Genomic DNA, 144179 nt, shown 5'->3' on the forward strand with positions numbered 1-144179 from the left:
AACCATCAACACAAACGCCCTTTGTCAACCATGTCTCTTATAAAACTATGATGTCACAATTGTTGAAAATGTTATTTCTAGAGGAGCCATTGAAACTATGAAATCCTCTAGTGTTCCAATTTCAGAGTGATAAGACTACAGTTGTTAGAGACCCAACCCCTTTGTACCACGTTTTGTAAAACCACCAGCTAAAGTACTGGAGAGTCAAGTCCAATCGATATCTGGACAATGTATTGTACTACACACAGGGTTTGCAAAATGCACTGTCCGCATACTAGAAAAAGAGGTACTACAAGTGATTTCCAGCATACCCCAGTGTCCTTTAACTTATTCAATGGTCGAGACATCAAGCTCTCTTTACCACAGATCAGTTGAGCTTTCTTTGGATAAATATCATAACCCATCTGGTAAATTTCTTTCGTCTTTATCTAAGATCATTTTTGATCACCAAGTTAGATCTGAAATATAGCTCCACTATGTCTGTTCTCTTATCATCAGGGAAATATACAAGTTAAATGTCATTAGATGACAATAAGTGTAAGGAGGTACTTCATGGAACAAACAGAGAACATTAGATCTGTTTAAGGTGACATCACTATCAGACAAAACAATACATTCCAATATTAAACACTTTGGAAAGTCCTCCTCCTATGAAGTTATGACTCCAAAAACGAATAACCAAGCCACACCGTGATTATAATGTAGTAAGTAATATGGACCTAGGCATCACAAGACCCCATTGGCAAGGTAAGCCATTTGAAGATAAGCGAGTATCAATAGTAGAGGTGGGAGCAATGGGCTTCTTGTTATCCTTTTGAATTAACTGTACTGTGCCAGCTTTTAAGTTATTTAAAGATACATTAATAGACTATACATTTTTACCATTAGCTGATTGGCCATGTTACACAGGAGAGAAGATGACTGCTCCCAAATTTCTGAGCAAGTAGATGTAGCTGGGCCGGTCAACAAAATATTTCGATCAGAAGCCTCCATAGGGCTGAGGACCTCAAGTGAGGTTCTCAGACCACCATTAGGAGGACACACATTATTAACATTAGAACCTGGTTAGTGTTCTTGGGAAAAGTTATTACAGGTCTGTGTTGCAATAGTCTGCCTTTTTTCAGAATCTCCCTGAGTTTGAGAAGCAGAGAGGCAGACACACACCAGGAATAGGCTTAACAGACGAATGCTCCCAAGAACACGCAGTTTGCTAAGATCTAAAAGGGCTGTCGTCTGTGCTAGGTACCAAATCCTCAATGCAGTACACAGAGGAGGATTGAGAAGTATTATTTCAGTTTTGTGCTGATTGAGTCATTGCACAGAAATAATCTATCCTCAGATGATTTTTATTGTGTGTTACATTTAGTGGATTATCCGCCTCGGTACATTGGACAAGAATTTACGAGAGCACTTCTGGGCATTTTTCCTTCAGCCATTCTTCGATTTCTTTGTTTCCTTCTTTGAGACAAGCACTAAATGTTCTTCAGCAACATCCTCCTTCTCGCCTTCACCATTGCTTTCCCAGGAACATGTACCAAGTGCCCTACAGCAATTGTCTCTTTCTCAGCCTTACTAGTTGACGGGTACACTAGACACACTGGCAACAGTGGCAAAGAAATGGCTTACCTTTGTAACAATTGAGTAGCTTTCACCACATCTTGTAATATATCCTGTACAATTTGTAGTGTGACTTTTAATTATCTCAACTGCAACGTGTGGGCAGATCATTTTAATGTAATCTTATCATGTAAGCTCACAAATGAGCTCAAAACAAGATTAAGAGCCGATATGGAAGGTGCATTGAGACTGACCTTGTCTCATCAAGGTCCAGTGGTGAACCCACAGGCAAAGGAGAAATACTACTTGAGGAGGGATGGGATGGATGCACTGTAAGAAAAGATGGAACCACATTTACATCTGATTGATCAACAAACTGGTCGTTAATTTGTGGCGGGTACTGCAGACTGCCCCTTATAGGTGATATGCGGGCAGCATCCACAACTCTCCCCTCCATTATGTCCATTGCCAGCATACTGCCTCCATTGACAAAGCTTGATTCTTCTGGACCTTGATTGCACATAGTTTTATGAGTGTGGCTCTCAATACTTGACCAGCCACTAGAAAAAAGTCAAACAGTTTACTCTGTTTAGTCAGTAGTTTTGGCAGGTTTGTGGGTAACAGAAAGTTTGCCACTTGTGTAGCATGTGGCAAAACCATTACACCATGGCTATTGCTAACGTGCCAGTGCTAGCCAGAGGTTCTCCTGTGGCCTGCTCCACCATGTTTAAAGTCCCAGCAGTGAGTGCGGGTGGGATGTCAATCATTGTTGCTGGGACCTCCGCTGTGCCTAAATCTGGTAATTGCAATGGCTTTTGCGCCAGTAATGGAGTGAATGTGGTTTCATCTAAATTGGTTCAAACAAGAGCAAACACCAACGAAGGAGCAAGAGCGGTCAAACCCAGTCGTTAATAGAGAAAGATTACCTTTTAACATATTCAATTTATTGCCAGAGTCATTGCATTGTCCACCAAGTTCTTTGTAAGGGTATTTTTAGAAGTGCTAAGATGTTCAAAGTTAGTAGCTTATATACCCTTCACATTTCCTGTAGGCTCTCGAATAAGAGGCTCAGCTATAACATTTTTATCTGTCAAATCCACCAGAATATCACCATTCATTGCTTCTACTCCACCAAACATATCCACTGGCCGGCGTTCATTGCAAACAGCAAAGCTGGATTTAGTGGGATTCATAGGCACACCAGCATTAGATGGTGAGGGCTGGCAGGCATCAGAAGTCATCCTGCTCCTTAATTCATAGATAGCAGAAGAAATAGAAGCCCAAAGTGAAAGTAAAGGACTAACAATGTTTTTGCGTCGAGGGGGCGTGGCCAGCAGCCGAGCGATGAGGACGTGAGCTTGCATCGCTCCCGGGCCGCCAGCCAGATCCTGAAACAATCCTGTTTTTCCTGCAAGACTAAAAGTACCCAAAGTGCCTACTCGATGTGGGAACTTCTGCTGCACGTCCCTACCTGCTCCTGGTGAAAATCGGTGTCGGAATACCCACTTAGCGAGATTTTCAAGAAAGCAGGCTTGCGCGCCACTGAGCACACAAAATGGCCGCTGCAGACCGCGGATGAATGGAGGACGCCGTGCGCCACCACCAAACCCTGCCCGAGTACCGGCGGCTAGAGAGTGGAGTACTGTGTTGAGCTATACGGCGGGCAAAGGACCCCAAAATAGAACCGAACCACCCCCAGTGCCGCTCCCGGACTGCGGGGAGCGGGACCCCGCTGGGTGCCTCCCCGCCTCCCGCCAGTGAAACCCTCAGATCCGTGAAAGATCCCTCCAACGGCAGATCAAAGGGTGGAAGGGATACACCATTGGAAGCGGCACCGTGTCATGATCACAGCAAAGGTTCCTACAATTGCGTCCAAAAAGAGTTGGTCTTCAATCTACCATTCGTGGAGTTTAAGAAAAAGCAACTCAGGGCAGTGTTAGGCATGGGCGGTACTTCCCAACTCTCAACAGGGCTGCCTGGTTTATGCTGGTAGAATGCGCAGTGTAGGTCTAGTTGTTTTCTCTCTCCTCCTATTTAAGCCCCTCCCCTCGAGCATTCCCTGCTTCACGTTCGGAAGAATCCAGTCAACGCTTGCCGCTGTCCCGCTTTAGGTCCTGTCACGTTTTAGCGCCACCTGTTACTCTTTCCCTTCTGTCATTCCGGTCCCCTTTTTGGCCCGTTCCAGTTTCCCTGAGCTCCCTGCAATTCCTACAATTTCCAGTCATAGTATTTTCCACAGTCGGTGTTTGGAACTCCTGTCACAGACTTCATTTTCGGTCACTCCTTTAGCCCCGTCATTTTTCCAGTCACGGAACGACTTCCATAATTCAAGAGTTTCCTGTCAGAAAAGTTTTCGCAAGTATCTTTGCTCTATCTTGTGAAGCAGCATAAGTCTTTTCATGATATAGTGAAATTTAATGTTGCATTGTAATTAGTTTCTGAACATTGTTTGCGCGTAACGTATGGAGCTGAGTTGCGCTTCATAACTACTGAGTGTTCCTCAGTGAAGGATCTTAGCTTGGCGTGTGTTCTTTACATATTGTTGAGTACTCCACACGCCTTGTATGACATGTTGCCGTATGTTTTTTCACTTATTTTCCAAAGGCTTGAATGCTTTGGGGGTTGTGAGTGTGTTTCCTGAGGTAAATTCGTTTTCCGGTTGTGGTGCCCATGAATGCGTGGGTGTAGAAATTCCTCACACACTCTAGGCACTCCTACATTTCCCAGTCCTAATTCCAGTCACTTCAGTCCGGCCCAGTTATCCTGGTTCCATCTCCCCTCTTCAGAACTAGCGCCCCTGCACAGACGCAGGATGGAGAGCTAACAACATTAATTCCTAAGGTAATTAAAGAAGGGGCTGTAGTGTCATATGAGAGTGTAGAATTAGTCAAACTCCATAGAAGTGCTAATCAAAATTCTTAGAAATCTCTTGTGTTTGTCCTAGGAACTCACATTCGCATGGTTGAAAGGGGGACTGGGAGCTACACCAATTGAGAAGAACAGAGTCACGTAGTTCCATCGTGAGTGTCCCCGCAGAGTCCAGGTAAGCGTTACAGAACGCGAAGCCATTTGAAACATACTCTGCCTGGACATCATGGGAACTCCTGAGGTTGATCTGTTGGCCCAATTGTTGGGGGAATTGAGAGCGGAAGTGCATGCAGCACGTTCCGAAACTAATGCTCTGAGGAAAGAGTTAGTGGTAAACCGGGATAGAACTGAGGAGTTGGCCCGCCAATTATTGCAGTCACAAGCTGGTCAGGTTCCGTTGCCTTCTGGTAACCCCCAAGTTTCAGCCCCAATTGCACCATCAGTTCCTGTCCAAGTAATCGTACCAGGAAATATTCCCTTGGCCCCCCCAGAACGCTTTTTCGGAGACCCAAAAAAGTTTGCAGTGTTTCTGAATCAATGCAGGCTACATTTCTTATGCAGGCCGGGAACGTTTCCCACAGACCAATCTAAGGTGGCCTTTGTGTTGTCTTACCTGGGTGGGTATGCTGCTGACTGGGAAGTTCCTCTTGTCAATAGAGATGATCCTGTGTTGAGAAACTTTCAAAACTTCCAATGTGAACTAGAAAAACTTTTTGCCCGCCACACCCAAGGACAAGCATTAGATAATGAATTATTGTCACTTTGACAGGGTAATCAAGATTTGCTAGCATATGTAGCCACTTTCAATAGACTTGTTGCAGAAACCAATTGGCCTTCAGAGAAAAGAACTACCTTGTTTTACCGTGGGTTGTGGGGTGAGCTGAAGGATGTCCTAGCACAAGTGGTGAATCCCCCAGAAGGAATTGCCGAATTCATAGACTTAACCATCCAGTTGGATCACCGACTTCAAGATCGGAGAATGGATCGAGGTCGCCCAGAGAGTCGGGCATATTTTGTTCGCCCCAAGGAAACTTCTGGAAGGGTGTCATCAGAGAACCATGCCGAACCTATGCAACTGGGTGTCATTCGTGGTCCTATCTCCCAAGCTGAGGGAGAAAAGAGGCGGCAGCAACAGCTCTGTTTGTACTGCGGGAAGGCTGGTCATTTCCTGAAGGACTGTCCTGTGAAACCTTCACGAAAACCACTGGGCGGTGTTAGTCAGGAAAACAAGGAGCAAACTCCGGAAAACTTAAGTGCCCGACAAGCATAGAGGTCAGCTTGTCGAGCGTGAAGAAGGTTTCGGCGACCTCACACTTTGTGATTCCAGTTATCCTATTCAGTCAGGATTGTCCTACAAAAAGATTCACGCTAAACGCTTACATTGATTGTGGGGCCATCGGCAACTATATGGATTTAAACCTGGCAAGCAGATTGGGCATCCCGTTAACTGATAAGTTGGAAGCAGAAAATGTTTCTGGAGTGGATGGCACTCCCCTTGTGTCAGGTCCAGTTACACAACGCACTAACGATATCATAATGCTCTGCCTGGGGGAACACAAGGAGGAGATTTCCTTTGACCTTATTCAGGCGCCACAATTCCAGATCATCCTAGGAATTCCTTGGCTAGAAAGACATAATCCTGTCATTGATTGGCGTGCAAGAACTGTGGTGTTTGGTTCAGAGTGTAAAGAAACTTGTAATGGGACAGAACATGCTCAGGAAAAGAAACTACAGCCGAACACTCCAGAAGTCACGTTGGGTCTCATTGGGTTGTTGCCCTATGAATATCAACGGTTACAGGATGTTTTTCAGGAGGAGAAGCAAGCTGAGGTCCTGCCCCCTCATAGACCTTATGATTGCCAGATAGATCTGGTTCCAGGAGCCCAACTTCCGTGCCATCGAATTTATGCATTAACTGAAAAGGAAAACCTCCATTTGAAAACGTATCTGGATCAGTATTTAGCCAACGGATTTATTCGACCATCCAAGTCCCCAGCAGCATCGCCTTTGTTCTTCGTGCCCAAAAAGGAAGGAGACCTAAGAACCTGCATCGATTACAGGGCCCTAAATCAAATCACTATAAAGAACCGATACCCCTTGCCTCTGATTTCCACGTTGCTGGACCAGGTGAAAGGAGCCAGGATCTTCACCAAACTAGACCTTCGTGGGGCATACCATCTCGTTCGTATTAAACCTGGAGATGAATGGAAGACTGCCTTTCGCACACGTTATGGACTCTTCGAATATCAGGTTATGCCTTTTGGGTTATGTAACGCTCCAGCAGCCTTTCAGTCATTCATGAATGACATTTTTCGGGAGCTTCTGGATATCTGTGTTGTGATATATGTGGATGACATCCTGATTTTTTCTGCCGACCCCCGGGAACATGTCAAACATGTAACTTCTGTTCTTCAAATCCTCGAGGAAAACTTCTTGTATGTAAAATTGGAGAAATGTCATTTCCATTTTCCAGAGGTGGAATTTTTGGGATTCATATTGTCTTCGGAAGGAGTGAAAATGGACAACAGAAAGGTTGACGCAATTCTATCCTGGCCAGCTCCAACATCAGTTAAAGGAGTCCAAAGTTTTTTGGGGTTCGCTAACTTTTATCGACGATTTGTGTCTGATTTTTCTCAGCTGGTTCATCCTATCACGTCGTTGCTGCGAAAGAATAAGACCTTTGTTTGGACAAATGAGGCTGGTGAGGCCTTCCAGAAACTTAAAGAGAAATTCACTGCAGCTCCTGTCCTTCAACATCCTAAGTTGGATCTTCCCTTTGTGGTAGAGACCGACGCATCCAACGTCGCCATGGGCGCAGTCTTGTCGCAGCGTGACCCTATCTCGCACGAATTACACCCAGTGGCCTTTTGGTCAAAAAAGTTCTCAGCAGCGGAATTGAATTATACAGTCACCGATAAGGAGTTGTTGGCGATCAAGTGTGCATTGAAGGAATGGAGACATTATCTGCTTGGGGCTAGGCACACAGTTACCATTTTCACAGATCATCGGAATCTGCAGTACTTGCGTTCAGCAAAGGCACAATCTTCGCGTCAGTTGAGATGGGCTCTTTTCTTTGCTGAGTACGACTTTGTTATCACATTTCGGCCTGGTATCCGTAATGGAAAGGCCGACGCGCTGTCCCGAATTGGTAAGGGAGAAGAAGCTTACAGTGCCACAACTCCGGTGGAGATAATTCCAGTTGAAAAGGTGCTTGGAGTCATGGATGTTACAGATCCCTTATTTGAAAAATTGAGAGTTGAAATCAAAGCCAATATCAATACTGCAGAATTGCAAAAATGGGAATCCGAAAAGGAACAATGTTATGTACAGGACGAATTGCCCTTTTATAAGGGGCGACTATTCTTGCCCACTCAAAAGCTACGAGAGCAAGTGATCACAGACTACCATAGTGCACTGATGGAAGGACATCCGGGAGTCACTAAAACATTAGAAAGAATCAAGAGATCGTATTGGTGGCCAACTTGGCGTAAGGATGTAATTCAATTCATCAAGACCTGTGGAGTTTGTGCTCAAAATAAATCACAGAAAATGAAACCTGCCGGTCTTCTCAAACCATTGGAAGTTCCGCCTCTTCCTTGGCATACACTCTCCCTAGATTTTATTACAGACTTACCCAACCGTGGAGGATTTGACACCATACTGGTGGTGGTGGATCTATTTTCTAAGATGGCACACTTTGTGGCATTGAAAGGATTGCCTACTGCATCGGTCCTAGCCAAGTTATTTTTGGAGAACATTGTAAGGCTGCATGGCTTTCCTTCCATTGTGGTGTCTGATCGGGGAAGTCAATTTGTCTCTGAATTCTGGAAAAGATGCTGCAAGATGGCTCAGATGGAAATACGTTTGTCCACTAGTTATCACCCACAAACTGATGGGCAAACAGAACGCACAAATCAAACGTTGGAACAGTACCTCAGGTGCATGCTTCATCAAAATGACGACTCTTGGCAGAAAATATTGTGGATTGCAGAATATGCCTACAATAATTCCGTACACTCCTCGACTGGATTAAGTCCATTCTTCACTGTTTATGGGCGACATCCACGAACCTCGGTTCATGATCCACCTGAATCTCTGGAAATGCCTGCTATTAAGACACTGCATGACAACATTATAACCGCTGTTCACCTCGCCAGAAAACAGTTGTACTTGGCGAAGACTGCTCAGAAGAAGTTTGCTGATCAAAGGCGAAGAGACTCCCCAGAATACAAGGTGGGAGACTCAGTTTGGTTGGCCACAAGGAATCTGAGGTTGAGAGGATCCAGGAAATTTCTTCCAAGATTCTTGGGTCCTTTTACCATTGAGAAGATCATCAACCCGGTGGCCATGAAATTAACGCTCCCCAAAAACATGAAAATTCATTCAGTGTTCCATGTGTCTTTGTTGAAGGCTGTAAGTCCAAATACCCGAATCCAGGGTCCACCGGCTCCTGTAATTGTGGAAGGTGACCAACCAGAGTACGAGGTAAAGGCTATCTTGGACTCTAAGGTTGTTCGCAGAAAATTGCATTACTTGGTGGACTGGAAGGGTTATGGGCCGCAGGATAGAACTTGGGAACCCTCGAAAACATTCACGCTCCTCGATTAATTAAATCCTTTCATCTGAATAACCCCAGCAAGCCAGGGGGAGAAGGGTTCACCGTAGGAGGGGCCTTGGGGGGGAATACTGTCATGATCACAGCAAAGGTTCCTACAATTGCGTCCAAAAAGAGTTGGTCTTCAATCTACCATTCGTGGAGTTTAAGAAAAAGCAACTCAGGGCAGTGTTAGGCATGGGCGGTACTTCCCAACTCTCAACAGGGCTGCCTGGTTTATGCTGGTAGAATGCGCAGTGTAGGTCTAGTTGTTTTCTCTCTCCTCCTATTTAAGCCCCTCCCCTCGAGCATTCCCTGCTTCGCGTTCGGAAGAATCCAGTCAACGCTTGCCGCTGTCCCGCTTTAGGTCCTGTCACGTTTTAGCGCCACCTGTTACTCTTTCCCTTCTGTCATTCCGGTCCCCTTTTTGGCCCGTTCCAGTTTCCCTGAGCTCCCTGCAATTCCTACAATTTCCAGTCATAGTATTTTACACAGTCGGTGTTTGGAACTCCTGTCACAGACTTCATTTTCGGTCACTCCTTTAGCCCCGTCATTTTTCCAGTCACGGAACGACTTCCATAATTCAAGAGTTTCCTGTCAGAAAAGTTTTCGCAAGTATCTTTGCTCTATCTTGTGAAGCAGCATAAGTCTTTTCATGATATAGTGAAATTTAATGTTGCATTGTAATTAGTTTCTGAACATTGTTTGCGCGTAACGTATGGAGCTGAGTTGCGCTTCATAACTACTGAGTGTTCCTCAGTGAAGGATCTTAGCTTGGCGTGTGTTCTTTACATATTGTTGAGTACTCCACACGCCTTGTATGACATGTTGCCGTATGTTTTTTCACTTATTTTCCAAAGGCTTGAATGCTTTGGGGGTTGTGAGTGTGTTTCCTGAGGTAAATTCGTTTTCCGGTTGTGGTGCCCATGAATGCGTGGGTGTAGAAATTCCTCACACACTCTAGGCACTCCTACATTTCCCAGTCCTAATTCCAGTCACTTCAGTCCGGCCCAGTTATCCTGGTTCCATCTCCCCTCTTCAGAACTAGCGCCCCTGCACAGACGCAGGATGGAGAGCTAACAACATTAATTCCTAAGGTAATTAAAGAAGGGGCTGTAGTGTCATATGAGAGTGTAGAATTAGTCAAACTCCATAGAAGTGCTAATCAAAATTCTTAGAAATCTCTTGTGTTTGTCCTAGGAACTCACATTCGCATGGTTGAAAGGGGGACTGGGAGCTACACCAATTGAGAAGAACAGAGTCACGTAGTTCCATCGTGAGTGTCCCCGCAGAGTCCAGGTAAGCGTTACACACCGGCGGCTGTCGTTCACAGGCAGTTAGATCCGCACTAACGCAACGACGTACGCGCCCGTACACTAGTTCTGCCCGCTGGCACCGTCGGGACGCCCGGAGCCGCGGGGCTCCTCGAGCGCTCCACTTAGCGTTGAGCGCCTGCCAGACTCCTGAGGTGGCCCCCGCTCGCTGTCGGACAGCTACTACCTCAATCTTGCGGTAAGGAGAAGGGGGGGTGGGAGAGCAGGCAACACACTTACATGCTCCCCCCTCGCCGCCGGTGGGCCCACTACAGGGACTCTTTCAGTTGCCCCATCATAGTGAAACGGATATGTCATATTGAGGTGCACAGATATCTTTCATCCTCAATGAGGGCGAACGCGGGCTGACTTCAACGGACCCCGAGTAACCTGCATCTTCATCCCCCCACTGCCCAAGAGAAATCGTTGTTGTGGCCCCAATAGAAGCACACTTGCTGGACTTACCACCACCTTCCCACCGAGCATAACGGAAGCGACCAAATTTCGACGAAAAAAGCATCACTGGGCAAGGCGATGAGAACATAGTAGTGCACGGTGACACTATCTTACGACACACCTGCCTGTGTGGGAACGCCAATACAGTTACGCCAAAGACGTGCTGGTGGGTGTGGTGTAGAACGTTGTGTAATCCCAAGGTGTCACCAAACCCGGCTTCTGGCGCGTTGCTACAGTGCACAGAGATGATACGATACACCCCCCTTCACGCAGGAAAACAAAGAGGACCAGGAAACAAAACACTACCCATATTGTGCCGGTAAAGACCCGTGAACACTCCAAAGGACAAGACACAAGCCCCCTGAAGGCTAAAACAAGCTACACATCAAACCTAACACAGTATCCGGCAGATTACACCCAGACCAGGGGAAAAAAGTTCTATAGCGGAACAGTCGCGCCCAGAACGGTCGCAACCCGCCTCAGATAAATAGGCGGAATCCGCAACAAACTGCCCACCGATTAACGTTACAGACCATGCCAGCTGCTATGGGGAAGGATAAAACAAGAAAATTGACAAGTCAAAGCAAAATGGACCAATTCACCACGGCCACGGCGAGCACGCAATTGGATCACGAACAATCAGACCCCATGTTAGAAACAGAGCATAACATATCCCTGAAGGATATCATGGCTGCAATAACAAACTCCAGAACCTCCATGGAACAAAATATGGATAGCATCAGCACAGATGTTTCGCTCCTCCGCCATGATCTTCAGAAACTGTCCTCCCGCACAGGGGAAGCGGAACAGCAGATCTCTGGGACTGAGGATGGGCTGCGCACTATGGAACAAAGGATGGCTGGGGTAGTGGCACGTCTGAAAACACTGGAGGAGAAAGCAGAGGACAGTGAAGGCCGATCAAGACGAAATAACGTTCGCATCCTGGGCGTACCGGAAAAAACAGAAGGCCCTTCCATGGACCTGTTCCTTGTACAATGGATAACCGATATGTTTGAGCCCCAGACATTCTCGAAATTCTTTTCAATCGAACGCGCGCACCATGTGCCCACTGGAAGACCGATACCTGGGGCACCTCCACGCACCATAGTTGCAAAACTGTTGAATTATAGAGATAGAGATGCGTTACTCCAGACGGCACTGGCCAAAGGCACACTGACCTTCAATGGATCCAAGGTGACATTCTTCCCTGACTACACAAGGGAGGATCAGAGAGCCAGGCAGTCTTTTGATCAGCTCAAAAGACAACTCCAGACCCTACACGTGAAATACGGCTTGCTATTTCCGGCCCACCTCAAGATCTATCACGGCGGGACAACGGTACACTTCACTGACCCAAAAGAAGCGTGGAACTGGGCAGAGAAACACATTGAAGGTGACTGGAGACTTGCAAGCAACAGAAGCAGAAACAGGAACCGGCGTGAGCCACTAGACAGAAGGCGCCCAGCTCCACAACCTCCGATGCAGGAACCACCACAACAAGAGGAAATGGGCTGAAACAGTGACACTAACAAGAAATACTACTCCGTCGCGGCCCATTTAATGGGCTATCATGCCACACCGATATAAATACGGCATGCGGCCCGCGAGGCACCGGAGTACTCATTGTATCGGCCAAAGCCACGCCCTCAACTCAAGACTTGAGACTCGAAACACCAGACTTGCTAAAGAACAGTAAGTCGAGAGGAAGGTGTAAACAGTTCACACTAAGTTAATCTGGCGTTATAGTTGTTTGGCGCCAGTATAGTTAGGGCGACAGATACTTCATGTTGGGGAGGAGTATAGGGAGGGGGGGTGGGAATTTGTTTTATGTTAGTTATGTTCCAGGAAACCACACCATCTATAATGTTAAGAAGCACACCATCCCTAGCACACCAATTGTCAATCCACTCTTGCCAGCAGTCCACACATGTCCTGACAGGAAACCAGCCTGCCCTTAGCCATGGCAGATATTATTATAGTATGAAACACCACAATACTATTGAGGGCCCGACGCACACAGTTGTCATCCATACACGTGTCAATGGCCGGAGTCACTAACGTGAACAAAAACAGGACAATCCGAGTGATGACATGGAATGTAAATGGGCTCGGCAATTGTATTAAAAGACGTCTAGTACTGCAAACACTGAATAGACACTCCCCGGATGTGGCATTCCTGATGGAGACACATCTAGCCGGTACCAATTGCTCATTCTTTAGACGCACCAACTACAGACTAGCATTCCACGCCGGTTTTACCATGGGTCACGAGGGGTACTGATCCTAGTACACAAAAGACTCCCCTTCGTGCCTGCATCCACTAAGCAAGACACGGGAGGGAGGTTTGCGCTCACGACAGGTACAATTGGGGAACGCTCTGTGACTATGCTGGCGGTGTATGCACCTCCTAACCTACTAACCCCCTGACTAATGACATTACGCCTCTAATTATGAATAATCTTGCAGACCTTACGTTGATTGGGGGAGACTTTAATGAGGTAATGAACGTGGACCTTGATAGAACGCATAGAAGATCCAGAAACCCGAACACACGTACAAAACTTGCCACATTCACTAGCGCATTGGGGCTGCAAGACATATGGAGAATGCTGCACCCTGTCACAGGGGAATACTCATACCATTCTGGTGCACACGCCTCGCTATCTAGGCTGGACTATTTTCTGCTGCCACTAAATAACATGCACGAAGCACGTGAGGCACAATTTCTCCCCAGAGGTATATCAGATCATTCCCCACTTATAATAACACTTAACACCAGCAGGTCGATCCCCCCACCCAGCTGGCGATTGAACAGCTACTACCTAGGCTTCCCAGAGCTAGTTGAACACGTCCAAAAGACCACTGAAGAATATTTTGAGATGAATACTGACTCAGTGGATAACTCGGTAATGTTATGGGAGGAATTCAAGACAGTGCTCAGAGGGGAAATAATAGCCTGGACCACAGCCCACAAGAAAAAACAATTAGAAGCAATACGCCATGCCGAAGCGAAAGTGCAAAAAGCAGAGACCGATCACCTAACCCATGACAATTCGGAAACGCATCGCGCACTACAACTAGCGCAGACACAACTTCAACACATAGCCCTAGACAATGCAAAGCAGGCACATACTGCGATGCACGCAAAGATATACGAAACAGGGGACAAAGCCGGGAAAATGCTGGCATGGCTGGAACGTAGAGACCTGGGTTTCAGCCAGGTCAGGCAACTGACAACAGAAGAATCAGAACTATTAGTGACAGACGTAGACATAGCGGAGGGTTTTGCAAAATACTACACTGAGTTATACAAAGCACCACCTCACCACCCGTAATGGACATCCTGGAGGAGATCACTCTCCCCACCCTAAACACAGAGCAGTCTACTCTACTAGAACAGGTAATCACTGAGGAAGAGCTAACCCAAGCCATGTCATAACTCCAATCGGACAAGACCCCAGGCCCGAACGGCTTCCCCATTGAAACATGGAAAAAAATAGGCGCAAATGTAATCTCCCCACACTTACTTTGTTTACTACAACACTCACACTCACAGGGATGTCTCCCTCCTGACTTAAGGAAAGCCACAATTATAGTCCTGCCCAAAGCAGATAAGCCACCCGATAAATGTAGCTCCTACAGGCCCATCTCTCTCATAAACTGCGAGGCCAAAATATTGGCAAAGGCACTAGCCAACCGCCTGCAACAAGTCATACACATACTAATACATCCAGACCAGTGTGGATTTATGCCACAGAGATCCACTAGACAAAACATATATAGGCTACACACAGCACTGGAGAAGCTACCTGAGATACAGGACCCCCTGGCTTTACTTGCCATAGACTTCGAGAAGGCGTTCGACTCTATCTACTGGGAGGCAATATGGGCTATTATGCAATGCATGGGCATAGGACCGTACTTCATGAGTTGGGTCAAACTGCTATACAACCGCCCCGAAGCAGTCACAAAGTTAAACGGGCACGTCTCCAATCCCTTTCAACTAGGCAAGAGCGCGAGACAGGGTTGCCCCCTGTCCTCCCTAATCTTTGCAATAGCAATTGAGCCATTAGCAATTCTATTAAGATCTACACAAACATGGAGCGGCTTCAGATGGTCAGACGACTGGGAGGACAGGGTATCCCTATATGCAGACGACTTGTTAGTATATCTGAAAGACCCACGCAAATCCTGCCCCATAGTGACACGATTAATAATAAAATACGGTGCGTTTAGCGGCCTTTGCGTCAACTGGACTAAATCCATACTATTCCCACTGAAGCAAGTAGATGCCAGATGAGTGTCCATACTGTGTGGAAAAGGAGCAATTCAGATACCTAGGCATCCAAATTACGAATAACCTAACAGACTATGTGCCCAAAAACCTGTACCCAATAATGACGAGATTCAAGGAAGACGTCTGTCACTGGATGTCCCTACCACTAACACTACTAGGCAGAGCCGCACTCTTTAAGATGATGGCGCTCCCCCGTTTCCTCTACATTCTTCAAAACGCGCCACTACCTATAGCGCCCAACGAATTCCATAAAATAGATCAGACGCTCAGAAAACTGCTATGGATTGGAGGTCACCCTCGCTTAGCATTAACCACACTACAAAGATCTGTATGGGAAGGCGGAATTGGACTGCCCAGATTGCAAACCTACTACTGGGCTAGTCAGATGGCAATAGTGAACCACAGACTCCATGCGGACACAACACTACCACACAACAGAGAACAAGATCCCAACCGATATGAAAGATCCGTATTAAGATACCTCTACTGGAAAAAAGACCGATCTGCTGCCCCTTCCATGCTTTCACACATATCCCTAACATGGACAGACACCCACAAATACTTAGGCTAGGACAAAAAGTTTACCCCAGCTCAACCGTTGTGGAATAACAAACTACTCCCGGAAGTGAATAAACTTCCAAAATGGCACTCTTGGACCCAATTGGGCATCACTAAAATTGGCGACGTAGTGAAAGGGAACGAAATAATACCATTTGCAGACCTAATCACTACCTTCGCTCTGCCGATAAATGAACAGTATCACTACACACAACTCAAGCATGCACTACAGGCCCATCTCCCTGAGATGATTGACATGCCTGATTATACCCCTTTAGAACGTAACCTATTTCCGGATATGATTAAAAACAAAGTCACATCCATCATGTACAGTGCCATAACGTCCTTTGCCACCGGGGAGCTGTCGAGCCTGAAAGCCAAGTGGGAGGGGGACGTGGGTGACATACTCCCAGAGGAATGGGTAACTGCCCTGATGTTCCCCAGAGAAACGGCGCTCTCCTCCAGGCTAAGATTGATCCAACTTAAAGTACTGCATAGAATATATTACCCGAGGGTAGCACTATTCAAATGGGGTAAGATCACCTCTTCAGCCTGTCTGAGATGCAAACGAGAAGAGGGCTCATACTATCACATACTATGGGACTGTACCATATTCCAACAATACTGGCAGCAGTGCTGCAATGATCTCTCAAGGGTACTGGGTAGAACGATCCATAGAAATGCAAAACTGTTACTGCTGGGGATAGAAGATGAGGTCGAACTGTCACGCTACGAAAAACTGTTCTTATTCACAACCACTGCGTTCATCAAGAGAAATATAGCGCAACTCTAGGACTCTGAAACGGCACCAAGCTATGAGCAATGGACCACAGATGTGAACATTTGTATTGCAATGGAGAAGAGAGTCTACACAGCCAGGGGCTGTCCTGAGAAAGGCCCAAAAATTTGGCAAAAGTGGGAGGACGCACACTGAGAGGTAACCCCCGTCAGGAATTGGACTAACATCCAAGGACATGCACAGAGATCGAAAATCACATACTACTGGCATAACAAATGCAATTGGCAGTGCTAAGAAGCTTCATTGTAATGGGTACGTGGAATGCATTTGTTGGTGAGTGGGAAAGGGACATGACCTTTACCTCGCTGCGCGAGATGTATGTTTTCTTTATGTGTAAAAAACAATAAAAAATGTTGTATGAAAAAAACAATGTTTTTGCGTCCGCCACCCTGCAGAACTGCAAAACTACGTCTATACATGACACGCACCTTCGCACGCAGTTTGTGCTGGAGAGAGGGTATTATACTTTCCACAGGTGTAGCAAATCCTCCTGCAAGTATAGTAGTCAGGTAAGGAAAGCAACAGCACGATCCAGCAGCAGGAGCTGCAAGACTGCATATACACACAACACACACCTTCGCCAAAGCAAAATATATAAAAGCATTGTGAGAAACCTGAAGGTATTCTCCGACCCACTCCCCAGGGATCTTCCATTCAGATGGCCAGGGAAGGGCCATCATTTTGGATCCTGACCCTGGGGGCTGGACATGTGAAGGAGGATCACCTGAGTGGAGGATTGCAGGGATTAGGCGGAGAATGCTCAAGGGCTAGACATGGTATTCCCCCTTCCCAATTGTCCACCAACCCACTCTCCCTCATCCTTTATGTGGGATTTCCAATCCCACCCCATCTACCCATCCCCATGTCCAATTAGTACTGGGACGAGGAAGAGGTGAATGAGAGCAATGATGATTGCCCATAGGAACAGCATAGAGATGCAAAGAGAGGCCGACTACATAACACTCACTAGGCTATCCCACTAATAGAGTCAGGCAAGGACAGGTACTTGCCAAAAGCAATGAGCGAGTTGGATTTGCTTGGTCGAACTTGGAGGCTCAGGAGAAGAAGGCTGCCGAGAAAGGAGCCCGGAAGAACTGGTGGAGTGCGTGAAGCCGAGACGCTGGCCTGGTGTGTGTGAGAAACCAGAAGGTCTCACTGACTACTCCCCGTGGATCTGTCATCCAGGTGGTCAGGACACACCAATCGCTTTTGGGTGAGGAGTCTTCGGGGAGTGGGACACCGGATGTTGAGACAGGGTATCCCCTTCCTTGTAACATCTTTACCCCATCCTACCAGTAGGATATTTAGGAACTCTACCCCCCTTTTACAATACAAACACTTTCTCACTGACAGCCCGCCCAAGCCTGTACCTGACATGTCCTAATACTATGGTCAGGCAAGGTCAGGCAATTATTGACAATCACTCACACCTGACTTACATTAAGCTTCGCCACACAGATAAAAGGTGGAGCATGAGAGCACACTTTGAGCGAGGCAAAGCACACAAGGAAACAGCAGTTTTGAGATGGCAGCTAAGCAAGAGGGGAAAGGCGACAAAACCGAAGGGGATCACAAGGAGAAATTCCCTTGACCTTTTCAACAAGGAACCGTTACTTTCCAACAAACTCTTGGATAAAAGGCGTTAGAGCAGGAAACCAGGCTGAAGAAACCTGTATTTTGTGCGGAGATACCTGGGGCCCTCCTGCGTCAATAATCAAGGTGGTGATAATTGCCAGCTGCTGTGATTACGACCTTGGCTCCAAGAACAAAGCAGCAGCAGCAAAATCAACACAGCCGGTGATTTGGGGACACCGATTCAAGACCGGTCTGTGTTGAAGCCAAGGTTGCAAGCAACAACATTATATGGAGAGCGCTGGAATGAACATTGTTAAAATGCTTGTGATAAAAAGCACAAGTGAAGTTGAACTTCTGATGAGTGATTGAACTTTAAAGCAAGCTACATTACCTTTAACAGAGTGGTCCGGCACTGAGTGGGTGCTCAATCAAAGGGCTCTGTAAGGTACCCAGCTGAGAAGTGAGAAAAGTAGATACATTGATATAAGCCTGTTGGAGCTAGATCAATTGAAAAATAACAAATAAATGTGCTCATCCAAGAGGTGTCTCAGGGGCAGGTGATAAGACCCTGACCTCAATACAAACCCCTGGAGAACTGCTCGCCAGTGCCGCACTACTTTGGTGAGTTTCCCGAGTTAGAGAGAGGGAGAAACTCAGTAACGTGCGGGCGGCTGGAGCAGGAGCAGAAGCAGTGAAATTGGGCAAGTGGTCCGACGATTAAACGCGAGAGAAAGCAAAACGAGAGAAAGTGCACTAGTGGCGAGGAAACCAAAAAGACAGAAAGAGCAAGAGAAACGGCGCTACTGGCATGGAAAACAAAGAGATAGAAAGAAGGTGAAAGGAACGCAAAGAGTGGGTCCGAACAACCCAGCAGCGGGGAAAAGGGTGCAAGCGACCTGAAATGGAAAAGACAGAAAGAAACAGAAAGAAAAAGAATAGAAAACAAAGAGAGGGTAAGAGCGACCTGAAAATTGGGAAAATGGCGTGAGCTACCTGAAACCAAAACAGAGTGTGTAAGAAGCAGGGGAATGGGAAATGAAGATGCAAGAGTGCATGAACCAGTAAAGAGAAGTGTGCAAAAAGGCACAGCAAGGTGAAAAGAGGGTGCAAGGGTGCACAGCAGAATAGAAGGGGTATAAGAAGCACTGTGAAGTGGAAAAGAACAGAGTGAAAGAGGCACAGACAGGAAAAGGTGCCAGAAGGAAGGTGCAGAGAATAAGGAGAGGGGCTAGAAGTCAGAGTGGTCATGCCTGGGAGGAGCAAAGAGCCCAGCGTTCTCGAATGTCTCTTACTGCCTCCCCTGAAAGAACTATACATTGAAAGCCTTTTCGAGTTGAACTATTTTTGAAACTGGCAGAACCTACCTGAAACCAGCTGTGGTTTATATTTTTTTTGAGCCACCATTTTCTCTTTAAGAAAACCCATATCACATTTGGTCTAAGAGTGAGGTCAAGCATAGGTTTGGACACAGACACATTTTGGATTTGGACCTACGGACACTGACAACCCTTAGATGCATCAGTTAAGGGAACAAACCCCTTAGAGTTAGGGCCAGGTAGGCATTACATCAACCCCACATAGTTTGACAGTAAAGGTTTACTTTTGAGTCTTTGCCTCTCTTGATACCATGCCTGTCTCACAGCATACACAAATGCAAAAAAAGAGGCAGGCCATGTTCCAAGAGTGTCACAAGGGTTGTCACAAGAAAATTCAGGCCCCTTCACTGGTGGTAGCAACTACGTAATACTGTATAAAAGAATATAGAGTCAGGCGTGCAATAACCCCACAGTCACTGTGAATTCATCCTGTGGGCAATCCACACCCTGGAACCATCACTTGGCCCACGATGGAATACTGACACCTCCAGGCAGCCTACCTTTCCTCTGCTGGGAGAAGTCATTACTCTTAAATAGCACTGAGGCAACTTTGAGGTTGCACGAGCCCCCAAAGCCGCGGGCCCAAACCACTCCCGGTTCTTACTTCAAAGATGGCTGGCTAGATGCTCTGTAGCTGCCGGCTGCAAAACTGCAGGCTGTAGGCCAAAAGCCCACTCCCTCCGATGCTCACCATGTTCACCATGCTAGAGGAACACACCATGCAGCGTCCTCTCTCCTTGTCACGTCAACATCAATAGACTATCAAGCTACACCGCTTCAGTAAACCACTACGGCCCCTTCTGACAATCTCTATATCTGAAGATAACTATAACTCAGCATGTCAACAAATGGGCAACAAAAATTGTCTAGACATTCACAGCCCTTTTTTTTACTCTAAAGAAGTCCTGTGCAATCGAGCAATCATCTCAAGAATAAGTTAGAATAGAACCGAACAGTTGAAGGAAAGTTCCAGGCAGGGTTCCAGACCGCGTGTTGTACCTTACAATCAGAATCCTACTTTCCGAGGGTCTTGTGATCATGTGTATGAAGATAGCAATGGCAATGTCCTACAGTTATGTGAACTGCTTGCTAAGTATGACCCTGTCATGATAGACCATTTGTCCACAGTGAAAAAGCAAACAGATGATAAAAGACATTCAAAATGAACTTCAACAAATTATTACTGAAGAGGTGTAAGAAGTAATTGAGTGTAGTATAAAGAGAGCAAATATGATAGTTTTCCTATGGACTGCAAAGTTGAAGTTTGATATAAGGAACAGCTATCGATAATTATAGTGAAAAGGCAGCGCGCTTCATGATGGTAGCTGTGAAATTAAGGTGTCATTCCTGATTTGTGTTGCTGAAATAATCGCAACCAGTGACGTATTAACAGAAGTACCTAAAGAGATATAGAAAAAATGTAGACCGAGCATTGACAATTGCAGAGGCCAGTGCTAGGAGAATGCTGCAAACATAAAAGGACATCACAGTAGTGTTCAGAGAAAAATAAAGAACCTCAGCAAGATATTTTATGTGTCTTGCAGTCCCCAGATCTTTGAACAAATTGCTGCTCGTGCTGCAGACATATCAATACAATAAACTAGCTTATTTTTAAATTCTCTAAAGTTATGTAACCTTTTCATCTACTAAAAGCTTTGCAAGTTTTCTGTATTCACAAACTGTAAAATGGCTTTGAGAAACAAGATAATGTCATCTTTTTGATGCAGTTGATGCTGTTAAAAAATACGATTCTGCAAGCTGGTATTCATCCCGGTGACATTGTGACACTTCACTCAAGTGCCTCAAACAAAAGTGGACTTGAGCGAGATGTAGACTTTCTGCTTGATGGCATAAAAACATTTGACTTTCTGTTCCAGATAACAGTTCTACATGACATTCTTGACCTACAAGAAGCACTTGATTTGGTGCATAGCACTGAGGTTCAGCTTTAAAATGATCATGTAAACGGATTTGTTCAAGCATCCCAGGAATCAAATGTTGCAGGTATTGAGCCATTGGGAAGAGAGTGACTGGTGAGTAATAGAGTGTGTAATACTTGAATTACAGGAAAGGTTTTCGAGTTTGAAAGTATTTCATGATCTACATACAAACGTCTGGGTGTCCCTCTACTGAGAACAAACACATCCAAATAACTTGTTCTATGGGTAGGTTCCCACTCGGTCTACACATTCCACACATTTTCACAAGAGTGTGGCAGCCTCTTTACAGAGAACGAACATGGTTCAAATAACATTTTTCAATGGAATTTTAATGATGTTCGTTCTCAGTAGAGGGGCTCCCAGACTCTTGTGAAAGACTGATATGCAAATGGATATTTCTCCTTTGTGAAAGGTACAGTGAGCGAAAACATGAACATTTGTAAAACTTAGGGTTTCATCCTAAATCCCCCAGGGTAATCCAGATGTGGATCCCTTGCTCACTCTGCCTTTGAGAGGCTCAGCTTCACCTCACTGAGGAGGCCCAACAAGGCTGAAACACGCGTCTGGGATTGTTGACAGGAGAAATGCCTAGCAGTTTGGTGCTAGACTGCCCTTGTGGGTGGGACTAGACTGATATGGAAATGGATATTTCTCCTCTGTGAATAGTGCAGTGAACTAAAACGTGGTTGTAGCCCTACCTGAGTGGAAGAAATTCCATAGAACAGGTTTTTTTTTTACCCATGTTCATTCTCAGGCACAGTGAGCCTTCGCAAGGCGGAGTTCAAAGATTAATTGACTGGCAGACTGCAGGAGTGATGATGGATGTTGTGTTAAATGGGTGGGGAGGCATGACCAGGTTAACCCCTAGGCCCTGTAGTACCAGCTTGCGTGCTGCTAGCGAGTGGAATATTCTGGTAGGGTACAAGTGTGCAAACCAATTATAGAGGGCCACATAGCAAGGAATCCTATAGTTTGAGAGGCCAATAGAACATTGGGCCTCATTACAAGTTTGCCGGTCTGGGAACTACGGTACGGGTAAGCTTGCCGGTACCGTACTTCCCGGACTGGCAAACTACGAATTGTGCTTGAGCGTGCCTTTTTGCCCACCAGGTCGGATCTGGTGGGCAGAGCGGCACCGGCGAGCACAGTATGACGCATGCACCGGCACCATTCACGAATGGTGCCGGTGCATGCGGATGGGGCTCAAATGGGAATGGGGAAGATTTTTTTCCGCCGTCCTAGAATGGGCAATTACTGGGTCTGCCGGAGTTGTAATACCCCGGTAATTACTCATTCAAGGGCACCGGAAAAAACGACTCTGGCGGCAGCCATACCTGTATTACAGGCACGGCTGTCCACCAGGGTCGTAATGATGCCCATTGTGTATTAGTCTGATACGGAAGATGACTTGCACTTGGCGTGGGCTTAGTTGTCCACCTGACCTTAGAGACACAATCACAATCCCCACCCTTATAGAAAGTATACTTAGATGTTCCCTTTAAGCCTATCACATCCTATAGAAGGTTTTCTTATTTTGCCACGTAGTATGACATCACTTATGGTGAATTGTTAGTATAAAGTTGTGTTTTTTCATGTAATGCTTCGAGAGACTCTTGAGAGAGAATGCTGTGTGGCGTCCATTGATGCCTGTTGTACTCACTGTTTAAACAAGTGTAATTAAAAAAGAGGCGTTTTTGCAAACCTCCTGAGTCGGTGTGATTTTTGATGTATGAGTAAGATCTGCTTCCCCATACATCTCAGATACTGTTACCTTGTCTTAAAGGACCTGTGGGTTCACTACCAAGCTTTAGAAGAACATAAACTGTTATTAGATCCAAGACTGCATTGGTAGCATTTGAGGATCCAGCCCTTACTCTAAAGAAGTCCTGTGCAATCATCTCAAGAAAAATTAGAATAGAACAGAAGAGTTGAAGGAAAATTCCACCCAGGGTTACAGACCATGGCCCTCATTACAAGTCAGGCGTTAAGGGTTTAACGGCGCCGTCGGCGCTGTTAACCCTTAACGCCTGATTCACACTTTAACGCCTGCTTTTTGCAGGCGTTAAAGTCCAAGGCGCTAAGCGACCTTGGTGCTAATTATGGCACCGTAATTTACGGTGCCATAATTAGCGCCTTCCCCATCCCCATTATGCCCTATGGGGCAAAAATGGGAATGGGGAAGGGCAAATGGTGAATGGGGAATTACCGCCCCACTCACCTTGGAATGGGGCGGTAATTCCGCCATCCACCATGGCGGAATCCGGCATGGACCATGGTGCTAATAGCACCATGGTCCACCGCCTGACTTGTAATGAGGGCCCGTGTGTTGTACCTTACAATCATAATCCTGCTTTCAGAGGGTCTAGTGATCATGTGTATGAAGATAACAATGGCAATACCCTACAGTTATGTGAACTGCTTGCTAAGTATGACCCTGTCATGATAGACCATTTGTCCGTAGAGAAAAAGCAAACAGATGATAAAAGACATTCAAAATGAACTTCAACAAATTATTGCTGAAGAGGTGTAAGAAATAATTGAGTGTAATATAAAGAGAGAAAAATATGATAGTTATCCTATGGACTGCAAAATTGAAGTTTCACATAAGGAACAGCTATCGATCGTTTTCGTGAAAAGGCAGTGTGCTTCATGCTACCAACATAAAAGGACATCGTAGTTGTGTTCAGAGAAAAATAAAGAACCTCAGCAAAATATTTCTTTGTGTCTTGCAGTCTCCAGATCTTTAAACAAGTTGCTGCTCATGCAACAGAATCAACTAGCTTTTTTCAATTCTCTAAAATGATGTAACCTTTTGATCTACAAAAAGCTTTGCAAGCTTTCTGTATTCATAAACTGTAAAATGTCTCTGAGAAACAAGATAATGGGCCTCATTCCGAGTATGGCGGTAAGGGATAGCGGCCACCGCTAACGAGAGCGGTGGCGGTAATCCCTTACCGCCATACTCCGAGTTCCCTTTGCGCCATGGAGGTTTTAACACCTGCTTTTAGCAGGTGTTAAAATCCATGGCGCTAAGGGACCTTGATGTTAATTACGCCACCGTAATTTACGGTGGCGTAATTAACGCCTTCCCCACTCCCATTATGCCCTATGGGGCAAGAATGGGAATGGGGAAGGGTAAATGGGGATTGGGGAATTACCGCCCCGCCAACCTTGGAATGGGGCGGTAATTCCACCATCCACCAAGGCGCTGCCGGTCCGGGTACGGCGTCAACCAAGGCGTTAATAGCGCCATTGGTTAGCGCCGTACTCGGAATGAGGCCCAATGTAGTCTTTTTGATGTAGTTGATGCTGTTTAAAAATACGATTCTGCAAGCTGGTATTCATCCCGGTGACATTGTGACACTTCACTCAAGTGCCTCAAACAAAAGTGGACTTGAGCGAGATGTAGACTTTCTGCTTGATGGCATAAAAACATTTGACTTTGTTTTTACAGATAACAGTTCTACATGACATTCTTGATCTACAAGAAGCACTTGATTTGGTGCATAGCACTGAAGTTCAGCTTTAAAATGATCATGTAAACGGATTTGTTCAAGCATCCTAGGAATCAAATGATATAGTAAATGTTGCAAGAGCCATTGGGAAGAGAGTGACTGGTGAGTAATAAAATGTGTAATACTTGAATTACAGGAAAGGTTTTCAAGCTTTAAAGCATTTCAAGATTTATTTACAAACGTCTGGGTGCCCCTCTACTGAGAGCAAACACATCCAAATAACCTGTTCTATCGCTGGGTTCCCACTCAGTCTACAAGTTTTACACATTTTCACAAGAGTGTGGGAGCCTCTTTACTGTGAATGAACAAGGTTCAAATTACCTTTTCTGTGGAATTTTAACCATGTTCGTATTCAGTAGAGGGGCTCCCAGACTCTTGTGAAAGACTGATATGCAAATGGTTATTTCTCCTTTGTAAAAGGTACAGTGAGCTAAAACGTGAACATTTGTAAAACTTAAGGTTTCTTCCTAAATCACCCAGGGTAATCCAGATGTGGACCCCTTGCTCACTCTGCCTTTGAGAGGCTCAGCTTCACCTCACTGAGGAGGCCCAACAAGTCTGAAACATGTATCTGGGGTTGTTGATAGGAGAATTGCCTAGCAGTTTGGTGCTAGACTGCCCTTGTGTAGTGGGACTAGACTGATATGGAAATGGATATTTCTCCTCTGTGAAGGGTGCAGTGAGCTAAAACATGGTTGTAGACCTTCCTGAGTGGAAGAAATTCCATAGAACAGGTTTTTTTTTATCTATGTTCATTCTCAGTGGAGGGCCTCCCCACACTCTTGTGAACATTTCAAGGTCTACCTTGCTTTCTGTTCACACTGCCTAAAGTCAACAATGCAAAGTCTGAAAATATATATTTTTTATTAGTGTGTTTTGTTTAAAAGGTATTAAGGGTGAAATTCCATGTCTAGCATATACCTAATTTGTTTTCTTTGTTGCAAGATATGATATGATGTGATATGATATGATATGATATGATGTGACTATACAGAAGTGTTTCAATGAGCGGTGAGGCAAGGGAGGGGGAACAGAGGGAAGACAGAGACGACGATCTTACTAGGCCAGGTGACATTGAGATCACGCAAGTGCAGGGGATGGGGAAGGGGGAAAGTGTGAGGGGAACGGGGAGGGGGATAGTGCAGTACATTGGATCAACAGTAAAAATAAATTAAATAAATAAGAATAAAAACCAATAAATAAAAGTGCAGCCAGTTGGTGGCAAGTGCACAGGTAGGTGCAGACAACAAGTGTCAAGTGCTGTTAGGGGACTGCAGGGTTATAGAAACAGCCCCCAAGTGCAAGGGTTGCCAGGGGGGCAGTGCAGGTTTGCAATGGCGGGGAGGGGACCTGGGCCTGAGAGCAGAGGGCAGCCATGTTGACCAGTGCAGTTTCAGTTTCAGCCAGGAGTTCAGCAGGGGAGAGGAAGAGAGAAAGGAGAAGCAAAGAGGAAGGTCTTGTGATGCTTCTAGAACCGGTAATAGTTCTCCTCAAGTTTCAGAGAGACAGAGAGGCTGTTCCAGATGGAGGGCCTAGCTGAAGAAAGAGATCTACCACCAACTCGTTGCTTGGATTATCAACTGACCCTGAGGGAGTTTGATGCAGATGAGCGAAGAGCTCGAGAAGAAGGGCTTTAAGTGGGCCGGGGCCTGCCGGGGCTGGGCCCCGGCAGGCTCCGAAATTTCGTTTTGAGGCGGGGCCCTGCCGGGGCCCACTAATCTCCCCTGGCAGCCCCGGCCACTACACGAAAAGGCATTTTTTTCTACAGCCTGAAGCTCTCGCTTGTGTGCGAGAGCTTCAGGCTTCAGAAAAAAATGCCTTTGAGCCATAATGGTGGCGCCGCACCTGCGTGGCATCCCTTTAATCAAGTGATGCCCGTGGGCCGGCGCCACCATTATGGAGAAAACGTGAGGCCGCTGGAAGCAGAGGCCTTGCTTTCTAAATACTGAAGCTCCCGCAGATTCGCAGGAGTTTCAGTCTTTAGAAAAAAGGCCTCTGCTTCCAGTGGCCTCACCCTTTCAGCCTTAATGGTGACGCTGCCCCTCCCCAGCTGGCGAGGGGCAGCGCCACCATTAAGGCTGAATAGGCGAGGCACTGTCCCCTGCCAGGCAAGCCTATACAAAATAAATGCTGAGATCAGCAACCTCTCCCCCATAGGGGAGAGGGTGCTAATCTCTACAAAAGGCTGCCTGGCAGGGGTGCCAGTTGCCCATTGAGCCGGGGCTCGCCGCGGGGGCGTGGCCTAATGGGCCATCAAGACCCCCGTTGTTAGGCCACGCCCCCTCGATGAGCCCCGGCTCGATTTGTAGTGCCACTTAAGGCACTGTCGAGAAGGAAGATATTTTTGAAGAGAGAATTGAATGTATTGAGGCCCCAGGCCCCAGAAGGCCTTGTGGACAATGGACAGGGTTTTGAACTTAATCCTTGCAGCCACTTCAAGCCAGTGCAGAGATTTCAGTCCAGGAGAGATACAATCCCTGGGTTTAAGGCCAAGGACAAGTCTTGTAGTCCTGTTTTGGATGAGTTGCAGAGGGCAGAGGGTAGAGGCAGGCAGATGTAGAAAGAGGCTGTTTCAATAGTCCAGCCTAGAGAGAACCAGAGTTCTGGAGACAGGGAGCTTCTGGGGGAAGGAGCGGAAAGGAAGAATACATCTGAGAAGGTGCAGCTGGTAGTATGACTTCTTAGGGACATCAGAGATGTGAGGATAGAAGGAGAGTATGGAGTCGAAGATCACCCCAAGGTTTTTAGCCTCACAGGTGATGGCAGAAAGAGGGCCAAGAGAGGCTGGCCAGAGAGTGACATGAAAGGGGGAGCAGGTGGGCCAATGAGCAGAATCTCAGTCTTACTGGCATTAAGGCAGAGATCATTGGTGGTACACCACTCCTGGATAGCAGACAGATAGTCAGAAATGAGAGTAGGATAAGAGGTGGCAGAAGGGAGCCTGAAAATTGACTGAGTGTCATCCACATAGCACTGGAAGTTGGGGCAGAGAGCGGGAATGCAGTGGGCAAGAAGTGCCAGGTATTGGTTGAACAGCCAGGGAGAGACGTTAGACCCCTGGTGAACACCACAGATAGAGACAGAGGTAGAGGAGAGGAAGGACCCACGTTGGCCCAGGTAGGGTCGATCGGAAAGGAAAGAGGTCAGCCAAGCCAGGGCCTGATCAGTGATACCCAGGTTATCACAGAGACGGTTGATCAGGATGTCATGGTTGACCATGTCAAAGACAAGAGAGTTCAAGTAAGATGAGAACACATGGGTTATTGGAATCGTGGTTGGAGAGTAGGTCTTCATGGATGTCAGGAGAGCAGTTTCCATGCTTCAGCAGCTCTGAAGCCAGACTGATGGTCATGGAGACAACCAACAGATTCAGTGTAAAGATTAAGCTGGGAGAAGGCCAGCTTTTCCAGGAGTTTGCCCAGGAAAGGAGCGATGGAGATCGTGTGATAGTTAGCCAGGCAAGAGGAGTCGGCTGAGGGTTTCTCAAGATATTCGAACTTACAAGTATGATCCCAATTGAAGGTTTTAGCTTTGATTTCTTTCCTGGCAATTTCTATATTCGATAATTATTTAACTCTTCATCTGAGCAATTTATATTGTTATCAAACACTTAGCATAATTTAATAAAATCACTGTGGTATTTGTGCAATTATCTTTGCTGATAACATTTGTAAATAGGCTCAAAAGAGAATTGCAATTGTCATTTTGCTACCTGACTTTCCAACATAAATAACTTTGTTTGATCTTCCATTGAATGAGTAAAGATATCAATTCAACTTTGCTTCTTATGACCTGATTGGGCACAGAGTTTGGAAGGCCTAATGCTGGTTCAACCGGCCCACTTGGTTCTCCTTTTAGCTTTCCAAACCATACATGATACCCGTTATGATGCCTGCCTTATATGGTTTAATCAGCCCTTCAATCGAGAAACCTCTTTTAGTATTAATTAAGTTTCTGATCACCCAGAATGTCTTCAAGGCCTTCGGTGCAATATAGTTTTCCAGGTGCTTCTGGGTAAGCGTAGACCATAGAGGAGTATCTAGGTACATATAACTAGCAACACCTTCAATAGGGGAGTCGTTGATTATCCATTCTAAATTCTTATAGCTGTTTTTTTCCGATGATCTAGGCCTTAGAGTATTGTGTGAAGATTATTTGCTTCAGAATAATTATGCAATGTCAGTAAGGACCTTTGGAGAAAAATGGAGAACAATGGGCGTTCTAGCTAAGATGTCTATGTCATCCGCATATGATATTCAAGCAATTGTTTGCGAATCAAGGCTGGTGGAAAGTTGTTACAATTTTTTAGAACCTTGTGTAAATCCATACAGAAAGATTATAGAGTAGGGGTGCTAAGGCTATAATTGGTGTCAATCGACTCCGAAAGAGTACCCTAGTAAATAAGTATAACAGAAACAGTTGCAGATTGATACATCTGTTTAATAAGACTCAAAAGGGCCAGTTGTAGCTCTCACTTTTTTTAAATGTAAATCAACATCTATTTCAATCGACAGAGTCAAATACTCCGAAGAAGTCATTGAAGGCCGATACAAATTTGTACTAGGAGTATTTATGGTTTTCTGTATAAAGGACTGTAAAATCCATATATTAAGGATTGTAGGCATTTCTCTACGAAAAGGCATTTATTGTATTTGCAATAGGTGTTTTTGGCTGACCCTTAATCGTAGGTCCTCGAGTAGAATATTACAAAAGATTTTGTAGCGTGAATCCAACATGGCCAATAGCCGATAATTCTAAGGTATGTCTCGAGGGCCCTTTTTATATATTGGAATGAGTATGGATTTATTCCAGGACTCTGTAATTATAACCATTTGAGATATTTTAGTAAAGAGTGTGTGCAAAATAACCAACCAAAAATGGGGTTCCTCCTTGATAACAACATTTGCTATGTCATCCAGACCCGGGAACTTGGATGTATTAAGCTTCATGATTATCATGACTATCGTGTACATCTTTAGTATATTGTTATATGTGGACTCCTGCTTAATATTCTGTTGCATATCGGTTGTCTTAAAGTTCTCTACATAATAGAGCAATCTGATGTGATTGGTCCATGCAGAAACAACACCACCTTATTTTTTATGAGACAACTAGTGTGTTTTTGATAGATTTGCCAAAATGTCTTATTGTTGTTATACTGGAGTGCATTAACCACCAGCTGCCATTGTACATTTTTAGTCGAGTGTCTATGTGGTTTTTACAAGTTGTTATATTTGGTCTTCTCGTTATTTGTCAAATAGTTTTTGTTGATTAATTCCAAATGATTCAATTACTTTATGATTTTTATATTATGTTTCATTGCTCTTATCTTACCCGCAGTGGTGGCATCAACAATGTTATGGGCTACCATTTTGAGTAATGAATCAATTATGAATCATGAGCCTGCTCGGCCAATACCTCTAGTTTATTATCTAGATTCATCAAAAGAAAATCTACTAGTAGTGGCCATGCAAGTTGAAGGCACAGATTTTAACAAGACACTAATAGTATTTGAATTACCTACTGCCTGGTTAAAGCTGGAATTGCTTGATGCTTTAGTGTTATTAAGCAAGTCCGTAAAAACATCATCTTTATTCTCTAGATCCTGAGTCAAAACCTATAATGTTAGACATAGCATTAGTATTTGGAATAGGTGAACCTGTTTGAAGACACCTGTAAGACTCATGCTGAAGGCTGTAGCATAAATTGAGTAGCACGTTTGTATCGATGAGTGGCAGAGTAGAAGAGCTATTAGCTTGCGGTGATGCATGAACTTCCTCAATATTCTGTTCCATAAATGTGACTGCCAACACTTAACCAGTTATTGGACACGAGGGAAACATTCAGTAATTTCTCCCCGTTTATGTTCAGGTCGATTAGGCATGCTAGTAATAATAATAATAACGTTAATAATAATAATGTATTTCTTACATAGCGCTGCACATCCCTAGATCTGAGAGCACGGAAATAACAGAAGACATTATTATCCCACTGAGTGGTACGCTGATTAAGTATCAGACCATTATCCAAATAAGCCTTCTTTTTCCCTGGCATAGTATCTCAAAGCCCAATAATCAGTATAAGGGGAAATAATTATGGGCATCAATATAAGTTTGCCAGTACAGTAACTGCGGTACCGATAAACTTGCTGGTACCGTAGTTACCGGACCGTCAAACTACAAGTTTTGCTCGCAGGTGCCTTTTCGCCTGGCAGGTATGACCTGGCGGGCGGACCGGCACCCGAGAGCTGAACATGTTGGATGCACCGGCACCTTTCTGAATGGTGCCGGTGCATCCGGCCTCTCCATTCCCATTGAGCCCTATTGGGCTCAATGGGAATGGGGAGCATTTTTTACCGGTGCCCGGGAAAGGGCAATTATCGGGTCTGTCAGGGCTGTAATGACCGGTAATTGCCCATTCCTGGGCACCGGACAAAATAATACCGGCGGCATCCGTGCCTGTTTTACTGGCACAGCTACCACCGGTATTGTAATGAGGACCTATACCTATGTCTTGAAATTAGTAATTGAGTGGAATATAATTAAACAGCCTGCTTACCCGAACTCCAGCTCCACCCGACAGTGGACTGCTGACTGTTCTTTAATCGCACTTGACTCCATGCAAAGGCTTTGTGCAACGCTCCCTATTTTATAATGCAAGGCGGTTGGTGGGAGAAGCCAAGTATACCGTCTAAAGGTTTTCTTCTACAGAGTCAGAGGAACAAAGTATTTATTGGCCTGACTGCACTAAAATCGCACTTGACTTTGAAGCTGAAATCGTAAAGCAATACCACATTTGAATGAGATTAGGAATGAGAACACTGATGGCTTAAGATGTTGAATTAACTTAAAGTTGTTAATGCTCTGGCCACTTCCTCTTCAGGCACTCCATTCTCTGTATTGAACTATTTAACAGGGCATGGACTTCCTCCAGAATTTCCAAAGACCACAACTTTGCTTCTCAATGGCTTCAGCAGAACAGTTTTTCAGCAAACTTGTCAAAATGAACCCAGATCACAAATATCAGAAAAATGTCTCTCTCAATTGAATTAGATGTATTATTTCCCAGATTATTTCTTCTTGAATAAATGTACTTGTCTTAAGTAAACCTTTTAAATGTCAACTTTGTCAAAATGCCTGCTGTATGGGTGGGCTATAACAGCTTTCTTTGATTTGTGTATTACACAATGATGCTTGCAATTCAGAATGTGAGCTATGCTAATCAGACCTCACTTTCGTATTGTTCTATGCAAGAAAATATAGTGCACATGTATCTTTTTGACTGAGCCCTGCCTACTGCCACTCCAGCAACTGCTGGCTATTTATTGTCAATTTGATTTCTAGTGGCACAGACAACTTTTAGAGTTTTTGTGTACCAATGTGCTGAGTTTCAACCACAACAGACTGTTTGGTCCAGCCCTACAAATGTCATTTATTCTCTGCTAAAAATTCTTCACAAGAGGACAGGATATACCCTTGAGTGTGAGGACTAGACCAGTGTATCAAAGGAAACCCACCCAGAACAAGGGTAGAATCACAACAGAGAGCTCATGACTGCAGTGTATTTGATTTAAGGCAAACACGCAGAGGGAGTAATTAAGTTTAGCCAAGAAGAGGGGTTCAGCCATCTTGGAAACTTCTTGGCCAAACATACATCCTGTTCTCCCTCCCCCACGTCCTGCACACAAGACATGTTGGAAGCTGGCATTAAAAGGCAAGAATATTGTTACATCTGTTAATATTGTCCATTTACAGAAGGTATGAAATGAACCAATCAACTTTGTATATAATGTAATGAACCCCTACTCCCATAGTTGAATCATCTTTGAACTCAAGAAGAAGAAATATTTCACTGAAACCGTATTGGTGTGCAGTCTGACCACAACCCTCAGCCACTGAGATGAACATAAAGGTGAAAATAAAGCTTTTCAAGGAGTCAGTGAGACCCTCCCCTAAACCACTTCAACATTTGAAGTGACCTACTATTGAACAAGGCCTGACTTCCTTCTGAAGCACTGGAACCCAGGACTCTGACTATCCAAAGTGGCAGCCCTGCAAGGGCTCTCAGCCAACTTTCCTGGATGGGGAGGCCAGAAAAATATCTCATGTATTCTCTGAGACCCTGGGCAATGTCCCACAGCAGCCAAGGATCCAGAGAGCAGTTTGGCCTCTGTTTTCCACTTAGGATCATTTGTCGACTCAACCACCCTTGAGTCATCTTTGAGCCATACAAGTCCCAACAGAGAGTTCCATGTGATAATTCCGCCACAAAAATATCGCAATACAAAATTATTGCCATATTTTTACTGCAAAATTCACAATGCACCCTGCGGGGGACACCCCCGCCACCCCTGCATCATTTTTTAATGTGCGGGGGACACCCCTGCAACCTCCGCTCCCACATAATATCCCCAATAAAAATATCGCCTATGGCGAACCAAACAGCCATATTTACGGCGATATTTTTGTTGGGGATATTAATACCTGATACCCAACAGAGCTGCCTTTGACTTGCTCCGCTTGGAACTAATATCATGCCATCAATTCAAACATTGCCTGTCTATGACGCTTGTTTACCAGAAAGTTTGAACTAACCTCTACTGTCCCACTGCTATAATTGAACCACTGCATCAAAACACTTTTGACCTGTCGAACCGAGAGGATCTCCACACCAGCTATTTCCATGCTTCCCACAAGTCTCAAACCGAATGCCGCTTGTTGAAGTGCACAGTGCCTCCCTCACTTTGAACTGACTAGATTATCTCAGCAGTGACTGGACCCTGAGAAAACACCTAAAAGCATGGCGCAATGCTGTTGATCCTTCAGCAGAATATTTAAAGATATGTACTGTGGTTCTGTCCACCTGGCCTGGTCTTAGGGGCCCTAGTGGCATTGAAGACCCCATCTTTTTTAAGGCATATACTTGACCTTGAACATTACTGCAAAGACAATTGCCTGCATGCCCAGTCTTCACACCCATAGCACCCGTTTCGTTCAACAGTCTGCATTTTCTGGAAAGGGTGTTGAAGACCTGCTCTTGTATGTTCAGCTCGAACAACTGCCTCCCATTTGCAGACAAACCCAATCCGCTGACTTTTCCAGTCTTGTATCGGGTCACCAAGGTCACCTCATTGAGCTGATGGACCACCACTCTAACCACTGGAGCATCTGGTCACTCACCATCCTGAACCAGAGAATTCCAATGTCTTGAACCGACTCGACCCTGGTGAGACATGGAACACTGCACCTGTCTGCACCAACCTCCTGCTTTGAATTAACTAGATGCTTGCCGCTTGACCCTGCAACACTCACCAAACCTGAACCTGGCTCAAACAGCACAGCAGTACATCTCAAAGCTTTTGACCAGCTGGAATCACGTAGTTTGAACTAACCCTATCCCACAGGTACACTTTGAAATCCTAGAGACTGGCTAAATATATTGCGCACCTTTTTCCACCTTTTTCCACCTTTTTCCACTAACATCATATCTCTTTTGAATTCCTTGTTGCTTTTCTTGCCCTTTTTTCTCCTTAATGGGGTGTTTTTTTCAATTTGAATTTTTTTAGAATCTTTATTTATTGTTTTCAAGTCAATACATGAAAGAATACAACAATGCACACTTTGAACAATACAATTGAAATATTAAACATCCTTAAATTGTCAATTACTGAATATAACTAATATATATTATATAAACTACAAATTATTTATTTTTCCCTACCCATTAGGGCAATATAATATTCGTCCTTCCTAAGTAATGTCAATACAATATAAGACCTATTTATACATTAGGCGGGAACACAAAACAAACATTTCCACAGAACAAAAAAAATAAAAAAGTCTCTCCAATTCTAGACTGCTTAGACATACATGTTACTCAAGCTTATGATCAGCTACCATAAACATCATTAAAGGGTGTCCAGAGATCCAGATATTTACCCTCCCTACCCTGCCTCTGAAACATAACTCGCTCAAAATTAGACAATATCAAAGTATCATCAACCCATCTCTCAACTTGTGGCTTTTTCCTCGTTTTACACACCTTCAAGGTCTGCTTTGCTGCTATCAGGAGTATTCTGTCAACCCAATTCCCATACAAACTAACCGTTTTACATCGCCCACTGTCCGATAACAGCAACACCTGCAATGGCATTCTTGGAAAACTTACTGACAAAATCATGTCCAATCTATTCAGCACTTCACACCAGAATTTCCGCACATGGGAATGATACCATAACAGATGAACAAGTGTCCCTTTTTCCTTCCCACATCCCCAACATACATCATTATCCAGCAACCCCAATTTACACATATGTTTTGGTGTCTAATACAACTGCCCTAAGATTTTTTGATGTATAAGCCTTAACTTGAGGTCTAACTTACTTTTATATCCCACCTGCCACATATGTCTACATTCACCTTCTGCAATAGTACATCCCAATTCCTCTTCCCATGTGCCCACCAATTTTTCCATGAATCAATCACAAAGCTGTTTATTGACGAGATTCAGATATGTGGAAACTGAGCGTGGCGACATGCAAAATATAGCCCAACCTGTCGGCTCTTTCTGCATTGGCACAGATAACATACTTAATGCTGAGTCAAAAGAGACTCCAATTCCTTAAACCTATTCCTTTCCCTATTGTCCAAATGAAAAACCTGTTGTAGTTCCTCAAATGATAGAATATGCCCGTCCTGTACTAACTCCTCATCTTTAGAATCCCTTTTGAAATCCAACTTCGCCAATTTAGTGTCTTGTTCACAATCCATAGACCAGGATTGTGCCAAATAGATTCCCAGTGATTTAGAAATAAGTTCCCATTGAAATTAATCAACTACCATCCCATCATTTCTTTAGTCACTTTGATTGATGGCAATGTAACAGCTCCCTTTGGTAATTTTTCCATTGATAAAATATTACTCAACTGAAATTGCGAAAGCCTATCCCTCTCCACTGTCAACCAGGCCGGTTCACATTCTGCCTCTGGTGTCACATAACGGGCCTCCTTCTTTGGTATGACCCCCCTATAATAATTTTCCAAGTCCGGATATCCGAACCCACCCTCCTTCGAACCACGGAACAAAATAAATCTCAGAATCTTTGGAGGTTTCCCTTCACCCCAGAGGAAATTCTGAAAAACTCTGTCTATTTCCTTGATCTTTATCTTCGAGAATTTTAAGGGCATCAATTGCATTATAAAAAGAACCTTCAGTAAGGGAGACATTTTAACTGCATTGATCTTCACCCAGATTCCAAGTTCTAGCCTTTCCAACTTCCTGATATCTTTTTTAAGATTTTCCACTAATTTTGCTACATTAAAATCTACCATCTTCCTTATATCTATGGTTAGCAGGCAGATGGGGAGCAGGTGCAAGTGGATCTAGGTCACCTAACCTAAGCCCCGGCCACCTGGTGCCTTCCTGCCTGCCGCTCTTTTTAACCACTTAGCAAGCCTCGCCCAATCGGTGCCTTCCTGCTTGCTGCTCTTTTTCACCACTTAGCAAGTCCCGCCCACCTGGTGCCTTCCTGCTTCCCGCTCTTTTTCACCACTTAGCAAGCCACGCCCACCTGGTGCCTTCCTGCTTGCTGCTCTGTTTCCCTACTTAAGGAGCCCTCCAGCTTCTTTTCCTTTGCAGATGGGGAGCAGGTGCAAGTGGATCTAGGTCATTTGGCCTAAGCCCCGCCCACCTGGTACCTTCGTGCCTGCTGCTCTTTTTCACCACTTAGCAAGCCCCGCCCACCTGGTGCCTTCCTTCACCATCACTGTCTTGTGGCCAACGCTGGATTTGACTTTTATGGACTTCATTCATTCACGGTGGGTCACTCTTTCTCAACTCTCATGCTGGACTTCCTTTGCATCTTGAACTCATGGTGGCCCTGAATCATGCTATTCCCATCTTCATCTTGTATCCTGGCTTGCAACATTATGTGTTACTTATGACTTCTGCAATTGTATTCGCTCTCCACTCTTGCTTCTCCACTCTTTTTGACTGCTTACTCACTTTTCTCTCCTCCTTTCCCTTCTCCCTTTTCTTATCTCCTCCCTCACTTTCTTCCATGCACTTACTCTATCAGAATTGTCCCTGGACCTAATATGATAGCAACCTTGTCTGTTTCCTCCACCCTCCCATTACTGTTTTTTTCCTCTCCACCATGCCTCCAGCACTATCTGAAATGTTGTCAGGCCTAGTATGATAGTTTCTTGTTTTGTTCCTCCCCTCCCTTTCTGCACCCCTCTCCCTCACCTTTTGTTTTTCTCCGGCTCTACCAGAAATGTCGTCAGGCCTAGTACGGTAGTCGCTTGTCTGTTTCCATTTCCTTCCCACTCTCCCCCTCCCTTCCTTATCTATGTCTTAGCTCTTGCACTATCTGAAATGTCGTCAGGCAGAGTACGATAGTTAATTTCACATCCTTACTGTTCATGGCCTGTAAGAATGTGGTTGTATTTTCCCTTGTTCCCTCCCTTGCCTTGAAGCGCTTTGAAACACATTGTGTATAGGTGCTATATAAATAAACAATCATATCATATCATATCATTAGATAAACCCCTAAATATTTTACATGTGCCTCAGACCATTTACAGTCCCAGTCAGAAAAGTCTCCTCTCCTACAGGACATGGAAAGTAGGAACACCTCCGTCTTATCCCAATTAACCTTGTATTCTGATAATTTACCCACTCTTTCAAAAGTTTCTTTAAGACTGACACTACCATCCTCTAAGTTTGAAAAAATCACCACCATGTCGTCAGCATATGAGAGCACTTAAACTTCTTTGAGCCTAAACTTCAAGCCCATAATTCTCTGTTCTTTACGTATCAGAGTTATCAGTGGTTCTAATACAATATTGAATAATGATGAAGGGCAACCGTGTCTTGTTCCTCTTGTTGGGCTAAAAGCATCAGACATCTCATTATTTACCCAAATGTGTGCCTTTGCTGCACTCTGTAGGAAGTGAATCATTCTCACCAATTTACTTCCAAATCCCATCCTCCCCACTGTGAATTTCAAGAAAGCCCAGTGTACTCTATCAAATGCTTTCTTGGCAGCCATGAAAACAAGAGCTGTATTTACAAATTCATTCCGATAAAGACTTATTATGTCAAAAAACGTTCTGATTTTGTCGTACCCAAATCTATCTTTCATAAACCCTACCTGCGACTCATGAATTATTTTTCCGATACAGCTTTCCAGTCTGATAGCCATGATTTTTGCAAATCTTTTTACATCGACATTCAATAAGGGCATTGGCCTGTAATTTCCACACTTTTCATTGTCACTCTCTTCCTCATGGATAAGCAGAATCACGGTCTCACTCATTGATTGGCACACCCTCATGAAAGAATCACACTTTCTACAAAAAACGGGGGCTAGAAAAAAATCACGTTTCTTAATACAATTGTGCCGGTAAGCCTTCTGTTCCCGGGGACTTCCTCACCTTGAGCTGCTCAATCCCCGACAAGTCTTCATTGACATCAATGTCAGCCTCGAGAGATATACTGTCTTCCAGAGTTAGTATCTTCAAGTCTATAAGCTCAAACAGTCCCTCCAGGTCCTGTTGTGAGACTGATTCCTCTTCCATATATAATTTCTCATAATATTCTTTAAAACTCTTACAGATCTCAATGTTCTTCCACACTAACTGGCCAGTTTCATTCTTAATTCCCCGAACAAATGATTTCTCCCACATACCTTTCAATTTATTAGCCAATAATTGCCCGTTCTTGTCTCCGCCTTCCCAATATTTCTGCCTTGTTAAAAATAAGCCCTGTTCTGACACCAAATTGGTTGTACTTGCTAAGGTTTCTTGGACACAATTCGTCTCTACCCTATCTTTTGTCTTCCCTGATTGTGCATATTTTTGTTGTAGATATGACAATTTGGTTTCTATCATGTTCAGTTCACCCAAGGATTTCTTCCTGAGACGTGAAGCCCTATTAATCAGTTCTCCCCTGATTGTAGCTTTAAAACTGTCCCATACTATGTTTTGATCTGCAGACTCTTCATTCTCTTATAAAAAAAAGGTTTCATAGTCAATGAAATTTAGTGTCCCACCTCCTTTTCCTCCCATATCCCTTTCTTCGGATGCCACCTTTGAAATGACGGAACCCCTACGTCAATCTTGAAATGAAGATCAACTGGTGCATGATCCGAAATGTCCCGCTCCCTAATATTTACATCAAGAGTCTTATCTATTAGTGTCTTAGTGGTCAAAATATAACCTAACCTAGAAAGAAAAAGTATATTCTCGTACTGATGGGTGCACCTCCCTCCAGATATCAACCAGATCAAACTTCTGAAGATAAATCTCAAACTCTTTAGATGCACTCACATTAGTATACCTGCACAAACTAACTCTATCCAGTCTATGGTCATAAATACAGTTAAAATAACCTCCCAAAATGATTGTATCCCCCTGCAACTCACGCAAATGATTGTATCCCCCTGCATTTTACGCGATAGTCTAGAAACTCAATCAAAAAAGTAATTACCTGAGGAGCATGGTCCATAAACACACCCTAATGTGATTGATTTCTCATTGTAAACTATGTCTGCAAAAATCATTTGCCCTTCCCCATCCATCACTAACTTAGCAATCTTAACTTGCAAACCTTTCCTAAACAAAATGCTTACCCCCCTTGACTTTGTTGAGTAACAATTGGACAAGTCTCTGTGATACCTTGAGTTAGTCCGAAATTGTCTTGCTTGAACTGTTCAATGCGTTTCTTGCAAAAACACTATATCCACCTTTTCTCTTAACAACCATGCCATCACCTTTCTTTGTTTCGGAGGGCAGTTTAAACCCTTTACATTCCACATTATTATTGTCATTTCACTTATTTCTTTTTCAATCCATCAACTTGTTTCCTTTTCCTATAGGGTTTTATTAATGATCATTCACAATGTCAACCGTATCTATCCCCTATTGACATCTTAAGCAATTGCAACAATTGTTGCAAACATCACAACAGGAATTGGACTTACATTTCTTACATTTTAATTGATTGAGCACAAGCAAGTAAACAGCATGATTACAAAACAATAAGTAAAAGAGACAGACTATACACCAACCAGACATAACAACAGAAAGACATAAAAACATATTGATATATCAACAATCTTGTAACCCAGAGAGAATCTCCAAGCATCCAATGAGTTCCAAATTTCATAGCACATGTATCATTCCAAACCATATCCCCCAGGACAGTACCCCCCATGTCCTATTCTATCAAAACATATAAAAAAGACTTCAAATATGACTAGTAATCCCTTTTCCTCTTGCAATAGTTAATTTACTATTAAACAAAGATATCATTATGTCTTAAAAAGAGAAAATGTATATTTTATTCAATTCCCCTAAATAGCTACTACTGTTTCAAACACATTTTTTCTTCATAGGTTTTTATTAGTCCAACATAACCATTACGTCCCCTTAACAAAGTTTTCTCATTGAATTTCATAGGTTTTTATTATTGCAACTTAATCATAACATCCCTTTAACAAAGTTTCTTCATTGAATTTCATAGGTTTTCATTAGTGCAACTTAACCATAACGTCCCTTTAACAAAGTTTTTTCATTGAATTTCATAGGTTTTTATTAGTCCAACTTAACCATAACAGCCCTTTAACAAAGTTGTTTCAGTGAATTTCATAGGTTTTTACCAGTGCATGCTATTCCTACAACTTACTAATATCATACTTACCCAATATAGCAATGTTTGTGTCCAATTTACAAAGTGTCACCTTAAAACTCTGCCATTTCCCACCTTCAGGAATCATTTTTAACACTTTTATACATGTTTTGCAACTATTTCAACTAGTTTTGCATCCATAGACGTCTGCGAACATCTGACTTCATAGCGGACCTTCCGGACAGTGCCACATGACCATACGCTGACGAGCGGCATGATGACGTGTCCGAGAACCTGTCCGCACTTCACGATAAGATCTCTGCTTCGCAGACAGTTCAGAACTGCAGTTTCTACTGATCTAGGAACTTTCAACTTCAAAATTTCCCTTGCACAGCTCCAACAGCTATTCCTACTCATTATCCATTAACAATCTAGTACACAGTACTAAACTAGCAAAACTGCTATTTATCTTAAAATGGCATCAGCTAATGTCATCCCTCCTCCCCAAGAGCCTCCACTACTGCTGTAATCAATGAGCATGAGAAACAGTGCCCCCTACCTTAGAAATAACACACGCGCAACCTTTTCCCTTGTCCACCTACCCCTTCATATTAGTGTTTGGTTCCTCTTCCCTCATTTCCCTCCCCACCTTTCATTCTTAGCTCTCCAACCAAAAATAAATACATCCAAAAACAACAAAAGACATATTCCTTTAGGAACCACCTTTCACAGTTAAAATATAGAACTAAAAAAACATGTATAGACTCCATCTACTTTATATTTCTCAGTAAAGTACATAGACTCATTAAGATTTTCCAACATTTCCATTTGCATTTTGTGTTATGCTAATGGGAATATTGTGGCGTTCATCCTCCGTTCCAGGGACTGGAAAAGTGGAAACCGACCCAGCAGCCCAAGTTATCAGCCCAAGCAAAGTGAGGGTGGATAACGAGGTCTCTGGACCATTATCCCCCCTTTCCAGCCCCTGAAATGGGGGATGAAGGCCTTTAGGAACCTAGGTTCCCAAAGCGGGAACCCGGGGTGCTAAAAAAGAGGATTTTACTTCCTACACCAGGACGCCCAGGGCGCCCCGGTGTAGGAAGGAAAATCCTTTTCCAAGATGGCCACCATGGAAAGGGAAGGTGAGGGTTCCATACAGTGCCCCTCTTCGCTTTCCATGGCAGCCTGCAGAAGGCAAAAAGAGAACCTATGACTACCACGAGCACATGTTTCTTCCCTTTCAGATCTATCCTAATTTAGAATAACTTTCCCACAAAGCCAGTCCCAGGTGGACATGGCCACTTTAATCCTATGTTTTTGTCCCTTGTGGTGATGGCCAGTAGCCAGATTGTCCGGATCATGACCTTAGTCCATGGCCACAGGCTACCTGTCAGTTACTAAAGGTATACCGCTATTTTTGTAGCTACATTTTGACACTTGTCAAATAATAAAACACTGGCACATTTGCAAAACCATGCTTGTAGGTCCTTGCCAAGGCTCCTACGCAAGTTTGTTTTATTTTTTCAAAAGTGTCAAATGTATGCACATACAATCGTCATATAACCTAGCCCTCACTTGACAACATCCATTCATACTTTACCTAAACATATATATCTATATCTATAATCTTTTTGCAAACCTTTGTGTAGATTTGTCAAATGGCACCACATTTATAAGCCTTTACATTATTTTGGGTCTCCCCACTCTAATTTTGCCCCCTCATGACAAAATCCCACCAAACTTAGAATCAGGTCAGAAATATAAATATTTCATGCAATTCCATTAAGTGGCACCAAAGTTATGAGCCTTCCAAGAACTGCATTTCACCAACACTGTAATGCTGAGGTGTTTGCAAACTTCTCAAGACTGTTTGCGAACATCTGAATTGTTCGCGGACCTTTGTGGTAAAAAACACCAATTTTATTTGCTTCTTGCAGTCATATCCCATCCCATCCTCATCACCCCTCACCTCCCAAAAGATTATTTGATAAGTAAGTGCAATGTTGTGTTTTTTAATGTTTTTTGATATTGAAGAATGTTCTTTTTATGTTTTAATGTTGTTTTTCATATGTGTTATTGAAAAAAAATGTATTTATTGAAGTTATTTGTAAAGGTGTGTTACACAAAAATAAATTTTTCAAAAAAAAAAAAATATGTTTTTACCGCGTTGTCCGTGCACACCGGCCGCTGTCCACAAATCCAAGATGGCGGGTGTTTCCAAAAATCTGACACACTTCACGCTCTTCACCATCCAATCGGCGAACACGTTGCATGTCCGCGGCCATGACGCAAGTCGATTAACCAATCAGTGTCCTGTCCGTGGAGCGAACAGGGAAGTGTGTCTGCGGAGCAGACATAGATATCACTAATTTTTTGTGACCTACTTTTGTGTCATTTGTTAAAAAACGACTGGACGTATTTTCACCATATTTACAAAAGCACGCTTTGGGGACCAAGCCGCTGCTCCTGTCGCAAATTTGGTGAAAATCCGTCCAGCGGTTTGGGCTGTAGGCATGAGAAAAGTTTTTTCCCCATTCAGTCTATGGGAAAAAAAAATATTTTGGGACCCCCCCCTAGAACTTTGCACCCCCTGCACCAAACCTCACCAAACATTGCAGAAAAATTCAGCAAAGTTTGGTGTGGATTCTTCCAGTGGGAGCGAAGTTATAAGCCGCCCAAAAAGTGCTCTTCCTATGAGATGAGCAACTTAACCATAACTACATGGCCGCTACCGCAGGCCATGTAATATTGCATAGACCCATTATTGGACCTTCCTTATATTTTTGACTGTTGTACTGTTTGTGTTGCTACTGGAATACATCCACAATCTTCCTGAGAGTTTTACCTTCCCTCAGGCATGTTTACACACTAAAGTTGAAGGAGGTATATGACTGGAATCACTGATGGTTTCTAGAAGTGTCGGGACTGACTAGGCAGTTTAGCAACTTTTCAGTTTAATTAAAGTGTCATATTTGTATTGACCCTTCATTGGGCATTACATTTATTTTAGTGACTCACTACTATTGTTGTGTTTTGGATGCTTCCTTGCTGGCTCTCCCCCATTTTGGAGCCTGCCCTCAGCCCGTGCTACCATAAAGAGGCAAAGGAGGCATATTATTAATTTTGTGTCAACTCCAACTTTATGACTGAGATCTCTGCTGGTTTAGTTGTAGTGTAGGGCTCAGTAAGAGTTAAGAAACCAATATTCATCTCTGCACACTTGCAGAACAGTAGTGTGAGAAACCAGAAGGTGTCTCACCCGCTAGTCCACGCAGATCTCTCTCAGGTGACCAGGGCATGGCCATCCCCTTTGGATCCAGACACTGGAGGTGTACCAGTGCAGGAGGATCACCTGGGTGAGGGGTCTTTGGGGAGTGGGAGTGGGAAACTGGATGGTGAGATGTGGTATCCCTCTCCCTGTAACACTTCCCCCATCCTACTTGATGGGATATTTAGAAACTCAACCCCCCCTTCCCCTTTCCTGCACAAACACTTTTACACGGACAGCCCACTCTGGGAGAAAACAGACTCACACTCGAACCATGTACCTGACATGTCCCAATACTATGGTCAGGCGAGGTCAGGCCATTATCGACAATCACTCCTGACTTTCATCACACTTCTCCACATGGATAAAAGGCGTGGTACGAGAGCATACTCTGAGCGAGGCAAAGCACACAAAGCAGTTTCCAGTCAGCTGCTGAACAATAGGTGAAAGATTGCAGGATATGAGAGATTTGTGAGAAGGGCAACCTCCTTGACCTTTTTGGCAGGAAGCCATTACTTTCAAGAAACCTTCATGGCAGAAATCATAAGACCAGGAAACCAGGATGAACAATCCTGCACTCTGTGTCAGAGATATAAAGGGGCCTCCCGTGTAACTGACCAAGGCGGAGAGGAGCTACAGACCATTGGTATTGTCCTTGGCTCCAAGTACAAAGAAACAGCAGAGATCAATCAGCCAGTGAGTTGGGGAGATTGAGGCCCAACCGGTCTGTGTTGAAGTTAAGGTTGCAAGAGGCAACATTGAGAAACAAACAATCATTGTTAAATGTGTGTGATGAAAGATGCGAGCAAAGCTAAATTGCTGGTGAATGTTTGAACTTAAAAGGAAGGATACAATACCACTGACACAGAGTTGCAGCACTGTGAATGTGCTCAATCAAAGGTCTCTGTACGGTGTCCTGACAAGAGAAACGAACATAGAAGATAGATGTGAAGTAGAATTGTAGAATTGTGTAAAGGAATCAAACTGGTTCTGAAACAGTTTAAACAAAACCATTCGCCCTTTCGAAAGTCTTTGATTCGAATATTGAGAGGATCCGAGCCTGAATGACGGGGATCCCTGGTCCGAGCCCGGATGATGGAGACCAAATTGTAAATTGTGAGCATTGTAGAAAAGGGGTCTGAGCACAGACGAGGGGGACTCGTAGTCCGAGCCCGAAGGTGGGAGACAACTCTTGATCTTGTGAATATCAAAACCCTGACAGGGGAAAGGAGCATTTGTGTTTTGTTTGTTACATCAGGCCCTCTGCAATAAGAGACTGTCATTTTGAGAGAGACTTTGGCGGAAGGCCCTGATGCCTATGTGTTGAACTGTGAGGCCAGAGTGTGTGTGAGGCCCGCAAGTGCTGCCTTGCCCCATGCTGAAAGCATGGGGAAGGATAGCCAACTGCTCAACTATCCTGAAATATCATTTCTTGGACCCTTTTCTTTTGTATGCATTGTTATCCCACACTATTCTGTATTTAGAAGTAAGGATTGGCAATAGGTTTATTATTATAGGCCCTTTTACTTTGACAGACTCCACTAGGACAGTGTTATTATTATTTGATGGTTATAGCTTGGGTGTAGATAGGCGTTCAACCAACCCATTTAAAGTTCAATAGACACCCTTGAACTGTGATCACTGTGTCTGTCTTCACTGTGTGATACCATGCCTTCCTTACAGTAGTCACTTATTGATATCAAATGTGTTTGTGTTGGCTAAGAGAACTCATTGCATTTAAGTTACTCTGCATGATGCAGAAATAATATGGCATCCATGCCGTTCCAGGAGAGCGCACATGGCATTTAACTGCCTGTCAGTCCAAGCTAAGGCAGGCCCGGGCAAAGCGACGACCTCAGCTTGGGCTGTGGTCCATTAAAGGCCAAGCCTGCCCGACTGGCATGGGATGAAAGCCATTTGCACAGAGGGTTCTTCCGAGGTGCGAATGGCGTTCACAATTTTACATCGAAAGATCTACACTGCCTGTGCAGCCAATCTCCCGATGAAAAATGAAAAAGGGCAGATGGGACGAGTGCCAGGACCAGAGCATTGCACAGGTAACTGGAGAGGGTGGGAGGGGAATCGGGTCATTTGGGGTGCAACAGGGAGATGCTCCCTATTGCCTCCCTGCATTAAAAGAAAACAAAAAAGGCGGTACCCAGGGAAGGGCCTTGTGTGGCTGGGACAGTGGTCAGACATTAGGTATTCTCGCATGCTGTTCCAGCCACTGATTGGCTGAGTGCCCTTCCCTGGATGCAAATAACATTAGGACTACAGGCAAAGAACAGCCTGCACCTGTAATGAGCTGGCAAGTTTGATCCTGCACATAGGAGAGAGTCCAAAAGCAGCCTTGGAAATAGGCCTATGCTCACCCTCTGCACTAGACATACAATACAATGGGGCCTGCTGTCAGATCTGGTATTCCACAATTAATATAATGATCTTTTATAATAAGAAAAATGTTCTGCCTGGCCCATCTTTGACAAACAATATTTCAACTGTTGAAGTCATTTGACCTGATGTTTAGATCAGAGCCAAATGTGTAGAAAGCCAGACGTAAATGAAAGTTTAACAAAATAAATAAAAATTAGCTAGATTTCAACAATCATCCCGGCAAGTACAAGGTGGCAATAAATATGATAAGATAAAAATGACAGTGTAAGCATTTATGACAAAAATAATGGTTTGTTCTTGGAAAAAAATATGATAAAGAAGATAAAAATACTATGTACATCACAGATGTAGGTGGCAAGAACTCCACAGCAAATTTAAAATCCACAAATAGCTGTGATGATTCATCAACCTTTTGGCAAACACAGATACCCAGTCGAGTTAGAGAGTCTATATGAATGCTTTGCCAATAGAGATTGTGGCTATGTCAGAGTGGTGCTAGTGGACTGTAAAAATCTGCAGAAATTGAGTTGGTTACATTTTCCACCTGACCTGGTACGACAAAAATATATTGGAAAAGAACGACTCCCTTGAAAAACATTTTTGTTGCCGAACTTTAAGCTGATTCCGGAGAGTGACATATTATTATCCAAAGATGATCTGGGCAGCATGGTTTTACAAATTGCTGCTTGATACAAATGTTTGTAAATTATTATACACATATTGTGACAGAATGCCATCTGGTAAGCCTGCACTAGCTATTTTGATGTTTATTAACATAAAACAATGCCAATAATTATGTTTTTGAAAGGGAAGTCTGCTAATTAGATCTCCACTTTGATAAATGATATATGTTAAAATGATAGGCACACATGTACCTTTGCTGAGTGGAACACTGCAACAATGCAAGTTCTAAGGTCACATGTTAATTCCTGCCAGCTACTGAAAAACAACAATCCGGGATGCTTAGGTGGACTTGTAATCTTTTCCAAACCTAGTGATTGTATGCCTAATCAATCTGTTGGCAAGTAAATCTTTATATGTATGCCATGCTAGGTTGCAGTATGGTGATGGCTAAGAAGGCACAAATATACAGTCAAAGCAATTTGATATCAGACTAGTGGAAGCTCTGTGAGCAGGGCTCAGATATAACAGAAGTGACGTGGATTGGTGTCTCTTCTGACTAGCTCCACTATTACCATGAGTAACAATTGCCAGGATCCTGCCTCTTTGATGCCTGAGAGGAAGGCCAACACCTTCCTCCCAGGGCACATGAATAAACCCCAGGTGGTATCCTGGGAACTGCTGCTTCAAAGACAGCTCTGCCCTAGCAAACACCACTCTCCCACCAGAGTAATAACATTGGAGTACCTTTGAAGTCAACAGGCATGGGAGGGGGCAGAGTTAAAGTAGCCAGGTGGAGAGGTGGGCTGAGAGAAGAGTTCCACTAACTTGGTTTCTGTTACGGTTGTCTACATCTTCCTGCCCTCAATTTCTTGCAAGAAAAGCACTGTGCATGTGATGTCAGAAGTCAAAGGGCATTTATGGAAACAGCTTGGATGTTTCCTTGTACAGCAGGCTTGCTTTGGAAAAAACCTGGGTGACATGTCACCTTTATAAGAAGAGATACCCCCTCTTTCCTTGATTCATCTTTGGACTCTTGAAAAACAAGAATAATTCACTGAATCTCTGGTGGGAGTGCAGTCCATTTCAAAGTCATCCACTAGTGAGGTGAAAACAGCAGGCATCCAAGGCAGAGAAGAGACCTGTCCCCTAGCCATCCCCGGAAACCAGTGGGGGTGAGCTGTAGCTTGACCAAGTCCTCTCTGCTAGCTGCATTGGAACCAGGCTCTTGATCTCTGGTGGAGAAAGGATCCCTTTTCCCAGCAACCCAAAAGGCCAGAATCATCTGGAATCCTGTTTAACCATTTTCTGACATCTCTGTGCTGGATTGACAATGATTGCCACCTTCAAGATGCCACAGGACTTATGGTGCTGCCTTTGGTTCTGTAAGTGAACTTCAAACTGCTTGATGCATCATGTGAGACATCCAAGTGGCATATTTATCATCAAAATTGGTACTTATTTTGCCTTACTGCAAAAATAAATGTGTTAAAGGCCCTAATATTGATGCATTAGATTAAAAGGTTCATTAGAATATTGGTGTTGCAGCTCAATTCAAATAGACCCAATCACATAACATCGGAACACCACTGGCATTTCAGAAAACTGTTTTATGTGCACCACATTTTTAAGCCTGGCAGATAATAAACACTTCACTTCACCTTTAGCATTCTCACATATTATGGATTATTATTCTGGGTGTTAACACTCATCAAATAAATGTTATCCCTCCAACGTGAAGGGGTGGAAATGCCCATACAGATCAAGAAGACAATCTTATTGGGAAATGTTTTGGAAAGAAACTGATATAGATTAATTAAAAAATTACATTGGCAATGATATCCTTGCAAAAACAATCGTGTCCTACTTGCATTGTTTTTTACGCCACATTTCGGGTGGAGGAGGTTGCCATAACCAAGCATTTAACAAGGCAGTTATTCAGCAAATAACTACCTGGTTGTAATCAAAAGCCCTGATGGTGACAGGGCTATTGTCACAAAATAAAACACACCACAGATAAAAGTCTCACACAGTATTTTTTTGTTTGAAATGAAGTCTCCACTGGAGAAATAATTCTGAAATGGAATCTCTCTCAGGGAAATATATTTGATCTCAATGTAAAATCAAGCAAAAACACCAGAACACAACCTAATCGGTACACGTCCAAGCCATCTCCTCCATCTTAGAAAAACAGAATTTGAATGCATACCATGAAAACAGGCTTTTCCACCTTGACCCCAATACAACCACTTCATAAGTGTTGTCCATTCATTGCATAACTTCACCATTGGGACTCTGCAACCTATTGCAACATTACTCAATTCTCCGACTTTCCAGCACCTGATAAGTATGTAATTCTGTTAGCTAACTACCTGATTGCTACCCTAATTTTGCTGCAGTTCCATACAGCACTTCTGGCTGTAGCCACAACCAGAATTTCTTTTTTCCATTCATACCTACAGCTTCCGACATGCCACATGCCCCAACAAACCAATTAGTGTAGATATGTCTCCTTGCCAAGAGCCAGACCCGCTGACCAGGCACCAAAGTAACATCACTATTGTTTGTACTTATATTTTGACACTTTGGAAAAAAATAAAACATGGGACAGATTTGCAAAAACATGCATTCAGGTCCTTGCTGATGCTCTTCACGCAAGTTTGTTGTAATCCCGTCCAGCACTTCGGTCTGTAGCAAAAAGCAGCAATGTTTTTCTCATTCAAACCAAACCCAATGTTGAAAAACCTCACTACATTACTGAGGTGAGGAAGTGAAGCTGAAAGTTGGCCTTCTTTACAAGCTCCAACGTAAGGAGTAAAGATGAACCCAAGGTTTTTGCCCTCACAGGATTGTGAGAGTAGAGGGCCCAAAGAGGATAGGAGGAAAACAGGGCAAAAGTGTCATAATAAGAAGGATGTCTATCTTTCTGGCATTCAGACAGACATTGTTAACCGCACATAGTGCCTGGATGGCGGTCAAACATTCAGGGATAAAAAGCAAGGAGAAGAAATGAGTAGGGGGAAGTTTAGGAAAGCTGTTTGTCATTACCATACCACTGGAAATGAGAAAAGAAAAAGGACATCAGCTGATCTAGAGGGACCAAATAGATATTGAATTATCATAGGATAGAACCTTGGGGTACGCTGCAAGTAGAGAGTGAGGTGGTACAGTAGAAACGACCCACTTGCTGCTGGGAAGGGAAAACAGGTCAGCCAGTCCAGTGCCCAGTCCATTATGCTAAACATATCATGTAACCGTTTAATGAGGATACAATGGTTGACTGTGTGAAAGGCGGAGGAGACATCAAACAGCACTATCCTCAATTGTCCTACTATCATAAATACCATATACACTTCAATGATATCATTCCACCATATCCCAAATACTGTATACTCTACAAGTACCTATAATAACTATACACAGATTACTATACTGTATGTGGCCAGTGGCCAAATACTTGAATGCACGTCCTATATCCATCGCCCCAAGACTCTGGCCACTGGCCAGAACCACCACAATAGAATTAAACCATATAAGAAAGTATAAGTATGTACAATACACCTCCAAACGACAAGACTTGCCCTGAAACCCCTGCAATCCAAAGATGTCCCCAGACACCAAACGTGACCGCGGACTCAGCAGCACCTGTACACCTTTGTTTCACCTATACCAACAGCAGCATGTCAACTTTATTGCACTCCCCAACCCTTTCCAAACCCTCTTTCGGCCACCAAATAACTCCAAATGTGATTTTCAGACTTTTTCTGCGGTCATGGGCGGTGTCCGTGAACTCGACGGCAAGCCCTTTTTTCATCTATAAAAACAAATCCATGTGAACATTATTACACCCACCCTTCTAGAGCCCTTCTTTCTGCCAAATAAACCCAAAGGTGTGTTACAGACGTATTGGCACCACGCTGTCCACGGTCAGCGGCCGCTGCCTGCTGCTCCAACATGGCAGACCATTTAAAAAATATGACACACCTCACATTTTTTAACCCCCAATCAGCGTGCGTATTCATCACGCAGTTCTCTAACTAGTCCAAGGCATCTGCGCACACCGAATCAGGAAGTGAGTCCACTGCCCGGACCCATATACCACAATTTTTTTTTACCTACGTATTGCCCATTTAAAAAAAAAAACTACTGGATGGATTTACATCAAATTTACAAAAGCATGCTTTCGGGACCAAGCCGCTAATGGTGCAAATTTGGTAAAAATCCATCTAGCGGTTTGGGCTGTAGACAGGAGCACATTTATTTTCTTCTATTGCGTCTATGAGGCTTTTCACACATTTTGGGACCCCTCTATAACATTGCCCACCTAGACAAAACTGCACCAAACTTCACATAATCATGCTGAGGTGGCCATATACTTTTTTTTGCAAGGTGTGGTGAGGATTCGTCAAACAGCACCGAAGATAAAAAGTACTCTTTCTATGAGTTTAGCAACTTAACCATAACTACAGGCCCACTAACAAAGACCTTGTAATATATGTAATATATAGAGATATTATAGGGGCTGCAACAACAACCCTCTAGTTATGGCAAAGATGGCTTTCCCATAGGAAGAGCACTTTTGAGAAGATTATAATGTTGACCTCATTTGATAAATCTGAACGAAACTTTGCAAATAAATATAGGCCTTGAACCTACATTTTAATGGAAAGTTTTGTACGGTATCGTCAAGTGGTGGGAAATTGAAGGGGGGTACCAAAATTCTTGAAATCCAGATAAACTTGAATTGGAATGATATGATATGATAGGTTATTTATAATGCGCTTAATACCCAGAAGTTTCTAAGCGCGGACCAGGGGATCAAACCTGTGTTGCTCTGTGTCGTCTTGCTTCCAAGGTGAGCACGGTGCCCCTGAGCTATCCTCTCAAGACAGTACATTTTGCTTGTGGCTGCAGCCTGAAATGCTGGATGGATTTGAACCAAATCTGCATGAGGAGGGGTGCCTTGGTTCGGAAAGTGTACATTTACAAATTTGGTGTTAATTTGTCCAGCTGATTTTTTTTAAAATGCCCAAAAAGTTGCAATATCTTGTATCGGTCCGTGGACTCAATTACTGATTCATTGACACCAAACACCTCTGGAGCAATCAAGGAACCACGTAACATTCGAGGAGATTGTGTAAAGTTGCTGATTGGTCTATTGAGAAACGCTAGGTGTGTTAAAACTTCCGAACCGGGTTCCATGTTGGATTCATGAACTACACCTGTAGTCAGCAAACAATGCAGTCAGAAAATATTCAAAAACACAATATTGCATTTGTCTTACAAATGAAACAACATCTGTAAATGTGAGGGTTGGTAAAGATGGGGTGCAATATGTCTAGTGAAGTGCAAACATTTGTGTTTTTTCATTGTTGATGTCCAAAAACATCTCAGATGTTCAGGGACAAAGTTGTGATGTTCCTGAACTTGACAAATGCTCAAGGACATTCATGTATATGCAATCATATATACATGTGTACATATAGTTATAGCTCAGATGCATTCCTCATATGATGAACACTTTTTGGGTGGCTTATAACTTGTGTGCCATTTGACGAATTTACACAAAACTATTCCAAAAATATATAGACTCTGAATCTTTTTGGAAAGTTTGCTGGATATTCATTATGGGGGTGCAAAGTTGTAGGAGGGGTCCCAGAACTTTTCAAATTCGGATTGACTTGAATGTGAATGAAAATTCCATATCAGCTGCAGCCCAAGCCACTAGATGGATTTTCACCATACTTGCGTGAAGGGCGGCCATTTGCAAATTTGGTGTTAATCAGTTCTGTTTTTTTTCTAAAGTGCCAAAATGTTGGCACAAACAATAGTTATATAATGGTACCAGAGGAATGGCCATTTTTGATGTCCTTGGAGTTAATCTGAGCAGAGCATAGTGGGGTGAGACCTATAGTTGCTTTGCTTTCCAAAACTGGACCATTTCTCTGGTTTTACAATTATGTGCTGCAACCATAACGTTCATTTAACAAAGTTCGTTCTCAGAATATATTTGTTAGGCCATTGCACTAGTTATGGTTAAGATGGATCATCTATGGAGTTTTGAAAAATAACATTTTACATCACAAGATTTAAATGTTATAAAATGTAACTATATATGACTCTTGCACAGTGACAAATAGTTTCTCCCCAAACAAATATGTCATAACATTAAAGCATCAAATTACAGGAAAGGACTAACCCGGGTCATAACCTCAGAGTCAAGGGTAGAACAAAAGCAAAGAAATTAATGCAAAATAATGTAACCTAGCCTAGTTATAAATTGGTTTAAAGAAACTGTGTCCAAAGTGAGCAGCACATAACTGCATCACAACACAATGATTTAATATAGGGATTTAAGCAAGAATCAGGAACAATTCAATGCCAGATGGACTCCCTAATGAAGGAAGACAAGACCAAAGGCAAGCCCTTCTTGTACGTGGCTACGATTGACTTTGAGTCAGCCTTTGATACCAGTGTTTGTTTGTTTGTTTGTTTATTATTTATATTGTGCACCCCAACCTAAGGTATCTGGGCGCATTACAAGAATATGCATGTTCATGGTTACAGAATAGTTAGTACACACAATAGTTACATAAAGAGGAATGTGGCAAGAATAGGTACTGCACACAATATTTACATATAGAGGAATGTGTCAAGAATACAGTTACACACTTTAAGCAAGAGGCAAGGTATATACATACAGAGTCAAAGAATTATAGTATAAGGATACTGGGGGGGCGATATTTACAAATAAGTGCAGGAAGCTGGTAGGGTCTAAGCAGGTGTGTCATTGGAGATCAACCAACGTTTGGTGTCTTTTCTGAATTTGTAGAAGGATTGGTCTGTGCGTAGTGTGGGGGGTAGGGAGTTCCAGAGTTGGGCAGCCATCACTGGGAAGCTGCTACCCCCCGCTCTTTTAGTTTTGTATATCGGCACCCTTAGGCGGCGGTGTTAGTTGTCCTGGATGGTCTGGTGGGGTTGTTTTTGACAAATTAATATGCCAAGGATTGAGGGGCAGTGTTATTAAGGCATTTATAGGTAAGGGAGGCTGTTTTGAGCTGGATTCTTTCTTGGATAGAGAGCCAGTTGTTGTTCTGTCTAGTTGTTGAGATATGTTGCCATCTGGGGATGCCCAAGGCAGTTCTAAGGGCATTATTCTGCAAATATCGAGTTTATTGATAATAGATTTACTTGCTTCTGTATAATGGGCATTGCAGTAGTCAATTTCAGATAAAGCTAGTGCATGCGCTAGGGTGATACAACTTTCTGGGGAGAGAAAGGGTTTGCAAGAATTGATGAGCTCGCAAGTGTGAGCAGTAGTTGAAGCAGATGCACTAACCTGTCTGCGTCGACTCAGGGAAAAGTCTAGGTAAAAACCCAGTGTTTTAACCGTGTTGGCCACCTTTATAACATTACCATCAATGTTGAAAGATCAGTATAGGTTGCTCAATTTTTTCATGTTGGTGGGGAAGGCTAGCAGGAGTCTTCTCATCATTCAAGCAGAGACCGTGAGTGTCCATCCAAGCCTGAATGATGAGGTGCATTTTGTTAACAAGGGCAAGGTCAATGTCATAATCTCCTGACAGAGATAGGAGGATCTGGGTGTCATCTGCATAGTTAGTGTAGGTGACACCCAGATGGACGAGATGATCAGAATAGCGGTTTGGTGAACACATTGTACATGGTAGGTGATACACGTGAACCTTGTGGAACACCACAGGTGATGGGGATGGGGTCAGCTGCTGCAGAGTCAGAGAAGACTTTCATGGATCTATTGTTGAGGAAAGTTTGGATCCATGCGGTTGCTTCTGTTGAAAAGTGAGCCACAGAGGATAAGTGTCTACAAAGCATCTTGTGATCAACCAGATCAAAGGCGGCTGACAGGTCCAACATAAGCAAGAGAGCGGATTTCCCTTTGTCCTTCAGGTCATCGATCTGGATCTTCAGATCGATCAGGGCAGTTTCTGTCCCATGTCGGGACCTGAATCCAGATTGTCGGAGTCCAAGTAGTTTATGGGCTTCGAGGCATGTTTGAATTTGGTTATAGGCAGCCTTGTCAATGATTTTAAGGAGAAAAGATACTGTGGTGAGAGTTCTTCAGATTAGTTGGGACGGTGCCTGTGCAAAAGGAGGCATTGATGAGGGTGGTTATAAAGGGGGCCAATTCTTTGGCTGTATCTTTGATGATGGAAGCTGGACATGAGTCACCTTGGCAATTAGAGGGTTTCAATGAGGCAATAATGTTCATTACTTCTTGGGTGGATACTGAGGTAAATTTGAATCGTTTTGCGCATTTTTAAAGGGGCAATGCTGTCTATCGCCATAGTCAAGGTTTTGTTATAAAGGTCCACCAAATCTGATGGGGAGGAGGAGGCAAAGGGGGGCTCAAGTAGAAGTTGGAGGAGAGGCAAACGTTTATCTACAGTCATGTTCTTTTTGTTTCTGGTAGGCATGGATGGGGAAATGAGGTGGTCAGCATTAGGAGAGATGCGATCTTGAAAGTTAAATGAGAGGAGGGAGTGGTCGGTCCAAGGTTGAGGCTCAATGGACGTGATGGTTGTGCTGCAGTTTATGTCCGCTATCCAATCGAGGACTCTACCTTTGTTATGGGTGGGGAGAAGGACTCTTTGAGTGAGGCCAAGCTCCACTAAGGAGTTGGCAATGGAAGTAACATGAGTGTCAGTCGGGTCATTGAAACCTAGATTAAGGTTGCATAGTACGAGGATTTGTGAGGTGGGTTTTGAATTGGTGGACAAGAGTGCATTAATTTCTTCCTTGAAAGAGCACAGCGGTACGGGAGGTCTGCAAATTAGATGCATTATTATGGTTCTAGAGTGTGTGAGGGGGATTTTTACAGTCATTACTTCACAGCAGTTGGTAGGGGTGTGTCCCAGTGTGGTTTTGGCTAAGAACACCACCCCACCTCCTCTGGCAGAGTCTCTGTCTGTTCCGAGGACCGTATAAGTAATCGGGGTCGCTAGAAAAAGGGATGGTCCCGCTGCTGCATGTAGCCTGGTCTCAGTTATAGCAAGGAAGTCCAGATTCATTTCTAGGATAAGATCAGCAATATCCATTGATAGGCACAGACTGTTGAGCAAATTGAAAGAGCACGGCTGTCCAGGAGAATTATTGACAGAAATACAGGGATTCTATGAGGGAACAACAGTACAGGTAAGGATGGTCAGTGACGGGGCATGCACGAATCAAATAAAAACAAACAGGGGGGTGAGGCAAGGCTGTGTGCTGGCCTCGCTACTGTTCAATATGTACGTAGCCGATTTACCGGACTTCCTGAAAAGGGCAAACCTGTGTCCTCCCAGAGTGGCCGGTGAAAAAGTTTATTGCCTAGCATATGTGGATGAGGATCATATGTGAGCCTACGTATGCAGGTTTAAAAAGATCACTGACCCTAGTTGAGGAATATGCAGCAGCTAACAGCCTAAAGATAAATTACAGCAAAACCAAGTTGATGCACTTTAGCAGCAGACGTACTACTGTCCCTCCAATGATGATAGTAGGGAAACAAATTGAGTACATAGAATATTCTAGATAAAAAATGCAAACCAGTTACTTCTACCATAATGGTACGTGAGTGCATCAACTCATTTTCGGGCTACAGTTTACAAGGAATAATGGCCCTATACAAAAAAAGTCTGTCCCACTATATCTTATGGCCCAGAGGCACTATGTTTCGAGGAAATTGCCTCCTATACATTAAGACTTGATCAACTCTGGTCTGCCCGCTTATAAGACTGTTGGGAAGTGAGAGTGACATCCTAGATGCAACTGACCCTTTCTTGTCAATAAAACCTTTAAGGACATTCACTGGGAGCCAAAATGGGAGAAGGATTTCTTTACGCTCCAGAGGTCATTCACCCAAAATTTAGAATTTCGGGACTGGATGCAGAATTATGTACACATGGCCTCACTAAATAGTTATGATTCAGCGATCCCATACCTAGTAGACTCCTATAAATTCTCCCAAAGGTACCTGAAAATGTGTCCATCTACATTAGTGTATTGATTTTTACTACTGCTTAGGCTGAATAAACTCCTTCTTTTGGAAATGATAGGACCAGAACTGAACATCACGAAGTAGCACAGAAATTACTGCCTGTGTGGTTTTGTAAACATAAAAGAATCAGTGCATCATGTGTTAAGAGAATGCACTGCACATGGTCCTCTTTATATACGCTTTTTTGGCAATTATGTGGCAAACCTTGATAGCATAAACAGCAAATCGTTCTGGCACTATTGCGTAAATACAGATATAAAACAACTTCAAATTGCACTCTATCAGGTATGGAAAGGGGTATGTGCAACTAGGAAACTTGAAAGACCTGAGCCTGAACCGGTTGATGAGTAACCTTCGAGGTGTGGGTATAACATTTGACCTGTACCCCTATACATGCCCCCTTTTTCTTCTCATGTGACTCTGCTTCTACCACTATGGTCTATAATGGGACTGAATTTAGGCAGCACATGGACGATCTGGGTTAATGAATACGGCATGGAATGGATGTATTCTCTCTGTTAATCTATGTCTGGGCGAATTTCTTTTTCTTTTAATGTAAACACTGATTTTTATTTTCTTAAATCAATATGTAAAAGTTCTTTGAACTGTGTACATAAAAAAGACAATTATAATTTCATATAAGAAGTGGTACATCAAAACATGTTTCAGGCACAGTTTCAGGACTTGGCTCAACTGCATAATTCCTTGTTGGGGGCTGTGTAGTCTTTGCCTGCCTCTATCGCTACCACCTTGGCAACGCTGTCAGAAAAGCAGTGTAGTGGCAATACGGGGATGATCCCCATGGTGATGCCTCCTGAGGAGGAGCAGTTTTGGTTGTCAAACTTGTTAGGACTGGAGGAATCGCAATTGCAGGCACCTTTGAAGGAAAAGGCGGGGCAACCTATGGGCATACGTCCTCCAGAGGGTCAAGGTGGTGTGTGTGCCTAGGTTCAAGAAGGTGGCCCGAGTTTATGTATTTATTTATTTATCTGTTTATTTATTCATGTATTGTGCATTTGTTAGACACCGGTATAACAAAATAGGATTTCAAAGCGCCACAAGGCAAAATGGCGAAGGGAGCATGGGAGGAAATACATAATAAAGACAGAAAGTATACAATTGTGCTCCTACTGGGCCTTTTGGCATTCTGACCTGTAAGTGCTATAAAGAGAAGTGCTGGGGGGAAGGGATGGAGTAAGGAATGGGAAAGTGCTGGTGATGGCCTTGGAGGAAAGTGCTGAGGATTCCAGGGGAGGGAACCGCTGGTTAAATGCTAGGCGGGGGAATCCAATGGGTGGAAAGCACAGCCTCCCCGGAAGGGGCCCACAAGTGCAGTGCAGGGGATTGGGGGCTGGTGTTGACTGGGCAGGGGCCAGGTACTGGTGAGATTCATGAAGGTCCTGGCTGCTAGAATGTGGAGGGCGAATGAGTGTATAGAAAGCGTTTGAGTATACAAAGCGGATGAGTGCGTAAGCAGACAGGAGTTCATGCGCTGGGTAGACTGGAATGCATGCACAAGAAAGACAGGAGTGCACACTTATGGAACACATGAGAGCATGCGTGAGGCACACTGGAGAAGAATAGGTCAAGCAAGCATGAATGTGTAGTAAAATCCCGAACGCCTGAAATGAACAAAATGAATAGAACGGACCTGCCCGCTCGGATCCGCGTGACATACATAATATGTTTTGGAATGCAGTGAACATTTGAAAGAGTACTTATCATAACACACCTCACGCCTACTCTCTCCCTTACATCACCACTCAACTAGAACACAGAGATACTATGACACCATTCGGTATAACTGTTCTCATATCTACATGTCCCGCTCACCCCACAACACTCTAAGTAAACACTGCTGGTTTCACAGCCCCCAGCCAGGCGTTCTCCTCAGGCCTAACGCAGCCATTTTCGTCCTGGATAAAGCCAGCCAGAGCGAACACATACTCCTGATCTCTCAACCACCACACCTACCGCTAAGAAGCAGCCACCACCTGAATTCCGCACCAGCTGCACACATACCTGGTGCACACACGCACTTTTGACTCTCTCTTCTCTCTCCACTGACCCGAACTTCGGTTCCCGAGGGCGTTCAACCTACCAGCGCCTTCAGACCATACCAATGGTATATAAGGCGCTATATAAATGCAAAATAACATAAAAAAAAAAAATAACATAGTCTCAGCAGCAGTAGAGTGATTAGCAGGGGAGGGAAAGAGGGAAAGAGGTAGAGAAAAACAGAGTTTTTAGATGTTTTCAGAATTTAAGAAGGTCCTGATCAAGTCTGAGTGGGACAGGGAGGCTGCTCCAAATAGAGTCACCAGCCGAAGAGAGAGACATGCTCCAGCTCTCTGCTTGGAGATCATTTGGAAAGCAGAGAGCTGGAGTTAGAGGAGCGGAGGGCTCTGGAAGGGAGGTAATAAGTTAAAGATAGCATGGTCACAGGCCCCAGACGGCCTTGTGTGTGATGCAGAGGGTCCTTATTTTGATCCTTTCGGCCACCGGGAGCCAGTGGAGAGATTTTAGGGCTGAGAGATACAGTCCTTGGGCTTGAGAGCAAGGATAAGTCTTGCAGCCTTATTCTGGATTAGCCAAAAGGGGTGTAGGGAGGAAAGGGGGAGATTGAGAAAGAGGCTGTTGCAGTATTCCATCCTAGAGAGGGCCAGAGCTCTGGAAACATTGTGCTTCTGGGGAAAGGTGAGTAAAGGGAGAATACATCTGAGGAGGTGAAGCTGGAAGTGGTCCTTCTTAGCAAGGTCCAAGATGCGAGGGTGAAGGAGAGGGAGGAGTCGAAGATCACCCTGAGGTTTTTGGCCTAATGGGAAGGAGAAGGAAGAGTGCCCAAGGAGTGCCCAAGGAGGGCGGCCAGTGGGTAGGAGAGAAACAGGGTGCAGGTGTCCATTTTACCAGCATTGAGACAGAGGTAGTTAGCCGCACACCAGGACTGATAGCAGTCAGACAATCAGGGATGAGGGAGGAGGAAATGGAGGTAGTAGAGGGAAGTTTGAAGGAAAGATGTGTATCATCAGCGTAACATTGGAAATGAAGAGAGAAGGAGGAGAGCAGGTGAGCAAGAGGGGCAAGATAGATATTGAAGAACCATGGTGATAGAATTGAGCCCTGGGGGATGCCGCAGGTAGAGAGGGAAGTGGTGTGGAAGTAAGGGCCCAGCTGCAACTGGGAGGGACGGCTAGTGAGGAAAGAGGTCAGCCAGTCCAGTGCCCGATCCGTGAAGCTGGGGGTTTCACAGAGCCGTTTTATGAGGATGGAAAAGTTGACTGTGTCAAAGGTAGAGAAGAAATCGAGGAGAGTGAGAACAGCAGGAGAGTTAGAGTCAAGATTTGCGAGCAAGTCTTCACGGGTGTTCAGGAGAGCAGTTTCTGTGTCTCTGGATGCCTTGAATCCAGATTGATGGTCATGGAGGTAACTAGCGAGTTCAGTATGAACGATGAGTTGGGTGAGGGCCAACTGCTCCAGACGTTTATCCAGGAAGGGGGTGGTGGAAATGGGGCGATAGATAGCCGGGAAGGAAGGGTCAGAAGATCCCTTTTTTAAGAGAGGGTGCTCAAAGGAGTGCTTGAGGGAAAGTGGTAAAGAGCCAGTTTCGAAGGAGTGGTTGCCAAAGTCAGAAAGAGCCAGAGGGAGAGATAAGATGTTGCCCTTAATAGTTATATAGGTGTAGAGGAGCACCTGTTTGGATGAGACCTTAATGGAGCGGAACACTTTAGAGACCTAATCAGGTGCTATGGGCAGGAGGGATGAGAGTGAGGGTGGCAAACGGAGGGGAGCCAAGGGAGGGTTAAAGGCAAAGCTCCAATACCCAAACAGGCAGGGGTGAGTTTGGTGCAAAATAAGAAGTGTGATGCCGCCTCCTCTTCGGGAAGTAATGGTGTTGGTCAAGCTGATTCCTCTGACCTGGGTTTGAATACAGAGGGTCAAAACAGGCATAGTTCTGGCTCTGTGCCCATATGGGTGAGGATAGTGCTTGTCCTTCTGTTGAAGCACCTGAGAGCACACACACATGGAGGTTGTGGAAGTGCAAGGCTTGCCTTTCTTTGATCCCTCTGCGGTGGCGCATCCTAGATCTAGGAAATGGGTGCTTTTCCCCCATGTAGTGAGGTATTTGGATGCTCTGATCCAGAAGCTGGTGAAAAAAGATGGAGAAGAGCAATCTTTTGTCCGAGTGTTCTAGGTCATCCACTTTCCAGCAGGTCACTGTAACTCCCGAATTGGATCCGCAGTTGGTGGTTTTCTTGCCAAAATCAGGCAAGGATTCCAAAAAGGGCTTGGACAGGGCTGTGAAGTTGTGTCAGGACAAGTTGCTTGATGTTACGGGCCTCTAGAAATAATATTTGACCTCTCAGAGGAGGCTCTGCAGCAAGGTGGGCTGGGGGACTCAGGTGGTCTGCAGGATCTGCAGAAGTGGGTTCAGAGAGCCATTTGTTGTGTGGCAATGCCAATTCGGTGATTGCAGCGGAGCGCAGAAAGAGTGTGTTGCTAGCCCTAGATCCCAGTTTAGACCCTAGAGCCCAGGATGGAGGCAAGAACGCAGTTGTTTGGTGACAATTTCAATAAGGATCTCTCTCTTTTGATTTACCTTGCAGATACGATATCTGATATGGAGAATAGCAAGCGGCGTGTTTTTTGAGATCTTTTTTTTAATGTGTTTAACATAACTGAGTTATTGACATATTAAATCATAATTTATTTCTAGTAATAGAGCAAACCCAATTCAGAGTTTTAACCATGCAAAACCAATAACTCATATCTTGCTTCTACCGGCATAGTAGCTCATTTTCAGAGCACCTGTAATTCAACTGCAGGGACCTGTAGCGTTTGCGCTTTTGCTTGAGCAGTCCAACACAACACTCCTCTTTTCCGTAACAACACATCTACAGACAAACTCATGCATTAAACATGTTGCCCAACATCACAGTCACGAGTGCATTGAAGTCCTGGCACCCATTTGCCAAACATGTGGGACAGCAGCCCCACACCTCATGTGACTGTGGACAGTGTCCATTCCACTCTACTGTAGCCCCGAGTGCCAAACACCATGGAATGTTCCCTGAGATGTTGGTGTTTCCTGATGGCTGTGACATGTCCGAACCATTACTGTTGAGATTAGGGTGTTTGGTTAGTGACACCGTGTCACTGTTCGGCTGATGTTACACCTTCTGCTCATCCCCCTTTAGACCAAACATAGAAAAACCATCTTCCCTTTCCAACTTAGGCTCTCCACCTTCTATTAGCCTGATCTGGGCAACAGACTGTTCGGGGATTGGTCCCCCAGCTCTTTGTCTGGCTAATTTTCATGAGAGGGTCGCTGGTGACGGCGATCTGGACACATCACGTTCACGTAGCAGTGTTAGTGATCTCTGTTGGCTGGTTATTCTACCAGCCACCAGCGCTTCATCCTTATCCTGCACCATAGGAACAGAAGGGTGTTCCAAGGAGGTAACCTTCTTCTGGTGTAGCTCAGGTGTACCCCCTGGGGCTAACACAGCCTGTATTAACACAGTTCCGGTGTGTAGCTATTGCAATCCTGGCCTTTGTATGGTTTGCCTCTCTATCCACCCACTCCTCAATATTAAGTCTTATTGAAACAGGGATCAAATACTGGGGAGTGCTCTGGTACAGTCCACCTATCAAAGATACTCACTGCTGGGGACAAGGGGGCACCAGCACTCCTCAATTGGAGCCACAAACCACTCGGGTTATTGCATGCACACCTGATTGGTGATCATCTGTCACGCACTGTCTGGGCAGACGTGCACCATTTTCTCCTTCTTCGGAATTGCTTTGGTGGCCTCAACTACTGTGTCCCCTACTTTGCAGATCAGCTGGGCACAGATGCTGGTGGAATTTCCTGCCAGCCCACACTGGGGACACCATTCAGATTATTTTGGGCCCATATACCTGTACTCATGTGTTCACTCTTGCTTCATTCAGCTCTGATCACAGAGCACATGGAAAACACCCGTCCTCCCTTCAGTTCCTGCCATGGGGCCCAAGGAGAGCTCATTCACTCACGTCTCTTTTCCAAGCTCTTCTTGCAGAGCACACACACCAGGCCCATGTCTTTATTAATGATTACTAAAGCTCCTAATACGGAGCACACAGGATTAACGTCCAGTAACATTCTTCATTTTTTTACCCACAGCTTTGACCTCAGAGTGTTTCAAATACACATAATTTCTTTTATTCACAGGGCCTCCAGGAGGCACCTTTGTTGTATCTACTCCATTCATGGAGCGCATCTCATTTTCCCCAAGCTCTGGTAAGAAGAGCGCAATGACAAACATTTTTCAGAGCTCCGATCTCAGAGCGCACTGTGTTAACTTTCCCTCCCCCAGGCAGGAGCTGCTTTTATTTAGGCTCGCCCCCAGCACTGCGCACCGCTCACAGCAAAAGAAACCCCTTCTTTGTTCTATATTCGGCTCCGATCATGGAGCACATAACTTACCACTTTCCCAGCCCAGTCTAAACAGGGAGGAGCTTCTCCCGCTGCGACCACAGTGCCTCGAGGACACCTTCTCTGTCCTTTTGTTCTGGCCCGGAGACACCCAGGGATCAGCACCCACCTTCCTGAGCAAGGCAGGGGCGTAGCCAACACAGCTGGACTTGCCACACTCCCTTGCACGTGCTGGCGTGAACTCCTTTTATTAGAAGACCGTCCTGATGAAGTCATTACTCAGCACCTTAACACTACTCCATATACGTATGGCACGCACGTTCACAATGAATTCCTGCTGCTAAAATCTGACAGACTCCTTAGGAATTCCCAGTTGCAGTGAGCTGGTTAAGGGCAGATATGGAACATGTTTCTGGGATATCAAGTTGAAGAAAGACTTGCTTTGGTCTAAAAAGTGATCACTTAAGTAACGGGGTGACATACATCAACAGCCTATTAGCGTTTCTTCAGATACAATTACACCAGTGCTATTAGCTTATTCATTTCTTGTTGGCAGTTAAGACCTGCTGTCATGCCATACATACATGCACAAATGGATGTGTATACTTACCTACTTTCGTCCTATACCAAACCTCTGGCCCCTGCCCAGAGTAAACATTACGGTCTGGTGTGCATGGAGAAACACTGTTCTGTGTTAGCTTGGTCTGCCTGAAGGAAACAGGGAAGCCAAGCGCTGGACAGACGCAGGCTGCATTACTCACATCCCTGTGGCAAACACTTCACCCGCAGAGCTACACTAACGTTCTGCAGTAAAGTGATGATTTTCCTCCTCACTTCGCCTTTCATCTCCCTTACCTTTTCTCAGCCCTGTGCGCCTCTCTGAATGCCCTGGCTTCTAGCAATGGGTGCGTTGAATTGTCTCACAACAATAAGCGTTTTCTACTACTTTCCCTGCTCATTTCGGAATGGAAAGTGAAAGAGAAGACGCACATGCCCTCATATGTTGTGGATCGAAGGCGTGTCTCACTGCTCCTCACCATGTAGTACTGTCTTGCCTCAAAAGGATTGTGTCCGGTACCTTGTATAAAAGCACTAAACAACTTTAACACATATATAGTATTGGCTGCTCTGGTAAATCAATGAACATGAGTGCTAATTGGCACGAGAAGAAATTCTGCTATTGTGAACGGGTCTGTTGCCTGCTGCGAACTCTACTGGTTTTGCATTAGTCTCGGAGCAGCTTTTGTTTTGTGCTCGCTTCTTAGTGCATGTATTGTTTTTCTCTAGTCTTACATAGTAGTCTCTGAGGGGTTTCTTTCCGGAATGAATGCTATTCTTGGCAAAAAAGACCACACATTTATCAAAAGTCAGCAAACGGAATATCCCAGCTTCTTTTCTGAGAAAATTCTCTTTAATGCAACTACAGTAGAATGCACTGGCTTGAGTATTCATTGAAGAGATGTCTTCCCTTTGACCTTGTGTGGTTGCCCAAAATCACCTGCTGTTACTTATCTAAGAAATCTCCTTACTATTGATGTTATGAATACTGCCAGCCTGGAGCTATCAGTAGGTCTCAGCAGGGCATGAAAAGGATTAGATATAAGGATCATGCTTTATGAGTATCCTTAAAACGGGAAGAGAGACTCTCTGGACATAGTTCCCTACCGTATATAAGGTAGTGGAAATTACCACAAAAATACCACAATAGCCCATGGTGGCACACAACACTAACACTGAAAATGTGGTATCCCTAAAATGTAGGCCTGAGGTCTCTCTAGTGATCAAGAACAATCTAGATAAAAAACAAGGGATGTTGGATATTGGGGCCACAAATAAACCAACCACTATACCAACCAACCACGCAAACTACCGCGCATATCATCTAAATAGGTCTGAATTCTGAAATAATGCAATGTATTATTGTCATGTGTGACCCAATATGAATATAGAGAGTGATTATTGCTAAAGGTATTTTGGCGGTAAGAAAATACCGCAAAGCCCCAAATATCCACAAAATACCCAACATATTTATGGTGCGTTGGCCGGGAATCGAACCCAGGTAAACTGCTTGGAAGGCAGCTATGCTCACCACTATACCACCTTATATACTGTAGGGAACTATGTCCAGAGAGTCTCTCTTCCCGTTGACTCATGTACCTCCAACAGGCTATGCTACAAACAGTCACTCACAACTGTCCATACTGAATAGAATCATGCACACATCTGCTTTAAAATGACAATTGCACTGTTTAAAAATCTACCCACGTTTAAACCTTTCCCCATGCAAAATGAAAGAGAGAAATAATACACACTAGCTATCTGTTTTCAAATATTTTTGTATTATAGAAATTTCTTTTAAACACAGTTTAACTTTTTTTACAGAAATAAATGAAATGGTACAACATTATTTGTGATAAAATGAACGGAGAGCTGCGAGAATATATTCAATTGGTAACATTAAATATGCTGATAAGAGACTGAGACTCCCTTTAATACACTGACTGAACAGCTTCGCGCACTTTCGCACAGCTCCCACTCGCTTCTGTAATTACCTTATCTGTTCAGCATGAGTTTTCTCCGGCTATTATCTTTCTGAATTTGGCTCCCTTGAAGATCAACCCCAGTGAGAACAAGCGTCTGCCGTTCTCAAACCGGGGTTATTGCCTGGAACTCTCAGCTTTTGCAGCAGGAATGCCCCAGCCAGGAAAGAGATCCTTCTCCCAGCTCTGCCAGATGTCGCCTGCCTTCCCCTCTTCTCAAGCTTCTCCAGCAAAGTTCTAATCACAGCCTCTAGCATGATACTTGCTATGACGCTGCTCCAATCAGAATCAATCATGTCATCTCCTCCCTCACTACACAATGGCTCATTTCTACAGTGGCAATTGTAACAAACTGATTTCCTGTTCCTTTGAGCTCTTTGCTTCCTGTAGTTATGTGGACAGAGCAGCAGAGAAAAAAATGAATGTGCGTTTAAAAGTTCACTTTCATAATAGGTCTAATTCTGCAGTGGAGACACATTTTTATTAGTGGGTTATGTTAAATGAAGTTTTATTAGTCAGGTTAGTTGTTAATAAGGTTAGTTATTAATTTTCAAATGTGTCTCTTGCAACATAGGCATTTCAGGTGAAAAATAGTGTGCATTTTGAATGTGCAGATGTGTGCTTTTAACTGTAAAAATGGATTTGCATCTTATATGTAAAAATCGTTTTTTGACTGAATAGCCTGTCTTTACTTATATGTCCATGTTACTCTGGCAACACATATAGCAATGCACCACACCCATGTAGTGGTGCTGCATGAAAATGCTACCTGTGCAGTAGTACTGTACTCTGTGCTGTAACACGCCAAATATGCTTACAGATTTGGGTTGCCAACTAATGAGAATAGTCACAAAAGGGAATAGGCATTGAGTCCTATTGGTGTGCGCTTTGCACGTATCAAATATGAATGTGAGGGGCCTGCGGCGGTGCTATGGTCAGTTTGCTGGGTATGCCTATCACTGCCCAGTAAATAGTAAATTAATTGCAAGTGGTGACCCGCACTATTGCGCTGTCCCTAAAAGTATTCAATATAAGCTCCAGTTTATTGTAATGTAACACATGTGATCACAATTATTAGTCACAAAAAACGTTCTTGTGCACAGTTTATTAGCAAAGTCTGTCAGCCGACACGTGTTTCGACATTCAAGTCGTTCTCAAGGCTGGCAGGTCCATCATACAATTAATATTAAACATTCATCAAATATATAATTGTTATCCAAAACAAAAGCAGGTATGTACACATAATATTGTAAAAAGGTATTGTGCATCCAAATTGTAAAATATCATAGGTTTACATACCCATAATGAAGTGGATGAATTCATTGTAGGAGAAAGGAAATAGGAAACAACAGGAACGCATTTCATTACTATGCATGAATATCTACAATATAACCTATACATTAAAGCATGTTGTGCTGTTAGTGAAGTGCGCGCGCCACGAATCACCCATGCGCGAACCCCGCGCCCAAAATAAGAACACCACTGAGTGCAAGTAAGTGGTTAATCAGGGTGATTCAATATAAGAGGGTGGTTTAAATTAGACCAGTACAGTGCTAGTGAGGGTTCTTATATTCAGCATTGGTTAAGCGGTGTAGCCCATAAGATAATGAAGTGGAGAATGTTACAACCAAAACTAAGTGTGGAAGTTCTCTTGAATGGGAAAATGAATATAAAGTCTCACCCTACTTCTTGTGGTTTTCAAACAAAATTTGATGCTCCCAACATAATATTTAAATCAGCGAATCGCCACCTTCTAATGTCATCTGTTGATGTGTAAGCATATTGTAAAAGGTTTTTATTAATTATAATCGGGGCATGGTTACAGTATTCACACTGCCAGATTAAAAAGCAGTTAAATGAAAATTAACATGCTCACCATCAAAATGTGAGACATCTCAGTCGCACATCTGTGCTGGTTCCATGTGTCTCGGTAAATATAGATTCCCCCAAGCAGCTATATGGTATCTGTCTCTTTGTTTTAGTAGTGTTCATCCTACGAAAGAAATCCATCTATTGCTAACCGTTCTAATAAAAAAGAAGAATCGCCGAACTTAATGTATGATGTAAGTGCTTACCTATATAGAATGGCTTAATCCCAGACTACATGTTCGTAATGCTGTTTAGGCACGAATCCGCCGAGTGCAGCACATTAAATAACGTTGAACGCGCAAGTGGATGGAGGCGAAATGAGTGTCTATGCGCATGCGTGAAAAGAAAATGCTTCTCTTTCCCACAGCCTCACTGTTCGACAAGTATTCCTGACAGCAAGCATGCGTATTGGCTACACGTTCATGGATAGCCAATATGCACGTTATTTTGTATGAAAGATTATAAGATATGTAATTTCCATTTCACTGCTTGATACAGGTAGTCTTGGCACAACAAAGATATGCGTGCTAAATATAGAAGGCTAATATATATATTGTTTGGTAGATCAAATATTTTTAACATGTGCCGTGACTCCGTGTGAAATCTATAATACGTTGAAAGAATAAAGTAAAATGTTGCACAGCTATATCAAATAGGATGACTTCTTACTGGATAGACTTATAAATCCATATGCCTTGTAATATTGGGAAAATCAGAAAATATTGACAACTGGCCAGATACAGCTAATTATAAAGTATCCATGTTATAAATCATATGTAAAGTGGTGTCTTTTGGGCGTGCCGTCCACACAAAGCAAAACATGCCACGCGCACTCCGCCCACCACAGCTATGTATCATGTATATCTACAAAAATGAAGGAAGTTATTGTTTTTCGACAACATGTGAATATCCATCTATCGCAGTCAGAACTGATTACTCCTGTAACTATAATCAATGAAGAGCGGAGCGATCCGCCAAAAGGACCAGTGCAACCAGGGACGAAAAGGTATGATAGGCATGCACTACAATGTTGCAAAGTTTTATTCTGTTGCCATATTCTCTACTATAACAAGTGCATTACACCACATGTATAGAAGTAGCTCAGAGTGTGTCTTGCAGATGAGATACCACCAATGAGGGACTATCACGCATATACTCATATATGCATAACATGCATAAGATGCATGTATTCTATATGAAGACATATTCCCTAATCCAATCCCACCCCTCATCTTTGCCTGCATGAGTAGAACAGGTCCTGGACAGTGCCTGATTTGTCCACAGCCTCAGTCATGTCGTTACTGTTGCATGTGTCGGGTATTTCAATCATTTCAACATTTCTACTCCCAGCAGGTCCTGTGTTTACAGCGTTTGTTTGTATTGCTGCATTGTTCATAATTATTGAATTGCTGTGACCATTTGTAATTGATTGAACAGTCTCAAGAATTTTACAACAGATCTTTTTTAGAATGTTGTCACAAACTGCAGGGAAAACAATGAGAATTGGGTCTCCGCCTGAAACCGCTGACTTTATGTTATTACATCATTCGCTTTCTGAGGCAAAGAATGCAAAAGCAGATTCAGAGATGCCGATAAGCGGTTAGAGTCTTTTGCAGATCCAAAAATGGAATCAGAATGAATTACATGGGTTTCAGTTACAGTAATTAACCCCTTGCCTTCGTTGTGTACTAAGGCAGGGGCCGCCATACTCTTCTGTACCGAGTAACATAGATTTAGTAAATAATTGTTCTCTATGTCTTCAAAAGATAACCGGTCATGGCTCCGATGGCTAATCGATTGATTTCCAGGTTGTCTTCCCTCTTTTTGATGCAGGCACATGGATGGAAAAGCAGTGTCCACCTCTGGTTGATAGAAGGACGTTATTTTCCCTTTATGACTGCACAGTTTGACGCGATTGTGAATCATTTGGCCTGTTGCGGGAGCTAATACGTTATCCATGGGATCAGAGAACAAAAGGAACATTTGGGATTTCTTGCCCATGTCTTAAATTATATCTGGAGGTCTTGGGCTTTTGCTTAACGGGCATACCTGCTGTCGATTAAGGCTGAAATGAAACTTGCTTGAATTAAGTAGAAGGCACTGACTTCTTCACAGACTCACCAGGGAGCTGACAGCCGACAGCACTCTGCAAGCACTCTTGTCAATGCACATGCTCTCCAGATAAGGTGCTTCATTATCCAGAGGAGGGTCTTTCCGTGGAGTAACCAATAGATTGAATGAGCTCCGTCGTATGACCCAATCAGGAAGTGATATTGTAGTTGTGGCTCAATATGGAGATGATGATGCCAATATTGAGCGAGCCGTCAGTGGAATGCAGTCAGGGGCAGCCAGATACAGACAGCCGACTGCAATCTGCAAGCACTCTTGCCAATGCGCGCACCCCAATGCATGTGCGTGCTCCTGATATAGTGCTGCCTTATCTGGTGGTGGGCCTTTCCATGGAGCAACCAACCGATTGAATGAGCTCCATTGTATGAGCCAATCACGAAGCAATATTGTAGTTGCAGCTGAATACAGAGATGATGCTGCCGATGTAGAATGAGCCGTTAGTAGAAAGCAGTCAAGGGCAGCAAGATTCAGACAGCCAACAGCACTCTGCAAGCACTCTTACCAATGAGCGCACATAATAGTTATAACATGAAGTAGTGCTGCGTTTAAAACCTCGCTTGACCATCACATTCCAATTCCTAGGCGCAGCAAGGAACATGCACATACATCCACATCAGTTAGATCTTTGAACGAATTAGGCAGAAATGTGTGCAACTGAATAGGCAAAGGGCTACATCCCAGCTTGAAGAGCATATTCCTGGGAGTGAGGCAGAGGTCTCAGGTTGGCAAAACAAGAATCAAGATTTAAGACACTAGCACCCCCCTGAATGATGGTCATTCTATTTGAACTACCAGATGTGCATGGAAATACATCCTAAATGTTTTTTTACTTGGATTGATTAGAGGGAAATTAGGTTTACTGTTTGGGAGGAGAACTGATAAATGGGAAGATGGAGAACAACATGATCTATGCATTGTGCCAGGGAGAGCTACGAGTGAAGACCATACAGTGGGGAGGGCATTATGGGGGCCCTGACGTGTTTGGGATGAGAAAAGAGCTGCTTTGTTCACAAGGAACAGGATGACCTCAAAGTTTTCTGCTGAGTTCATGTTGGTAAACAGATGCATATCATGTGGTTAGGATCAAAGTTAAGGTGGTGCCGGTTGAATTTAGCCAAATGTTTTGCAGCATTCCAAGATGGACAAGGATGCTACCCATGTGTGATGGCAATGGAAGAGAACACAGTGGAACCAAATGAAGAATAGGATAAACATAATTATTAGCATTTATGTAGGCGGTAGCCAATGAGGGTGGGGATCAATACTGTATATTGAGTGCATCATGGCAGTGGATTCATAATACCCTGTCCCTTTTTCTTTTTATATACAAAATGAAAGCTCTTGTCTTTCTCAAAAAAGGGTGCACATACCCTTTTTTCCTAGTGGGTTGTACTTTCTTGGTCTGATTGCTGGGGAGTTGCCCTACATTGTGTGGGGTAAAATATAGCCCCTGAATGCCAAAAATAAAGAGTCCAGAGTGATTGTGGAATCCTACTGAAGTCTAAAGCCAGCACAGAAATGGTGATGTCAGACATGAGGCCTATTGAACCAAAAATAGGCCTAAATATGAAAAGTGCAAAGATATGCGCAATGCATTTCAGCAAGGAAAAGAAAGACATGTGGCTGACAAGGTTGTTGTACTAAATCCATGGAAAGCTACACTGTCTACTGAAAGAGACAGATAACAGCGTGTACATTATCTTCAATGTAATACCAGAATATGATCCCGAAATCTAAAGTGAAACCAAGCTTCTTGCATTTATAAGCAATAAAAGGACTTCCTTTATGTTTTATTCTCATCCTAGATGTCAGTATGCAGAGATAAGTGCCTACTGGGTTTAAGGGGAACATGGTTTTCTCATACAACTGCCATATACATATGGACAATCCAGAAGTGATACTCATGTCTTTTGCAACTGTGAGATTAAAGAAGTACATTACACATGGATGTGAGGCCCAGGTGCCTTTTAAAATGCGTCATGTAAAATGCATGTTTGTGAGTTAAAACCCATTTCTTGCAGAATGATCCCTGCAGCCGGGCATTTCTCCTGAGATGAAACTTTAACCTCAAAGACCGTTCCTCTTCTGATCCTGAAGAGGGAGGTCTGGTTCTCAAAAATCAATCAGGTCCTTTGCTTAAAAATATAAAGAAATCCACTTACCTTGATGGAAACCACGGTGGAAATAGATAAAGCCCTGCCTGTCTTTTCAGCAGAAGTGACCTTGAGGTCACAACTCCCATAAACTGTCCATTAAAGTTGCAGTCAGGGCTATTACAGTTCTGTGTTAGCTTGGTCTGCCTGAAGGAAACAGGGAAGCCAAGCGCTGGACAGACGCAGGCTGCATTACTCACATCCCTGTGGCAAACACTTCACCCGCAGAGCTACACTAACGTTCTGCAGTAAAGTGATGATTTTCCTCCTCACTTCGCCTTTCATCTCCCTTACCTTTTCTCAGCCCTGTGCGCCTCTCTGAATGCCCTGGCTTCTAGCAATGGGTGCGTTGAATTGTCTCACCACAATAAGCATTTTCTACTACTTTCCCTGCTCATTTCGGAATGGAAAGTGAAAGAGAAGACGCACATGCCCTCATATGTTGTGGATCGAAGGCGTGTCTCACTGCTCCTCACCATGTAGTACTGTCTTTCCTCAAAAGGATTGTGTCCGGTACCTTGTATAAAAGCACTAAACAACTTTAACACATATATAGTATTGGCTGCTCTGGTAAATCAATGAACATGAGTGCTAATTGGCACAAGAAGAAATTCTGCTATTGTGAACGGGTCTGTTGCCTGCTGCAAACTCTACTGGTTTTGCATTAGTCTCGGAGCAGCTTTTGTTTTGTGCTCGCTTCTTAGTGCATGTATTGTTTTTCTCTAGTCTTACATAGTAGTCTCTGAGGGGTTTCTTTCCGGAATGAATGCTATTCTTGGCAAAAAAGACCACACATTTATCAAAAGTCAGCAAACGGAATATCCCAGCTTCTTTTCTGAGAAAATTCTCTTTAATGCAACTACAGTCGAATGCACTGGCTTGAGTATTCATTAAAGAGATGTCTTCCCTTTGACCTTGTGTGGTTGCCCAAAATCACCTGCTGTTACTTATCTAAGAAATCTCCTTACTAGTGATGTTATGAATACTGCCAGCCTGGAGCTATCAGTAGGTCTCAGCAGGGCATGAAAAGGATTAGATATAAGGATCATGCTTTATGAGTATCCTTAAAACGGGAACAGAGACTCTCTGGACATAGTTCCCTACCGTATATAAGGTAGTGGAAATTACCACAAAAATACCACAATAGCCCATGGTGGCACACAACACTAACACTGAAAATGTGGTATCCCTAAAATGTAGGCCTGAGGTCTCTCTAGTGATCAAGAACAATCTAGATAAAAAACAAGGGATGTTGGATATTGGGGCCACAAATAAACCAACCACTATACCAACCAACCACGCAAACTACCGCGCATATCATCTAAATAGGTCTGAATTCTGAAATAATGCAATGTATTATTGTCATGTGTGACCCAATATGAATATAGAGAGTGATTATTGCTAAAGGTATTTTGGCGGTAAGAAAACACCGCAAAGCCCCAAATATCCACAAAATACCCAACATATTTATGGTGCGTTGACCGGGAATCGAACCCGGGTCAACTGCTTGGAAGGCAGCTATGCTCACCACTATACCACCTTATACACTGTGGGGAACTATGTCCAGAGAATCTCTCTTCCCGTTGACTCATGTACCTCCAACAGGCTATGCTACAAACAGTCACTCACAACTGTCCATACTGAATAGAATCATGCACACATCTGCTTTAAAATGACAATTGCACTGTTTAAAAATCTACCCACGTTTAAACCTTTCCCCATGCAAAATGAAAGAGAGAAATAATACACACTAGCTATCTGTTTTCAAATATTTTTGTATTATAGAAATTTCTTTTAAACACAGTTTAACTTTTTTTACAGAAATAAATGAAATGGTACAACATTATTTGTGATAAAATGAACGGAGAGCTGCGAGAATATATTCAATTGGTAACATTAAATATGCTGATAAGAGACTGAGACTCCCTTTAATACACTGACTGAACAGCTTCGCGCACTTTCGCACAGCTCCCACTCGCTTCTGTAATTACCTTATCTGTTCAGCATGAGTTTTCTCCGGCTATTCTCTTTCTGAATTTGGCTCCCTTGAAGATCAACCCCAGTGAGAACAAGCGTCTGCCGTTCTCAAACCGGGGTTATTGCCTGGAACTCTCAGCTTTTGCAGCAGGAATGCCCCAGCCAGGAAAGAGATCCTTCTCCCAGCTCTGCCAGATGTCGCCTGCCTTCCCCCTCTTCTCAAGCTTCTCCAGCAAAGTTCTAATCAAAGCCTCTAGCATGATACTTGCTATGACGCTGCTCCAATCAGAATCAATCATGTCATCTCCTCCCTCACTACACAATGGCTCATTTCTACAGTGGCAATTGTAACAAACTGATTTCCTGTTCCTTTGAGCTCTTTGCTTCCTGTAGTTATGTGGACAGAGCAGCAAAGAAAAAAATGAATGTGCGTTTAAAAGTTCACTTTCATAATACGTCTAGTTCTGCAGTGGAGACACATTTTTATTAGTGGGTTATGTTAAATGAAGTTTTATTAGTCAGGTTAGTTGTTAATAAGGTTAGTTATTAATTTTCAAATGTGTCTCTTGCAACATAGGCATTTCAGGTGAAAAATATTGTGCATTTTGAATGTGCAGATGTGTGCTTTTAACTGTAAAAATGGATTTGCATCTTATATGTAAAAATCGTTTTTTGACTGAATAGCCTGTCTTTACTTATATGTCCATGTTACTCTGGCAACACATATAGCAATGCACCACACCCATGTAGTGGTGCTGCATAAAAATGCTACCTGTGCAGTAGTGCTGTACTCTGTGCTGTAACACGCCAAATATGCTTACAGATTTGGGTTGCCAACTAATGAGAATAGTCACAAAAGGGAATAGGCATTGAGTCCTATTGGTGTGCGCTTTGCACGTATCAAATATGAATGTGAGGGGCCTGCGGCGGTGCTATGGTCAGTTTGCTGGGTATGCCTATCACTGCCCAGTAAATAGTAAATTAATTGCAAGTGGTGACCCGCACTATTGCGCTGTCCCTAAAAGTATTCAATATAAGCTCCAGTTTATTGTAATGTAACACATGTGATCACAATTATTAGTCACAAAAAACGTTCTTGTGCACAGTTTATTAGCAAAGTCTGTCAGCCGACACGTGTTTCGACATTCAAGTCGTTCTCAAGGCTGGCAGGTCCATCATACAATTAATATTAAACATTCATCAAATGTATAATTGTTATCCAAAACAAAAGCAGGTAAGTACACATAATATTGTAAAAAGGTATTGTGCATCCAAATTGTAAAATATCATAGGTTTACATACCCATAATGAAGTGGATGAATTCATTGTAGGAGAAAGGAAATAGGAAACAACAGGAACGCATTTCATTACTATGCATGAATATCTACAATATAACCTATACATTAAAGCATGTTGTGCTGTTAGTGAAGTGCGCGCGCCACGAATCACCCATGCGCGAACCCCGCGCCCAAAATAAGAACACCACTGAGTGCAAGTAAGTGGTTAATCAGGGTGATTCAATATACGAGGGTGGTTTAAATTAGACCAGTACAGTGCTAGTGAGGGTTCTTATATTCAGCATTGGTTAAGCGGTGTAGCCCATAAGATAATGAAGTGGAGAATGTTACAACCAAAACTAAGTGTGGAAGTTCTCTTGAATGGGAAAATGAATATAAAGTCTCACCCTACTTCTTGTGGTTTCAAACAAAATTTGATGCTCCCAACATAATATTTAAATCAGCGAATCGCCACCTTCTAATGTCATCTGTTGATGTGTAAGCATATTGTAAAAGGTTTTTATTAATTATAATCGGGGCATGGTTACAGTATTCACACTGCCAGATTAAAAAGCAGTTAAATGAAAATTAACATGCTCACCATCAAAATGTGAGACATCTCAGTCGCACATCTGTGCTGGTTCCATGTGTCTCGGTAAATATAGATTCCCCCAAGCAACTATATGGTATCTGTCTCTTTGTTTTAGTAGTGTTCATCCTACGAAAGAAATCCATCTATTGCTAACCGTTCTAATAAAAAAGAAGAATCGCCGAATTTAATGTATGATGTAAGTGCTTACCTATATAGAATGGCTTAATCCCAGACTACATGTTCGTAATGCTGTTTAGGCACGAATCCGCCGAGTGCAGCACATTAAATAACGTTGAACGCGCAAGTGGATGGAGGCGAAATGAGTGTCTATGCGCATGCGTGAAAAGAAAATGCTTCTCTTTCCCACAGCCTCACTGTTCGACAAGTGTTCCTGACAGCAAGCATGCGTATTGGCTACACGTTCATGGATAGCCAATATGCACGTTATTTTGTATGAAAGATTATAAGATATGTAATTTCCATTTCACTGCTTGATACAGGTAGTCTTGGCACAACAAAGATATGCGTGCTAAATATAGAAGGCTAATATATATATTGTTTGGTAGATCAAATATTTTTAACATGTGCCGTGACTCCGTGTGAAATCTATAATACGTTGAAAGAATAAAGTAAAATGTTGCACAGCTATATCAAATAGGATGACTTCTTACTGGATAGACTTATAAATCCATATGCCTTGTAGTATTGGGAAAATCAGAAAATATTGACAACTGGCCAGATACAGCTAATTATAAAGTATCCATGTTATAAATCATATGTAAAGTGGTGTCTTTTGGGCGCGCCGTCCACACAAAGCAAAACATGCCACGCGCACTCCGCCCACCACAGCTATGTATCATGTATATCTACAAAAATGAAGGAAGTTATTGTTTTTCGACAACATGTGAATATCCATCTATCGCAGTCAGAACTGATTACTCCTGTAACTATAATCAATGAAGAGCGGAGCGATCCGCCAAAAGGACCAGTGCAACCAGGGACGAAAAGGTATGATAGGCATGCACTACAATGTTGCAAAGTTTTATTCTGTTGCCATATTCTCTACTATAACAAGTGCATTACACCACATGTATAGAAGTAGCTCAGAGTGTGTCTTGCAGATGAGATACCACCAATGAGGGACTATCACGCATATACTCATATATGCATAACATGCATAAGATGCATGTATTCTATATGAAGACATATTCCCTAATCCAATCCCACCCCTCATCTTTGCCTGCATGAGTAGAACAGGTCCTGGACAGTGCCTGATTTGTCCACAGCCTCAGTCATGTCGTTACTGTTGCATGTGTCGGGTATTTCAATCATTTCAACATTTCTACTCCCAGCAGGTCCTGTGTTTACAGCGTTTGTTTGTATTGCTGCATTGTTCAAAATTATTGAATTGCTGTGACCATTTGTAATTGATTGAACAGTCTCTAGAATTTTACAACAGATCTTTTTTAGAATTTTGTCACAAACTGCAGGGAAAACAATGAGAATTGGGTCTCCGCCTGAAACCGCTGACTTTATGTTATTACATCATTCGCTTTCTGAGGCAAAGAATGCAAAAGCAGATTCAGAGATGCCGATAAGCGGTTAGAGTCTTTTGCAGATCCAAAAATGGAATCAGAATGAATTACATGGGTTTCAGTTACAGTAATTAACCCCTTGCCTTCGTTGTGTACTAAGGCAGGGGCCGCCATACTCTTCTGTACCGAGTAACATAGATTTAGTAAATAATTGTTCTCTATGTCTTCAAAGGATAACCGGTCATGGCTCCGATGGCTAATTGATTGATTTCCAGGTTGTCTTCCCTCTTTTTGATGCAGGCACATGGATGGAAAAGCAGTGTCCACCTCTGGTTGATAGAAGGACGTTATTTTCCCTTTATGACTGCACAGTTTTACGCGATTGTGAGTCATTTGGCCTGTTGCGGGAGCTAATACGTTATCCATGGGATCAGAGATCAAAAGGAACATTTGGGATTTCTTGCCCATGTCTTGAATTATATCTGGAGGTCTTGGCCTTTTGCTTAACGGGCATACCTGCTGTCGATTAAGGCTGAAATGAAACTTGCTTGAATTAAGTAGAAGGCACTGACTTCTTCACAGACTCACCAGGGAGCTGACAGCCGACAGCACTCTGCAAGCACTCTTGTCAATCCACATGCTCTCCAGATATAGTGCTTCATTATCCAGAGGAGGGTCTTTCCGTGGAGTAACCAATAGATTGAATGAGCTCCGTCGTATGACCCAATCAGGAAGTGATATTGTAGTTGTGGCTCAATATGGAGATGATGATGCCAATATTGAGCGAGCCGTCAGTGGAATGCAGTCAGAGGCAGCCAGATACAGACAGCCGACTGCACTCTGCAAGCACTCTTGTCAATGCGCGCACCCCAATGCATGTGCGTGCTCCTGATATAGTGCTGCCTTATCTGGAGGTGGGCCTTTCCATGGAGCAACCAACCGATTGAATGAGCTCCATTGTATGAGCCAATCACGAAGCAATATTGTAGTTGCAGCTGAATACAGAGATGATGCTGCCGATGTAGAATGAGCCGTTAGTAGAAAGCAGTCAAGGGCAGCAAGATTCAGACAGCCAACAGCACTCTGCAAGCACTCTTACCAATGAGCGCACATAATAGTTATAACATGAAGTAGTGCTGCGTTTAAAACCTCGCTTGACCATCACATTCCAATTCCTAGGCGCAGCAAGGAACATGCACATACATCCACATCAGTTAGGTCTTTGAACGAAATAGGCAGAAATGTGTGCAACTGAATAGGCAAAGGGCTACATCCCAGCTTGAAGAGCATATTCCTGGGAGTGAGGCAGAGGTCTCAGGTTGGCAAAACAAGAATCAAGATTTAAGACACTAGCACCCCCCTGAATGATGGTTATTCTATTTGAACTACCAGATGTGCATGGAAATACATCCTAAATGTTTTTTTACTTGGATTGATTAGAGGGAAATTAGGTTTACTGTTTGGGAGGAGAACTGATAAATGGGAATATGGAGAACAACATGATCTATGCATTGTGCCAGGGAGAGCTATGAGTGAAGACCATACAGTGAGGAGGGCATTATGGGGGCCCTGACGTGTTTGGGATGAGAAAAGAGCTGCTTTGTTCACAAGGAACAGGATGACCTCAAAGTTTTCTGCTGAGTTCATGTTGGTAAACAGATGCATATCATGTGGTTAGGATCAAAGTTAAGGTGGTGCCGGTTGAATTTAGCCAAATGTTTTGCAGCATTCCAAGATGGACAAGGATGCTACCCATGTGTGATGGCAATGGAAGAGAAGACAGTGGAACCAAATGAAGAATAGGATAAACATAATTATTAGCATTTATGTAGGCGGTAGCCAATGAGGGTGGGGATCAATACTGTATATTGAGTGCATCATGGCAGTGGATTCATAATACCCTGTCCCTTTTTCTTTTTATATACAAAATGAAAGCTCTTGTCTTTCTCAAAAAAGGGTGCACATACCCTTTTTTCCTAGTGGGTTGTACTTTCTTGGTCTGATTGCTGGGGAGTTGCCCTACATTGTGTGGGGTAAAATATAGCCCCTGAATGCCAAAAATAAAGAGTCCAGAGTGATTGTGGAATCCTACTGAAGTCTAAAGCCAGCACAGAAATGGTGATGTCAGACATGAGGCCTATTGAACCAAAAATAGTCCTAAATATGAAAAGTGCAAAGATATGCGCAATGCATTTCAGCAAGGAAAAGAAAGACATGTGGCTGACAAGGTTGTTGTACTAAATCCATGGAAAGCTACACTGTCTACTGAAACAGCGTGTACATTATCTTCAATGTAATACCAGAATATGATCCCGAAATCTAAAGTGAAACCAAGCTTCTTGCATTTATAAGCAATAAAAGGACTTCCTTTATGTTTTATTCTCATCCTAGATGTCAGTATGCAGAGATAAGTGCCTACTGGGTTTAAGGGGAACATGGTTTTCTCATACAACTGCCATATACATATGGACAATCCAGAAGTGATACTCATGTCTTTTGCAACTGTGAGATTAAAGAAGTACATTACACATGGATGTGAGGCCCAGGTGCCTTTTAAAATACGTCATGTAAAATGCATGTTTGTGAGTTAAAACCCATTTCTTGCAGAATGATCCCTGCAGCCGGGCATTTCTCCTGAGATGAAACTTTAACCTCAAAGACCGTTCCTCTTCTGATCCTGAAGAGGGAGGTCTGGTTCTCAAAAATCAATCAGGTCCTTTGCTTAAAAATATAAAGAAATCCACTTACCTTGATGGAAACCACGGTGGAAATAGATAAAGCCCTGCCTGTCTTTTCAGCAGAAGTGACCTTGAGGTCACAACTCCCATAAACTGTCCATTAAAGTTGCAGTCAGGGCTATTACAGTTCTGTGTTAGCTTGGTCTGCCTGAAGGAAACAGGGAAGCCAAGCGCTGGACAGACGCAGGCTGCATTACTCACATCCCTGTGGCAAACACTTCATCCGCAGAGCTACACTAACGTTCTGCAGTAAAGTGATGATTTTCCTCCTCACTTCGCCTTTCATCTCCCTTACCTTTTCTCAGCCATGTGCGCCTCTCTGAATGCCCTGGCTTCTAGCAATGGGTGCGTTGAATTGTCTCACCACAATAAGCGTTTTCTACTACTTTCCCTGCTCATTTCGGAATGGAAAGTGAAAGAGAAGACGCACATGCCCTCATATGTTGTGGATCGAAGGCGTGTCTCACTGCTCCTCACCATGTAGTACTGTCTTGCCTCAAAAGGATTGTGTCCGGTACCTTGTATAAAAGCACTAAACAACTTTAACACATATATAGTATTGGCTGCTCTGGTAAATCAATGAACATGAGTGCTAATTGGCACGAGAAGAAATTCTGCTATTGTGAACGGGTCTGTTGCCTGCTGCAAACTCTACTGGTTTTGCATTAGTCTCGGAGCAGCTTTTGTTTTGTGCTCGCTTCTTAGTGCATGTATTGTTTTTCTCTAGTCTTACATAGTAGTCTCTGAGGGGTTTCTTTCCGGAATGAATGCTATTCTTGGCAAAAAAGACCACACATTTATCAAAAGTCAGCAAACGGAATATCCCAGCTTCTTTTCTGAGAAAATTCTCTTTAATGCAACTACAGTCGAATGCACTGGCTTGAGTATTCATTGAAGAGATGTCTTCCCTTTGACCTTGTGTGGTTGCCCAAAATCACCTGCTGTTACTTATCTAAGAAATCTCCTTACTATTGATGTTATGAATACTGCCAGCCTGGAGCTATCAGTAGGTCTCAGCAGGGCATGAAAAGGATTAGATATAAGGATCATGCTTTATGAGTATCCTTAAAACGGGAAGAGAGACTCTCTGGACATAGTTCCCTACCGTATATAAGGTAGTGGAAATTACCACAAAAATACCACAATAGCCCATGGTGGCACACAACACTAACACTGAAAATGTGGTATCCCTAAAATGTAGGCCTGAGGTCTCTCTAGTGATCAAGAACAATCTAGATAAAAAACAAGGGATGTTGGATATTGGGGCCACAAATAAACCAACCACTATACCAACCAACCACGCAAACTACCGCGCATATCATCTAAATAGGTCTGAATTCTGAAATAATGCAATGTATTATTGTCATATGTGACCCAATATGAATATAGAGAGTGATTATTGCTAAAGGTATTTTGGCGGTAAGAAAATACCGCAAAGCCCCAAATATCCACAAAATACCCAACATATTTATGGTGCGTTGGCCGGGAATCGAACCCGGGTCAACTGCTTGGAAGGCAGCTATGCTCACCACTATTCCACCTTATACACTGTGGGGAACTATGTCCAGAGAGTCTCTCTTCCTGTTGACTCATGTACCTCCAACAGGCTATGCTACAAACAGTCACTCACAACTGTCCATACTGAATAGAATCATGCACACATCTGCTTTAAAATGACAATTGCACTGTTTAAAAATCTACCCACGTTTAAACCTTTCCCCATGCAAAATGAAAGAGAGAAATAATACACACTAGCTATCTGTTTTCAAATATTTTTGTATTATAGAAATTTCTTTTAAACACAGTTTAACTTTTTTTACAGAAATAAATGAAATGGTACAACATTATTTGTGATAAAATGAACGGAGAGCTGCGAGAATATATTCAATTGGTAACATTAAATATGCTGATAAGAGACTGAGACTCCCTTTAATACACTGACTGAACAGCTTCGCGCACTTTCGCACAGCTCCCACTCGCTTCTGTAATTACCTTATCTGTTCAGCATGAGTTTTCTCCGGCTATTCTCTTTCTGAATTTGGCTCCCTTGAAGATCAACCCCAGTGAGAACAAGCGTCTGCCGTTCTCAAACCGGGGTTATTGCCTGGAACTCTCAGCTTTTGCAGCAGGAATGCCCCAGCCAGGAAAGAGATCCTTCTCCCAGCTCTGCCAGATGTCGCCTGCCTTCCCCCTCTTCTCAAGCTTCTCCAGCAAAGTCCTAATCACAGCCTCTAGCATGATACTTGCTATGACACTGCTCCAATCAGAATCAATCATGTCATCTCCTCCCTCACTACACAATGGCTCACTTCTACAGAGGCAATTGTAACAAACTGATTTCCTGTTCTTTGAGCTCTTTGCTTCCTGTAGTTATGTGGACAGAGCAGCAGAGAAAAAAATGAATGTGCGTTTAAAAGTTCACTTTCATAATAGGTCTAATTCTGCAGTGGAGACACATTTTTATTAGTGGGTTATGTTAAATGAAGTTTTATTAGTCAGGTTAGTTGTTAATAAGGTTAGTTATTAATTTTCAAATGTGTCTCTTGCAACATAGGCATTTCAGGTGAAAAATAGTGTGCATTTTGAATGTGCAGATGTGTGCTTTTAACTGTAAAAATGGATTTGCATCTTATATGTAAAAATCGTTTTTTGACTGAATAGCCTGTCTTTACTTATATGTCCATGTTACTCTGGCAACACATATAGCAATGCACCACACCCATGTAGTGGTGCTGCATAAAAATGCTACCTGTGCAGTAGTGCTGTACTCTGTGCTGTAACACGCCAAATATGCTTTCAGATTTGGGTTGCCAACTAATGAGAATAGTCACAAAAGGGAATAGGCATTGAGTCCTATTGGTGTGCGCTTTGCACGTATCAAATATGAATGTGAGGGGCCTGCGGCGGTGCTATGGTCAGTTTGCTGGGTATGCCTATCACTGCCCAGTAAATAGTAAATTAATTGCAAGTGGTGACCCGCACTATTGCGCTGTCCCTAAAAGTATTCAATATAAGCTCCAGTTTATTGTAATGTAACACATGTGATCACAATTATTAGTCACAAAAAACGTTCTTGTGCACAGTTTATTAGCAAAGTCTGTCAGCCGACACGTGTTTCGACATTCAAGTCGTTCTCAAGGCTGGCAGGTCCATCATACAATTAATATTAAACATTCATCAAATATATAATTGTTATCCAAAACAAAAGCAGGTAAGTACACATAATATTGTAAAAAGGTATTGTGCATCCAAATTGTAAAATATCATAGGTTTACATACCCATAATGAAGTGGATGAATTCATTGTAGGAGAAAGGAAATAGGAAACAACAGGAACGCATTTCATTACTATGCATGAATATCTACAAAATAACCTATACATTAAAGCATGTTGTGCTGTTAGTGAAGTGCGCGCGCCACGAATCACCCATGCGCGAACCCCGCGCCCAAAATAAGAACACCACTGAGTGCAAGTAAGTGGTTAATCAGGGTGATTCAATATACGAGGGTGGTTTAAATTAGACCAGTACAGTGCTAGTGAGGGTTCTTATATTCAGCATTGGTTAAGCGGTGTAGCCCATAAGATAATGAAGTGGAGAATGTTACAACCAAAACTAAGTGTGGAAGTTCTCTTGAATGGGAAAATGAATATAAAGTCTCACCCTACTTCTTGTGGTTTTCAAACAAAATTTGATGCTCCCAACATAATATTTAAATCAGCGAATCGCCACCTTCTAATGTCATCTGTTGATGTGTAAGCATATTGTAAAAGGTTTTTATTAATTATAATCGGGGCATGGTTACAGTATTCACACTGCCAGATTAAAAAGCAGTTAAATGAAAATTAACATGCTCACCATCAAAATGTGAGACATCTCAGTCGCACATCTGTGCTGGTTCCATGTGTCTCGGTAAATATAGATTCCCCCAAGCAGCTATATGGTATCTGTCTCTTTGTTTTAGTAGTGTTCATCCTACGAAAGAAATCCATCTATTGCTAACCGTTCTAATAAAAAAGAAGAATCGCCGAACTTAATGTATGATGTAAGTGCTTACCTATATAGAATGGCTTAATCCCAGACTACATGTTCGTAATGCTGTTTAGGCACGAATCCGCCGAGTGCAGCACATTAAATAACGTTGAACGCGCAAGTGGATGGAGGTAAATGAGTGTCTATGCGCATGCGTGAAAAGAAAATGCTTCTCTTTCCCACAGCCTCACTGTTCGACAAGTATTCCTGACAGCAAGCATGCGTATTGGCTACACGTTCATGGATAGCCAATATGCACGTTATTTTGTATGAAAGATTATAAGATATGTAATTTCCATTTCACTGCTTGATACAGGTAGTCTTGGCACAACAAAGATATGCGTGCTAAATATAGAAGGCTAATATATATATTGTTTGGTAGATCAAATATTTTTAACATGTGCCGTGACTCCGTGTGAAATCTATAATACGTTGAAAGAATAAAGTAAAATGTTGCACAGCTATATCAAATAGGATGACTTCTTACTGGATAGACTTATAAATCCATATGCCTTGTAGTATTGGGAAAATCAGAAAATATTGACAACTGGCCAGATACAGCTAATTATAAAGTATCCATGTTATAAATCATATGTAAAGTGGTGTCTTTTGGGCGCGCCGTCCACACAAAGCAAAACATGCCACGCGCACTCCGCCCACCACAGCTATGTATCATGTATATCTACAAAAATGAAGGAAGTTATTGTTTTTCGACAACATGTGAATATCCATCTATCGCAGTCAGAACTGATTACTCCTGTAACTATAATCAATGAAGAGCGGAGCGATCCGCCAAAGGGACCAGTGCAACCAGGGACGAAAAGGTATGATAGGCATGCACTACAATGTTGCAAAGTTTTATTCTGTTGCCATATTCTCTACTATAACAAGTGCATTACACCACATGTATAGAAGTAGCTCAGAGTGTGTCTTGCAGATGAGATACCACCAATGAGGGACTATCACGCATATACTCATATATGCATAACATGCATAAGATGCATGTATTCTATATGAAGACATATTCCCTAATCCAATCCCACCCCTCATCTTTGCCTGCATGAGTAGAACAGGTCCTGGACAGTGCCTGATTTGTCCACAGCCTCAGTCATGTCGTTACTGTTGCATGTGTCGGGTATTTCAATCATTTCAACATTTCTACTCCCAGCAGGTCCTGTGTTTACAGCGTTTGTTTGTATTGCTGCATTGTTCATAATTATTGAATTGCTGTGACCATTTGTAATTGATTGAACAGTCTCAAGAATTTTACAACAGATCTTTTTTAGAATTTTGTCACAAACTGCAGGGAAAACAATGAGAATTGGGTCTCCGCCTGAAACCGCTGACTTTATGTTATTAAATCATTCGCTTTCTGAGGCAAAGAATGCAAAAGCAGATTCAGAGATGCCGATAAGCGGTTAGAGTCTTTTGCAGATCCAAAAATGGAATCAGAATGAATTACATGGGTTTCAGTTACAGTAATTAACCCCTTGCCTTCGTTGTGTACTAAGGCAGGGGCCGCCATACTCTTCTGTACCGAGTAACATAGATTTAGTAAATAATTGTTCTCTATGTCTTCAAAAGATAACCGGTCATGGCTCCGATGGCTAATCGATTGATTTCCAGGTTGTCTTCCCTCTTTTTGATGCAGGCACATGGATGGAAAAGCAGTGTCCACCTCTGGTTGATAGAAGGACGTTATTTTCCCTTTATGACTGCACAGTTTGACGCGATTGTGAGTCATTTGGCCTGTTGCGGGAGCTAATACGTTATCCATGGGATCAGAGATCAAAAGGAACATTTGGGATTTCTTGCCCATGTCTTAAATTATATCTGGAGGTCTTGGGCTTTTGCTTAACGGGCATACCTGCTGTCGATTAAGGCTGAAATGAAACTTGCTTGAATTAAGTAGAAGGCACTGACTTCTTCACAGACTCACCAGGGAGCTGACAGCCGACAGCACTCTGCAAGCACTCTTGTCAATGCACATGCTCTCCAGATATAGTGCTTCATTATCCAGAGGAGGGTCTTTCCGTGGAGTAACCAATAGATTGAATGAGCTCCGTCGTATGACCCAATCAGGAAGTGATATTGTAGTTGTGGCTCAATATGGAGATGATGATGCCAATATTGAGCGAGCCGTCAGTGGAATGCAGTCAGGGGCAGCCAGATACAGACAGCCGACTGCACTCTGCAAGCACTCTTGCCAATGCGCGCACCCCAATGCATGTGCGTGCTCCTGATATAGTGCTGCCTTATCTGGAGGTGGGCCTTTCCATGGAGCAACCAGCCGATTGAATGAGCTCCATTGTATGAGCCAATCACGAAGCAATATTGTAGTTGCAGCTGAATACAGAGATGATGCTGCCGATGTAGAATGAGCCGTTAGTAGAAAGCAGTCAAGGGCAGCAAGATTCAGACAGCCAACAGCACTCTGCAAGCACTCTTACCAATGAGCGCACATAATAGTTATAACATGAAGTAGTGCTGCGTTTAAAACCTCGCTTGACCATCACATTCCAATTCCTAGGCGCAGCAAGGAACATGCACATACATCCACATCAGTTAGGTCTTTGAACGAATTAGGCAGAAATGTGTGCAACTGAATAGGCAAAGGGCTACATCCCAGCTTGAAGAGCATATTCCTGGGAGTGAGGCAGAGGTCTCAGGTTGGCAAAACAAGAATCAAGATTTAAGACACTAGCACCCCCCTGAATGATGGTCATTCTATTTGAACTACCAGATGTGCATGGAAATACATCCTAAATGTTTTTTTACTTGGATTGATTAGAGGGAAATTAGGTTTACTGTTTGGGAGGAGAACTGATAAATGGGAAGATGGAGAACAACATGATCTATGCATTGTGCCAGGGAGAGCTATGAGTGAAGACCATACAGTGAGGAGGGCATTATGGGGGCCCTGACGTGTTTGGGATGAGAAAAGAGCTGCTTTGTTCACAAGGAACAGGATGACCTCAAAGTTTTCTGCTGAGTTCATGTTGGTAAACAGATGCATATCATCTGGTTAGGATCAAAGTTAAGGTGGTGCCGGTTGAATTTAGCCAAATGTTTTGCAGCATTCCAAGATGGACAAGGATGCTACCCATGTGTGATGGCAATGGAAGAGAAGACAGTGGAACCAAATGAAGAATAGGATAAACATAATTATTAGCATTTATGTAGGCGGTAGCCAATGAGGGTGGGGATCAATACTGTATATTGAGTGCATCATGGCAGTGGATTCATAATACCCTGTCCCTTTTTCTTTTTATATACAAAATGAAAGCTCTTGTCTTTCTCAAAAAAGGGTGCACATACCCTTTTTTCCTAGTGGGTTGTACTTTCTTGGTCTGATTGCTGGGGAGTTGCCCTACATTGTGTGGGGTAAAATATAGCCCCTGAATGCCAAAAATAAAGAGTCCAGAGTGATTGTGGAATCCTACTGAAGTCTAAAGCCAGTACAGAAATGGTGATGTCAGACATGAGGCCTATTGAACCAAAAATAGGCCTAAATATGAAAAGTGCAAAGATATGCGCAATGCACGCGCAGAAGGCTCCCTCACAGCGTTTAGAAAAAAACTCAAAACCTCTCTCTTTAACTAAAATTCCTTCACCTACAGCCAATCAGGCACACACTGCTAAATACTGCTACTGCCCAAACTTGTATGCCTGTATGCCACTATGCTGCAACTAAGACGCGCTTTTCCTGTAACCAGCGCTATTCTGTAACCAGCGCCACGATGCCTCAGGGCTGTTTCTGTGCGCTTAACAAATACGAATAAATAAATAAATAAATAAATAAGGAAAAGAAAGACATGTGGCTGACAAGGTTGTTGTACTAAATCCATGGAAAGCTACACTGTCTACTGAAAGAGACAGATAACAGCGTGTACATTATCTTCAATGTAATACCAGAAAATGATCCCGAAATCTAAAGTGAAACCAAGCTTCTTGCATTTATAAGCAATAAAAGGACTTCCTTTATGTTTTATTCTCATCCTAGATGTCAGTATGCAGAGATAAGTGCCTACTGGGTTTAAGGGGAACATGGTTTTCTCATACAACTGCCATATACATATGGACAATCCAGAAGTGATACTCATGTCTTTTGCAACTGTGAGATTAAAGAAGTACATTACACATGGATGTGAGGCCCAGGTGCCTTTTAAAATACGTCATGTAAAATGCATGTTTGTGAGTTAAAACCCATTTCTTGCAGAATGATCCCTGCAGCCGGGCATTTCTCCTGAGATGAAACTTTAACCTCAAAGACCGTTCCTCTTCTGATCCTGAAGAGGGAGGTCTGGTTCTCAAAAATCAATCAGGTCCTTTGCTTAAAAATATAAAGAAATCCACTTACCTTGATGGAAACCATGGTGGAAATAGATAAAGCCCTGCCTGTCTTTTCAGCAGAAGTGACCTTGAGGTCACAACTCCCATAAACTGTCCATTAAAGTTGCAGTCAGAGCTATTACAGTTCTGTGTTAGCTTGGTCTGCCTGAAGGAAACAGCGAAGCCAAGCGCTGGACAGACGCAGGCTGCATTACTCATATCCCTGTGGCAAACACTTCACCCGCAGAGCTACACTAACGTTCTGCAGTAAAGTGATGATTTTCCTCCTCACTTCGCCTTTCATCTCCCTTACCTTTTCTCAGCCCTGTGCGCCTCTCTGAATGCCCTGGCTTCTAGCAATGGGTGCGTTGAATTGTCTCACCACAATTAGCGTTTTCTACTACTTTCCCTGCTCATTTCGGAATGGAAAGTGAAAGAGAAGACGCACATGTCCTCATATGTTGTGGATCGAAGGCGTGTCTCACTGCTCCTCACCATGTAGTACTGTCTTTCCTCAAAAGGATTGTGTCCGGTACCTTGTATAAAAGCACTAAACAACTTTAACACATATATAGTATTGGCTGCTCTGGTAAATCAATGAACATGAGTGCTAATTGGCACGAGAAGAAATTCTGCTATTGTGAACGGGTCTGTTGCCTGCTGCGAACTCTACTGGTTTTGCATTAGTCTCGGAGCAGCTTTTGTTTTGTGCTCGCTTCTTAGTGCATGTATTGTTTTTCTCTAGTCTTACATAGTAGTCTCTGAGGGGTTTCTTTCCGGAATGAATGCTATTCTTGGCAAAAAAGACCACACATTTATCAAAAGTCAGCAAACGGAATATCCCAGCTTCTTTTCTGAGAAAATTCTCTTTAATGCAACTACAGTCGAATGCACTGGCTTGAGTATTCATTGAAGAGATGTCTTCCCTTTGACCTTGTGTGGTTGCCCAAAATCACCTGCTGTTACTTATCTAAGAAATCTCCTTACTATTGATGTTATGAATACTGCCAGCCTGGAGCTATCAGTAGGTCTCAGCAGGGCATGAAAAGGATTAGATATAAGGATCATGCTTTATGAGTATCCTTAAAACGGGAAGAGAGACTCTCTGGACATAGTTCCCTACCGTATATAAGGTAGTGGAAATTACCACAAAAATACCACAATAGCCCATGGTGGCACACAACACTAACACTGAAAATGTGGTATCCCTAAAATGTAGGCCTGAGGTCTCTCTAGTGATCAAGAACAATCCAGATAAAAAACAAGGGATGTTGGATATTGGGGCCACAAATAAACCAACCACTATACCAACCAACCACGCAAACTACCGCGCATATCATCTAAATAGGTCTGAATTCTGAAATAATGCAATGTATTATTGTCATGTGTGACCCAATATGAATATAGAGAGTGATTATTGCTAAAGGTATTTTGGCGGTAAGAAAATACTGCAAAGCCCCAAATATCCACAAAATACCCAACATATTTATGGTGCGTTGGCCGGGAATCGAACCCGGGTTAACTGCTTGGAAGGCAGCTATGCTCACCACTATACCACCTTATATACTGTAGGGAACTATGTCCAGAGAGTCTCTCTTCCCGTTGACTCATGTACCTCCAACAGGCTATGCTACAAACAGTCACTCACAACTGTCCATACTGAATAGAATCATGCACACATCTGCTTTAAAATGACAATTGCACTGTTTAAAAATCTACCCACGTTTAAACCTTTCCCCATGCAAAATGAAAGAGAGAAATAATACACACTAGCTATCTGTTTTCAAATATTTTTGTATTATAGAAATTTCTTTTAAACACAGTTTAACTTTTTTTACAGAAATAAATGAAATGGTACAACATTATTTGTGATAAAATGAACGGAGAGCTGCGAGAATATATTCAATTGGTAACATTAAATATGCTGATAATAGACTGAGACTCCCTTTAATACACTGACTGAACAGCTTCGCGCACTTTCGCACAGCTCCCACTCGCTTCTGTAATTACCTTATCTGTTCAGCATGAGTTTTCTCCGGCTATTCTCTTTCTGAATTTGGCTCCCTTGAAGATCAACCCCAGTGAGAACAAGCGTCTGCCGTTCTCAAACCGGGGTTATTGCCTGGAACTCTCAGCTTTTGCAGCAGGAATGCCCCAGCCAGGAAAGAGATCCTTCTCCCAGCTCTGCCAGATGTCGCCTGCCTTCCCCCTCTTCTCAAGCTTCTCCAGCAAAGTTCTAATCACAGCCTCTAGCATGATACTTGCTATGACGCTGCTCCAATCAGAATCAATCATGTCATCTCCTCCCTCACTACACAATGGCTCATTTCTACAGTGGCAATTGTAACAAACTGATTTCCTGTTCCTTTGAGCTCTTTGCTTCCTGTAGTTATGTGGACAGAGCAGCAGAGAAAAAAATGAATGTGCGTTTAAAAGTTCACTTTCATAATAGGTCTAGTTCTGCAGTGGAGACACATTTCTATTAGTGGGTTATGTTAAATGAAGTTTTATTAGTCAGGTTAGTTGTTAATAAGGTTAGTTATTAATTTTCAAATGTGTCTCTTGCAACATAGGCATTTCAGGTGAAAAATATTGTGCATTTTGAATGTGCAGATGTGTGCTTTTAACTGTAAAAATGGATTTGCATCTTATATGTAAAAATCGTTTTTTGACTGAATAGCCTGTCTTTACTTATATGTCCATGTTACTCTGGCAACACATATAGCAATGCACCACACCCATGTAGTGGTGCTGCATAAAAATGCTACCTGTGCAGTAGTGCTGTACTCTGTGCTGTAACACGCCAAATATGCTTACAGATTTGGGTTGCCAACTAATGAGAATAGTCACAAAAGGGAATGGGCATTGAGTCCTATTGGTGTGCGCTTTGCACGTATCAAATATGAATGTGAGGGGCCTGCGGCGGTGCTATGGTCAGTTTGCTGGGTATGCCTTTCACTGCCCAGTAAATAGTAAATTAATTGCAAGTGGTGACCCGCACTATTGCGCTGTCCCTAAAAGTATTCAATATAAGCTCCAGTTTATTGTAATGTAACACATGTGATCACAATTATTAGTCACAAAAAACGTTCTTGTGCACAGTTTATTAGCAAAGTCTGTCAGCCGACACGTGTTTCGACATTCAAGTCGTTCTCAAGGCTGGCAGGCCCATCATACAATTAATATTAAACATTCATCAAATATATAATTGTTATCCAAAACAAAAGCAGGTAAGTACACATAATATTGTAAAAAGGTATTGTGCATCCAAATTGTAAAATATCATAGGTTTACATACCCATAATGAAGTGGATGAATTCATTGTAGGAGAAAGGAAATAGGAAACAACAGGAACGCATTTCATTACTATGCATGAATATCTACAATATAACCTATACATTAAAGCATGTTGTGCTGTTAGTGAAGTGCGCGCGCCACGAATCACCCATGCGCGAACCCCGCGCCCAAAATAAGAACACCACTGAGTGCAAGTAAGTGGTTAATCAGGGTGATTCAATATACGAGGGTGGTTTAAATTAGACCAGTACAGTGCTAGTGAGGGTTCTTATATTCAGCATTGGTTAAGCGGTGTAGCCCATAAGATAATGAAGTGGAGAATGTTACAACCAAAACTAAGTGTGGAAGTTCTCTTGAATGGGAAAATGAATATAAAGTCTCACTCTACTTCTTGTGGTTTTCAAACAAAATTTGATGCTCCCAACATAATATTTAAATCAGCGAATCGCCACCTTCTAATGTCATCTGTTGATGTGTAAGCATATTGTAAAAGGTTTTTATTAATTATAATCGGGGCATGGTTACAGTATTCACACTGCCAGATTAAAAAGCAGTTAAATGAAAATTAACATGCTCACCATCAAAATGTGAGACATCTCAGTCGCACATCTGTGCTGGTTCCATGTGTCTCAGTAAATATAGATTCCCCCAAGCAGCTATATGGTATCTGTCTCTTTGTTTTAGTAGTGTTCATCCTACGAAAGAAATCCATCTATTGCTAACCGTTCTAATAAAAAAGAAGAATCGCCGAACTTAATGTATGATGTAAGTGCTTACCTATATAGAATGGCTTAATCCCAGACTACATGTTCGTAATGCTGTTTAGGCACGAATCCGCCGAGTGCAGCAGATTAAATAACGTTGAACGCGCAAGTGGATGGAGGCGAAATGAGTGTCTATGCGCATGCGTGAAAAGAAAATGCTTCTCTTTCCCACAGCCTCACTGTTCGACAAGTATTCCTGACAGCAAGCATGCGTATTGGCTACACGTTCATGGATAGCCAATATGCACGTTATTTTGTATGAAAGATTATAAGATATGTAATTTCCATTTCACTGCTTGATACAGGTAGTCTTGGCACAACAAAGATATGCGTGCTAAATATAGAAGGCTAATATATATATTGTTTGGTAGATCAAATATTTTTAACATGTGCCGTGACTCTGTGTGAAATCTATAATACGTTGAAAGAATAAAGTAAAATGTTGCACAGCTATATCAAATAGGATGACTTCTTACTGGATAGACTTATAAATCCATATGCCTTGTAGTATTGGGAAAATCAGAAAATATTGACAACTGGCCAGATACAGCTAATTATAAAGTATCCATGTTATAAATCATATGTAAAGTGGTGTCTTTTGGGCGCGCCGTCCACACAAAGCAAAACATGCCACGCGCACTCCGCCCACCACAGCTATGTATCATGTATATCTACAAAAATGAAGGAAGTTATTGTTTTTCGACAACATGTGAATATCCATCTATCGCAGTCAGAACTGATTACTCCTGTAACTATAATCAATGAAGAGCGGAGCGATCCGCCAAAAGGACCAGTGCAACCAGGGACGAAAAGGTATGATAGGCATGCACTACAATGTTGCAAAGTTTTATTCTGTTGCCATATTCTCTACTATAACAAGTGCATTACACCACATGTATAGAAGTAGCTCAGAGTGTGTCTTGCAGATGAGATACCACCAATGAGGGACTATCACGCATATACTCATATATGCATAACATGCATAAGAATGCATGTATTCTATATGAAGACATATTCCCTAATCCAATCCCACCCCTCATCTTTGCCTGCATGAGTAGAACAGGTCCTGGACAGTGCCTGATTTGTCCATAGCCTCAGTCATGTCGTTACTGTTGCATGTGTCGGGTATTTCAATCATTTCAACATTTCTACTCCCAGCAGGTCCTGTGTTTACAGCGTTTGTTTGTATTGCTGCATTGTTCATAATTATTGAATTGCTGTGACCATTTGTAATTGATTGAACAGTCTCAAGAATTTTACAACAGATCCTTTTTAGAATTTTGTCACAAACTGCAGGGAAAACAATGAGAATTGGGACTCCGCCTGAAACCGCTGACTTTATGTTATTACATCATTCGCTTTCTGAGGCAAAGAATGCAAAAGCAGATTCAGAGATGCCGATAAGCGGTTAGAGTCTTTTGCAGATCCAAAAATGGAATCAGAATGAATTACATGGATTTCAGTTACAGTAATTAACCCCTTGCCTTCGTTGTGTACTAAGGCAGGGGCCGCCATACTCTTCTGTACCGAGTAACATAGATTTAGTAAATAATTGTTCTCTATGTCTTCAAAAGATAACCGGTCATGGCTCCGATGGCTAATCGATTGATTTCCAGGTTGTCTTCCCTCTTTTTGATGCAGGCACATGGATGGAAAAGCAGTGTCCACCTCTGGTTGATAGAAGGACGTTATTTTCCCTTTATGACTGCACAGTTTGACGCGATTGTGAGTCATTTGGCCTGTTGCGGGAGCTAATACGTTATCCATGGGATCAGAGATCAAAAGGAACATTTGGGATTTCTTGCCCATGTCTTAAATTATATCTGGAGGTCTTGGCCTTTTGCTTAACGGGCATACCTGCTGTCGATTAAGGCTGAAATGAAACTTGCTTGAATTAAGTAGAAGGCACTGACTTCTTCACAGACTCACCAGGGAGCTGACAGCCGACAGCACTCTGCAAGCACTCTTGTCAATGCACATGCTCTCCAGATATAGTGCTTCATTATCCAGAGGAGGGTCTTTCCGTGGAGTAACCAATAGATTGAATGAGCTCCGTCGTATGACCCAATCAGGAAGTGATATTGTAGTTGTGGCTCAATATGGAGATGATGATGCCAATATTGAGCGAGCCGTCAGTGGAATGCAGTCAGGGGCAGCCAGATACAGACAGCCGACTGCACTCTGCAAGCACTCTTGCCAATGCGCGCACCCCAATGCATGTGCGTGCTCCTGATATAGTGCTGCCTTATCTGGAGGTGGGCCTTTCCATGGAGCAACCAGCCGATTGAATGAGCTCCATTGTATGAGCCAATCACGAAGCAATATTGTAGTTGCAGCTGAATACAGAGATGATGCTGCCGATGTAGAATGAGCCGTTAGTAGAAAGCAGTCAAGGGCAGCAAGATTCAGACAGCCAACAGCACTCTGCAAGCACTCTTACCAATGAGCGCACATAATAGTTATAACATGAAGTAGTGCTGCGTTTAAAACCTCGCTTGACCATCACATTCCAATTCCTAGGCGCAGCAAGGAACATGCACATACATCCACATCAGTTAGGTCTTTGAACGAATTAGGCAGAAATGTGTGCAACTGAATAGGCAAAGGGCTACATCCCAGCTTGAAGAGCATATTCCTGGGAGTGAGGCAGAGGTCTCAGGTTGGCAAAACAAGAATCAAGATTTAAGACACTAGCACCCCCCTGAATGATGGTCATTCTATTTGAACTACCAGATGTGCATGGAAATACATCCTAAATGTTTTTTTACTTGGATTGATTAGAGGGAAATTAGGTTTACTGTTTGGGAGGAGAACTGATAAATGGGAAGATGGAGAACAACATGATCTATGCATTGTGCCAGGGAGAGCTACGAGTGAAGACCATACAGTGGGGAGGGCATTATGGGGGCCCTGACGTGTTTGGGATGAGAAAAGAGCTGCTTTGTTCACAAGGAACAGGATGACCTCAAAGTTTTCTGCTGAGTTCATGTTGGTAAACAGATGCATATCATGTGGTTAGGATCAAAGTTAAGGTGGTGCCGGTTGAATTTAGCCAAATGTTTTGCAGCATTCCAAGATGGACAAGGATGCTACCCATGTGTGATAGCAATGGAAGAGAAGAAAGTGGAACCAAATGAAGAATAGGATAAACATAATTATTAGCATTTATGTAGGCGGTAGCCAATGAGGGTGGGGATCAATACTGTATATTGAGTGCATCATGGCAGTGGATTCATAATACCCTGTCCCTTTTTCTTTTTATATACAAAATGAAAGCTCTTGTCTTTCTCAAAAAAGGGTGCACATACCCTTTTTTCCTAGTGGGTTGTACTTTCTTGGTCTGATTGCTGGGGAGTTGCCCTACATTGTGTGGGGTAAAATATAGCCCCTGAATGCCAAAAATAAAGAGTCCAGAGTGATTGTGGAATCCTACTGAAGTCTAAAGCCAGCACAGAAATGGTGATGTCAGACATGAGGCCTATTGAACCAAAAATAGGCCTAAATATGAAAAGTGCAAAGATATGCGCAATGCATTTCAGCAAGGAAAAGAAAGACATGTGGCTGACAAGGTTGTTGTACTAAATCCATGTAAAGCTACACTGTCTACTGAAAGAGACAGATAACAGCGTGTACATTATCTTCAATGTAATACCAGAATATGATCCCGAAATCTAAAGTGAAACCAAGCTTCTTGCATTTATAAGCAATAAAAGGACTTCCTTTATGTTTTATTCTCATCCTAGATGTCAGTATGCAGAGATAAGTGCCTACTGGGTTTAAGGGGAACATGGTTTTCTCATACAACTGCCATATACATATGGACAATCCAGAAGTGATACTCATGTCTTTTGCAACTGTGAGATTAAAGAAGTGCATTACACATGGATGTGAGGCCCAGGTGCCTTTTAAAATACGTCATGTAAAATGCATGTTTGTGAGTTAAAACCCATTTCTTGCAGAATGATCCCTGCAGCCGGGCATTTCTCCTGAGATGAAACTTTAACCTCAAAGACCGTTCCTCTTCTGATCCTGAAGAGGGAGGTCTGGTTCTCAAAAATCAATCAGGTCCTTTGCTTAAAAATATAAAGAAAACCTTGATGGAAACCACGGTGGAAATAGATAAAGCCCTGCCTGTCTTTTCAGCAGAAGTGACCTTGAGGTCACAACTCCCATAAACTGTCCATTAAAGTTGCAGTCAGGGCTATTACAGGGCCAAGAATGGATAGGCAAAGATAAAGATGAGCCAGCATCTGGCTGGTCACATGCTTAAGGGGAATGAAACTTAAGAGAAAAAAGTGGGGGCCAGTGTGAGCGAGGCATGTGAGGCTGGAGTTTAGTTAATAGAGAAATAATTTTTTTTTTTTTTATATTTTTTTTTTTTTTACGATGCTTTCGTTGTGATTTTGATTGTAAATTTTTAACAGTGTTTTGTTCTTTTTTCTTTTCATTTTTAAAAAGTGTTACTCTGTAAGATCGATTTTGTAAAGGTTTGTTTAAACCAAGAACAAATAAACAAATAAAAAAAAAAATAGAGAAATACATTATATTGCATACAAAGGGCAGCGTATATGCTACAATGCTCATTCAAGACTTTAATTAAAGGTGACTCTAATCCCCTTTGAACCATGCCAAACCGGTTTTGGTGTGATAAATGTAACAGAGGTTATTAAAGAAAATTTGATTTGGGCCTTCCCATGAATGTGAGAGTTTTGAAAGTTGGTGTGAGGATGAAGGACAAAAGTAACATGGGAATTATGGAGTGGCATCTTATTCACTGATACAGATCCTGAGTAAACAAAGAAAAATAGTATCTCTGCATAGAAAGGGCATACCGACTTCAGATTAGGATCATCATATTAGCCTTAATATGTAGTTCCTAAATCCATACATGTAAAGATTTGAATAATTAGGGTACTTGCCATGTTGATAGATTTTCAGAGTTTGAACAGGCCAAACCCACATGTCAGTTTGGGATGACAAAGCTTTCTCCTCCCACAGCTTTCCTAACTCGTTACCCCTCATCTCCTTGTCCTATTAGCACACATGAATGGAGAATTATCAGCAGCTGGGGTCTAATTTTGCTCGAGCATGCTTGGTGCAAAAAAACAGCAGCTCGGTCTTATCCCCCTTCAGACACATCCAGTTGTTGCTCATCCAGGTTTCAATGTGAAGAAAGATGGTCTGAGGAAGGACGGTGTCCTTGACATAATCCCCTGATAACTCAAGAACTAGATGGGTGTCATCAGCATAGTTCGAGAAGTACACTCCAAGATCATCCAACAAGTAACAAAAAGGTTCAATATAAAGGTTGAAAGGTTTGGGGGGACATACATGCTACCTGAGGGACCTCACAGGAAATGGGCTGAAAGGGAGAAGTGGCCTCACCCCAACATACTCGGGAGGTACGATTCTGGAGAAATGATCTCACCCATTGAATTGAGTCAGGAGTGCAGCAACCATATTTCTCTAAGGCGAGCAGAAGTTGGTCATAGTCAAGAAGATCAAAAGCCACTGATAAATCCTGCATAACCAGCATGGCAGAGCAACCTCCATGCAGGATTCTCAACATGTACATCTGCAGGTCTAACAAAGCGGTCTCGGTCCCGTGGAGGGGTCTAAAACTAGACTGTCTGGGATGCAGGATGTTAGTCTTCTACATTAAGGCTTGTAGTTGGTTAGTAGTACATTTATCAAGCACCTTGAGGAGAAAATGATAGTTGGATATGGGGCGCAGGTTACCAGGGTCACTTGGGTCCAGTCCTGGATTTTTAACCAGAGGGGCGATGGTGGCTTTCTTTATGGAATCTGGGACTTGATTACTGGCAAAGAGGAGTTGACAAATCATATAAAAAATGGTGCAAATATATCCTTGTAGTCCAAGAAAAAATTAGGGAGATGGTGTTATCTGCATAGTGGGAGGGGCGCATAGTCAAGAGGTTGGCAATCATGTCCGCAAGAGAGACAGAAGTGAAGCTTAACATATGCTCCGATTTATTGATCAGAGGAACAGGAGGAGAACAAAGAGGTAGATGTTTATCAGCTGAAAGTTTAGCTCTAATTTTGTCCCGCGCCTTGCCCACCTTGGCTCTGAAGGCAGTCTGTATATCAGGACAGACTTGGTTAATGGGAGCCATGGCGTGGGAAAGACTACTAGTTAGAACTATTGTTTGCAGGATTCCAAGACGGCGGCCGCAAGGGGAAGACGTGTTTGAGCATCACTCTGTCTCCCCCCCGGGCCACAGCTAAATCAAATGACAATGAAGCGGATTCTCCCTCCAGATCGAAGGGTGTAGGAAGGCACGGCAATTTGAGGGAAGGGGCGTCCAAGACTGAGAGGGACACAAGGAAAAGAATAGAGGCAGACACGAGAGTGATGTGAGCGCAGGAGGCTCTGCACTCGCACACAGAGATCCCAGGCACTCCAGACCTCCAATTCAAGGCACAACAAAGAGGAAGGTGCACAGGACCCCCAACGCATCCACAGGGAGTGGAACCCAAGGCACACAAATACAGCAAGGGCGAGAGACAGGGAAGACAAAGGCATCTCCTGGAGTGCTCAGAAACAACGGGGGGGCCCGAGCACAGAGAAGGATCCCCGTGCGCAACGCGTGTCGGACAGTGACGCGCATCAATGGCTGGTGAATGGGGCACATTGGATGAAGGCCTGAGGCACAGACTTAAGGCGCGAAACACATACTATCGGGACCCGGAGGATCCACACAACGAAGAGCGGTAAGGAAAGGGAGCGACGCCACGACAGGGGAAGGAGGAGGACACCGGCACAGACATGCAGCAGCCCCCAGGAAGGAGGTGGAGCATGGGTACACAGCCATAGGTCTAGGGACACAAAGAAGGGCCGGCCGGACGACACAGGAGATATTAGACAGAACAGCCATAAAGTGGATTGGGCCTCGGGGTTGAGTACTCTAACACCCCCCCCCACTTCACAGCCAACCGCGGCAATATCCGCCCCGCGACACCAGAAACGCAGGGCTGGGCACCTCCCCTTCCCAACAAGCAAATAGAGACACTGCCGCCGGGGGGTCGCATCAATCCACGACCAACACTCCCCGGGACCACCTCAAACAGGCCAAGAGGCGTAGGGCCTAAGGAAGGAGACAGACAACGGGGTGGCAACCCCACAAAACCCCACGGCTTCTCTGAGCCTAGGAAGGAAGGAGAGCAACACTGGAGACCCCTCTGCCCCCCCACTCCACACACAGCTGCCAAACCACCAATTCACGCATTCCATAGAGGTAGAGCGAAATGCTCCAGAGGCCCTCCCCCTCCCCACATGGAGCACTCTACCAAGTGAATGCCTATACTAGATCCTAGAGTGAAGGGCCGGAAGGATCAGGTGGGTAAACGGAATCCAGGGGCCCGCAAAACCCTCAGAGGACCGGGGACAGACAGATATCACTGGCACACATGTCAAAATCTAGAGGGCGGCAGGCACAAGGGGCGCCACAGACTCCGCAACCAAGACGAGAACCAAGTTTGGAACAATTGTGGGTGACAGACCCCATAGGACAAACAAAAGGCAAGAATCAAGGAGACCATAGCACTGGTGGGACCCCGAACCTGGAGATGGCCACAAAGGAAGACATGAAAGCCTGGTTTGGAGAATTTCAGGCCCAATTTATGGCCAGAGTACAAACCCAATTCAAAACCATGAAAAACGACCTGAAACAAGCAGTACATGAAATAAAAACTCAAGTAGAGAACCTGGGGCAACAAACGGACTCCCTGGAAAAGATAGTACAAAACAGAGAGGAAGAAACACAGCAAAGCGCAGAGACACAGGAGTACCTGGTACGAATAACACACAACTTGGAACTCGAATGCGAGGACTTAAAAAACCGCTCCCGGAAATCAAATATTAGGATTGAGAACATGATGGAATCAGTGGAGGATAAGGATCTCAACGAAGCAGTACAACGGGTCTTTACAGATATCCTCACAACGGATGATGACTTAGATATCCCGATAGACAGAATTCACTGGGTGGGCACACGAAGATTAGGAGAACCAGGCACTCGCCTGTGCGACGTGCTGGCCGCACTAACATCATACTTCCAAAAGGAGCAAATCCTACGCAGGGCAAAGACAATGGACCGCATTATTTTGAATGGGGTGGATATTTATCTATATCAGGACCTGGCACAGTCTACACTCCAGAAAAGGCAGGAGATGGGTCCAGTGGTAAAAGAACTCTTAGCAAAACAAATCAGATATAAATGGACCTTTCCCTTCGGGCTGGTCTTCACGTGGGAAGGGAAATAACAGCGAATCATGACATGCGAGGAAGGACGACAGATAATGAATATTCAGGAAAGGGAAGGAGACTCAGGAAATCGGAGGAAAGGACATCCCATGCGAAGAACCCCATGGGAATGGAAGATGATCAACAGAAAAACCAGACAGCCCAGAAAGAAGAATTAATAACGATAACATCCGGAAGGAAACAGATCTGGGATACAAATACCAGTGAAACTACAGCAGAATAAATGCTACACTCGGGAGTATGGGGATTAAAATTGTAACATCTAACTTCCGAGGGCTGAACTCTCCTGTGAAAATGAAGAAAGTGGAGCATTTCTTACGAAAAGGAAAATATGATATTATAATGTTTCAGGAAACCCACATTAAAGGACAGGATCAGCAGAAACTACATCTAAGGGGATACTACCACATCATCCAGGCTAATGAACTAGAAAAATGGTGGGAGTCCTGATCGCATTCCATAACTCCCTGAACATTCAGATACATGACACCCTCGGTGACAAATATGGGAGATATCTTTTTGTAAACATACACCTAGACGGGTACCCACTAACACTAGCAGCACTATACGCCCCGAACATGGGACAAGATGGGTACATTAGGGATGTCATGGACAAATTGGAAAATGTTTCTACGGGGGAGGTGGTCCTAGGGGGGGATTTTAACATTGCTTGGAACCCCAATGAAGACAGATCAGGAGTCAGACCACAGGGAAATGGAGCACCATCAAAAGCCCTGAAACAGAAAATGGGAAATGTAACATTAGTGGATGTATGGCGAGGCATCAAAGGGAAACAACAGGGCTTTACACATTTCTCTCACGTCCAAAATACAATGTCCGGAATAGACTACCTATGGGTCTCCTCGGGACTACTGGGCAAGGTTCAACATACAGAAACCGGAGCGATTTCCCTATCCGATCACGCCGCCCTTTGGATGAATCTCCAGCTAAACCACTACCAATCGGGGCTAAGGAGATGGAAACTCCCACCGGAATTAGTTCAAGATTCGGTCATGGGGAACACAATCAGGGAGCACATAAGGGAATACTTCTCATGCAAAAACCTCCCAGAAACATCTAGGGAAACCCTATGGGAAGCGTTTAAGGCGGTAACCCGGGGTCACCTCATAGCTCTCAAAGCACAGAGGGATAAACAGCTCAGAAAATGGGAAGAGGAACTAGAAGAGAAACTAGCAGCAATCCAAGCAGAGATGACCCGGAAGCACTTGACAAAGTTAAGGAAAGCCATGAGACACATAGAATCACAGTTAGAATCCATCCGAACTAAAAGAGCAGAGAGAAGCTTAATACATCTGAAACATTGGTACTATATCAAGGCTAAAAAGGCAGACAAACCCCTGGCCAGGCAGCTAAAAGAAAAACAACATACATAACCAATCAGTAAAAGCATTAATAGACGACAAAGGGCAAAGTAAGATACAAATGACAGATATAGGGAATATATTTAAGGGATATTACCAGATACTATAATCCTCTTCCCACTCCGACAAGCGGAAACAGGGAGCCTTCTTAGATAAAATCCACCCCCCGACAATCTCGGATGAAGAGAAACAAAACTTAGACAGCCCAATCTCGGAAGACGAGGTGATGAGAGTGATCTGAGAACTCCCTATAAATAAAGCACCAGGCCCGGATGGATACACCGCCCTATTCTATAAAGTTTACAAGGATATACTAGCACCAATACTTAAAGAATTATTCAACACCTTCAAAGATAAAGGCAACATAACCCAGTCTATGAATGAGGCAAAAGTGTTGGTCTTCCATACACAGGGAAAGGATCCTGCACTCCCCAGTTCCTACCGCCTTATAGCGTTAATCAATTTGGAAGCAAAATTATACACTAAAATATTAGCCAACAGACTCACACAGGTCCTCACCAAACGGATCCTTCAGGACCAGTCAGGATTTGTCCCAAATAGACAAAACCACAACAATACCAGAAGAATAATCCACTTGTTAGAAAAAACAGGTATTACGAACACACCAGCTATAATATTAGCATTAAACGCGGAGAAAACGTTCGACCGCGTGGTCTGGTCACTGTTATTTCGCATTCTGGGGAAGATGGGCATGGGAGATACATTCATAGACATGATTCTGGCCAACTATAACTCACCAAATGCATGGATAGCCGTGAACGGAGGGCTATCAGATAGGGTTAGGATCGAGAGAGGGACCAAACAGGGTTGCCCCCTTTCACCACTCCTTTACTCGATATTCTTGGAACCCCTCCTGGCGCGTACAAGGGACATGCCAGACATAAAAGGGATAGACATGGCAGGGCTCCCCCATAAAATAGCAGCATATGCAGACGATATGTTAGTGACCCTTGGAGACCCCAAAAAATCTCTCCTGATCCTCTTACAAGAGATAGAGGCATTCGGAACTCTATCGGGGCTGACAAAAGTCTGAAATACTCATATTGGCGGGGATGTCAATCTCATGGTGGGGCCGGATCAAAGCGGTGAAAATGACCATTCTACCCCGACTCATGTATTTATTTCAGGTGCTACCAATAAGAATCCTGACATCATTCTTTAAAACACTGACAAAAATAATAGGAGCCTACATCTGGAAGAAAAAGACCCCTAGGGTGTCCATCGCTGTCCTCATGGCACCGAGAAAGAACGGAGGCTGCGCCTGCCCGCACTTTCGCAGATACTATGAAGCAGCCCAACTGTGGGTGCTGAAGGAGTGGATCCCAGAAAAATCCCAGAAATTATGGGTTACCCAAGATAAAGCTGTAGCAACAATCAAACTAAGAGACCTTCTTTGGATAAGAAAACAATATAGGAACCCTAACTTACAAATTAGTGAGGTGATGAAAGCGACACTGGAAGTCTGGGATAAAGCCACACAAAAAGAGACGCTGACAAAAGACCCATCCCCCTTAATACCACTGTTTAGTAACCCAGAATTCACATCGGGCATGAAGAGGGGCTTTTTCTAGAAGTGGGAAGACGCAGGATGCAATAAGGTAGGGGACATGTATCAGACTCAGGAAATTAGATCCTTTGAGGATTGCAAAACACAGCTAGGCATCACCTCTACAGATAGGTACAAATATGAACAGCTTTCACACTGGCTGAGATCCTCACAGATCAGACAACCAGCAAGAAGGGACTTAACTCCTTTTGAAACATATATCATGACACACTCAGGCACCAAAAAATTTGTTTCAGACACCAATAGTTTCCTGAATGCCCAAAAGGAAGAGGTCAAATGGCAATACATTAAAAGATGGGAAAACACATGCAGGGGAACCATCTCAAGGGAACATTGCGACTCCATATGGGGGGCAATCCCCAAACTCTTGAGGGCAATTTAGACCAGGGAAATGTGGGTAAAGATACTTGTACAATGGCACTACACACCGGAAAGGCTATATAAGATGTACAATACATCCCCTAATACATGCTGGAGGGAGTTTGGGGGAGAGGCGGATTGGGGACATATCTGGTGGGATTGCCCGATCATCCAACATTTCTGGGGTGAAATTAAATCACAAATGCAGTCTATGTTTGTGAGCACAGAGGGATTGGGGGAAGAGGTATGGATGTGCGGGCTGTGGGACCCTCGTGAGAAATGGCTAACAAAGACACAGAGACGCAATTTTATAGGCCTACTTATAGCGGCATGGCTGGCCATAGCCCAAAGGTGGAAGCAGAAAACACCTCCTACGACGTTAGACTGGTTAGAGAGTGTGTGGATGCATGTAGCAATGGAACGCATTACGTATAATGTCCAAGGTGATCGCCAGAAATTCTGAATGGACTGGGGCTCGGTTCTAGACTATTTACAGAACGACTATATGGAACAATGGTGCCCTCACAAAATAAGGTTGCTGGACATGTTCAAATAGAGACATATGGACAGACATGGAACATCAGAGACGACCACATATCCTTCCGGAGGGGGGAGAGGGGAGAGTTAAGGGAGATTATTGGTTGTAATGTTATATTAAAAAAAGTCAATAAAAACATGTTTTTAAAAAAAAATATTGTTTGCTTGCTCTATTTGTTTGTTATAGAACTTTTTAGCTTTGTTAATAGCTATCCTGTAGTCTTTGTCTAAGATTTTGCACTGGGCTTTGTTGTCTACTGAAGAGCAATTAAGCCGTTTGGTCTCCACATGACATTTTGGAATTTTCATTTGGCACAGATCCTGTGTGAACCATTTCTGCTGAGAAGGATTATCTCTAACCACTTTACTCCTAACCGGCGCCACACAATTCAGCATGGAGAGCATAAGGTTTTTAAAGGTGTCACTAAGAATAGAAGGAGAGTCCAGATCAGATGTGGCCGACATGATGCTGTCAAGGCAGTCTTTCAGGTCCACCTGCGTAATCTTCTTAAAGTTCCGATTTATAACAATTTTCTGAGGGTTTAGTGGTTTAGGCGATGGGACACGAGTAAGAATTGTAAAGGAGACATGATAGTGGTCGGACCAGATCCAAGGGAGAGTGTCAATTGCATTAACTCCGAGATTATTAACTACAACCCAGTCAAGGGTGTGACCCCTAATATGAGTCAGCACACTATTAAGGACATGGAAGCTGAGGTTATTTAATACCTTATCTAGAATGGTTGCTTTCTGGTTGGTGACGTCATTACGCCAGCGGTTGAAGTCCCCAACTAGCAAAGTGGAACAGGTGGGTCCTTGTAATTTACCGATAAGGTGGAAAAGATCTTCATCAAAATAAGGTGTTTCAGCTGTAGGACGACAGATCAGAACAAATTTAATATAACTATTTGTTGACGGTGTCACTTTGAGATCCAAGACCTCTCAATCCTTGAAGGAGCAAGTTGATTGAAAGAGATTAAGGTGATTTTCTGCAACAATAGCTAATCCCCTCCCCCTGGTCAGAAAGGAGGTTCTGACAGAAGATGCTGTAGCCATCTGCTGTAGCCAGTTCAATCAATGGGCCACTGGCTTCATTTAGCCATGACTCTGTAAGGCACAGTAAGTCCACGTCTCCTTCCAGAATATAGTTGTGAATATTAGTGGCATGCTTAGAGGGTGGCTGGGTGTTAAGCAGAGCACATTTCAAATTGGTGTTGACCTTATTGGTGCTTGCAGTCTTGGCACGGGTAATATGTAGGGTTGCCTCAGAGTGAGAGAGTAGGAAACATTTATCATACATCTCCGAGTCTAAACTGCAAGGCAGGGGTAGAACGCAGAAAAGTCACTCATAGCCTATGAAGGCAAGGCAGCTGGGGGGTCTAATCTCAAAGAGAGATATTTATCCACAATGGCAAGGTGGTGTACCTTTTGGGCAGCAAGCAGCAGACTAAGGTTACCTGAGTAACCCATGTTGGTACCGGCGGTAGTTCGCCTGTTGCTCACAGACTGCAGGACACAATTGTGCTATGGGACGACCCCTGTGAGCAAAAGAGCGGATTAGATCAGGGTATAATGTCTTTCCACACCGTTCCAAGGAGCACCAGGCCACCAATGGTGTGCAGCAGCTTCCGTCAGAGGGTGGAATACTGTGAAATGTACAGCTCTTGACACGAAACAAAGGCCAAGCACACAATAAGCGCGCAGAATATTATTCCTCACAAGGTTTCATAAGAGTGTACGAGGCACAGAATACCCGAAGGGCAGGCTTTATGGGAGGAAGATGCTGACACAATGATACCGGTGATGATTGTGGAAGACTGGGCTTGTCTCAGGTGCACCGGCACAGGTGCGCCAGGTCACTAGATTTGAGGAGCCTGGGGCTACTGGGAAATGTAATTTCCTGGCCAAATAGCTCAAGCAGAATGCACAGAGCCAAATAATGCTTTTAAAGTGAGTAGGCCAACCTCACCTGCAGCCAGGCACACAATCCACAGAACGTGATGGAATTTTACAAGTGTTTACAAAAGTACTTCAATTTCAATTAAAGTGCACCAAACACACATTCAGTTTTGGCAGCAGCAAAACGACACACACACAGATGCAAAGTAAAATACTGTGATGCTCAATCGCATACCTGGCTGATAGATAATTTATTTCCATCCTGCATTTTTCCTTATGTGTACTGTGCCTTTATTTCTGAAACCTAACAACAGGGTTGTCATTTTTTGTATATGCACACACTCTCTGTTGACACCGCCCCATGTGTGTAAATGAGCGTACTTCACCCAATCAACAAAGCAATTACTGTTCGGAAATGTAATGATCTCCTCTGCTAGCCCAACTATTATTTCTGCAAGGCATCCCATCAGTCCATCCGTCCAACCTGGTTTTGTAAAAGCATTCCCCATTATACAGATATGCTGTGTGATGGAGAGACAGCTGTCACTGTTACATCATTCTATCCGCTCTCCATTCTGGTATTTTTTTCTACCCACATTATGTACCTTTTATGTATATATGTTTGTTTGTTTGTGTCCGCGCCATCATGGCTACGGGTTCATTGTGCGCATTACAAATGTAATAAAGTAAAGTAAAGTAAACAGAGCTGCGGCTTATCAAACACCACTGCAGCACATCTCCAGCAGCATTAGTACATTTTTTCAGCTCTTGTCATTGATAAGTAACCCACCCTATATTTGGGACTTGCAAAGTGTATTTCACTACTGTGTGTTTTCAGTCGCACTATCCAAAATTCTCTGTACCTTAATGTAATCTTCTGTAAAAACGTGAAAATGACCATCACTATCTAACCATGAAACATAGGCCCATTGGCCCGGGAACAGTCCTCTCATTTTGCAAACTGCGAGTTGGACCAGATAATTGGCTGTGTCTGCTGGTATTTCCTGTGCTACTGTGGCGTGAGGTATGAGTGAGCAAACAAAGCAATTCTCATTCGATCACTCTCTTCCCACCTCCTGCATATGGCTGTACCAGGTATTATCAACCTTGGATTGAAATCCTTTATATTTATCTTTCAAACATAATTCTTCATTATACATTTCTCTTTTTTTATTCTTATACCACTCCTAATTCTATAATATTCTTTACTTTACTTAAATTGTATACCTCTTCCTTTTTCATACTTCTACTATATTATAACCAAATGAAAGAAAGAGAACAGAAAAATACTATACACACTACTATTCATGACAAGTTTGGCCTAAAGAATTAACATCTCCCAAAACGTGGAGCAGAAAAATCAAACTCTGTGTGCATTACTGGCTGGTCAATATTTAAAAAGTTCAACGTAATAAGGGGTCCGATTCCTCTTCTTCTTCTTCTTGCCCCCTGCTGTTGGACAGGAGGGTGGGGCTGTTGCTATTCTTGACGTCTTTGAGGTTGAGCCATTCTCGCCTTCCATTGATCTTCACAACTAATTAATTAACGATTGTACAATGTAAGGTCCTAAAAACCATGGGGCAATCCACTTTCTTACAAAGTTGCTTATCAGCACCCTGTCACCAGGGTACAATTGTAGGGGTCATGGTATGTGGGCTGTTGTATCTTTATCTTCTCACTCACGTCTGGTCTCTGTGGCCCGTCCCTCCTATCACACTTTTACCTAGCAGGGTATAAACTTCAGAGCATCTGTCACGGTGGTCAAATATGCATGAAACTCATCACCCAAAATGGTGGCAGGTCTCTGAGCCTAAATGACATTGAGGCATTGTACCACATTGTTTGCCTGAGGTGATAAACATAACATTTTTAAATTGCTTTTATCGGATCGTAACACTTTACACACTCCCCATTGGGGAAACAACTCACGTACAAGAAATGTTGTTGCTAATTTTGCGACTGGATGAGCACAAGGATATGCTTATATCCAGCACGAAAAGAGAACAACCACATCAATCATATACCAATTGCTGTTACATCATTGTGTCATATCAACATAATCAATATGGAGATGCCAAAATGGCCCCGAAGGGCGAGGTAACATTGCCTTCACCATCCTCAATGTATCCCCACAGTAAATTGCTGACAAACTGCACAGTTAATAATAAGATTTTGAACATGCTCCTGCAAATTTGTGATAGACCACTGCTCATGCAACTCGGTGGCAATGTTTTCACTTGACTCATGCACAGGAAAGTGCAGCTGTTCTAATGCTACTGTCAATAATTCTAACAGCATCACATGCTTTCCCGTGATACTCTGCCGCCACATCATTTCTGCAGGGGACAATGAACAGCCCTTCTTGGTCCATAATTCCTGCTCTTCCTGTGATGTGTGTGCCTTTCATTCTATAACCTGTATCAGGGGTAATGCATTATATGGTTCCGCCATTTCCTTCTGATGTACCTTCTCATCACTTGTTAATATTGCAAACACTAGCCTTTCTGTTAAATATGCTGCTTCTTTGGCTGCTGTTTGTGCTGTGTCATTGACACATGCATTGATATCGGTACCATTAGAATGGGTGGAGTACTTCACGACTGCCACTGATTTAGGCAGTGAGAGCGTGTCAATCAATTCGCACAACAATGCATTTGCGTGCCAACTGATTGCTGGCACCCCCTTCATTTCCAGCGAGACAATCCTTAATGTACGGTGCATGTCACGTATGCTGATTCAGAGTAGATTGTGGAATATTTGTATCCATGCCAATGTGCCTCACTGCTTACAGAACCCATCCAGATGTCCGCGTAGCACCTTATTCCAGAACTCCTCATCTTGTAGCTGACTCCAGAACTCTTTGAAGATCCAGATTTCTTTGCAGAATCCAGACTTTAGCATTGCAGAACTCTTGCTAGCTTGACCCAATTGCAAACCTTCAGAACTTAAAAGAATAATTCTGATTCAGCTTGGCTTGCCCACTGGAACTTGTATCCTGCTATCTACTGTGTCCAGTAACCAGAAGGTGCCCTTCCAAATCCAGGCTCGGTGCAGTCCAAAATTGACCAGAACCAAGCCGCTGATCCAAATCCCTCCAGAGGTGCCCTGCTGCCGGTAGACCTGATCCACCCTATGACCAGAGCTGATGGTCCAATTTAATTACAAAGGACTGTAAGTATAAATAAGAAGAACAGTGACCCATAGTATATCTGCATTGTATTGTCCCAATCTCAACCCATCCCATCTTTAAATTCAGAACCCTCGTCTTGTTAGAATCCTTCTTAAGCTGATTTTCTCACCTGTGTTACAAAACTATAACTCCTTAGTGATTTTGAATAACTAAAGTAAATCCCAGATATCGAGTATCCACCACGGACTGGTAGCGCTGGCCACGTAGCTGTGAAGTTTCATGTGCGGCATTCTCTTTTTCATAGTCCTTAATCTAGTATAGCAAAACCTATCTGTCATTTTTAAAATCTAACTTCTGTTTCCATTTTTGCGCCTATTTTGCAAAACCGCCTCTCACTAAAACCTCTATAATTTCTTCAGTTGTAATGAGAGAAACGAAATTTCAACTCTCAGTGATACCTAAGACCCTTAGCTACATCCACAACTAAATCGCAGAACAGTGTATTTTACCAGTTTTTCTCCAATATCACATAGTAAATGTTTGCCGCGAATTTGCAATTTAGCCAAAGTTACATGTGTTTTTTGCCCATTTCAAAGGGCTTCTTCTATCCCATTCTCATCTAAAGTGTGTACTGTTTTTTATATTATAGCTCATGTGTGTTAGGACTTGTTTAGTGTTGCTTACCTCCGAACTTATCTCCATTTAAGCATTTTTGCACCCTTTGCATTATTTTATAAAGCCATTCTCACCTGTCAGTTTAAAAGTATCATTTGCCAAAATGGTTTTCCTCTCTTGTGTGGGGAGGGACGATTGCCTATAAGCTCTAGAACTTGTCTTTCATCCCTGAATACCTGCTGGTTACTCACATTGGTGTAGGATTGCTCATTTGTATATAAACAAAACTTTGCAGGGGGAACTATTAACCTGAACGCCATCTGTGCAGAAAGCAAAACTGTTCTTTTTCCTGTGTTTCTATTTTGCATTAGTGTAAGTGAATTTGAGTGCTTTGCGTATTTTTGAATTGTATTGTCACCATTTGTGTGATTGCTGCCCTATACATCCGAAAAATTTGATATGGAGCGTCCCTTACGGAGAGTTTATTCGGTTACGAAGAAACAATAGCATTTTGGAATCCTATGATACAGAGAGTAGAATAACCGCCCAAGCCTTCGCCAGACAAAGGTACCCTAAAAGAGTGGTTGAAAGGGCATACCTTAAAGCAAGAGTAAAGGAACGTTCTACTCTCCTAACAGGAATAGGAGACAATGAGAGAAGGAACACGGAGAAGGACAATACTCGATTAATTTTAACATTTGATACTCAAGCACCAAAAATCAGGCGTATTTTAACCAATCACTGGAGAATCCTTATGGCAGATCAAGATCTCAACAGAAACCTCCGAAATCGCCCACAGATAACCTTTAGAAAAAATCGATCAATAAGAGATACCTTGGTGAAAAGTTACATGACCCAGGAAAATGAGACTAACGAGATAAATTGGTTATCTAGCAACAAAAAAGAGGGCTTTTTCAAATGCACACACTGTAACATTTGCAAATATGCCAAACCCAGGAGCTCTTTTAAACATCCCATCACCGATCAAATTGTCAACATATTGGGGAAAATTACCTGCGAAACGGAATACGTTGTCTATGTGCTGACCTGTGCGTGTAACAAGTGGTACATAGGAAGCACCAAATGTAAATTAAAGACACGGATACAACAGCATGTACGGGCTATCATCAATAACAATGTCAACTACCCAATGGCCAAACATTTCGCAGAATTCCATGACAAAAAGATGGACAGCTTTGGGTTTTTTGGGGTGCATAGAACAGAGACAGGACCCAGAGGAGGTGATAAAGAGAAACTCCTGAGACAGAAAGAGACTTGCTACATATTGGACTTTGAGAGTAAAATCCCTAATGGACATAACATAGATGAGGAACTGTATACCTTTTTAGGCCAGTGACAAATTGCTAGAAAAGATGTATTTAAATCTACTCTTTTTGGAATGTGGGTGTCTGTCCCTTATCGTCTTAATTCTTAATTCTCATATTCTTATATTCCTATATTCTTATATCTTATTTTCTATCTATTTTTTCCAGTTTTTTAATATGGTATAATGAAAAGAAAAAATGTAGGATTCTCAAATCTTCTTTGTGGAATCAGGGGTAAGGAAAAGGAAAGGATAAGAATGCTGGTTATCAACACTTGCCCCGTGATCATTATCAAAACATTTTAAATAATTGCAATTCCACATTGTTTTAATTCGTACAGGATACGATTTTAACCTTTAGGTGGTTGCTTTTTCTTTTATTCATTTTGTTTACACATGTGTGGGATGTAGTTGCGCCCTCCCCCCTGTTTTTATAAACCAGAGTTTGACATATAACTGTTAAAGCAGAGCCTGAACCAATAATTGTCAAGCTAATATGCCGAAATAGATAATGCGGTAGTACTTCAGACAAATCGGATGAGTCTTAGTCTGGCATTTTGCATTAGCAAGTATACTTATACAATGCATTTTACATTGACTGTTGCACTCGGTGCAATTCTTAGTGATTACTGCACCTTAAAGAGTTGGTTGTATTTTAATATGTTGCTGGCACTATGCACTTTATAATGATCCCGGCATTTCATCGAGATATCTCAATGATGAGATCCAATATACGATTATTTGGATTAAGAATAATCAGATTGTTAACAGTAGTCGTTATATTACTGAATATATTTGCATTTTGCACCTTATAGTGACTTTTGCACATTTAAAGATCGATGCACTTTACTTTGTTGTTTGCACTAAGCACTTTAGAGTGATTGTGTATTTCATAGAGGTACTCCAGCAATAAGACCTTATATAACTGAGGGCAGCTAATACATGTACTGTGTTCTTAACAGGCATTTGGCATACAACGGGGCTCCAAGGGGAAACTCTTACCCTTCGAGGCAGACCACGGCGGACCAATATTGAGTTCGAATCATACTCAGTCTCAAACTCAGATTGTACACTCTTAATGAGAGAACCACTCCAATTAGGTGGATGTGGTATGTATAACCATGCAATTAGCGTAGTATTAACAATACTAAGATGGCCGCCATGAGTTAGCTTCGAATGGGCTGAGTTTTGAAGTGGAGTCCCCTTTCTATGTCGGCACAAAAGATTGCCGTCCGCTCTGCCTAATGGTTTCAAACTCTATGGTTTACCAGGAATGAATTGTTGTGATCAAGCGGCGAGGAAAGCCGCGAAACGCGTCAACGTTCCTAAACGCGCATATTTTTGCACTTTGGGAGAGCCTTATTTCCATGGCTTTTTAATTATATTTTGCCACTTTGCAAGGCATTAATAAAGAATATATCTTATTTTTCAACTTGGATGTCCGGACTTTGTTTATTCTTAAAACTATGAAGAGTGCTACTCACCCAGCCTGACGTCTTCTCAGTGCTTCAAAGATATATATATATATATATATATTAAACTTATGTGTGATTTGAAAATTAAATAAATAAATAAATCTTTACCCTTACAAACTAGCCTGATTTCTGGTTCATTGTGGTCTGGGGGGTATTTTGAGACGGGTGTGATATGAGTGGTATATCATTCAGAATTTTGAATTTATAGACAAAAATAAATAAGGGTTTCATCACGCGCTACATGCAAGACAAGACCTGATTGAGTGCCTGATTGAAATCCCTTACAAGATAATCACCTCTGAGTTAGCATACAATTGTAGAGCTGGTATCAATGCCATTAGTTCGGCTGCTTACACAGAAAGGTGCAGAGGCAATCTCCTTGCTATTATCTCGAGGTCTCCAGCCTCACTATGTACAACTGATGCCTGTACAAAATCAACTTTGTCTACTGGTTTGGTGATAAAGGTTGCCAGATTTTTCAGGATTAGATATGATCACCTCATAACCAGACGCTTGCTGTGCAGTCAGCCCACTTAAATATGCTAGCAGTTTTTACCACATCGAAGATTTCTGTGTGCAGACAGCCATCATCACATACCCGTATAAATGGGAAAACAAGAACAACTCCTCTGCATAATCTGGATTTGTAAAGCTTGGGCAGTTGTAATTGCATTTTTCAATTCATTAAATGCTTCAATCTTTTCTCCTGGCCATGTCTGTGCTTCTTTTAATTCCTGCAACAATGGTCTGATATACATGATATAATCAAAAACTCAGGATCGACAATAGTTGCACAATCCCAAAAACTGTTGCATTTCTCTCAATGTAGCCGGGGCGGGGCCTGTTGTGGATACCTTCTGCTTTTTCTGGTGTCACCTTCCTTCTGCTTATATCATCTGTCCCAAATAAATTATCTCTTTTTGACAATACTGTACTTTTTGCTAGTGAACTTTGTATCCCTTTTCTGCCAATAACGTTAGGAGCTTCACTGACTCTTCCTGACATTGCTCTTCTGTGGTGCTACACACCAACAGATCGTCAACATATTGTATCACTGTGCTCTCTCTCTGTTCACCAAATCCATCTGTAACACTCTGTTAAACACACTAAGGGATTCACAGTACCAATCCTGTGTGCTGAAATGAGTTCAGTCTATAGGTAAACAATAGAGGCATTGTGAGTCTGGATGCATTGGGACATCAAGAAGGTTTTTTTTAAATCAATAAATGTAAAAACTGTGGAAATAGTGGGTATGTCATATATCTGTGGCTGGATTAGAAACAATTGGAAACTCTGCATCCACAATATTATGCAAGGGGTGTAAATCTTGTATACATTTCAATTTCCCTCCCTCTGCTTTTTTTCACTGGGTACACAGCTGTTTTAAATGGGGAATCAGATGGGACTATTCTACCTTGCTGTAGCAACACAGCTATTGTCTTTTATATTCCTTTATCTGCCTCTACTGACGTGGGATATTGCTTTAGTCGGGCTAATATTGCTCCTTACTTCAATGCGATCCTAACCACTCCTATGCTTTTAAGGAGGCCTACATCATGGGGATTACTGGTCCAAAATTCTTTGGGCACTTTCTCAAAATCTTTGTGACAATGTGGTGATCATTCTTTAGCCAAAATTGTTCTTTGGGGACCTATCTGTACTATATTTTCAATTGGCATGGGATGCTTGTCTGAAAAGTAAACTCATCATCATTGTCATCATCTAGGAACATTTGTTTGTCAGTAATGTCAGTCAGTCACAGCGCTGGATCAATCACTAGAACTGTGCGCCAATCAATGCCTTCCTCATCTGTCACATGCAAAATTACACTGTCCACCCTTGCCACTGCTGCTGTTATGTGCACCATAATATCTGTTCCACATTCAATTTATGTTTGTAACTTAGGTCTAAACAAATATACTGTGGGCAAACTTAACACCTTGCACCGCGTGCAAGTTCACAAGAAAAACTAAAGAGTTTTTGGTGAATGGAAAACCTTGGACTCTTCGTAATCTGACAAACTGCAAAAGAAAACAAGTAGTGTATGTCATTGAATGTCCATGTGGTCTTAGATATGTGGGTCAGACTATGCGTGCTGCGCACATAACAATTTGCGAACACTGTTCAAGGATTCGCTGTAAAACCATGAGTGCACCATTGGTAAGTCACTACCTGGAACTCCATCATTCTGTTGATCGCATGACTTGGTGGATCGTTGATGTTGTTGTCAACTCCTCCAATGCCCTGACGAGCCTTTTGTCCAAAGAGGCCAGATGGATCCATCGACTTGATACCTTTCGCAATGGCCTCAATGAGGAATTCATACCTCCAATATAACAATCTATAATCGTTAATTGGGACCCCTGTGGTTGCACACATGCCCCTGTGACTATGGGCCTGTACCTCCTCCAGTTTCTCTGACTCAATGTCATGATCACTACTTCCAAGAATGCAGGACCTGCCCAACATCCTTGGAAGCAGGCTCATAACCTTCATTCCGGGCACCAGCCGTCCCCTATTGGGACCTTTTGGACCTTGTCCTGGCACCGGTGGCGCCAGGCTCATAAAGATCATCGGTCCCGGCACTGGAAGCGTCGGGCTCATAAGATGTGTAAAAGTGGTTGGGTGGACCTACCTACAGCAGACTATGCAGCATACTCACCAACAAGATGACGTCCACATCCTCTTCTGACAGGGACTACTTTCTTACCTGGGTGGGGCAGGCTCCACTCCTTGGATCAGGAACACTGGGACTCTTCTGGAAACTGGAACTCTTTCCTTACCTAGGCGAGGCAGTGGAAGAAGAAGCCTAAGCACTCCTGCACACTATTTAAACCACGCCCGATTGATGCAACGTGCTTCGCGTTATTCTGCATCAGCAGCAGGACGTTCACCGAGTCAGCTCCAGTCTTCCAGTGAAAACTCCAGCTCCAGCACCTGTGGGAACAAACTCTTACCTTCCTGGGATCCTGTCTTCAGCCGCACCTGCCAGCACAAAAAAACAACAGGTTAGCAAAAGCCAACTTAAAGCCAAAAGCCAGCATTTTTACTAACCCGATCCATCGGCATCTTCCAATCCTCAAGCCGCATTCCTTGGCAGTCCATCGATCCCTGTAAAGGCAAAGAACATTGATCAGTCATTTTGCATATTTTGATCTGCTTACCTGTGCGACGCACGCTCCGGATTCCAACAAGCGCTGCATACCCGCACCTGCAAATAAAGAAAGACAGTAAGGAGCGCTTTTAAAACCATCAGCCGCCATTCTACTTACGTGCCTTCACGCGTGCCATCTTCCTACTTACACGCTTGCACGAACTTTGGCGTCCATGAACCAACGCCTACCGCATCCAAAACCTGCAAGAGAAAAAGAGACATTAAAGAGTGCATTTAAAACCATCAGCAGCCATTCAACTTACGTGCCTTCACGCGCGCCATCCACCTACTTACGCGCGTGCACGTACTTTGGCATCCATTAAACAACGCCTACTGCATCCAAAGCCTGTAAGAGAAAAGGACTTTATTAAAGGTGTTCAGATACATATAAGGAACCGATCGTGCAGTTAACGACGGCCTTGCGCTCAAAGTTGTCCTCTGCAAGTAAGAGGTTTACAATATCACCAGTGGAGTAACTGGTACCCGCGCCCCTGCACCAGTCGCAGGATGGAGAGCCCAGCATTCACCTACTTAAGGTGAGCAGACCTATCCTTTGGGCCTCAAGGAAAGAGAGAGTGAGGAAGAGAAGTCCGTCCAACCACCGTTCATTAACCCCTTGTTCTTCTGCCTGCAGACACCTCACTCTTCAAGTCAGGCATACCGTGAGAAGAGGTCCAGCCCAGGGAACCAGCCGAGTCCTGCGCTTTACAATTGAAGACACGGTAACAACGCAGTCAAGATCTGCGCCTCCGTGGGAATCAGGTGAGCGTTACAGAACGCGAAGCCCACCGCAAATCTCCCACCCGGGCGCAATGGAAACCTCAGACACTGACCAACTAGCCCAGTTATTAGGGGAATTCAGAGCAGAAGTACAGGCAGCCCGTCAGGAAACAAATGCTCTGAGGAGAGAGTTAATTATATCCAAAGAGCGAACAGATGATCTCGCTAGACAGCTGTTACAAACGCAAGCGGGTCAAACACCCCTGCCTGCTTCGGGGGGAAGTTATACTTCAGCAACCTCACATAATCCGGTACAAATTAATCTACCCGGAAATGTGCCTTTGGCTCCGCCCGAACGCTTCTCAGGTGATCCAAAAAAGTTTGCAGTGTTCATCAATCAGTGCCGCTTGCACTTTCTGTGTAGACCAGCTGCTTTTCCAACGGACCAGACTAAGGTAGCTTTCGTGCTTTCATATCTTAGTGGCAGTGCTGCAGACTGGTCAATTCCTCTGTTAACACAGGATGACCCAATTCTCCGTAATTTCCAAGCCTTCCAGACCAGTATGGAGAGACTGTTTGCAAGACACTCACAGGGGCAGGCCTTGGATAATGAACTTCTTTCATTACGACAGGATAATCAGGATTTCCTGGCTTATATTGCGTCATTCAACAGACTAGTAGTTGAAACCAGATGGCCTGAGGATAAGAGGATTACGCTTTTCTACAGAGGTTTGCGTGGAGAACTCAAAGATGTTCTAGCCCAGGTAGTGAATCCTCTACAAGACTGTTCTGAATATATTGACTTGGTGGTTCAACTGGACCACAGATTACAGAATAGGAAAGCAGATCGTTCCAGGTTCGAAGCTCGAGTTTTTTCAAGACCACAGAGTTCCACCAAAGGAGTTGATACCGTAGAAGCTATGCAAATAGGGGTCGTAAAAGGACCATTAACCCAAAAGGAACGAGACAGAAGAAGACAACTGCAATTGTGCCTCTATTGCGGAAACTCAGGACATTTCCTTCGAGAATGCCCAGTGAAACCTTCGAAGAAGACAGTGGGTGCTTTCGATAAAGGTACCGAAAAGCCAGAGCTGGGAAACGACCTCGCCCGACAAGTGTAGAGGTCTGCTTGCCGAGCGTAAAATCCAGTTCTTTGACCTCGCATTTCATAGTGTCAATCGTCCTCATAAGCCCAGAGCGACCGGATCGTTTGCATGCTATTAAAGCATACATTGACAGCGGAGCAATCGGTAATTATGTGGACCGCGAAATGGCATCCAGGATGAATTTGCCTCTTTGTCCCAAGGCAATTAAAGACGTTATTACCACAGTGGATGGCACGGAAATAGCTTCCGGACCAGTAACTCATACCTCCTCGGATGTGACGTTGTTAAGCCAAGATGGACATTGTGAGGTGATCGTGTTTGATGTGATCAAGGCCCCTCAGTTTCAAGTTATCCTGGGAATTCCTTGGTTAGAGAAACACAATCCCCAAATTGATTGGCGAGCAAAGAAAATTCGCTTTCCGGAGTGTGTCCCCACTTGTTATCCTCGGCTCGACATTAAGCTGGCAGCAACTACTTCCGAGGATCCCCAACTACCTCCAGACTACAGGGAATTCCAAGACGTCTTCCAGAAAGATCAAGCTAACTCTCTACCTCCTCACAGGTCTTACAACTGTCAAATAGATCTGATACCTGGATCCACTCCTCCTTGCAGTAGAATTTTTGCCCTTACCGAGCCAGAAAATCTTCACCTGAGACAGTATTTGGACCAGTATCTGGCTAACGGGTTCATCCGTCCTTCAAAGTCCCCAGCCTCTTCAGCTCTGTTCTTCGTCCCGAAAAAGGAAGGGGACCTTAGAACCTGTATAGATTACCGTGCCCTGAACCAGATCACCGTAAAGAACAGATATCCTCTGCCGTTGATCCCTGAACTCCTTGACCAAGTTAAAGGCGCCTGTATCTATACAAAGTTAGATCTCAGAGGAGCTTACCACTTGGTACGAATTAAAGAGGGTGATGAATGGAAGACGGCCTTTCGCACCAAGTATGGGCTGTTTGAATAACAAGTAATGCCCTTTGGCTTATGCAACGCACCGGCCGCCTTTCAGTACTTCAGGAATGACGTCTTTAGGGAACTTATAGACATGTGTGTAGTTGTTTACATTGACGACATCCTTGTATACTCATCCTCTGAGGCAGACCATCGGAAACACGTCAGAGCAGTTCTTGAAAGGCTTCGCCAACATAAACTTTTTGCCAAGCTGGAAAAGTGCGTTTTCCATGTTAGCGAGGTTGAATTTTTGGGATTTATTCTATCACCCAACGGAGTCCACATGGATTCAAGAAAAGTTGACGCAATTATCAAGTGGCCTTCACCAACTTCTGTAAAAGGAGTCCAAAGCATGTTGGGTTTCGCCAACTTCTACCGCAGATTTATTCCAGACTTTTCCCGAGTAGTTCAGCCCATTACAGCCCTTTTAAGAAGGAACAAACGTTTCGAGTGGTCTGCAGAAGCGGAGCAAGCTTTTCAGGAACTAAAAGCCAAGTTTACCTCCGCACCGGTTTTAAAACATCCCCGCCCGGAGCTTCCTTACATCGTTGAGACTGACGCCTCCAGTCTTGCAATGGGGGCAGTGCTATCGCAGAGAGATCCAGAAACTAACCAGTTACACCCTGTGGCGTTTTGGTCCCGCAAGTTCTCGGCTCCCGAAATCAACTACACCATCACAGATAAAGAACTTTTGGCTATTAAGTCCGCCTTCGAGGCCTGGCGGCATTACCTTCTGGGAGCCAAACACACAGTCACAGTAATCACAGATCACCGCAATTTACAGTATCTAAAGACCGCCAAAGCTCAATCCTCGAGACATTTCCGCTGGGCACTATTTTTCGCTGAGTTTGACTTTGTGATCACTTATCGACCAGGCAACAAGAACGGCAAAGCTGATGCCCTTTCCCGGATGGGAGTTGATGAACACATGGTCAATCCTGAACCCGTACCTATAATTCCCGAACAAAGAATTCTAGGTCTGGTCATCGCGCAATCCATTGAAGATGTTGAAGCAAAAGTCAAACAACTCGTAACTCCGGCAGATTTACAGAACTGGCCACTTAAAGGAGAAAGCTTCACGGTGAATAAGAACCTACTGTACTTCCAAGGACGACTATATCTACCTTGTGCAGAGTTACAAAAACAGGTAATCTCTTGTTATCATGATTCCTTAATGGAAGGGCATCCCGGTATTGCCAAAACCTCAGAGAAAATCAAAAGACACTTCTGGTGGCCGTCTTGGAGGAAGGACATTAGAGACTTCGTAATTTCCTGTGGTGTGTGCGCCCAAAATAAGAGTCTGAAGGAAAGACCAGCAGGCCTCTTACATCCATTAGACATTCCACCATGTCCCTGGCATACCCTCCCCAGGGATTTTATCACTGACTTACCTCCGTGCTCCGGATATAACACAATTTTAGTAGTTGTGGATCTATTCTCCAAGATGGCTCACTTCATCCCACTGAAAGGTCTTCCATCAGCTTCAGTTCTGGCCCGAGAATTCCTCGAAAACATTGTTCGGTTGCACGGCTTCCCCTCAGTGTTGGTCTCTGATAGAGGAAGTCAGTTTATCTCCCACTTTTGGCGAAATTGCTGTCGACTAGCTCAAATTAACGTAAGGCTTTCAACCAGCCACCACCCCCAGACCGACAGACAGACCGAGAGGACTAACCAAACTCTGGAACAGTATTTACGCTGCATACTGCAGCAGTCAGAAGGCACTTGGAAGGACATCCTTTGGATCGCCGAGTACGGTTATAATAATTCAATCCATTCTGGAACCGGAAAGACCCCTTTTTTCCTCTTATATGGAATCCATCCTCGAACCTCCAACCTTGATCCACCCCAGGATCTCAGAACGCCCGCCGTAGACCATCTACATTCTGCTATCACTCAAGCCTTTAAGGAAGCCACTACTCATCTTCAACGGGCTAAGGAGCAATACAAAAAAGGAGCAGACCAACATCGAAAAGAGGCCCCCCAATATCTAGTGGGAGACCAAGTCTGGTTGTCCACTAAACATTTACCATTAAAAGGACCACGCACCTTCAACCCGAAATACCTGGGACCCTATCCTATCACAGCCATAATAAATCCAGTGGCAGTTAAATTGGGCCTACCTTCCCACATGAAGATACATCCAGTTTTCCATGTATCCCTCCTAAAACCTATGCAACCTGAGACCCGACTGACCAGATCTCCAGAACCTATTCAAGTTAATTGAGAACTTGAATACAAAGTTAAAAATATCCTGGACTCCAAGATTTCCAACTCAAAGCTATACTATCTGATAGACTGGAAAGGTTACGGTCCCCAGGAAAGGTCTTGGGAACCTTCAGAACATGTCCACGCACCTCGGCTGATCAAAAGGTTTCATCGAACTTTCCCCAACAAACCAAAACCCCCGGAGAAGACAAGCTTGGGAGGGGCCTTGAGGGGGGTGCTGTCATGATCACTACTTCCAAGAATGCAGGACCTGCCCAACATCCCTGGAAGCAGGCTCATAACCTTCATTCCGGGCACCAGCGGGCCCCTATTGGGACCTTTTGGACCTTGTCCTGGCACCGGTGGCGCCAGGCTCATAAAGATCATCGGTCCCGGCACTGGAAGCGTCGGGCTCATAAGATGTGTAAAAGTGCTTGGGTGGACCTACCTACAGCAGACCATGCTGCATACTCACCAACAAGATGACGTCCACATCCTCTTCTGACAGGGACTACTTTCTTACCTGGGTGGGGCAGGCTCCACTCCTTGGATCAGGAACACTGGGACTCTTCTGGAAACTGGAACTCTTTCCTTACCTAGGCGAGGCAGTGGAAGAAGACGCCTAAGCACTCCTGCACACTATTTAAACCACGCCTGATTGATGCAACGTGCTTCGCGTTATTCTGCATCAGCAGCAGGACGCTCACCGAGTCAGCTCCAGTCTTCCAGTGAAAACTCCCGCTCCAGCACCTGTGGGAACAAACTCTTACCTTCCTGGGATCCTGTCTTCAGCCGCACCTGCCAGCACAAAAAAACAACAGGTTAGCAAAAGCCAACTTAAAGCCAAAAGCCAGCATTTTTACTAACCCGATCCATCGGCATCTTCCAATCCTCACACCGCATTCCTTGGCAGTCCATCGATCCCTGTAAAGGCAAAGAACATTGATCAGTCATTTTGCATATTTTGATCTGCTTACCTGTGCGACGCACGCTCCGGATTCCAACAAGCGCTGCATACCCGCACCTGCAAATAAAGAAAGACAGTAAGGAGCGCTTTTAAAACCATCAGCGGCCATTCTACTTACGTGCCTTCACGCGTGCCATCTTCCTACTTACACGCTTGCACGAACTTTGGCGTCCATGAACCAACGCCTATCACATCCAAAACCTGCAAGAGAAAAAGAGACATTAAAGAGTGCATTTAAAACCATCAGCAGCCATTCAACTTACGTGCCGTCATGCGCGCCATCCACCTACTTACGCGCTTGCACGTACTTTGGCGTCCATTAAACAACGCCTACCGCATCCAAAGCCTGTAAGAGAAAAGGACTTCATTAAAGGTGTTCAGATACATATAAGGAACCGATCGTGCAGTTAACGACGGCCTCGCGCTCAAAGTTGTCCTCTGCAAGTAAGAGGTTTTCAAGTAACTGGTACCCGCGCCCCTGCACCAGTCGCAGGATGGAGAGCCCAGCATTCACCTACTTAAGGTGAGCACACCTATCCTTTGGGCCTCAAGGAAAGAGAGAGTGAGGAAGAGAAGTCCGTCCAACCACCGTTCATTAACCCCTTGTTCTTCTGCCTGCAGACACCTGACTCTTCAAGTCAGGCATACCGTGAGAAGAGGTCCAGCCCAGGGAACCAGCCGAGTCCTGCGCTTTACAATTGAAGACACGGTAACAACCCAGTCAAGATCTGCGCCTCCGTGGGAATCAGGTGAGCGTTACACTCAAGCTCTTTGAAGCTTGCATGACCTGAGATGGCTGCCTCAATATGGCCCCCCTTTTCTTCTTATTGGCTCTCCAGCTTGAGCCTTCTCTCTGCTCCGAGTGCCTGGCGCCGGACGCTTGACACACCCTCTGCAAGGGTTTTCCCCTTCCCCTCTTCCCCTCCTTAACCTCCCCCCCACAACCCTCTAGCAACTTTTCACTTCTAAGCCGGGCCCCAGCTACACGCGGCTTCTCTTCGGAGGGACTTTGTTTACTATCGGGGCCGCTGCCCTGCCCTCCTTCTCATTGGCTCTCCAGCTTGAGCCTTCTCTCTGCTCCGAGCGCCTGACGCCGGATGCTTGACACACCCTCTGCAAGGGTTATTTTAGGCTCGGAACGTGGTTGGCGTGACAACCCTCCCGCGGCGTGCAAGCCGGCTTTCACCAGCCCCAGCTGCTTCTCTCGAGAGGGTCTAACGGCAATCCGTCTCCCTGAATTATGACGCGGCATTTTCTTCCCGCTGACTCTGACTGCGCGAGCCCTGCTGCTTGATCCCCTTTTCACAGCTACTGGTGAGTTGTCAATTACACATGCCACACGGGTCTCTTCGCCTCGGGTTCGGGGCTAGTTACTGCTCTATTCTGGTGCCAATCCTGATAGCGCCGTTATGTTTTTACACGCTGCCATTTCCCACGCCTCATTTTTGCTATGTTTGGTGTGCTTCCTTCCACAGCACCCATTGTGGCACCTTCCTTGACCAACATTTACCGTACCAGCAGTAGATTCATTCCTAATTGATTACATGGACCAGCCCCACCTGGAGTACAATTATATAAGGTATCCCTCAGGTCTATTGCTATTCCTTTGGGTCTCTCTCTTCTTTGCACATTTTACACTGCATTCCCTATATTCCATGTGTATATTTCTCTCCCCCCTACCACTCCGGGGTGTGTTCCCCTCCGACTGGATTTCCCACCTTTGCACACCCGCTCCACCTTCACTGTGGTATCGCCGGTGTGCCGCGCTCCTACTTTGTGCATGGGTTTTGCGCGCACTTCAACCCTTATCCCAACAGCGTGTCGGCCGCCACTCAGTCCTATTAGTCTAACCTCTCCCTCAGTTATTCTCTCCTTGATTACTCTGCACCAACCACTGTCTTTGGTGTTCACTATTACATATTTTTTTGAACAGTCACAATTAATTCTTCTTGATTCTAAGTATAGGCAGTCAAATTTATCCACCTGTAATTTATGGCCTCTCTGCCCTGCAGCCCACCGTTCCTGTTTAATTAAATTTAATTTTGTTTATACAGTTGGTGGACTCCCCCACAGCGAGCCTAGAACCACCAATCAGGTTCACTCTCTTCTTAATACCAGGCTGCACCGTTATTCCATGCAAGAAGTTTAATAAACTGGAAAAGTAGCTCCCACGGACTCCACCCCGTCTTCTCCAATCTGTACTGGGTGAGTGTTCTGCATACTAAAAGACAGCTACCCTTGAACGTTGATATTCCTTTGAAGTTGTCCCAACAGAAGCTTGTATGTATAATCTATGTCCCCTCTATTTCTGCCCCCTTTAGGGTGATTTTATCAAATTACTCCAATCCTGCCCTGAGGAAGGCCTCTACTATTGATGCCAGTCTGGCACGCCGAAACGTGATATCTATGTGTGTTGTTCCCTTTGGGAACGAGTTTATGATTTCCTCCTACGCGTTGGCAGATAAACATGCAAATTTAGCTAATTGAATTTTTTCTCTACACCTACCAGGGTAATTTTTCATACACCCTGGAAGGCCCCATGCTGTAGGAACAATTGGTATCCTGCAAGGATCATTTTATTCTTCTCATTAAATGCTCTTGAACAATCCATGTTTGCGATTTGATGAACATGTTGTTCTTTTGTACTCTATGTATTCATGATGAATGTCATGTTTTATATTTTTCTTCAATTGTTTTCCAATTGCTTTTATTCATTTTTGTCAAAAGTATAAAAATTCTGATCCATTAAAAACTGTGCTTTCAACAATAAATTTATTGTCAGCATACTCTAGACTTCTTCTTTGGTTTACCCTTAGTGACTGGCCTTTGCAAGCACTAGCCTCAAATTGATATGGAGATTTAATTCAAATTTTGGACAGAATTTAGGACTGTCTACAGTGTGAGTACCCTTTTGTCGGTTCTGTTTAAGCAGTATATCTTGCCCCCACTCACGCTCGCACACAGTTTGTTATACAAACTTAATACCTTGTCATTTATTCTGGGGACCCATTCCAGCAACACCTGTACTCCATATGAGAACCAGTCTGCATTAGGTGGCACTCCTCTCATGAGTCTCTGTCTGTAAAATGCTTTAATTATTGGCGCTCACATAATGAATACCTGCTGTAGCACATACTGTGCCCTTCTCTGTGAATGAAATTGTCATGTTCAGTTTGTGCATAAAATCTCAACCTAAACTATTCACTGGTGTGCTTCATGAATATAGCAAAGGTACTGACAATGTGCATGCCCAATTGTAACTGGTAAATCTTCTGTAAAAGGAACCATTAACATAAACCCAGAAAATCCATGTGCATCCATAACCATGTCTGACAACAGGAATCTCCCTCTGTAACACAGGACCTAGTAGCCCCTGTGTCTACTAAGAATGAGACTGTCCTATTCGCTATCTGAACTCCCACCCTCGGTACCTATTCTGGGTCAGGAGTTAATGATAGTACTGTGGGATATCCTATTGCAGATACATGATTGTGCCTGTGGGTAAAATGGAATTCCCCCCTATAGCTGTGCCACCGAATCCCCAAAATGTGGTACAAAACCTCCTGGTATCAAATGTTTGTCACACTGTTTTGATGCCTTTTGTGCTTGTAGAGCATGCAGTTGCTATTATTGAACTGGGGGCTGTTTGTGTTGCTGTGTATAATCAAAATTACTTGTTTGGGCATGTGGCATTTGCTGTGCTTGTGTAGCATCATAGAAATACTGTGTCTGCTTCTGTGGAGGGTACGTGGGTGCAAAATGTGCTTCCCCTTCCTCTATGACCCTGAGCCACCCATCCATATGGTGCCATCCCTCTGCTTCTGGATCCTCTCGCATATTGTCCTGTCATCCCACATGTCCAACATTGTCTGCCAAAATGCCCATGGCCACCAAATCTAAGTCTACCTCCATCAAATCTTCCTCCATATGCCTGTCCAAATCCTCCTCCCCTTCACCTTGTGAGTTTCCTCTCCCTCTGGGATAATACATTTGTTCCCATGTTCCTCCATTAAATCCCATTGGTCCTGCCTGCTGGTAACCCTGCTGATATTGTTCTTCTCCTACATTTGTGATCACTGCTCCCTCCACTGCTATTCTTGTCAACTTCTTTTGTACTCATGTTACTTACTCACTCACTCACTCTTTCGTCTACTTTCTTTCTTTCTTCTCCTGTTTCAACGTACACTTATGAACAATATTCAATTGTATTTAGGTACATGTTTTCATCACTATCCGTATTACCTTTAGCAATTTAGCTCGAACGTTATCAGGAAGACCATGGCATACAATGTGATACAACACATAAAACACAGGGATATTTTTGTCACATCTTTCTCTTGTTTCTAAGCACCACATATCTTTCATCTCAATGTACTGGGTGGGGTCCTCATCTAATTTCGTTTTCAGCGTCAATATGCCTGTCATGTCGGATGTATCTGGGTACATTACTATTAATGCCTTTCACGTGTTTGCCCTATAATTATTAACTGGTGATCCATCATGCTGATTATTCATTGCTGTTAGCCCTGTGATCCCGCCATTTTGCACATGTCATCTGCCTGGTCAAAGCAAATAAACTCTTCATATCCCCCACAGACAATAGAATTCATACCATTCTGTTTTCCAGTTCATGAATCCACTTGCCCACCCCTGCTGTAAGAGATGCCAATCCCATCCTCTTCTGTAGCAAGGGAAGCTGTGTCTTCCTTCTTTATTTTTTTTCCTGTTGCCACGACCATACGGCCTGGTAAGCTTCGAGGCCTAGCTCTATATAATGATTCTCTTTTTGCATTTACAGGGGGTGCAGGAAACAGAGGCCCTGGTAGCCATTCCTCTTCCGTTTGCTGGTTATCGCCTTGAACAACATCAAATTCAACTTCATCATCCTCCCATTCCTCTTTCTCATCTTTAGGCACTGAATCAGAATCAATACTGAAAGGGTGTCCCACACTTGGAGAAATCCTTCTTCTGCTTATTCATTCACACACTCTATCTGGCACGCTCTGTCGTTCCCCCCTCTGTCTTTGCACAGTAACTTCTGCTTGCAGTCTCACTTGGGGGTCCTCTGCAGCTCTTGGGGATGTCAATCTTGAACTTAATTTGTCCTGCTCTCCATTTATTTGGAGCTGTACCTATTCTTTGTCCCTCTCTTCTTGCTTGCCTTTCCTTCTCTAATTCCTTCTTTGCTTCTCGCAGCTAGTCTTCTAAGTGCCGCCACGCATCATTCTCTACCTGCAATGTAAGAGAGTTTTGTGTTTCCTCTTATCTATCCTGTCCTTTTGTCACTGTCTTCGTCGGAGGGTTGAACCGGGGATAGATATATCCCACAGCTGGCTGTAACGGGAACTCTCTGGGCACAGTCGATGCTGGAAAGCATTGTGGGGGAGGAAGAGCAGTTGTCAGCATGCGTATTGTATAGCGATTCATATCACTACAATTGGACTTACTCTTCTCCTCTTCCTTAAACATATTCCACTGTTCTAGAAAGCTTAATCTGTTTTTTTAACGTATTTCCTTTATATGTGGCGGTCAAATGTGTATACATGTGCCGTTTTACAACAATCAGTAACTATACAAAAAACACCACTGCTATATAACCAGGTCCTCTCCTCATGTATGGGACAGTCCTACACTGCACATCCTACTCTTCCCCCTCTGGGAATATCTGCTTTTCATCACAATACTAAACCTATACAATGCTGTCTTCCCTTAATACACCTTTTATTATATACCCCAAACACACTTTAAACAAAATTCCAATCCATCTCAAAACCTTTCATATACATCAATACATCATCACACACCTCAACTATCCTCCACACAAAAGTCCTACTATACCAAAATACAACAATCAATAACTATACAAAATAACACTGCTATACAACAAGGCCCTCGCCTCATATATGGGACAGTACTACACTGCACAGCCTACTCTTCCCCCTCTGGGAATGTCTGCTTTTCTTCACAATACTAAACCTACGCAATACTGTCTTCACTTAATTCAATAGGGGTATCCTCTTCTTCAATATCTCCTTATAATTTCTACTTCTACAACCATGTGCTCTCTCTGGGTCACATCAACATGATATTACTCCCTAGTTCACCAGAAATGTATTGTTTTCCTTATTCTTGTCCTCAACACTTAAACAAACAATACAACATAATTACACAGCTATCATTCTTCGTGCACAGGTTTTAGGATTTCTGAGGTACTCTGATGCCGAACCTCCCTCAACTACTTGCACTCCCCTGGGTTCAGCATCTTAGTCCACGAGTTTGGGAAGGAGTCTCACAGAACTTGGAACCTGCCAAACTACTCATTTGTGCTCACAGATTCTGGTCTTGACGGGCCAACATCACCGTCCAATTGGTGTGGCTAGGAGCCTTTAACCCTCTGAGGATTCTGTAAATATGGCTGTGGCCTCCATGTGTAAACAAGCTCCCAATAATCCACACCAACCAAAATAAGGGAGCAAACCAGGGTGCATGAAGAAACCAGCTTTATTCACTCCATTTGGCTGGTAGAAGGTCCACAGATGTTCACAATCACTTGCTGGTAGGCCAGGGCTTATAAACTAAATACATGACATTGTTATATTCATAAAAAACAATATTAACAAGCTGCCATTGGTTGTTAAAATAAGATCACCTACATTATTATATACATTACTTCTTTTCATTGGATAATCATTATCTATGAGCCTGCCTAGGGTCAGTCCCTCTATGCAGGACGTCATGTCCCGGACATCATCGGACTGTGCTCTAATAGGTTGGAACTACAACATGCTGACATTGTTACAATACTGGTGCCTGTTACTGATGTGGCCTTGAGTGTTACACTTACCCACAACAGTCCAATTAACTTCTGGTGGGAAAGGAGAGATCGAAACGTTGCCCTGGTAAAAGAACTATCAAACTCACTCCCATCCCATCCTTCCATGCTGAGCCCCAATCTCCCAGACAGTTTGATCAACCTTGGACAGCTCATCCTGTACTCCATTTTGATACATGCTGATGCTTGCAGGTGTTTGATTGAATTGGGTCATGATTTGCATAGCTTATTCACTGCAGTGTGAGGCCAGTGTATAAACATTCTAGCTTTAATTTATTGAACCTGTTAATGTGTTCTTCATGCATGCGTTGAACTGCTTTCATCATTGGGGGAGCTGTGGGTATATCTTGCTAGTGTGTTATTGTCAATGTTACTACATGCAACTGGCCATTAAACTTTGTATATTTCTGTCTGCTAACAACAGAACTAACTTAACTTTTGCTAATCTAAACTTGAACCATGAGAAAAGCCTATTTGTGCAGTTTCATATCTCTTCCCTTTCTCTTAGCCATGGCACTTTCAGTTATCTGAACACCATCGTGGACCAACAAAAATCCCTATTAAGCTATTTAAACTGCAATGTTGTGCTTTTAAACCATGTTCTGTGCAAGGCCTTGCAAAAGGAACAAATGGTGCTTCTCTTGCCACTTATAGTGCTGCTTTAAATATATACCTCACTGTGCATACCACCATCTACTACATTCCCTTTCTGTGTAGTCAGCAACCTAACCCTCCCTATAATGTAAGCAAACTAGTTTCCTACAGTGCAGCAAAACTAACTCTATCCTGCGTGTGTTAAATTCTACATGGTGGTGGCATACACAAAATTACACCTTATTTTAATTTTCTGATTCTGTATGTTTAATCTCGTTTCGGGAACAGACGGGGTGTGGCCTTGCGTGTCACTGGTCTTATCTGCACCATCACAGTAATGTGGGCTGAAGGAAGGCTATGCTTTTAAGAGGGCTGTGAATGTTATTCAGTAGTGACCCAAATAACACTGTAACACAGTCCAAAATAAAGGGAATGTCCAATCAAGGTTCAATGAAAATATATATACTTTAATTGGACACACCATCTGCAATAGAATGAAATAGAAAATACTGTTCAAAACCCCACCTCTGAATCATGGAAATTATATAGTATAGGTGAAAGAAGGTGCTTTATTAACCTAACCTCTGTCACGCATTTAAGTGGACCGAGTGGGCAGTTTGTGGTCAACAGTACCCGATTTTGGTTCTTTGGTGGTCTGGCCATGTCGAGCCCGGTATTGAACATTGATGCGAGTGGATCAAGCTCATTTCAGGCATGTTGGATCGTGTCCGCCCAAGAAGCAAGAGGGTTTCAAGCACGGGCAAATACAATTGCTCTGTGCGGTCAAAGACTGTCTCTCAGTGATTCAGGTGGGGCAGTCCCAGGATATTCGCATGCATGACACTCCAGCGGTTCAAGTTGGCGGATGGCGGTTATCGAAATGGTAATCTTGGAGGTGTCGATGTGTGGGTCGGTGAGGCAGCCCTTCGAGGGTTAGCTGGTGCAAGACATGGTTGTAACCCATGGACAGAGTTGGCATGTGACTCTGCAGCAGGTCAGATCTGGTCCTGGCACTAAGCAGTTGTTTCGGGCCTAGCGGGTGACGAGCTCAGCAAGAGCATAATGCATAGTCGAGCTGGTGAGAAGTGCAAGCAATAGTTCAGATTGGTGGAGGAGCACAAAAGCCAGCATTTGGGCTGCCCTCTCAATCAAGATGTGGTGAACCCAGTGCGACCGGTTCGCTGCAGCAGAAAAGGGAGCTTCAGCTGGTCTGGCCCTCTGGCTGCTGTGAGGTCCACTCAGGGGGGTTTGAGAAAAGGATGGTTCTGTTCAGGGTCTGTTCTCCCACCTTTTGGAAATTCCTGTGCAGAGTAGCAGTTCCTGATCCACAGCAAGTGTCCACCCTCAATGTGCCCTGGGAGTGGGTAGTGGACATAGCTCTTGTTCTACCATAGATAGTTCTGTCTTCACCTCAGGCTGAGTGCTTTGGAACATGCAACTTTCCCAAAGTTTAGTGAGTTCTCAGGTACTGAGAGCAAATCTTTATGGGCTTTGAGAGGATCTGCAGAAGGGGCGGAAGACCATTTCTTTTAAAGGGAACATTCCCCAAGTGATTGGACTGAAGCTAGATTGCCTTAGTGGTCGAATCCCTGTTCTTGAACAAAGTGGACTTTGTCCTTCTGATTTCACATCCAACATGCTTTGCTACAGAGAAAGTGGAGGGTACAGGAAGAAAAAAGAGAGACAGCAAGAAACAAAATGATGGAAGTCTCATTCCCTTGACCAGACCACTCCTGCCTACTCTAATCCCGCCCACTTTCATTCTCACTAAGTACAACAACCTTCAGAGATGCAGCACCCAGGGTGAGGCTACACACCCCTTGAATGTGTGTGCTCATTTGATGAGTGAACCCAGGACAGCTGCCTGCTGTGCTGCTTTCTCTTGTGGATGGTACCTTCACCCACAGAGAGATCAAAATAGAGGCCCGGTCCTCCAGGTACCTGCCCTGTCATTTGGCAGTCTCCACCTGGCTAACCAGAATACACATCACCCTCCACAGCAGAGCTCACACAATGGAGCTGACACATGTACGATATCAATTGGGATGTGGTGACCATAATTATAAGTAGTGCCATGCACCATGCCTAAACTCAGGCATAGCTTTATTTTAGAGTTTACTCTTCCACCATCATGGGTTACTTATTATCATCATAGTTTTGGTACGGCGGCATATCTTGAATGCATTCTCTGAGCTGCAGAGACGTGGCTGTCGATGCAGCAGCTGAGTGGGTGTCTTGTGACCTTGGAACCTGCTCTGCACTATGGGTAGAGCGGGCGCTGCAGGTCAGGCTATTTATTCAGCAGGGCACAAGTACACTATGCTTTTGCTATGGAGTTGACAAAAAGGAGAATTTGGTTAGCAGATTGATTTTGATTTGATTTTTGATTTGGATGAATTTATAACATGCTCAAAACAGACCAAACCATATAATGGCACAGATGATTTTGACTAGAACAGATTACAAGAATTGTATTCATAGACACATTCTGAACAAAGTTGAGGCTCTGACCAGTCCCTAATGACTAGAATTTCATTTAAACAAGAACATTTTTAGAACTTTTCGGGACTTAAGAAGGGAGTCCAAGATCCTAATTTCCCTGGGTAGGCTGTTCCATAGTCTAGGACCATACACCAAGAATCTTCTATCCCCTCTAGACACACATGTGGATAAGGGGATAATTAACAGTGCTTGGTCACTTGAACGTAGACATCTGGACGGATGGTAATACCACAGCTTGTCCTTAAGGTAGTCCGGTGCCAAGTTATTCAAACATTTGAAGACCAGACAAGCTATTTTAAATGTTATCCTGTCTTCAACTAATAGCCAGTGAGGTTTCATTTAATCCGTAGATCAACCTAACCACAGCATTATGCGCTATTTGCAGTCTGCTAAGTTGTTTTTTTGGGATGCCCACCAATTGACTATTACAAAAGTCCAAGTGGGCATTCGTAAGTGCTCCCACTACCTGTGCATGATTTTCTTTCAGGATGTAAGGAATAGTTTGCCGTAGAAGCCTCAGGGAGTAAAAAATAGCATTCACCTTGGCTCCAACCTGGCTTTCACTACCCAAGTTGTCCTGCTAGATGCAGCCAAGTGTTTTTGACTTTGGTGGAAAATGTAAGTTCAACTCCCAATAACTTGGGGAGTGGTTGATTTTTTTTATAGTAGCCGTAAGAAACATTGCAGTAAAGCGCTATATAAACTCAATAAACATAAACATAAACATACTCGGGGTCAAACAGAATAAATTCTGTCTTGGCGGCATTCAGTTGCAATTGATTAGAAGCCATCCACTTACTAATCTCCTGCAGACATTCACCAATCTTAACAAAGGTTTCCCTAACCTTGTCAATTGTAATGAAAATCTGAGTGTCATCTGCATAAGACTGGAAGCTGATTCCATGACGTCTCAGAATTTCCATGACCAATCGAGATATAAGTTAAAAAGGAGCTGCGACAATGAAGACCCCTGTGGAAACCCACAATCCACCGTACTACGGGATGATGTAAAGTCACCCAGTTTAACACATTGTTGGCGCTTCTCCAAAAAAGACCTATACCACCGAATGGCCTGCTCCGAGACTCTTCCAACTTTCATCAACCTTTCCAGAAGAATCTCATGATTAAGCGTATCAAAGGCGGCTGACGGGTCAAGCATCACTAAAAGTGAAAGCTTGCCCTGGTCAGCCACCTTCAACAGCTCATCATAGACTGTTAACAACGCCGTCTCAGTGCCGAATTTTGGACGTAACCCAGACTGCAAGGGATCCAAAAGTGATTCCGCTTCAACGAACGCCTGTAGTTGTTGAGTCACCACCTTCTCTAATATTTTCTCTGGCCAGGGAATACCATCAATGGGGCGATAGTTCTGAAGAACCATGGGATCCAAATTGGATTTTTTTCAGAAGAGGGGTCAATGTAGTGTGGTTAAGCATTAAAGTCACTACCCCTTGATCCAGTGATTTATTAACAAAGGAGGCGACAAAAGGAGCAATTTCCTCGGCCATGCATTTGGCTGCTACTGCCGGCAATGGAAATAAACAGTCATTGTTACACCTCTGGTGATGGAATTACCTGCATCATTGTATTTATCAATAGAAATCAAAAAAGCCAGGGCTTTGCACACTTGCCAGATTGCAATTCCCCACAAGATGCTTCTGCCATGGGACACAGTGGGACACAGTGGGTTGTGTTCATTATTTCCCATCTGCTTGCCCTTGCCTGCTCTTTTCTAGAGATTGCCATGGTGCACGCACCACTCTTGCATTTGCTTTGTGGCAGCAGAGGCCGTTTAATCTCTTTGTTGTTTTGAAGATGTTGATTAACGCAATCATTTTGTCACTTTCCAGTCGATTTACTGCTTTGCTCAATTGGGCCCACACTGTTCACAAGAGATGTTTTTTAATCATACAAAAAATTGCCATATGTCAGAACACGATGCAGAATTGCATTTCCAATTACACTGTAAGTAACTTCTGCATTGCCTACTGTTGGAATGCCTTTGTCAACACCACAGGACCGTGCAGTGCAAACCGCCTATGTGCGCCACCAAGGGAACTAATGAGGCCTAGGAGTATATGCGCAGTCTGTGCCAGCGGCCAATGACGAACAACTCGCTATGAGATGCATGTTCCGCTTTGAACCCTGCGCAGTGTGCTGGAACCGTTCTCTTCTCGCCGTTTGAAGCAGCGCGTGTACACCAATACACTGCGAACGAAACTGTGCCTTATAAATGATTCTACAGCTCACGCTGCTTGATGGTTTTCGAGAATATGGTCCTTAATCTAAAATTGTTATGACCCTGCATGGCCTGCTGCACCCACCATCTGGCTCCCCTCATCCTCCGAGATTGAAAAGAAACGGCTAATCTTCATGTTTATGTCGGCCTCATTCTTCACTACATTAAAGATGGCAGAGTGTACCTCACTGCGCTCGCCCCACCTCCAGGCCAGCGTCCTCTTGAGCACATGAAGCCCTGTGGAACAGCCGAGCAGCCTCCACTTCCGGCCGCCCGTTCACCTTATCTTCTCTTTGTCCCTGTCCGCGAGCTACTTACTCCCTTTCTGAGAAGATGTTTGTTCTCAATCGTTAATGTAGGAGCTACGATGCTGGTAAAGGAAGCGTGAAGCAGCCGGGCCGCGCTGCATTTTCCAACATACCTGATGAGACTACGAATAAAGCATCCTTTCAACGTGAACGCAGCCCTGATTTACAGGGCCACGTCACATGTACTTCGACCCCAGATGCGCTTATCTTTAATACTTTGATCTTTGCCATTTCTTTACATTTTAGAACCGAAAATGTGCACACGTCTTAACATGGTCTGATTTGCGTGTTTTTATTTGAATAACTGAAAAGAAACATAGGTATTAATTTTTCCCATTTGGTTTTGAAAATAGTTTTTTCCATTTTGTTCACCTACGTGGTTACTGTGTTACAGTGTCCTGAAACTGGACACAACAGCGTTTGTGCTTGATTGAGACCAGAGATTGGCCATTTAAAAATGTATTTGGTTGATCTTTCAAGTTATGCAGAATTTTAAATGGTCGGTTTTGCTAAATTGATTGAGGGGAAAACGGTTCCACAACTTGGAGGCCGCAGCGGAAAATCACTGGCACGTATTCTTAGGGTAGGGGCCGCACATCAGCTGTTTTACAGAGGGGGTACGGGGAGATTAATGACGATTTACGAAAATCTTGACTTCCTAAACTAGGTGCTGTACATTGTAAACATTGCCAGGAGTGCAGGGGAGAGTACATTGTGCAAGGGCTTTTTGGATGACAACCTGTCCGTGGAGTTTTGGAGTCTTTGCAATGTCTACATGCCAGGCCTCCTTGGCAAGGGCCAGCTAAATGCCATTACCACAATCCTTCCCAACCCGCATCAGTTGTGTAATATTTTGTAAAGTAAGTGGTTTACACAGGCATAGGATGACTTCATATTTCTTCTTTATTCCTTTTATTTCTTTCAACTTGATCAACTACTTCTCATCCTAAAACTGCCGACAACCTCCCCCTTACTAGTCCTCCCATATTGATATACTTAATGCTATGTCCTATCCTGTCCCCCTGCCTTGAGATTCACTCAGTGAGGACTGGTGAAAACAATAGCCAGCATTAATGGTGTCTGTACATCAAAAATACAAGGTGGAGAAAAGAAAGTAGATTTAATCAATCTACATTTATTAGTTTTGGCACTTGGTTGATACTTAAAAGCCTCGAGGCCAAACTAATGACATGGAAGTTCTTTTAAAGGAGTCTATGCGTGTGAGGATGGGCACACAGCCAGCATGTGCTGTTTCCCATGTCCCCCCTCAGTGCACAACCTTGTTCATGCCGGAGGCATTGTCCCTTTCTGCCAATTTGCAACCCATCCCCACTTAGACCGCTCCCACAAGTGTCTCTATTCAAAGCAAAATGTGCTGTGATTGGGATGTAGTTGTTATTAGCAGCCGGGGTGTGAAACGCAACCAATCAGGTTGCTTGGATCGCGGGCAGATTCTACCAATGCAAGCCCGTGTTCGGAGTAACCTGATGGCTGCATCCCTCACCCGCCATCTTCCCCTCACCTTCTCTTCCCTTAATTTCTAATTTCCCATCACACGCATCCCCAGCCCCACTTACCTTATTACTTCAGCGGCAGCACCCGCTCCTGCTGCTGGTCCATGTCCCTCCTGGACGCCATGGAAATGGAAGTGGGGCTCCGTATGGAGCCCTGCCTTCCTGATCCATGGTAGCCATTTTAAGAAAGTATTTTGTTTCAATGAACGGGAGGCCGCGAGGTGTCCTTTTCATTGAAATCAAATACATTGCTCTTAGCACCACGGGTTTCCGGATTGCAAACCCGGTGTGCTAATAGCCATAACCACCCTTTCTACAGGCTGTAACGGGGTTACCTGTGATTTAATCGAATCCAAAATCACTAATCCAATTACAACTAATACCAAAATAACGAATTCCAAAACAACAAATTCCTTTTTTGTTGTTAACAACAATTTATTTTTTTTTGTTCCCAATACTTTTCCACCACTCCCAAAACCACTATTCCCACTCCCAACCCATTTTTTTTCTTTTTCCAAATTCGTTATTTTAGATTAATTATTTTGTGATTCTACATAAACACTGCATACCGGTATCGGCACTGTGACCTTCGTTAAAGACCCCTGCTATGCTCAGGCCTATTAACTCGGACTTTGGGCCGTTACCACTCGTTCAGCCCGTGCAACGTGTGGTTATGGCTTAATTCTTATGCAGTCTTCTTAAAGGCAATGGTTTAGTTGCACCTGTAAATCATCTCCTGATGTAATAGAAATTCATTAACCAAGTGTGCCTTGAGCCACTTGACGTAAAAGCAATATTCACACTGCATGTTTCTGTTTAATGGTACAGTGCAAGTCATACATGAGCAACTGTCAGAGCCATGTTCATGTTTAATTCAATACATAAGTGTTTTTTTTTTCCATACGACAGTGCCATTTTTCAGCAAATCTCACTTAACACCTTTCAGTTTTGTATCCGTAGCAAATGGTTAATGTGCCTATAAAATGTCTTCCTTCCTCCTTCACTGAGAAATGAGTCTTTAGTCTATAAAATATATATTTGGAGTTCAGGTAAGGAATGAAACATCAATTTAAGGACCTCACTGTTAACTAATTACAAAACGATCATCAACCTTACTTCCGATTAGTGCCTAAAGGCCAAGGCAAAATGTGTTCCATTGCACGTGCATGTAAAGGGGCTCTGTTGAGGTTTAATGCTTAATGGATCTGTGACACACCTATAGATGTCACCGTGGGGATTCTTTTACACAGCAATGTAAGGGCAACCTGTAAAACGCCTCTGCCTAAATTATATGATATGATATGATTGTTTATTTATATAGCGCCTATACACAGAAGTGTTTCAAAGCGCTTCAAGGAGGGAGGGAACATAGGAAATACAGTACATTCAGTAAAGTCCTTGATCAATATAGAATGTGGAAAATAACTATCATAATAGGCCTGACGACATTTCTGATAGTGCAAGTGCCCAAAAAAAACAAGTAGGGTAGGAGGGAATGGAGAAGGAGAACAAAGCAAGCAGTAACATTGCTATGTCAGTCAACAATTTACGCAGTGCAGGAGGAATGCAAGAGGAGGGTTGGGAGGGGGGGGCAGGGATAGAGGGGGTGAGGAGGAACCAGACAACTGCTGAGCCAAATTCATCAGATAAATTTAGAAGCAGGGGAGGGGGAATGGAGAACAAAGGGTAAGAGGGGGGACAGACAAGCTACTATCATCGGTCAAGGAACAGATGATAGGAGTAAGTGCTAGGAGGGAAGACCTCGAGGAAGTGTCAAGGTCCCCAGAAGAGGGGGAGATGCAGGCAAGTGAGAGTAGGAGGTAGAGTGGGAAGTAGAAGAGGGTGGGTTTGAGGTACATAGGACAGGGTAGGCACCTCAAGAGCGTGCGTAGGGTCAGCGCAGAGCAGGGGTAGGAAGGTCACGAAGGTCCGGAGGCAGGGGCAAGAAGTGGACAAGCAAATGGCATTGTCTGGCCGTAACAGGACCAAGTCTCGACAGAGGCGTGCACGCTTAGGCATTAAGGAATGAGAAGCGAGAGGGAGGGAGACGACCAGAGGGGAGAGGGAATGGGGCAGGGGCGAAAAATGGGGGGAGAGTGGAAGGGTCAGAGCAGGTGTACAAGGCACAAATTATGCAGAAGTAGGCAATCAAGGTAAGTTAAAAACAGTGAATGCAGCACAGGAACATGCATAGGTAATGGATCAAGCATTTGCAGTGCGTTTGTTTAGAGGAAGGGTGAAACATGAATGAGGTACGGGTAATTCTCCCAAAGCAATGGAGGGCAGATGTGTGGTATACAAAATTAGTGCAAAGACCACTACAAGCAGTATTAACAGTGATAAGTTACAAGATTCCACTGCGGTGGAATTAGGGACTGTAGATGACCAGCTCATGAAGATGATGGCATGCAAAATAACATGTGCCCAAAAACGCGAATGATTGTTGAGGCACTGAGGTTCCACTGACAGGTAGAGAGGCCGAAACAAGAGTCAACTGGTGATGAAGGGCAGTGAAAGAGTCACGTTGGTGCTGCAAAGTCAAGATAACTACGGTGCTGGGTTATTCAGTAGGTTCAGAAGGGAAGGTGGACATGGAACAGGAGGGGCAGGCGGTACGTGCACACCTTACCTTGCGCCGTGACTCTGCAACAAGGTGTTGCAAAGAACGCTGGGTGACCAGGAGGGTAGGCTGCAGGCATAAGTTCATGGAAAGGACAGGGAAAAGACAGGAAGGAGCCCTTAAGCGCTGCCCTTAAATGCGCGGACCCGGCTTCGCCTCACGGCTAGGTCGGGTCTCTGCATTTGAGGAGGGCGGGGCCAATCAGGAGGCTGTAGAGGGGGACGTGCCTCCAAGCACCTGGACGGTGCAAAAAGCAGAAGGAAGCACGGCGGCCATCTTGGCGTGGCCTCGTCGGATGCTGCAAGATGTAGGAAGCAGCATTCCGGGTCCCACGGTGGTCGAGGGGGCCATCCTTCCAGGTGGAGGGCAACAGGGAAATTATGTTCCTAGCATGGCATATACATAAAGCATCAGGCCCCATTATGAGTTTGCTGGTCCAGAAACAACGGTACTACCGGTACTGTTGTTACCGGACCGGCAAACTATGAGGTCTGCTTGCGGGTGCCTTCCCGCCTGCCAGGACTGGCCTGGCCGGCGTACCAGCCCCCGCAAGCAGAGCATGTCGGATGCACCTGCTCCATTCTGAATGGTGTTGGTGCATCCGACCTCCCCATTCCCATTGAGCCCTATGCGGCTCAAATGGGAATGCCCTGCATTTTTTTCTGGCGCCTGCGAATGGGCAATTACCAGGCCCAGCGGGGCTGTAATGACCTGGTAATTGCCCATTCGCAGGTGCAGCTAAAAATCGCTGTCAAGGCTACCGCCAAACTTGTAATGAGGCTTTTGTTCATCTCAAGTGCGTGGCCTATCGGCTCATAGGTCTTCTCTGGCACGCTATTTCCATTCGGTGAAATAAAGCACCGGGTGCTGGGATGGAGCATTAATATATGTGAATGTAATGTGCTTTTCCCTATCTCAGACAAACGGTCTGGAACACCGACAACATTTACTTACGAGTAATGGCATCCACACGGGATAGACATAAGGAAATATTCACCCAGGGAGTGGTGTTCAGATTTTGCACAGCATGCAGGAAATGCTGCCATGAATATTAAGGAATAGCCGCTTGTATTATCGAAATATGTATCTTTTTAAAAATGATGTGCCAAGTGAAGTAACTAAACTTTGTTTCCATAAGCCATCATGCACTGTATTCTGCTTCTAAATAATGACATTATCGAAAAAGTAGTGATCACCTGTAAGGTAGGATCTGCACGCTTTATACGCCACAGGAATGAATGAGCGTATTTAATAATGGTAAGAAATCAGCTATACATTAGGTTTAAGTGTATTACAAATAGTTTGGTGCATAACTGGTTTTGCCAAGTCATGTTCTTCAGTGAATCCATTACAAGGTAACTTGAGTTCACATCTGTTTTTCGAAAACAATCATCTTGGGAGACACTGGGCCTCATTTCGAGATTGGAGGAAGCCATGGCGCTATTTGCGCCATGGCTGCCTCCAATACCGGGACCGGCACCGGTCTTGTTCAATGGGGACTTACCAGTGTAGTCCGACCCTGGCAGGACCGGTAAGTCCCCATTGAACAAACCATTCCCCATTCCCATTGAGCCCCCATAGGGCTCAATGGGAATGGGGAGGGCGCTAATAACGGACTCACGACTTGCAAGCCCGTTATTTGCGCTGTGGCACCTTAGCGGGACCCGTAAGGGAAGTGTGGTTCCTTGCGGTCCCTGCCAAGGGACCTTGGAATAGGGCGTAAAGGATTACCGGCACTGGTCTCCTTACTGGTGCCCGGTATCCCTTACCGCCCAAGTCGTAATGACCCCCACTGGCTTTTCACGAATAAGCTATATGTCGAAACCAGACTTTCAACTCCTCCTCAGATAAACTCCATTATTCCAGGTTGCATCAATAGAGTGACATGCTCAAAACTTGGAAAATACAAAATAAATAGGAGTTCATACACTTCTTCTAGGGTCTTCAGTTTCGCAGGTTGTCGTATGACTGGAGTCTGTTTTTCTCTATAACAATGGATCTAAAAGGTCAATTCTTCTTAGATGTATACCTTTAGCTTTTAGCCTGGCCACAAAGTACATCTGTGCTCAACTAATGAAGGACGTCAACCCTAAGAGGCCCAGTCAACTGTTCAAGTGAATGTTTAGACTGAAATGAAACCTCTGCATACAAAATGACAGTAACAACATGTTTGGTTAGTTTAAAATTGCACTATAATGCAGATTACAATTTTCTCTGAAAATATCTGGCATACTAAAATGAAAAAGTTTGTTTTTGAATTGAGAGAACCAGCCCCACAATATAGGGCTAAACATGATGTAGTAATATCAATCATTAATAAATAAACGTAATGCAATACATTTGGAATACATTATGCTACAGAGAAATGTTGGATGTCTATAGATTCAGTAGGGTTTGGCAATTCTTAAAAGCCATACCTCAGCAATGTGGCATATTCCTATCAAAGGTTGTAAAGGAAATATGGATCTGAGTCCACAATTGTACAGATCTACCCAAGTAACATGTGTAAAATATGTCAGACCTATTAAAAAGGTGGTGTTTTTGTGGGGTGCATTTAAAGGCCCTAAACAAAAGTCCTTTAAACATGTATAGCAAGGTTTTAAACACTTGGAACAAAAATGGCCTGGCTTTTGTTTTTGTTGTTCAAGGGAAGTTAAAGAGCCATGTGGAAAGGGGCCTTCCTGTCATTACCAACAGACAAGCAGCATTTTAATTTACAAAAGAAGATGCTTCAAAGATCCCTGTCACATGGAAAACAGGATTTTTAAACATTGAAAACAAAGATGGCCTGCACATGTGTGTGCAAATAAAAACAGCTTTCAAAAGCAAAAGTGAAAATAAATATCACTGCTCACAAAACAATGTCAGGAAAACAAAACATGATGTGTGGGTTGACAAAAGCAATGTATATTATATTTCACCTACAAAACTCGAGTGACATTTGAAGAGCCACTTTGTCTTCATGGAAAATGTCAGCCCAAGGCAGACCCTGCTTATGGCTGTGAGCAAAACTTCACAAAGGAAAACTCCCTCTTCCAGCCTGGATGTCACATCTCCCATCTAATAACTACCTGCAATAAAAATGTGCTGTTAATGGTGTCGGAATTCAGTGTTCTTCAGACCTGGTGGCTCTATAAGCAGGGACTTCAAGGAAAGTCACCCTTGGATGGAGCATGACTAATATGTGGGGGCACCCACTTCAAAGAGCAGGTTTCCAACACAACGGAGCCTTATGAAGGTACTGGATGACCCAGTCAAAACAAATGGCCAGAAGCAGAAATTGCCATTTGTGCCACAGGAAGATCCACATTTAAGTTAAAAGGGATATTATCATTTAGGCCTTTTTCTCATTAACCATAATGTGGATCGATTTCATTTATGTACCATTTATTATGTAATTTGTAGGTGATTTTGGGGATATAAAATTCATCTATCTGTGAATCTGGGAACTGTAATGGCCAGTTGGACTAGGTTTGAACATATTCCAAATGGGAGAGTTGGTGAGCGGGTGGAAAATGAAATTAGGGATATGCTTAATAACTTACATATTCTTAACTGTAGTGCTTTTGTTTTATGGAAACGGCAGAAATGTGCCCCATGGCCATGCTACATTGTACGGATTTGGTGGTTGGATTATCTAATTCTCCATGATCAGCTAAAACAGAAAGTATGTTTAGTATGGCAGTTGATAGTAAAATTATGAAGTTGTGATATATAACTAGTTTTTGCCAAAGAGTTGAAAGGAGAACAAAGGGGTGATTACAAATAGCAATTGCCATATGTGGCTCCAGACCCCTAAACCAATCCTGACTTGGAGGCTGGGGTGGGAGGAGAGAGGGGGTAAATGTTCAATCCTAGTGGCAGTAATTATTGCAGGGTACCTCCCCAAGATTGTAAAATTGGTGGTGTCATCGCTGCTATATAAGGGGACTGCACTAGGACAGAGGACACAAAAACCAGGGAGAAATAAAAAGGATAAAGACAGGAGGACAGAGAGAAGAGACAGACCATCAGGAAGGCTGCTGAGACTTACCATCTGACAGCTGAGGATATTGCTGAGCGTGCATCTGGGTGGAGCTGTCTAGTTCTAGGAAGGCCTCAAAGCTGACTGGGTCATTTGGTGGAGAGCGGGAGGCTATCTTTGAGAGTGGAGTGACCAGACCCTGCCCTATATTTTCCAGAGTGTCCTTGGATGCAGGTGGCTTTCCTGAACCTTAAACAGAGGCTTGCTATGTAAGTAGAACTAAGCCCTGGAAAACCAAAGGGTGGGGGTAGTCTGCTTACCTTGAATCATTTCTCTTTATAGTGTATCGGGGGCCAAAAATGTGTAGATCCTTAGCCTATGTAACCATAACATATTAATTTAATGAATTCCCCATTTGTCACTATACTTCCCCAACACAGGCCTTTCAGTAAGGGGGGGGGGAATCTGAAATCCAAAATTCCCCAAACCATTTTAATTTTTCTGTCTGACTTACCAACATTGACCGAAGCAGGGGGGTCCTGAAAAACAAAGCGATAAATCACCCTGTGTTTTTTTTAAACCAAAAGTTTGGGCAAATTTATACTATTGATCAGAGTAATTATTTTGTGAAGTGAAATTGGCAGAAAGCATACAATTGTGATTGTGTTCTTTTTAACTCACTTTTGTGATTTATTTATGCTGAGAGAAGTTGATTGTGTTGTGCCACGGATAAAATGGTGTTTTCGAAATTTCTGTGCTAATTTCCATTACTGTTTATTTAAATAAATACCAGTGTATTTCCCCTACACCAGCATGGCTCATTGTTAGCTCAGGGAGAGGGACATGATATGTGTCTAAGATAGGGCTAAAAAAAAGAATCGCTTAAATAGTTTGTTGCATAACCACTTGAGTGGGGAGGGAAGGAACTCCATGTGTTGAGGGTGGCTTCTAAATTAACCGTTACAAAGTGGGGGCTCATCTGGGATTTAGCTTCCTATTCCTGACCCATGACAAATATGTTGTGACAGTCTATTCATTTTTGATGCAATTGCATTAAGGTGGAGGAAAAGTCATCTTTGTTTTGTTAAAGTGCTTCTAGGACTTGACTCCTGAGTTCCAGGGAGGTGTATAGGTAGAAAATTAAGAGTGTGTGAGAATATATTTGAGTGAGGAAATCAAGCAATAACAGGGTGAGTTTGCCCCTGCCAAAGAATGTTTTATTAAAGTGCAAAAGCCATTGTGAAAATTACAACTGTACAAATTGGGGAAGTCAGGGAGCATCTCCTAACTAAATTATTTCTCAAAGGAGAATGGGTTGAGGATGATGCAGTAAACTGTCAAACAAGAATTGTGCATGTGGTTACATTAGTAAGCAATGATATTTGGCTTGAAGCCGGGATATTGCACATAGCACTTGAAACATTTTATATGACCACAACTACTCCTGATGAACAGATATAAATGGCTCTGATAACTGCTCAGTTATA

Source organism: Ambystoma mexicanum, chromosome 6p (genome assembly GCF_040938575.1).
Source record: "Ambystoma mexicanum isolate Mex_15411 chromosome 6p, UKY_AmexF1_1, whole genome shotgun sequence".
Classification (NCBI taxonomy): domain Eukaryota; kingdom Metazoa; phylum Chordata; class Amphibia; order Caudata; family Ambystomatidae; genus Ambystoma; species Ambystoma mexicanum.